The following is a 141,822-nucleotide window of genomic DNA, read 5'->3' on the forward strand; positions in this document are numbered from 1 at the left end:
CTTGTACTATGATAATAAATCAGCTATTTACATTGCCAAAAAACCAGTCAGTCATGGTCGCACCAAGCATATTGCCATAAAGTATCACTTTATCAGAGAAGTAATAGAAAAACAAGAAATTCAGCTGGAACATTGTTGAACTGAAGATCAACTAGCAAACATATTTATCAAGCTCCTAGCAGACATATTACCAAGCCCCTCACCAAAGAGAAATTCTTTTATCTTAGAGAGTTGATTGGAGTTGTAAAGAAAGTGCACGAAGAGGGAGTGTTGAAATGTAATGCACTCCTTTGCTTTAATGAATATTTTGATGTATCAAAAATATCTAGCTGTTTCTTAGATAAGGGTCATGTAAGTGTTGAGTCTGTTCAGTTCCCTATGAAAGGCTGTTCAGTTCTCTATGGGAGATATGAGTAGTCCATCAGTCACTATTGTTGTACAAATAAAAAAAAAACTCTGAAATATTCTGTGTTCTGAATACCCTGTCTTCTCCGTTGATATCTCCAACAAGGTGTGTATTCGCTGTCCTAAAAATTCATCGCTTCAATGACTGGTGAACACCTTGTGATCATAAATTTCTCTTACACTTTGGAGGAATCTGGTCTAAACTGCAAGAATGCTGTCAAGTAATTAAAATCTCAGCTCTTTAATGGCCTCTTTGGCTCCTCCATTCCTGTCAGACTACAATCGCGGTATGCCCAGACCTCAGATGTCGCTGGCCGAGAAACATGCAAATAGGAGAAGCAGCAAAGCAAATGGGGGATCCGCCCAGGTTAGTGGGGCTTGGAAATATAGAGAAAGAGCAGAGTTTTTGGCCGCGGCCTTTGAATCTTCACTCAATTTCTTAGCTTTGGAGCATGGGGTCGGTTTCCAGAGGATACATTATATGACGATTGACCTATTTCAGTTGGAAAAAAAATATTGAAGTCAGTTTTTTTAACCTTAAACCCTTTTAGCTATTCCGATCTCTCTTACCTTGTAACAACTCTCATGATGGACTGTAACAGTTCCTCGCTGTTGTTTCTGAGTCTTCAGGGGTGAAAGTGCAATGTCTCTGCTGTAAATTTTTCAAATTGAACCAGTAATGAAGGCCGTGGCTTTTGCCTCCCTTATCTCGATATATGTATATATTTGAAGCTTCTTGAATGGTGGAGTTGCCTCTGGCTTTTTTTTTTAGTTTTTTTATTTGTTATGGAATCATTTGAGCTATCATCCAACTAATAAGGTGATTTAACATTCAAAGAGCCATGATAACTGACAAAAATTCACAAGACTCAGCTGGAACAGGCCTTCTTGTTGGAGTCAATAAAGATATATATATTCATGGTTGGCTTCCATATCATTTAGACAGGCAGCCTTATATCAGTTATCTCTTATGTAAGATATGAACCTTGAATGAACGAGACATGAGATTTCTTTTTTTGTTTCAATGAAGAACGAGATGTGAGATTCCCTTCGCAAAGTCTGAACCTCCTATATATAAACTTGAGTGGCCAAGCAACTCCGTTCCTTGCGGCTAAGTGCAACCTGCACCTTATCAAAAAGAGGGTAAAAACGAAAGAAAAAGAAAGATTCCGGTCTTATCTTGGTTGTAGTAATTTTTTTAAAAAAATTATGACTGCGACTTAGAAAAGAATAAAGGAAAAGACAGGATGATCAAATGGGAGTTGGTAACCGGCCTTTTTTTATACGCGGCAAAGCTCGCTGCGCACCAAAAGATAAGGACCGAATTGGCAAGAATGCATCCAATGAGTTGCCGATTGGATGCATTCATACTTCTTAAATGCATTAACGTTAGTTTGGAATCTGGTCATCGATTTCAGTGTTCAGCTGCTTCAGAATCCAAGTAAAGTTCATGTGAATGATGTTAATGATCCAATACATGAGTCATGCATTCACCTAAAATGTTGTTAATGTCACGTAGAAGTCAAGAATGAAACGTGACATCCAATGACTTGGTTGTGTGAGCTCTCAAGTACATCTCAGAACAAGTTGATACTCATTGTAAATATATAGGCTATATAAGAGTCAAGTCAGGTCAATTGTGTTCTCACTGGACTTTTAACCCAGACTCAGAGGCAAAACTTCATGGGTCGTCTCAAAAACTATGAACTCTCGAGGTGTTCGTGGCAGCTTTATAAGCTATGGATTCTGAACACCAAGTTATCAACTCTAAGGCTTCTGGTAGTGCATATTTACTACTATGTTTTCCACTTTTCCTTCAGCTTATGATTTTATCTTATTTTTCATCAAACGTGCTTCTTTTTTTTTTTTTTTTTTGGTAAAAACGGTATTCATATTGCTCTTACATAAGTACAGTCTGTCAAGTCAGAAGCAATCAAATGATACAATGGAGAAGGAACCTTAGTAATACCAGTCCAAAAGAACTCTCTAGAGTGTTGAGCAATGTAGGAGGCGACCAAATCGGGGAATTATTTCGACGGAGACTCAATTAAAGCACCAATTTGTATCATGATCAGGCAAACACCATATTGTACATGTATACAGCTGGACAGTAAACTAAATATCGAGTCTTTAGTAAAGTACATAATAATTCAAATTCAATGATTGGCCAAAATAAGTTAGAGATCCATAACATTGATCATAATCTATGCAATCAAAATTATCTAGGAAAATCAAAAATTATATATTTTTGAGATCTCTAACTTATATATCAAGCGGGTGCAAAAATGGTTAGTTTCAATCCAAAAGATAGTATCAAGTTGTGCCTGGAGGGTGGCAGACAAAACCTGGGACGAACTAACAAGATCATTAGTTATTCTTCATTATTTGTAAACCAATCATTTTTGATGTAACTCAATTCCCTAGCATGGAAGAAACTCATGGTAGAGAGAACCCTTTTGTATTTGGACCAAATGAAGACCAGAAGAGAAAGCATGGTTCCCTTGTCAATGAACCATAGAAGCGTCAAGAGAAAGGTTATAGAAGAGACATATGGCCTTGTTGAAATGTTAGAGGATTAGATGCAATTGAGTAAATGCAATACATCTGACGGAGATTTATGGTAAACTGATATTATAGACATGCTCCGACCCAAATTAAAAGGAAGAAAGAAAGATATTAAACAGTCTTAGAATGTGTTGTTATTTCTTACAATCTTGGCTTGTGGGTATGGGTAATGGTTGGGTTTCATGTACTCTCATATACATGAATTCTGCTATATCTATACTACATAATAACAATTCCTCTTGTGGGCACGGGTAATTGGTTATGTCCTGCATTGATATGATAGCAGGCTATGATCCTATATTCTTCAGCCAAAATCCAATCAGATGGTTAGGCCACAGCTTACATGGATCCCAAACCTAGTCCACGAATCTCAAGTCGTATAACAATTTGCGGTGCAAGTTGGATGCCAATGTGGCAAGTTCCCCAAGAATGTCAACAAGCTGATATTTGGTTATGGCTTGTAAAATTTTGATCCAATATGAGCTCTCTACCTGACCCAATATAGCTTGAAATTTGAAATCCTATATCCCAAATTTATGCAGGTTAGGTATGGGTCATACCGTGCATAATGTTTATAAGCTAATATAATGCTTAATACAACCTCACAATCATGATTATTTGATGTCTAATATATAGACATATTCAAGTTAATTTATGTTAAAATAATTCAACATAATAATGCAATATGGTGGATCACGTAACTTTGCAATAACTGTCCCACAAACCATGGTTCTTTGTGGCTGGAACACAGTAATCTTCACGTAGAGGAAGAAAGCAGTGCATTTTTTTTTTCTTTTCTTTTGGCCCCTTCTTTAAGTTGGTTGTTATTGTTTTACTCTATCTGCCTGCCAACTACTACTATCCAGCTTGTTTAATTAGTTGCGTGGTACTCGTTTAGGTTCACTTCAAAGCTCTCTTATCCAATAGGAGGACCACGAGATGATAAGCCACCGAATTGCTCAGGACTTAGTAGCACCAAGAAGAGCCCCATGCACATACTCCTAAATATAACAGATCTATTCAAAATATAATCATCCATTTGGTTTCTAAATTAACATCATGTAAGCTTGCATGATTTATTTTATCCCACGCTCACTTCAAGTTGGAGGAAAATAAACTGCTTCTATAATAATATTATAACAACAAAAGTAAGTAATCATTTCCTTGTACAAGGTTAGTGATATATTGTTTTTCTTTTTGAGGTTCTTGAGTATAGCACCTTGTATGGATAGTACCATATGTAAAACCTTAGAATAGCAATGTTCATATGTGACATGTCTTTGCCAGCAAACTAAACTAAGCCTACAGGGCTAGATTCAAAAACATTTGTCACTTGAACAAGACCACTTGGATAATGAATCTTAACAAGCTCGCTGTAACTTCATGTTTTAATTTGGCATCTCTTCATACCCGGGACAAACAAAACTGCGTTCCAAATTATACAAGCTCAAAGGAGAAAGGAGCAAAAGTCATCACTTTGAAACGGAAAATGCTTCAGGGTTCATTGGATTCACACCTGCTGATTTAATAACTCCACAATCAACAAACTCCCTTCTAAGAATGGCAATGGATAGAGTACACACAAATTTTTTCCTTTCGTACCGAACTCATTTAAAATTCTACTATCTAAATTGTCTTAAAGTTGATTAAAATTTTGCCCAAAAATTTCAAACTTGTCCCATCAAAAAATGGTAAATCCATTGGAACCCGAACCTATCCGATTAATCTTTATTCGTACCAAGTTATTTAGGTTGGATGGGGTACCCAACTTAAAATTATAAAGAAATAAATAAATAAATAAGAAAGGAGGGGGGGAGGGTAATATCAACTAAAAATGAGTATAAACAGTTTGGCAAACAATCTAAATAAAAATAATTTTTTATAGCATAGATTTTAAGGTAGAGGTGAGTTCAAGTCCCCTCACAATATATATTTTTATAAAATTTTATAAAAAATATATTATATATAATCGGGTTTGGGTAGTAGGTACCCGAGGCACAAATCCAAGATCTATCCCAAACCCTAATCAGTTTTAATTTTACATTCCAAGCACGTTCCAAATCTTATAGGATTTTACTAAACAGATCCAACTAAGGTTTGGGATGGGTTGGATACCCAAAAAAAAATTGCCCGGCTGCCATCCCTACTCCCTATCTTTGGCAACAAATCCTGCATGTTGTACCAATCTTTTTTTGCCACATGGCAAGAGAATTGTTTGTATGCATAAAATGAGAAAATTGTAGCATTACTCCAAAGTGCAAGGATAACATCACTATTTTAGTTGTCTCGATAGAAAAAATCATGCTTTTATTATCCCGTCTTTCTTGGTTGTTTATTCCAAGAAGTTATTATAAATATGGCAAGAAATTTGCATTAATAAGCAATGAGATTGATTTCTTTGTTCATGGAAATAATGTCTTACGAAGACCGGGTATGTAGAACGATGGAAGAGAAGCAAACCAAACTATACCCTCAAAGGGAATAGTTTAAATTAATTTGGATGATTTTGTTGACCACGAAAGCTTCACTCCTAGTTATGCATATGTAAAAAGGATCGAGCTAGAGTACTAAGCTAAGGCACATAAGGAGTATGATGGACTTGATGGATAAAATCAAAGATGAAAAATTGCACATTCATCAAGAGGAAAATTTTCTCCCTCCTTTGGAAAAGAAAAAAAATGCAAATCCAACATGAAGTATGAGTTATAAGTTAAAACCTAATCCTTCTCAAAAGCTAGGAGATATTCAACTTCTTATTTGTCTTCAAACCACATACTTTGGCTTTTAACATCTAGGGTAATTCAATGGGACAGTTATGGATATGATAGATTAAATCAAAGATAGTGATTTGGTAATCCATCCAGACAGGAGTTCTTTCCCTCCTTTTTCCCTGAAAAAATGCAAAGCCTTCATTTTGTACTAGTAAGGAGATATAAGTTAAAACCTAAATAGTCCATCGGAGAGGGCGGGAGGTATTCAAATTTTCTTGTTGCTTCAAACCAAATATTTTGATTGCTTTTAACTATTAAAGTTCAATGGGGAAAAAGAATAGTTTAAAGATATGATATTAAGATAGACATGTCATAACTAAAAATAATTTTTGGAGAAATTAAAATTATAACTACAAATTATGGATAGAAGTTTGACATGCATGCAAAATGTTAAGGAAGATTAAGTTCTCTTTGTCAACGTCGCCTCTCATGGTGTGCGGGGTGATGATAGTGACGACATGGCAAAGGTGACAAGGTTAGGTGGTTGCAAATAAGGCAACCATGCTAATGAGGTGTTACTAGAATATGTTATTAGCGTTGGTGATGTTGAGACAATGGAGGGAGAGTGACAATGGAGGTACCGTCCAATGATGAAGCTGACAATGGTGGATTTTAGGGCCCCAAAATTATTCGCTAAGATAGATAGGAGCAATAAGATTAGATGTAGATATTGGCGATCATATCAGCAACGCTAAGTGGACAAATATATCATTTAAGATATACTTGCCACGAGTGGAAACATGGTATGTGTTGCATCCAAATGCTTTTCCCGCTAAAAAAAAAAAAAACAATTCACAAGTCTAATACTAATACATAATTAAATATCTTGACGTGCAATACTAAAATTACAAAAACGATTAAGAATCAAAATTTCAAGCTAATTAATTTTTTTCCTCGAATGTTAGTTGGATGTTTGCACCATCTACTAGTCTTGCAAGCAACTTAAATGCTTACTTGTATCTATACCTGCCCCAAATGCCATAATTTTCTCTCAAGTATCCCAAAAAAAATACAAAAGAATAGATATGTTTGTAGTATTTTTTTGTAAATCAGGTTTCTCTTGCTTTGGAAGCTGGCTAACATGAACTGGGCTTCATGTGGGATAAACATTATTTAGCACCAACTCATTTTCTTGACTTCATGTTTAAGAAACGTATTCAGTACCTTCATCCCCTTCTACTGTTCCTCTCTAATGCTGCACACCCAAAACAAAAGGGTTCCTTTCTAACGATTTTGCCGAAAAAATCATTGACTTCATGTTGGAGAAACATATCCTTAGAACAATTGTCTAACCACCTAAAGCTTGGAAGAAAACAAAGTACTCCATTTTTTTTCTCAATTCTTTTTGTGTAGGGTGCCATTCAAAGCCCACATGACCTATCTGCGCCACCTTTGACAAAATTTTTGTGTCCTAATGTACATGGACCTTGGCTAATAAGAAGCAGCTCCCCTCCGGGCATGGCACACTCCTTTTAATAGGCATTGGTTGTGTGACTTAGTGATCATCTAAGGACTTAGGTGAGTCTTGTTAGTTTCAAAATTCAACAATATCTCAATTGGTGAAGCAAGCTACAAGCAGTCGAGATCATTTGTTATGTATTCCATTGCAAATTGTAGTTAGATGTCCTTGCGATAGTTTTAGTCATTGGCATGCATGTCTTTTATTTTCTTCAGAAAAAGGCATATATGTCTTCTATATTACACCAGATATGTGTAAACTATTGAAGCACTACAAGAAAAAGGAGCTTTGGCGACGCTTTTTGAGGCTTTTACCGACGCTTATAAGCGTCGGTAATTTTCTTCCCGACGCTTTTCAAAGCGTCACCAAAGCGTCGGCTATGTCGGAGTGGAAAAAAAATTGCTGACGCATTTGAAAAGCGTCGCTAAAGTTATTTTTAGAAACCAAATAGTTATTTTTTAAAATTCTTCAACCAGTTCAATTAGCGACGCTTTAAAGCGTCGTCATAAATTTTTTTTACAGAAAAAAAAATAACGATGCTTTTGGTTCCATTCGAATCTAGGGTGTTCCCAGTTGGGCTTCAAGATTTCCACCATATTGACGATGCTTTTGATCATGTCTTGGCAGTGACAGTTCACAATCCCTCGAGGGCTTGGCTTTAATTCCGATCGAGCGATCCGGCGAGCGACCGTGGTGGGAGGAACGTCGGCGAGGCCATGGAGTCGGGATCGATGAAGCCCTCGCCGCTGGATCTGTTGTCGGCGATCCTCACCGGGAAGTTTGGCGTTGAAGGGATGTCGCAGGAGACGGGGGGCAGCGTTGATCGCCGAGAACCGGCAGCTGCTGATGATACTGACAACCTCGATCGCGGTGCTCGTGGGGTGCGCCATCGTGTTCGTGTGGCGGCGGTCGACCGGGAAGAAGGCGAGCCGGCCGGTGGAGCCGCCGAGGCCGCTGGTGGTGAAGACGGACTTGGAGCCGGAGGTGGATGACGGGAAGAAAAAGGTCACCATATTCTTCGGCACGCAGACTGGCACCGCAGAAGGGTTCGCCAGGGTTCACAATCCCTGGTGCGATTGGTACCTTGGCGGGGGAGAAGGAGGAGGGATCGGGGGCTTGGGTGGCCTGAGAAGGCATGAAGCCGACGCCGGAGAAGAGGGAGGAGCTCCATCGAACTCCATCGACACCGGAGAAGAGGGATCGGGGGCCTGGGTGGCCGCTCTCTCTCTCTCTCTCTCGCTTCTTGGAAGGATGGGTTTGAGGGATCGGGAGAGGGGAGGGGATTTGTAGAGAGGAGGGGGGAGTGGGCGAGCGGCGGAGAGAGAAGGGGAGGGGGGCGGCTGGATGGGTTAGGGATCGGGAGGAGGGGAGGGGGGGATAATGGCCTCCGACGACGCTTTCTAAAGCATCGTTGGGAGGAAAAAAATAAAAAAAAAGGATTTTTGCTTCCGCCGACGCTTAAAAGCGTCGGCCCAAGCCACGGATTGCGACGACGCTTATAAGCGTCGGCGGAAGCCAGACTTTCTGGGAGAAAAAATAAAAAACAAGGATTTTTGCTTCCGCCGACGCTTAAAAGCGTCGGCCCAAGCCACGGGGTGCGACGACGCTTATAAGCGTCGGCGGAAGCCAGACTTCCAAAAACTTTACCGACGCTTCTACTTAGCGTCGGCAGAAAAAAGTCGGGAAAGATAGTTATTTTTGTAGTGAAGCTTACGGAGGGACAGCTGGATGAGATTCATGAGGGCAAGGAATATGATGCTGCTATCTTGATCACAACTAAACATCGCTTGTCCATGCAAACCATCAAACACGTGTTTATACTTAAGAGGAATCCAAAAATCAGGCTTTGCTATATTGCTAGACCATATGTGTGCATATTGGCCTTGTGAATTTAGTGTTTCGAGCACTTGCACATCGATCTATATCGGATTTAGGTCCAATTGGTGTAAATAATGTTCCATTTTGGTTATCTCTATAGCTAAGTTACGATCAACTAAAATTAAACTATATTTTCCATTTATGAATTCAAACATGACCTAAAATTCAATGAGTTTGATGCAGGCTAGATCATCTAGTTCAACCTATTCGAGTCGAAACTATTTGATTCGTTAAGTGAATAATGACCACAAATGAAGGAATTCGGAATCGGAGCCCTCAGGCTATCACACATAGTTTGCTTTGTTGCCTCAAAACGTATCTCCATTAATCCACTCTTCAAATATTTTTTCTCAAAATCAATTCTTGAAATGTAAGGTATAAGCTATCCGGGGCTCTAGTTGGTCAAACTACGTAATGTAAGCCTGCCCATATTGGCTGCCCTTCCACTGGTTCCCGTGGGTCAAAGCCATCTCCACACCGGTTCCCCCTGTGGTGCCCAAACACAAAAAGGCGGCTTTCAAGGCCGTTCCCTAAAAGTCCGAGACGAAAAGTTACGCGTGTTTATTTAAAAGCCCCCAAACGGCGCAGCTCTTGCGTGGGAACGACGGAACGTTAAGAGTTAGAATCCAAGCACTAATTCCAAACTGCTCCTAATCCTCCCTAGGTCAACTTTTTCCCTTAAACAAATTATCACTTTTTTTTTAGGGATAGGAATCAGCACATTTGTTGGAAGAAAGTTTTAGGCAGTATGGAACTTGGAAGGGCACTAAGACCATTCCTCCATTTCTAGATGGCCCATGGGTTCATGTCATCATGCATCACCCACTTACAAACGAGCCATTAGGTTTCAACCATGTGGTGAGTAATCCATCCCATCCCCCAAGCCAACACCCCCATTTAGTTCCTTCAAAGTTTCAAACTTTTATTAGAACCATCTAGAGTACTCCCTTTGAATCCCCACCTTAAATTCCCCCCCAATCCCTCCCACCACCTTTCCCCCATCACCCTCCCATATCCCTTCCTCTCCCTCCTCAATCTCCCTCATGGCCCTATAAATCTTGAACCAAACTCCAAGAAAGAACACATCTCTTGGCTTTCTCTCAACCAATACCTTCGACTCAACTCAAAACTCTGTCTCAAGTACTAGCTTCACCTTGTTTCATAGCCAAATCCAGGTGGCCAACAAGAAGACTTGGTAGTTGATAGCCATGGGCACTTTGGTAGGCCATGTAGCCCCAGGGTTTGGGTTCTTAGTAGTTGGGCTATGGCACCTCATCAACCACATCAAACTCCACTCTCTCCACCCCAGCTCCTATGTTGCACCCCCATGGTTCCCCACCCCAGTTTTTAGATACCTTGAGCTCATCCTGATAATACTCGGCAGCCTTGCCTCCATCGCCATGGAGCTCGTCATCGGCCCAGAGACCCATCAGCCCTTCGACACCGACGGAACCATCCCCTCCAACCACCTCCACAACTTCGAGCACGCCTCCATCTCCCTCACCTTCCTCATCTACGCCGCCTTCGCCATCGCCTTCGACCGCATCAAGCTGAGGCAGCGCGCCGGGATGACGCAGCTCCTCGGCGCCGTCGCCTTCGGCCAGCAACTGCTCCTGTTTCACCTCCACTCCGCCGACCACATGGGCGTCGAAGGCCAATACCATTGGCTCCTCCAGATCGTGATCGCGGTGTCGTTGGCCACCACCTTGATCGGGATCTGGCTGCCGAGGAGCTTCATGGTGAGCTTCGTGAGGTCGATGAGCATCGCGTTCCAAGGTGTTTGGTTCATCGTCATGGGCTTCATGCTGTGGACTCCGAGCTTAATTCCCAAGGGATGCTTCATGAACTCGGAGGAGGGGCACCAAGTGGTGAGGTGCCGCAGCGGCGAGGCCCTCGACCGCGCCAAGTCGCTGGTGAACATCCAATTCAGCTGGTACGTGGCCGCCATGGCACTGTTCTCCATGCTGCTCTACTTGTTCTTGACCAAGAGGTACCCCGAGGCGCCGGAGTACCTGCCGTTGGTGGAGGAGGGTGTTCAGGAGGAGGATGAGGACTTGGAATCCCAGAGGAAGCTCGAGGAGTCTGATAGCTTTGTTCATGCGGGAAAGGGGATGAGGGCCATGGAGCTTGAGAGGTAAGTGGAAGGAAGGGTCTTTTTCTTTCTTTTTCATCACTCAGCCTTCTTTTATTTGGTTTTCAAGGTGTTAATGAGATGGAAAGATCGATGCAGCTGGTGCAAGCTTAGGGGATTCTTTTTTTGGTTGGAGCCTTCTCTGGTTGGATGTATAGAAAGTGGGGTTTTTATTTGATCTTGAAACAATTGTATCAAACTTTCTAGTGCACTTTTAAGTTGTCACAATGTGAAATCAATATCTTGGCTATGAACGGACGCTGTTGATGGCAATGGCTAATGAAGGAGGTACAACCAAATCGGAGATACGGGTTTGTGTTGGGCTAAACATATTAAATATATGTCATATGACTCGCATGTTGCCACATATCACCTCTCCTTGTGCTAGACAATACAGGGAAGTTTCAGAAGCTCAATTGAACCCCACCAAATCCACCTACTCCCAAAAAAAAAAGTTGTGCTTTAACCATCCTAAATATAGTTTGATATAAAACTCCAGGACATCAACGTCTACTCTAGGAGGAGAGAGATGCCACCGTCAAAATGGGGGTTTTGTATCACCACTATATAGTTTTACCAAGGTTTTAGCTACTTGAGCAAGGGAAAGGACCCTATACATCGTTGACATGTTAGTAAATGGGATGGGCTTAATTGAACCAGAGGGTTTATTGGGCAGACCATCAAAATCAATAATAGACACAGCACAACATACGCACTATTTTAAGTCCTATCATGATTGAGGACGATTGTATTTCCAAGGCAATTTCAGATGGGCCAATCAACTCAAGGCACTAGCAATTACTTTGAGCAAGAATCTCTCCAGAACAAGGGAGCATTGTTTGTGAAATCCAATCAAAAAGGCCTAAAAGTTGTTGCCTCTGAGGTATGGGCATTCTTTTCAATGTCCTGATAGGTAAGCTCGGCGGCTGCTCCTGATCCACCGTGTGCTGGAGCCATTGCATATTTTAATTGGTTGATCCTTTTGGTGAGCTATAGCCGATTTGGAGACTTATCAAAGTTGTAAAGTAATGCTAGCCAGACCCAAAATATGGCATGCTAAATTGGCTATGATATAGACATCCAACTAGATTATCTAAATTAAGCAATGCATTTTGGGATTAAAGAGGACAACTCATCTACCTCCCCAACCCAACCCCAAGCCGCATGTAAAGGAGACCAATCTCTATCTCAACTCCCTCTTACCCTCACCTTGCTCCCGACCTTCCTCCGGCCATGCTGCTATCGCCGGCCACCTCACCACCTATGGTCCAATAACCTATTTTGAACTTTTTAGTAATCTTAAAACTTTCTAAAATGTTTAGCTAGCATCCAACTCAACATGCCATATAGGAAGTTCCAGCAATCTATCCCACATTTGGGTTTAACTGGCGCCTTCCAAGGTTAAATTCTTGTGCACTGCACTAACAGTGCCCATGATGTCCATATATGTCCATTACTTGGACTGCAACATGGGAGGAGCATGAGGTGGAACTTAAATCAAACGGTAGATCAACTTGTGACATCAAAGCCTCTGAAGAAGGATGTGGGATTGCCAAAATAATGGACAACAATTTAGATTTTAAGAGGTCTGTGCATGTAAGAAAATATAAAATATATAAATAAATCTATCTCATCCTATCAGCTTAAGCTTTTGGAACAAGTGGTGATTTTAACATAGTATCAAAACAGAGGTCCTGAGTTCAAACCCAGTCTCCGCACTCTTTAACCCATTATTAAAAATTTTCACATATTGGATTCACCCATTAAAAGAAAGTCTGGCCCACATGTGAGGGAGAATATAAGAAAATATAAAAAAAAAATCTGCTTTTGGAACAAGTGGTGATTTCAACAATACATGTATTTAGATTGAATGAATGAATGATCTTGACCATTCTTGCGATAGACTAATTTGGAAGATTGAAATAACTGATATGCATCCAAGATGGAGACTTATACCATTCTGCTGCCAAGGGATTCATCCATATGAAGGCCTAAATTTAGAGCCACAGGGAAGGTTGCAGTGGCTCCTTGGCTCATGACTCCATCCACTCAAGCTGCTCCCACTTGGAAGAGGAGCCAGCCACCACTAGTCATCCTTTGTTTGACAAGGAGGAGAAGAAAAAGAGAGACTATCCTTTCTTGTAGGCAAACTATCAATCATGAGATAGCGTGGGCGTAGCCCATTGGTTTGTTAAACTGCTTCAAAAAGTTCTTTAGTCATCCTTGAAAAGGATTCTGCTGGAAAGTGAAGTCTATTATTTTTCCTAACCAGAAATGAGGTTATCCGAGAACAGAGCTCAAATTTTAGACTTTGTATTAGGCTAAGTAGCAAAATAAACTTAAGCCTCTGACCTAAAGCTTATTGTGATGGTCCAACACCAAAAGGAGCAACTGTGGATAGTGCCATGGGAATTCCAGGTGCTTAATCTTTTTGACAGGCAACACATGAATATTCTTATTCAATGGTAATTGATACACTACCATTCATGCATTGATTGCGATGTTAAGAGCCACCAAGACCGTAGCATTGGATTCGCTCTCTGCAATTGGTATTCTTTACGTTTCTTTATTTGTTCTCTCTTTTTGATTTTTGTATTCCCATTTTCTATAGCGTGAACGACCTTCTTTTCTGTATGGAATATTTCAAGAAACATGTTCTAATATCATAATCTTTTTATCTGAATTGTTTGAACTATCAAAGAAATTGTTGCTGGATACCGTGGGCTAGATGGCATCAGGTTCTGGAATTCGGTGTCTTCTCATGGACAAGATATTCGGTTTGATGTAAGAGAGATGGCTTCTTTATTACGATGATTCAATTTAGAGGCACATGTTTGTTGTTGGCAGCCATTGGAAGAATGATTAGTGAGAGGGACATGTACCAGACTTTTGGTCCGAACTAAGTTTTGGATAAAATTATACTTATCTAATAGGCTTAAATTTTGATGCAGTAGATTAAATTTTAATAGATATCTATTTTTACACTTATAAAATAAAGTTTATGAGCAAGATTTATTGTTCTGGTTGCTATCGATACATATCGATTGTACTATACCAATATATAGTATGGGAATGTCCCAATAATCAGTATAGGATAATTGGTATGGAAATCGGTACTGAGATAACGACCTAGCTTCTGGGCATCTATTCTTACATGAGTCGGGATATATGTCCTCGAATCTTTTCCTCTGTATCATAATTTTAGCTACTCTCCTTCTATCAAATAAAGATATCCTTTCGAAAAGGTAAATTTAATATGTGAATTGGTAATAAGATAAATTTAATCAGATTAGGAGATCATAAATATCCATATTTCCTTTTTCTTTTTTTTTTTGCTAAGGCGAAAAGGAGGGGGGGAGGGGAGAACCCCACCCACGTAGCAGTCCCCACTAGGCAACCTTCCACTAGGAAATGTTTGATGCCGGTAGAAATTTTCTCATACCCTCTCCAACCCCTAGGTTATCCCATGTGTGAGTACGTTACCCCAACTCCACCTCAGTGCCAGCTGGACCAAATAGCGGTCCCATCGAGCGTGTCCAGGCGGAGGGCATCCGGTCCCTACATTTAATCGACGTCCGCGTGTTTCGAACCTGAACCGCGCTGGTGGAAACAAAGCCCCGTTCCAACCGTGCTACCACCTTGGCGGCCATATTTCCTTTTTTTTTTTACTGAAACAAAAGGAGGGGAGAGGAGAATTAACCCCACCCACGTAGTAGCCCCCACTAGGCTCCCTTCCACCAGGGAATGTCCGATGTAGGTAGAAAGTTTCTCACACCCTCCCCACCAGCACGGGCGAGCCCGCGTGTGAGTACGTCACCCCAGCACCACCTCAGTATCAGAGAACCAGTAGCACCCCCAATGAGCAAACCAGATGGGGGGCATCCGGTCCCCGCATTTAATCGACGCCTGCGCGTTTCAAACCTGAATCACTTCGCTGGAAACAAAGCCTCGTTCCAACTGTGCTACCACCTTGGCAGTGCGGCCATATTTCCTTTCAAAAAGAGAGCCACAATGTTGCAGAAGTACTTTTATACAAAGGTAACGGGGATCATTTGCTCCTTTACCTTCTTTAGCTCATGTCTAAAATAATGGCTGCTTTTGTCATTATAACAGCCACAATAATGGTTATAATGATTTTTTTTGAAAGTGCAGTACATGTACTACAAGTTCTAGTCTTCTTATAGGTCAACTATATTACCCTTGGGGAAATAGTGGAGCTTGGAATTTTCTCAAAAAACAAGAAGCAATGTTTGATGATTGTGCAAGCTCTTGGTGTCCATTCCTGGTGAAGAAGATTGCATGTTTTGGGCTCAAAACTAGACCAAAATGGTGCAGGCTGGGTTGGAACTCAAATCTCCTGAAGCTTGCAAGGATGTTGCAAGAAATATCCATTTCAATTCAGTGCAATGCAGATCTTGTGTCTAAGTACGATGTCGACCTAGTGCTAAGTCCGATGCTTGAGCCACTGAGACTTGAGTTTGTCCCAAATTCTAATCCCCTTTTTAGTTGGGAACAGAACTCTAATCCTGTTTGCTCGACAAGTTCTTTGTGTGGTCTATTATTGCCCAAGACATGTAGTATTGCACATATATAGCTGAGTCATCTGAAAAGAATTCTGCAATTAAATACCTAGCAGAAATATAGAATGAACCAGGTGCAAACACATTGATAAATCAACTGCAGCTCAATAGTTAGGATTGTTCTGGAGATTCAGTTCAATAAACTCGCTGCTTTCCTCCTTGAATCATGCTGCAAGTCCATTTTAAGTTCAAATCCAGATAACAGATCTGATATAGCACCCAGTTATCGACAATTTGCCAAAAGAAGAGAATGTCGGCATGAGCATCACCATACATATACATAGTTATTGATTCTCCTAACAAGACATCTAACATATGGAAAATTTCAGAGTCGAAGAAATCCAAGCCAGGGATGAATTGCCCAGGAAACACCAGACAGACATCGATCGCCAACATAACTGAGAAGTGAGACCTGCTGCTGAGACGCTGCTATGAATTACGCTGTCCCCCGCCTTTTATGATTCCCCCAACAAGGGGATGCAAGTTGGTGGAGAAGTTGAGATGATGATCCTGATGCTGGAATAAACCTCCATTAATGCTGGACACGGTTGTAACGTTGTAGCAAGTAGGTGAGCCTGTTGCACCCGTCGTGCCATTTCGCATGAGGAGGATTTCAGATCCCGGGAGGCTCCCCTCTCCACCTCCACTCAGTTGCAGCAGAGAGGACCTGGTGGCATTCTTGACTGCTGCTGGAGCTGCTTTGGTGTTTAAGAATCGCCCACCTGAACCCCTTGCTCTTTTCATAGCATTGCAGATGCTGAGACTCATGAAGGAATGGTTGAACAAGACATGCAGCAGCAGATTGTTGGAAAAGTCAAGTTAAAAAATTGTAGCATATAATAATATGCAAGGAAAATAGAAAACCAGCAGCCCTTCACATACAAAAGGGACAATGCAACTATACAATGCTTCAAAACAGACTTTATGCTACTGCAAAGAGGTATCATGGCACAAGCAAAATTTCAGTGCCTTGAGAGAAACTCATTGAAGTTTATCTCAAATTACATAGCACTTAACCTCTCGAACCTCTCAGAGCGCAAAAAAAAAAAAAAAAGAAGTTGGAAATGACATTATGAAGACCAGAGGATAGGACCAGCAAATGTATAATAAGCTACCTTTCAACCTTTGATGAGTTTATTCTGAGCCTCTAACTTGGCATGCAGTTGCCTCTGTTGCAGTATTCCAGGATATTGTTTTGCATTGACATAAACTGATTAGGGATGCTAGGATGACAGAAACCTTGCCTCTAAATTTTTTTTAAAAAAAATAACGATAAAGAGGAATCGGCAGAATGAAAACAGTGCCAGAAGAATGAAACAAAATCCACAAATAAAGAGTTTATAAGTACAAGTATGCACAGTCAAAGATGAGCAACTATTTTAAGTTATTGCAGCCATGTCCATTGGTCATCACACCAAAAATGCACCGATGAAACAGAACCATAGTTTGAATTGCAGATGAATGTACACATACAAGCACGCATTGACCAAAGTTTGGATTGCAAATGAAGAAACTTGCTTATGCACACGCATGCACACGCGTATAGTATGCATGTATATATAGTTGACGATAAATAATTAACTTTGTATAAACAGTAAAGGATGATTTTAGTTCCTTTCAAAGCACATATAAGAGAGACCACTGAGTGCCTTGCAAGCAAGAGGTTTTCCTTTAGACATGATTTAAGGGAACAAGTCTCAGATAATGAGCAAAATTAACGCCATCATAAAATTGAATAGGTAGCCATCATTAATTAATTGACGCCTTCATAAGAAAGGCAACAGACTATATTGATTGTTATTTTGGAAATCTGGGCAAAATTTTAAATACCGCAGGACCTCTAATATTTCAAATATTCATGGACTGGAAATAAAATCTCAGTACTTGTTTTTTCAGTATGTTCTTTTATTTAAAACTGAAAATTTAGATGCTACTTGTTACCTTATCCCAAACAAACATGTGGCATCAAATATCCTGTGAAGATGTAAACAAATTCCTATACTCTTCACGCGAGAACAAAGAAATTTTCAGAAGACTGTTACAACGTATAACAGAAACTCAATGGTCCCAAGCATACACAATTCAAACAGGATTAAAAGGACAATTGAGAAAAAAAGCAAATCACCATGCCTAGCATGAGCATGAAAATGATCATACCATGACAATGTACATAACAAAATTTCAAAAGTAGTCGTAAATCCAGGGCAGTATCACCTTCATGAAGAACCAAACACTATTGATTAGAATAGTTAATAGAAGGAACTTGAAACATAAATTCCCTTTTTCTTCTTGCCAGGACTGTGACATGCTTTAAGAAATGTTATAAAAAACAAATAACCTTTTCTGCTCATGCTGTCTCCCCCACTCAACTTCTGCTCTTTATCACAAACAAAGATCCAGCAGTGGGCAGTAGACATATATGACGTAAGAAAGATGTGTCTAAGAGAAAGTATGGCAAGAAACAAAAATTTGTTCAAGAATACTAACCAAAGCATGTGAACCAAAAGCAGACAGAATCCCTCCATAGTATGGATCTGTATAAGGGTATGGAACGCAAGACTGCAACAGAAATAACAAAATACCAAACAGATAAATATATGCAGATATATTCAATTGCACAAACATGTGAAAAAAAAGACATTTGAAAGTCAAAATAATCAATTTTAAGTTCCACAAAAATTATGTGAACTCAAAATAGACTGGCTAAGATCAATTTTTTGAGGAAGGACAGCTGCTCCCAGAGTTAAAACTGGCTTCATATGACCTTCAACCTGCTTCTCAGAAGTTTAATTATCACCTGCATGAAAGTACAGTAACACCATCAGAGGCTTGTGCACAGGAGAGAAAGGTGAATCAGCAAGCTCGATAAATACAGATTACAGAATATTATTTTCCTGTCAAACATCATACCCCCAAAAAAGCTTCTGAATCATCTCAACTCAATCATGATTCAGAATTATACGGCAGAGAGAGAAGTCACTACATTGATCACAACAACTCAATTTTGCAAATTTAAAAACTTTAGATCCTGAATGCAGGATATATCTAATGTGTCTACAAAAGCAAAATGCAAAACGCATGCTTCCCTAGACAGTGCTACCACCTTACAAACAGAGAATATTACTCACCTAGAAAACAAGTTCCATCTTTTGGCCATTAACATAACTGTACCTGAAAATCAAAAGCTTGAACCATCAAAACTACTATACAACTTAACCTGTATATGCCTTATACCATCTCGCCCCTTGGAATGGCCACTAAATTAAAGCTGGAAATATACTGGTTCCCAAAAGTAAAATTTACAAACAAAATCACAAGAAAATGAGGATTCATTGATTGGCTAAGCAAAACACCTGAAATGTAGAGAAACTTGAAAAACAAATATAACAACCTGTATGCCTTATGCCATCTCTCACCTTGGAATGGCCAATAAATTAAAGCTGGAAATATACTGGTTCTCAAAAGTAAAATTTACAAACAAAATCGCAAGAAAATGAGGATTCTGTGATTGGCTAACCGGCTAAGCACATAACCTGAAATGTAGAGAACCTTGCAATTAAAACAAATATAACTAAAACCAATTGGGGCATAGCCAGAGCTGCTACTTCCTTCTTCATTTGGAGGTCCTAGATTTAAATCTTGTTGTTGAAGTGTTCCAGGATTTTCATCTATTGCATGTCAAATGATGCAGAGGGCTTTTGTCCCGCGGAAACTGAGTTCAATCGGTCAATTTTCAAAAAAGCAGGTGACCTGGAACCAAGTTGGCAGGAGGAAAATCCTAGAAAATAGTACTTAAAAAAGATATTTGAACACTAAACCTCCCATACAGTCACAGGACTCTCAACCACCAAGACACAAATTAATGCTATTTTGTTTTTTTTTTTTTGGATAAGGAAAGCTATTTTGTTGTGATGGTATATTGTACTTAATTATAAAAACATTTCAATATGACTAAATGCTGTTGATTCAACTAGGTTGTGATTTAATAAACAATTCTTTCTATCAAAAGGAAAATAACCAATTCTTTTTCACCTTTTGGATATTTTCAGAACTTCACTATAGATTGTAGGGCTTGGTGCCCAAGTGGACCAAGGACCCTTGTATTTAACCTTCAAGCCTTAATGGCTGAATATTTGCATGGATAAGCTGTGCAGACTAAAGCATGAATGGACGCAGGCTGAAGCCTCCCATTCTCTATCCTTATTAAAGATAAAAGGTATATTGCAACAAGTATCTAGGTATATTTGCATGCGAAACTTGAAGTTCAAACTTAATGGTGATCAAGGAATTCGGGCAGGCAGAGGAAGAGGAGAGGGGCTGCGAATCGTCCACCTAGGTTTCTCCAATTGCTGTTGCTTTCCCATCCCCCTCGTCCACCCAGTGGAGAAAGGTGGCCTCGTTGTTCTCCGGCGGCGGCGGGGGTGGCGGCTCCTCCCCGATCGGGTAGAGGGTGCGTACGTTCGGGAGCTCGTCTTCTTTGGGCGGGAGGTTTTGTTCTGTGGGTGCGGAGGCGCCGCCATATCCGTCGACCGCGAGCACATCGCCTTGCGCGCCACCACCGCAGCTGACATCTCGGTGAAGAACCCGCCTCACTCCGCTTCGGGAAGAGCGTTCCGTTCGCTCGTTAGACTGGGCGGCTTCTTTCTTTTTTTTCCCCCCTTGCGCTCAAGTAGCCACGTGGTGAAAAATAATTGGCCTAGTCCCCACGTCACAATAAGAAAGCCCAAAAGAAAGTGCACCTACTATGGGTCGTTTCTGCCCCGTCACCATTACGTTCGCCTATGGAGACAGTGAGCAAGGCGACAGTGACCTCCAGTTGCCGGTAGCCAACCGTACGGAATCTCTAATTGTTTCTCGCTTTCCTCCGCCAATCATTTAGTTCAGCCACTGACACGTGTCAATAGGTCGGCAAGAATAAAAGGCGAAAGAAACCCATTCTACACCCAGTAAAATCATCCGATTCCGCTGCTTTCCCTCGCTCGTTTTGTCGTACTCCTTTTATCGAACAGCCCTATCCATTTCGGCCCTCCCCCCCCCCCCTCCTTCACTCCATGAAACCCTAAGGTCCCCGCCGGAGATCGACGGGTGAGATCCGTCCACCTGTCCCCGGCGACATGGACGCCGGAGTCGGGTCCTCCTCCCTCTTCCTCTCTCTCCTCCTGATCTCCTCGAAACCCTAATACGTAATTCTTAGGGTTGGGGTTAGGGTTTCGTAATTTCTAGTAGAGATGAAGGAGAGGCCGTAGACATAGGTAAAAAGGGAGAGCTTGAGGGCTTCAAGGGGGCGACGCCGACGCCGGTGGAGGAGGGGGAGGCGTCGGCGGAGCTCCACCTCCCGGCGGAAGTCGATTGGGAGATGCTGGACAAGTCGCGGTTCTTCCTCCTCGGCGCCGTCCTCTTCTCCGCCGTATCCGCCGCCCTCTACCCGGCGGTGGTGCTCAAGACCCGCCTCCAGGTCTCCCACCCCCTGCCCCCCTCCGCCTGCGCCGCCGCCGCCTTCATTCTCCGCCACGAGGGCCTCCATGCCTTCTACCGCGGCTTCGCCACCTCCCTCGCCGGCACCATCCCCGCCCGCGCCCTCTACATGGCTGCCCTCGAGGTCACCAAGAGTGCAGTCGGCTCCGCCGCCTTCAGCCTCGGCCTCCCCGAGCCGGCTGCCTCCGCAGCTGCCGGCGCTGCCGCCGGCCTTAGCGCCGCCGTCGCCGCCCAGGTGGTCTGGACCCCAGTCGACGTCATCAGCCAGCGACTCATGGTCCAAGGCTGCCATCTCCAAGGCCCCAAATACCTCGGCGGACTTGATGTCTTCAGAAAAATCCTATCTTGTGACGGAATTCGAGGTCTCTACCGGGGCTTTGGCATGTCCATCCTCACCTATGCCCCCTCCAATGCCATGTGGTGGGCTTCCTATTATCTGTCCCAAAGGATCATATGGGGTGGATTGGGGTACTACTACTTCAGCCGCCAAGAGGAGAAGGGGAGCAATGGTGGCGGCGGCGAGATGATAAGGCCGGGGTATGGGCCGGTGGTGGTGGTGCAGGGGGTGAGCGCAGCCATGGCAGGGGGAGCGGCGGCGGTGGTGACGATGCCGTTGGACACCATCAAGACGAGGATGCAGGTGATGGAGGGGCGGATGACGATCGGGCGAACGGTGAGGACCCTCATGAGGGAAGGAGGGTGGGGTGCATGCTACCGGGGCCTGGGGCCGAGGTGGGCCTCGATGTCGGTGTCAGCCACCACCATGATCACCACCTACGAGTTCCTGAAGCGGCTTTCTGCAAAGAGGCAGGACGGCTTGGCCACATGACACGAGGTATATAGAAAAAATTTGCCTTTTCCTCCACTTCTTATGAATAGTTTCTTCTTTATCTTGTACACATTGACCTTTTCTCTTTCAAAGAAGGAAAGAGAGATGTGTGTAGAGAGAGCTTGGGTTGAGTTGTTGTAAAGAATGGTGTTTTTACCATGTAGATCTAATTCAATTCAGTTCATGGGGTTTTGTTTTTATTGCCCTTTTTTGTTTTTTAAACGAGTAATTCGATGATTTGGAATGTAAGGTTGGATGGAGAATTAGTAATGCCAAAGAGATATCTTTCAATCGAAACACTCAACACAGTCTACTACTACTTCTCATTCGAATTCCCGCTTCCCAACAGCACCCTAATGAAAAAATTAACTGTGTAATTCCAAAAGCTGTAACAAAGTCTATTAGTTGAATGATATACAATGGAAACCTTCTTTCTTTCATTAGGGTTCGTTTGATTGTACATAAAGGAATTACAGAAAAGACATGAAGTTTTTATTGCTCCTATTTCTAAGTTCTTCTATGCAATAAAGTATAAAATTATTGGAAAAAAAGTTAAAAATAGTAAAAATCTCTTAAGCTGCTGGCATAAAATTTCTGTTTTTATCATGCTTTACCAATCACTTGAAAATTTTACCTGCTGAAATTCCCTTCAACATGAAAGATTTGTGGAGGTCCAGAGAGGATGTGATTAAGCTTGCCCATTGCAAAAGAATTTCTCTGTTTCTGTTGAATGGACCTCAGCAACATTACACTCCTGTTGTTTGGTTCAGAGTTATGCTTGCATTGTGAAATTGTTTGGTTCAGAGTTATGCTTTATGGTGAAATATTTAAGTGATCCAAAATGTTCTTTATGATATACATTATTCAGATTCTCTACAAAAAGCTAAGACTTCAAGTGTTTTGTAGACTTGTTGCTTGTGTATTAAATAGTGACAAAACAATGGAATTTTAACAATATGGCTAATGACTTAATTTTGTCCATGATTCCATGGTTGGTTTTTCAACAATATGACTAACGACTTAATTTTGTCCATAATTCCTTGGTTGGAAAACATGTCAATTGCTTGAACTTTTGGTCATAAATATATGTATTAATGCCCTAAAATACATGAGACATGATGGATGGTGAATAAGATTTGATCACTTTCCATGCATATTGATAAGGTATTTATTACTTGAGTTCATTAAATCTTGTCCCCTGTGTCGTTTTAACTTTTCTTACCATATTGAATGCTTTAAAAAGGCTTTTCTTGTTATCTGTTTCAGTACCTGTATAATGATGAACCCTAGACCTGTTACAAGTGGGTTAGTATAATTGTTCAACCTATATCTAATAGATATTTGTAGATGTTTTCCCGAATGCTGTGTAGAGAATGCTTATGTGGTGTTAGGTTGTGATTGAGATTCTTGATGTGGTATCGTAATTAAGTGAAAAAAGAAATATAAATAGATGCCTTAAGATTCTCAAAATCTCATTCGTACCATGCAATATATTTCATTATATATTTGACTGAAAGGTTAGCCATCCATTTGATAACGGATAAGTTCGATTAGGTACTTTATTGATGAGCTACTTAGTAGTTGGACTTGTTTGTTAAAAAAGATTCATTATAAATGCTCAATCTGTTTCCTTTATTGATGCCTAAAACATGACAGCAAAATGTATGATAAAAGTCAGAAGACCCTGCGGCCAGCACATTCGCAAAATATTTTTTTAAAGGAAATTTTTTTTGAGGGCATTGTTGCACACATCAAACATCTAAATATTGAACAGTATTTTGGAATAATAAAGTGGCATTGGCATCACACAATTACTGGTGCATCAAGTCTAATATAATGATATGTCTAATCCATGTTTACGGTCACATTCAGGACTGTGGTATGTGAGCACTGTGAATTTTTACAGGAAGGGTTTGAAACCATTGCCTTTCGTTTTTAGAAAATAAAGGTACTTGTTTTTCTAGTGTTATCCAACCATCATAGATAGTTCAAGTAGTGGGCTTATATATAATGGTCACTATGGGTGTTGCTGAACATAATAATTGTTATCTTATATTAGCATGCTTAATCTTAATGATATGGCCTAAGATTATCTCAGGAGCTAAACATGAGTACCGCCTTTCTTGTTAGGTAAAGCTGATGATCCACATGATCTCTCTGCTGATGCTTTTGTGTGTTGGGGTCCATATAACGATTGGTTGTTGCTCTGTTACCAATGTATTTGCATGCAACTGCGACATGGTGATGGCCAATGATATCCATAGATTAGGATATAATGTAATGGATGATTGGCTTTCGGTGAGATCTAGATCAGTCTCTAGCTTGGGAACCCTTGGATGCTTCTGGGATTGGGATGTCAGAAATTTGGTAGGCTTTTGTGTAAATGATTAACATGTGGGGCAGGAAGTTTGTTAGGGCTTATAATGATTGATAGTGATTGATAGTGAAAGCTTGCTGAGAACAATGTCCATAGCAGGATGCTAATTCAATATTTTGGTTGATTGATGTATTAGGTTTAGCTTCCATTGTCATGTAGGAATCATAATCTTTGGCATTCATTTTGTTGCTTTTTGTATTCTTTGAGACAAGATATGAATGGAAGATCACAGCTAGCTTAATTAGCACTTTTTGATGGTTGTACTGAAGACTTGGGATCTAATGTTGCCTTCATCAAGGGTAGGGAAGTCTGCAGATATAGGAGGGATATCACCATTCCATAGCTTGAAGTTCTTATAGGCCTCCTGTATATAACGAGAATAAGAGAAATTTCTTACTGGTTTCATTGATGTTATGCGCTTCATTAGTTTCACTAGTTTAATTCAATGGGTATTGTAGTTATGTGGATGAAGTATTAATGAATGTGACTGCTGTTGTGACCTCATCATGCGACACTTGTTGACCTTGTTAGGCCTTGATGATTGGAGAATTCCCATGTTAGCAAACTTAATGTGGAGAACAATTATCTTATATTAATTATAAAGACATGATCTTATGAGGTGGTTAGTTATTCTGTACTAATTTATGGTCAATATAATGGACTAATTTTCTGGGCCATTGATTTTGCATGTTGATGATAACTTCGAATGCCAAATATTGATGTCAACTAGCATCATAAACATATAAAATTGATGGAAATAACAAATAAGAAAACAGATGAAAATATACAACAAACTAATGTAGGGGACAAGTCTCATCATGTTGATTCGGGTCAGTCCTACGCTATTAGTTCATATCTAATTTCAAGTTCTCAAATGCCTTGATGACTACCTCTTCCTTCATCTTTCCCATGATGGATTTTGAAAATTAAAATCTATTATCTTTTATCTTATTTTTAAATAGTGATTCAAAATGTAAGTGTTCAGTATTTTATGATTCTTTTTGCATTTTCTGTTGAATGGGAACATCCGTCTACTGTGCCCTTGTAATGGAGGAGCCATCTCTTGTGTAATAGGTATGTAAAGGACAAATATAGTACATTTACTAGATTGCTCCCTCTTTAAAGAAAAAAATACCATGGTTTGAAAAAAACAGCTATCTTTTCTCTATCTCAATATCTATTAAATGAGTATGGGAGAGGCACTCTGTCCTCAATTTGAGAGAAAAAAATAAAGAAAATGGTGAAAAAAAAGGCATTCCTCCATCTCAAATCTGAACTCCTCCATTTTTTTTCACTTGATATAAAAAATTCAAATAAAATAAATACGAAATAGAAGAAAAACAGTCCCTCCAATTCAAACCCCAGCTTCTTTTTAATGGAGGGTTAAATCCTACCAACTGTGACTACCATAGCACCTCCCAAAAAGATATGACCGGTGGCCATATCTTGACCTTTTTCAGATTTCGAGTCATCTCGTCCTTCAACTTCTGGTTCCCAATCAAAAGTCGTAGTTCCATGAGGTGACGAGGGCAAGGATGGATATCTCTGGCCGCCACCATCATTCAAAAAATTAAAAAAAAAAAAAAAAAAAAAAACAGAGATAAGCCCACGAGTTAAACCACAATAAATGTTGCGAAAGAGCACACATGAAATTTTTATTTTTCTTTTTTTTGTCCCAAGAGCTTCACTAAAATCTTCCTATAGTCAAAAAGGAGAACCAGCCACTACGCTCCCTCGCCCTGCATGGATTTTTATTATTTCCTTGTCTTTCATTGCTACGAGTCATCAACCCACAAATGATGGTTATGGTTATGATCATGTTGGATAACCATCAATCCCCTGCAAATGATTCATCACAAGGAAACACACTTTTCGCTTCCGAGGAAGGGTTACTTGCTTATCATTTCATCGAGCTCAAGAATTTGCCACCTCTGTATGGCTTCAACAACCCAACCATCAATTCTATAGAAATCACCATCTCAAAAATATTTTATTACATCTCTCTTTCCACAAATTTCAGTCAGCTTTATAAACACCTGTTGTCAATTATTCATATCAGATATGCTCAACTCCAGCATCCCAGAATGCATAATATGTGATACAGGTTAGGGTCATTCCAGTGGGGTATTAGACTAGTTGATCTACGAGGCAAAAGCACCAGACAAGAATGACTATTACTTAGATTTGGCTTGGCTTGCCATACAGTAAAAAAGAGTGCTTTCCATTACAAATAAAGCTTCAGCACCTATCTGTGTATGATGCTACTTCCATCCCTGACCATATGATACCACCCCTTCAAAAGTTGGCCATCCAATTCAGGTGACTAAGCTGGGGCTGCTGATAGGCCCCGATCTGGGGTCCAGGAGGTGCCACTCCAACTCCAACTCCAACGCTCGCACCCAGGGCTGATGGGACCTGCTGGTGCACCATTTGATGGGGACTCGCGACGGAGGCCGGCTGTGGTGGATGGTACAAGCCTGGATATTGAACATTAGATGACTGTGCTGCGGCATTGAACGAAGCATGACCAGCATGGGTTGGCATGTAAACTGCATGTGGTGCTTGCCCAGATAAATTATAATATGGTGCAGATTGCAAGCTCGAAAGCTCTTGTGGCGTCTGAATCCAGATATCAGATGTCTCTGCCTGGAACATAATAGGAAACCAAAACATATTATATTATGGATCAAGTCGATCACAGTTTGGGGGGGAAAGAAAGCACGAAATTTTGTATCAAGAAGCTTAAAGATCTGTTCCAGTATGTTTCATCCATAGACATCCATGATATCAAACAATCATAGAAATGTAGCATCATCATCAAACAAATGAGCATAAACATGCAACCATCAAAGTGTAAAACTGCCTCGATTCACCTGATTGGCCAAGAAGTAGTTGTTTTCGATTCATTTTCAACCATAAATGAAATGCTGAGGATTAGATCATACCTGGGGTGTTGGAACATAGAGGCTGTTGTCTTTGTATTTTATCCTGCTTACATCTTCAAGGCCAGCAGCACTGCCAATAGTACCAGGAGAATTGATGGTGAATCCAGCAGGATTAGCATAGTTTCCATACCCGGTTGGGCTTCCTACAGGAACAGGTTTATACTGTGAGGTAGCATACTTCATGCTACCTGCAGTTACGTGCGAGTTTGCTCCCGGCATCAGAAAATAGTTGTTCCCATTTGATGGATGAGGATATGCAGGGTTGTTTGAATAGTTCGGCATGGCCATTTGTGGGACATAAACTGGAGAAAATAAGTGACGATATGGCACAAAATTCGGGTAGTGTGAGATGGGAACTTGTGGATACAACTGAGCTACTGGCTGCTGCTGTGGCTGAATTGGTGGTGGCTGCTGAACCATGGCAAAGCTTGAAGAGCTGCTGCTCATTGAATGCGAGTTCAGGGCCTGCAGGCATAAAGTGTTGAATGGTGGCAATAATTAAGGATAGAATAAAATATGCCACTTAAGGACATCTCGAAATTCTCACAATATCAGATCATATCAAGGATTGAAATTTCAGCTGCCTAAAACAACCAAAAACTAATTAAAATTTTCAGTTTCAGTCATGTTTTGGGTGGAGGAATTGTCACATGGGCAAAAAGAAGGGAAAGCTCCAAATGAATCCACTGTGATCGGCTCTATAAACAAAAGAAGTCAGGGAAAGTAGGGACAGGAAAAACAATGGACAGAAGGTTTAAAGCATAACGAACAGTTATAAGACATATATAGCAAGGAAAACAATAAAGAAGGCATCTGAATAGGTTCGGAAGCAAGCCAAGGTACCTCAGACAGTGAAGATAAACCTTGTGAGCTCACATTTTCTTCCATCATCGTCCTAAAAAATGGGGCACCATAACTCATTTGGGGGTCGTATGCCTGTTTCAAAGAAAAAAGTTATTATTTTTACAAGTATTATACTATCTTCTTTAAGCATAAATTACAATCTTACAACCAAATTGTCAAACGTGTCAGCATATCTTGAAAAACTGGCTTCCATATTTCGCATTTAAAACACAAAACAGATTCTCAACATACTTGATATTTGGACTTACCAGGAAGCTTGACAGGGTTGATGAATTCTGTAGTTGCTGTGGTTCTGCTGAACTGTAGGGAGGGCTTGGGCTTTGGACCAACCCAATTTCCTCGAAACTCCCAATATTATGAGGGCTTAAGGACCCGCTATTTTCAGGTTGTGCTTCCTCAGATTCTGTAGATGATGTGGTAGAGTCAGGTTGGGAAGTTCTAGATTGGCCATCCACAAAATCTCCTTGGTCAGCGGCAGAGGCATCCTCGCTGGAGCCCAGTGGGCCAGTTGCTAGTATACTGCAGATATCAAATTAAATATAAGTATACTGCCCTATCTAGAACTGAACACTCAAAAAAAAAAGTGACGCCAATCCTACACTATAATAGCAGTTGATGGGAGAAGGCATCCAAGCCCTCAACTATCAACTTTCAAATGGGCTTATAAAAAGAACAGAAAGCAAAGAAAAAGTCATGCAACCATATATGACTTCCCCGTTGGATAGTTAAAGCTGAGAAGTTAAATAAAACCAACAATAGTCATTTTTCAGCATTATGAGATATTAATACCAAAATCATACCATGGTTCTTGTAGGAAATACAATCAAAATATAAGGAGGAAAAAAGGCAATACCTTAGAGTAGGTTCATTGCTGGTCTCTTGTGCATTTTCAGAAGCCTGAGAAGCAGATGTGAACCCCTTGGTGGAGTCAAAACCAGCTCCAAAACTACCAAATGTCAGTTGCGTATGTTCAGACTCTGACACTTGAAGATGCTGAGGTATGATTACATGCTGAGTTTCCAAAATGTTAATTTGTGAAAGTTTCTCTGACAAGCCAGGAACATCCGCTGGGTTTGAGCTACCAGAACCATCAGCATGGGAAAAGGTTGAACCTGTTTCAATCACACCAGGACTAATCGCAGCCGCCTTCTGAATTGATTTTGGTTTCCACTCCATGTTGGACTGCATGGCTGTTTAACCAAATATTCAGAATTTGTATGTAACAAAATCAGTATAGCAGACATAATTGTTCCATCTACTCAGGATTGACAATTTATATCATTTACAATATATAATTTAACATCTATAAGTTCAAGCCCAAATTTGTACACGCAAGTTTACCTCAAAGCTTCTCAAAACCTGAGATATAATAAATTTCCTTTTTTTGTATAATTTGCTATTTGCATTATCCATGTTCACTAGAATTATATAAAGTAAGCTAAACCCTAAACATCTTAACTAATGTGGCATATGAACAGTTCGAAAAAAAATAATGTTTGACCAATGGCTGAACATAGTTGATGATAGAAAAGATTGCAATTTGGTAGCCGAAAAAAAGATCACCATTTACTCAATAACAACCTCTCACATTTTCCAAGAAGAGTTGTATCTCCTGATAAATGAGCCAATAAATAACGAACTAAAAAAAAATTGCTCAAACAACAAATGTTGCTGCACTCTTCAAAGATTCAGCTCTGCTAATATGCCCAAGAGATCAGAAGTGAATCCTTCCCATCATTCTGTTATCAAGTCAACCAATGTTACATTCTCTCTAAATCAGAGACAACAGGTAGCATTCCATAAAAGATTGGCTATATAAAATCTTATAACTGTCCCAATATATGTTAAGCGATTGTGCCAAGCCTAAATAATGTAGATTTAGTATAGTTAATGACATGTTGAAAATGAATCATATAATTATTTGAAAATTGAAACATTGATGTATCATAGTTTGATCGATAAAGCCAACTTAATGTACATGGTATATGATATGAATGGGATAAGACTCTTTTGTGGTATTTCATTATTGTCAAACTCTAGTAAGGCCTACTCTCAAGCCAAAATCTTTATTTTTTATAAGTTGTAAAATAAAGCAAGAATCATAGAATAACAACAATGAACATGAGGACTTGTGCTTCATCTAAAAGATAGGGGGCTAGCCACTCAGAAGATGATTCATAGGTCAAAGTAGCTTAACCACTGTCAGGACTCAAAATTTGTTAGCAAAGTCTCTGTTGTAGCCCTCCATTTTCTGAACAAATAGACCATTGCCTAACCTCTCTGCTCAATCTAAGAACAACATCTCTTTTCTTTCAGCAATGCATCAATATTCTTTAATCCCTGTCAAGGTTTACCGAACTAGTACTGAAGGATATACCGGCCAGTGACTGCTTCAGCACGGTACGGGACCATGCCATTCCATGGCATACCAAAACCGAAAACAAGGAGAGGGAGGGGGAGAAGGAGAAAAGGAGAGTGGGAGGAAGCGGGGGGTGGGGAAAGGGAAGAACCGAGGGCTTACCAGTGACGGCCGAGAGGGAGCAAGTCTAGCACTATCAAAACCCTCGAAAGGGGAGGAGGGGGGCATGCCTCGACTGCCATAAGGAAACTCTCGAATGATTGCAACCCTCAAACGTTTGTGAGCTCGAACCGTCGTGGGGGGGGGGGGGGGGGGGGGGGGGGGGGGGGGGGGGAGAGACTCTCGAACGATCGTCGAGTGGGAGGCAGGGAGGTTTGAACCAACGCGAGCAGGGTCAAGGGGGTTTAAAATTGAATCAGGGGGTTGGGGAGGGGTTCTATTGCGATGAACCAAGGGTAAGATAGGGGTTTAATAACCGAACCGTCCCGACCTAACTGAACCGTTTTCCAACTTGGCGTCGGTTCGATTTGATACAAGCCGAACTACCTGGTTTGGGTCGGTTCTGCAAACAATGATCCTCATTTGATGTGTATCACTAATTTACTTTGTTCTCTGGAAGCTCCTAAAGCTGCAGAATTTGGATGAAATCATGGTCTGCTGTACCGGTCCGTACCGGCCGGTACGAGCCGGTACGTACTGGTCCGGCCTGGGACCGGTACCGGATCAGCGTAAAATCCGGTACCGGTAATTTATTGTTGAAGAACCGGTACGGGACCGGTACGCCACCGGTACGGACCGGTACGGGACCGGTTTCGTACCGGTCCGGGCCGCCACCGATACGCCGACCGGTACCGGTACGGCGGACCTTGGATGAAATCTTCTCAATATTCATTCCACTTAATAATGTAACTGCTTTCACAATAGACGTTTGAAGTCTAGTCAAGAAACAATCTGTCTATGTATATATAGTATGTATTTATGGATCTATATATCTATCCATCTATGCATGCATGCATGTAGAAAAGTAAAATTTAAAATTTTATATTGTATATAACTTTTAAAGAGAATAATGGGATATCTTCTTTTTTTCCCCTTGTCTTGTCACCTTAAAAAGAGTAATTAGAATCTAATTTGTACTTTTCTTTCCTTTTTTCACAGCTATGATTTCAGTTATTTCACCTTTAAAACAAATCAAATTTATCTAAATAGGAGTTACTTATGTATTGTAAATGAGGTGGAAGGGCAGTTCTAGAAGAAAAATGACAGAAACAGAATGGAATATTTCTCAAATTCAAAACTGTTGTTTCTGTATGTAGTACAGATATATATAAGCCAAGAGCCAAGAACTCAAGCATGATTCCTAAAGAAGTGCTTACAAAGTAGAAAAGCATGTAACTCGATTAATTAAGACATGATTTCAAACTAAATATATATCGAAAACAAAAATTCTAACAACAATATTAATATTCAATTAATTGGACAAAGTTTCCACTTACTTCAATATAGTGATGCAAACGGGTTGATTATGATCAACAAGCAACCCAAAATTTGTTTTAGGTCAAGTAAACAACATGGCCTGATGGGTCAATCAAGTAAAATTTTGTGTCAACAAGTCAGAACAAGTGACCCAAAATTGCTCTGGTAAACATGATGAATCTATCATGCCACTAATGCCAAACACTAGAGAGACCCCTCTTTCAAAATTCTTTATTGGCTAAGTAACAACCTCTCTCTCTCTCTACCACAAAGGAAGCACAGTTCATAGTACCACAGCAGAAACATCACTCCCTCATCTAACAATGGGCCACAGCAAGCCCTCTCACTATAATAGTCTAACCCACAGAAGAGGGGTAAAACTTACACAGCCATGTGACATTCGCCAGGCTTGGGTGTAAAGGTGCAATTGAAGAGGGTGTTAGGTCCAGTGAGGTCAACTCCAAGGTTACTACCATCCCTAGTATTATAAAAAAAAAAAAAAAAACTCTCACAAGTTTATTGAACATGCCATTGTTTCATCTGTACATATTTCAAACTTTCTTGTAGGCATTCTTCCAAAAAAAATAGCTGATTTTATTGGCAATGCTCCAATCTTCTCACCCATCACAAAGCATAAGATAAACAACCTTCCACTATTAGTTTCATCTCCCCTTCAAGTAGTCCTAAGACAGAACTTCGGCTTTATTGAAAGTCATGCTTTCTCCAACAGGATAAAATATCTTCATGATTATAATCATAATTGCAACACAACATCTATGTATAGTTTTGGTGCACCTAATCGTCCATCCGCTACATCAAAAATTAGCTCCAGCTACTAGTACTTCTCCAAGAGAACATCAAACTGGTAAGAATTCTTGTCCGCATTTTTTGGAACTCATCCTTGAATTTTATGTCTTTTACCTTCAATTACCAATAACAAGCAATTTGACAAGAAGAAAATACTTCATACAAAATGATATTAGTTTTCCTTCAAAACACAAAGTTAACAGGTTTTATACATGTACTATGACATATGAATTGAAATATAAGATAAACTAGAAGTTCAGACTGTCATTTCATACAGAAAAATAGTTTCAACTTTCAAGTTATCATTTTAGCTATGAAACAAGATTACTGGAGCTTGTAGTTACTATATCAGAAATGGATGATATTATGGCATATTGGGTAGTGAACTGACATTAAGCAATACTTATGTAAATAAGACAACCGGTAATAAGCATATTTGCAATTTTACACAACGGATATCTCACAAGAAATGCAAAGGTTAAAAGAATAAAATGAGAACTGTACCTTTCCCATGACCCACAGGCTGCCTGCTATGGTGTTGACCAACTGAAAATGATCTGCTAAAAGATGTGCTAGACAAGATAGGCTCTGAAGAAGGTGTTTGGATGAATTGATTGTTCTTAGACACTGCAGCAGATTGAATCGATGATTTTGCAAGCAATGAGGTATCTTTTCCTGATAAAGGAACTGAAAAGGAACCACTTGAAACAGATGAATGAGAAGTTGGATGATTAGAAGACTGTTTCCGAACACCCACTGCTCCTATTTCACGCTGAATAGCACCAACTGTTCCAGCTGATCTGGAACTAGGAGATGGAACATGAACTGGATCTGAAGATGAACAGCACACCCCAATGATAGAGTTGGTTGATGTCAATTTAGATTGTGACTTCGAACTATTGGGGACCTCCTGTGCCTGTGAAGTAGAGACTGTTGGTTGTGTCTCTTCGGGTAGTAATGGCTTATGACTGCCACCTGAGCCTGCATATTTGGCATGATCTGCTCCAGAATGACGGGGCTCACTTCCACCTCGAGATGGGATGTGCCCCTCCGAGTTCTTGGAAACCATGTTCTTCTGATCGATTGGAACCCAAGCAGAGCTACAGTGGAAAAGTATGGATTAGCAACCATACCAAAAAGATCTAACAAATATTCATTATAGTTCAATGTGAACACATGCAAACACTACCAGCAGGATTGATAAGACTGCTGCATAGCAGAAAGAGAACTGGCCTCATTGTATCATATATCAATAAGAATATCTTTAAGACCTTGCACATAAACCATATAAAATACAATATCAGCCTAACAAGCTATTTTGGAAGATAATAAGATGCATGCATCTGCTTTCTGCCCAGTTTTGTTGAAGAAAACTGCTATTACCCAAAAAAAGTATAAAACATTAAGCAAAAATGGCAACATACTGTCAATGCATAAAGAGTAGTAAAAATGTAACAAGCAGAATCAAGATGAAATAGCATATGAACTAAACAAAGCAGAATCAAGATGAAACATCACATATAAAATTACCATAAAAAATCAGCAAATATAACTTTCATATATTCAATGCATCCAGATAAGGAAGGAAAAGCATGCCTGTTAGAAAATCAAAACGTAATAACTCTAAAAATACTTTTTCCATTAAATTAAGCTTTATAGGAGAATGACTGCACATTTTCACCTGAATGTTGATGGTCAAAGAAGAAGTGAATTTGAGCAAAGGATGCTAAATTAGGATAAAAGAGTTAAATCCTTAACGATATGCAATTTACAAATAAAGATTTCAGGGCATGGCACAAGGATATCTGGAAAACAGTGTCTATTCTCCACATTGCCAATTTCAAAAATTAAAGGGAAAAACATTACCATGTAAAAATCCAGTCACATTACTTTCAGATGAAATAACTAAACTGGTTAGAAGCTGAAAAACTTAAAACAGAAGATGGGAAGAGAAATAGGACAGTGAATGCCATATAAACAAAAAGTAATGATGAAAAAATTAAGTTCTTAAATTGCTAGCGAGAAAAAGGGACCATTTCAGACCACCATCTTGGGGTTCTTGACTCCAATATACAAACTAATTTTATGGGGTTGCTATGACCATCAATTTTTGAAAAAGGAAGTTTATGTTAAACAATGCGACCAGACAAGTATTTGTTCCACAGTTAATTTTCAAATTTATAAGGTCCAGACTCCAGACATAACAAGGGAATTGCCAATAGAAATCAAAATTATGTAGGAGATTTTGGAGTAAAGTGGCTGTCATTCATGAGTTAATAAATGTTGTTTGGGAACTTACTAGAATTTGCTTATGAGCTCCTTATGCATAAGCCCAACATTTATACAAAGTATTTATCAAGGTCACTGAGGAAATCTAAAAGGAGTCAGTTTCACATGAAACCATTGCATGGCATATATTTGTTTAATGCAAGGATCGCCGTACCGGTACCGGTCGCCTACCGAACCGGTACGGTTCCGGTTCGTACCGGAACCAGCCGGTACGAACCATTTTCTTTTTGTTTTCTTTTTCCGCATCCGCATGCGGATGCGCGTGCCCCCATTAAATGCCACTCTGTGGCATTAATGATCGTGCGGCGGGCGCGCTGCCCCGTGCTGGCAAGGAATCGAGAGGGCGGAGGAACCACATGGGGGCGACGTTCCCAGCGCACGGAACAGCGCGGGGGCGAAAAAACGCGCGCGGGCACGCGGTCCCGCGCGGGTGCTCTTCCCGAGGGAGCGCATGGCCCAAAAGGGCCACATGCTTTGACACCACAGCATCGCGCTGTGGTTTAAAAATCCACAGTGTCGCGCTGTGGTTTACAAATCCACAGCACCGCGCACTGTGGATTAAAAAAAAATGTACTGGTGCGAACCGGGCGGTTTGCACTGGTACCAGGCGGTTCCGACCTGAGATGGCCTGAAACCGGTTTCCACAGCTCCGCTGTACCGGTTCCAGCCCGGACCGGTCCGAAACAGCCCGAGCCAGCCGGTACGGACCAGTTCGACGAACCTTGGTTTCAAGGTTGAAGAGTAAAATAAAAATATAAATCCCCTTCACTCCCCTCTCAAGATTCATCATCCAAATGCATGATAGCTGGAGATGTTGTTTCTGTAGAAACAATGCCTTGTATCAAAGTTTGTTGTACTAGTTCATATTGTACTGTACTAAGTGTACCGTACCATACCAATACTCAATACACTGAACCTTACTGTACTATACTACATACCAACACTGTATAAGATGGTACTAGTACAAGATCCGGTACCGAGACGGCGAGCCTTACCTAGTATTCTTCGCTATTTTCCTGATTTCTTTGAACAGTGCCTTGTATTCTTCACTTTTTTCCTGGTTTCTTTGCTATGGACTACATGCAACTCTATGCTATTTAAACACTTGAATGTTTGGGACTTTTGGAGTGCCAATATTTCAAGACACATGGACATGTGGGATAAAAGAAAGCTTCAAGGTAAGGTTCGCCGGCCGAACCGGTCCGGCCTGAAACTGGTACAACGGAGCATAGAAACCGGTTCCAGGCCATCTCGAGCCGGAACCAACTGGTACGCATGCATATCGGTCGTGTACCGGCCAGTTCGCACCGGTACATTTTTTTTATCCACAACGCCACGCGCTGTGGATTTTTAGACTACAGCGCAGCCCTGTGGTGTCAAAGCGCGTGGCCCTTTTCCCTTGGGGAAGAGCACCCCGCGCGCGGTTCCCCCGCACGCCCAATTCCCCGTCAACGCGGGGCAGCGCGCCCGCGATCATTAATGCCACTCTGTGGTATTTAATGGCGGCACGCGCATCCGCGCACGCCCCCACACGCAGATGCAGAAAAATAAAAAATAACGGTTCGTACCGGAACCACCAGTACGAACCGGAATCGTACCAGTCCGGTAGGCGACCCGTACGCCTACCGGTACCGATACAGCGAACCTTGCTTCAAGGCATTCCCAAAACAGAGTATACTGCTTATGTCAACAAAAAGTGTTGGTACTTGAAACTGTTTCTTAGAAAGGTCCAATCAAGTACAGTTATGGTACCACAATTCTCAACAATTTTAGGCATTCAACAATTTTAGCTTAAACTTAGACACATCTACTGAGCATAATTGGATCAAACTTATTTTCTTTTTTCCACTGATTATTGATACGATACACAATAAAGTACAAAATTTTGGTTAAAGTACCACAGGTTAATACTTAATCTAACTTATTTTAATAATAAATATAAATTGATTTCCTTATTTGATTCTAGTATTCATATATTAAAAGTGCCTCAATGTTGTTTTTTTAGGGTCTACAGTTTAAAACTGTTGCAGCACCCTCACAAGTAATACCTGCGCCAAGCACCAGGTAATGATGTTTGAATGGTATTGAGAATGCAGACAAAGATGCTATAGTTGGAACCTCTACAAGCAAGGAGAAGGAAATGAATAACCAGGACAATCCATCAATATGGGTAATCTCCACATGGAAAAAATATATACTGAAGCTATGCTTGATTGCTACAACAGTATGGGGAGGAAAATTTTCCTTAGCTTTTCTGCAATGAAGATTTGCTTGGATGAATACACAAAAATAAAGATGTGAACAGTCAAAGCCTCAAAGGATTACTGGCATGAGAGTGTCTCATACACCCAATGCCTCTGTGACACAACAGGTTATAAAGTTTTATCTATGACATTTTATTTCAGGCAAAACTTCAAACTTGTGATATATTAATAAGTAATTCAATTCTGACACCAAATGTTTTACCTCGTCTCAGATGGGTAGGGCAACTTGGATATGATTTTGTTCAAAATATATTGGCTTTGAGGGGAATCTGAAACATCATATATCATATCCAAAACCAGCAAATTAACAGAAAATGTACTTAACCTACCAAAACCACATAAAATTAGCTGCATCATCACTTGATAAGCAAAGATAACCAAAAATGGATTTGAAACCAAAATTCCCAATTTACAGCCACCCCTAATGTTATTTCAAGATTATGAAGCACGGATACAGATATGGGATATAGGTATCGTGGATATGACACAATACGGATGTGTCAATATGACAAACATTAAAAAAGTAGGATACAGGTACGACTTGGATACGTCAATGAATATATTTGTATTTATACATTCATACATGCACATATAAATACACAAATATATATACATATGCATATGAGTATAAAAAAGTATCCAAATGCATAGTACGCTAGCAAAAATAACATAGTCTGAACTCTGAACTTTATATGATAGTAGCAAATTTTACAAGCGCATCATTTAATCACCATTCACTTCAACCCATATTCCATATTAACATCATAGACTACAAAATTGACTATTCATCATAAAAAGTTTAATATCTCTCATTTTGTAGGTATTTGGGAATTATATCGAGTGTATGCAAGAAGTATGTGGAAAGTTTTTTTAAATTTAAAAAATAGGATTCTTTCCATGAGTATTGGACACGTACCAGGAAGTATCCAACAAGTGACAGTAGCTGATATATATCTAATATCAACACGGCATGTAATTTGAAGTATCCTTGATTCCTAGTTTTGAACTTCCCAATATCCTTTCCCACAATTTCCATTCATATTACCCAGGTCCTCCCTCATAATTCAACATCCTTCAACAGGGGCTAAAATATCCCTCCATACTAAGCCCCGTCAGATACTTGTGTACAAGTCTACACCATCTCAATCAATTCCCTATCACATTATCCTTTGCTCACCATGAACTAATAAACCTATTTTCCACCAGACATTCTGAAGCATACAGAAGAGCAGCTAGCAATAAATTTTTCGTACAAATCAGAATAAAATACACCTCTTGATAATTGTGACAGATGATAGAGCTTTGTATTTATGGTTGTCATTTAATTGTCAGGTTATAAACATCAAAATGCTAAATCACTATAAAGATTAAACTTATGTCGTATTGCCATGAAACAAGTAAGACAGTAGCCAATTCTAACTGTAACTACTACAACATCAATAAATAATGTAACCTACAAAGAAAATGAAAAAAAAAATAAAACAAAAATGCCAACATCGGCACAAGGGAATGAAAACAAGCAAATCTGTGCATGAACAATCTTATTGCTGGTTTTGCTCATTGAATAGAAAAGAAGGAATCTGATAGACCTATTATCAAAGTTTTGACATTAACACTAGAAATAAAAACAGTGGAAGTGCTTAAGCAACAAGTATAATGAGATGAATGAGCCAGGGAAAAGAAAAGACAACTACACCTGTTCTCCAGAACGTTTGATACAACTTGTTCACTGCCAAAAGCTGAATGTTGAATTGACTCTGGCTTAACATCCCTATTGGCACTTTGGTTTACTCTGTTGTCCCTCACAATACGAAATTCTCGGCTGATTCCTGCATTAGTAATGTCTTATTCTTCAGATATAAAATCATAAAATTAATTTATAGCATTAAGATCCTTTCAAAAATAAAAGTAATATATATAAACAGGTAATAATATGAACAGTACACTCCAGATCAATTCACCTATATAGCAAAAAATTATTATAAATCATCAAACAAATAAAAATTCTCTTTGCAGAATGGAGGCAAAGGATTCATATAGCCAACCCTAACTAGTTTCGAATCAAGGCTTAGTTGAGTTGACTTGAGTTGAGTTAAACAAATAAACAATAACACAAAGTAGTCACCTTTGCAACCACTAACTTAAACTAAAACACCCATTGTAAGCTGCAGTGTCTAATGAAACTTAAAACTCCTAACTGATATGCACTCCAGCACCTATAGCACAATTCTTATATCCCCTTAATTACCAAACAATTATAAAAACTGACAGGAATTTGCATTACCAGGTGCCAGTTTTCCAGTAAAACCATCTCTCCGAGCATTTCGATCCCATGAAGCATGAGATTTCGTCCATTGTACGTTGTGTTCCACACTTGTTTTAGTATCACCAGAACCCATATACCCTGTATGCTGAGGCCAAGATAATGTATGTATAAATTAATATAAAATCAAAACGACGATATTCAAAATAACCAAATCTACTTCATCAAATGCATGAATGGATGCAGTAATAAAATTGACATGGCACTAACAAAACAAGGTACTCATCATGGTTGCTACAAAAATTGTGGATGGTAAACATCTTACAAAAGAATTTTAATGCTTATTCAACAGAAAGATGAAGATGATCATATCATAAAAGATTTCCAAGGTGTGCTATTAGAAAAAATCAAAATACCATTACTTGAAGCAATCCAAAGATGGATTCTTCCAATTGATCACAATTCACTGGGCATCCTTATTCGCATTTTGATACAGACATCAGATAACCTTTTTGTTCTATCAGACATCTTTCAACATATTTTGTTCCAAACACATCTACCATCTTTTAAACACAAACATCATGAACCACTGGTGTTGCATTCAAGATAAGCCCATCCAGCATTTAGCAACCAAACCTTCTTTTCATTCCTGAAATAACATAATGCTTTCAAGTTTTAACCTCCTTCACTATCTGCTTCTCTTTTTGCAGATTTGACCATCAACATAGCCCATCTGTGCTCCATTTCAATCTGAGTTGCGAATTTTTCTGCACTCTGTTCTCTCTCCTAAACATTTCCTACATCATCTTAAATGCTTTAAATTCAGCTAAACTTTTAAGTACCAACTTTTAAACACAAACATCATGAACCACTGGTGTTGCATTTCAAGATAAGCCCGTCCAGCATTTAGCAACCAAACCTTCTTTTCATTCCTGAAATAACATAATGCTTTCAAGTTTTAACCTCCTTCACTATCTGCTTCTCGTTTTGCAGATTTGACCATCAACATAGACCACTGTGCTCCATTTCAATCTGAGTTGCGAATTTTTCTGCACTCTGTACTCTCTCCTAAACAATTCCTCCATCATCTTAAATGCTTAAATTCAGCTAAACTTTTAAGTACCCTTTTTCTTTGGGATTTCTAATCTCTAAAGCATGCCAAAATGTTTTTATACAATTTTGGAGGTAATTGCAATTGGCTATTGGAGCCTTTATAAATAATGGGCTGCTCTAAAATGTTCAGCAAATTACATTTTTATGTTTTCTTAAGAAACATCAAACATGTCTTGGAAATGGTATTTTGTCGTCATGTTTGAACTTAAGAGCTAATTTAGGATGTCCGGTGGCTATTTTTGGGTAGGCTTTCCTGTACAAATATGTTATGGAAAGTGGTACTTTGATGTGATCTTTTGAAAAATCTGGAACATGATAATCTAATGCTCAAGATGATTATTGAGTTAGGATGATGTTAAGGTTAGAAGCCTATAATGATTAATTTTACCATGCTTATCATGCATTTACATACAAATAATATATATTTATAATGCACTTAGCAGTTTCTGGTTGCCTTCATTCTAAAAGTATCTGCAACTTCCATTTGTATTTACAAGAATCTGTTTGGCTTGCTTGCATCTAAAAGTTGTAACTGCAATTCTTGTGTTTGGTTGTTTAACATGGAGAGGATGTAATCAGCCTGCAACTGACATGATTATCATTATATTATTGTAATAATAATTATCGTATTTGTAAATCTTCATATTAACTGCCAATTTATATTATATTCTCATTTTATAATAATATTATATTATTATATCGTATTATGATAATATTATAATAATTTTTCCTTATTAGAATCATAGTAATATTATTATCATGTGATTATTGGAGAGAAAGAAGGTGATCGTAGCCCTTTAAGGCTGAAGCTAGAGCTTGCATCTTGGGATGCGGCAATTTTTGATTGCATCACTAAATGCAACAAAAGGGCCATAGGGTGCAACTTAGTTGCCTGCATTTGACCCAATTGCAGGCAACCAAACACCTGCATCTATCCACCTGCACCTGGGAAGCAACATGTCCCAGATGTAGGCAGTCACACAACCCCTAGAGAACTTTCTATAAGTTAGCGCCTCATCTTATTCAGGCAATCACCTTCTTGGCACATAGCGCCCTGAGCAATAATGGTCCTACCGCCTTAAAGGTGTCGTTTGTTTTTGACTACCTTGGATCAATAAGGTCTTTATCATGGAAAACTTTTTGTTGTCTCATCCACCTTAAGTTTAAGGGTGATGCTTGACATAAGTTCCCTATAATCATGACACGAGACAAGTTGAACTTAATGTCGATTGACCAAGTCAAATATTTTTTCTGTATTAATCATAATTACATATTTTACATGATACATATAGGACCATACTTGCTTTCCAAAGTGTCAAACTAACAAGGCATAAGACACGTGCATTTATTCTAAAAAGTACACAGGTTGTAACTAAACAATTCAAATTGTACCATGTCATTTCCTTATATTTCTCTTCACATAGTTCTTTATTGGTAATTCTCTTGACATCGTTCTCTGTTGAAGGAAAAGACAATGAGCAAATCATGTTTAATTCATAACTTTTAAAAATATGAAAAAGGAAGTCCAAAGCAATTGTCCATAAAGAGTAACATTATGGTAAAATAAGCTTCAAAACCCTACCAAAGATGGAAATACAAATACAAACTCTAAAAGCCCCTAGATCATAACTCTAATTTTAGTGCATCCCCCAAATATCCCAAACCGATAAAGAAAAAAAATATTTAATTTCCCCCATCAGGCAGCTCTAAGATGTGACCAATTTGAGCTCATCAAAATCAGAATGAAAGGTAACCAAAAGGGACTTGAAACTTGTAACATTCATCAAAATCAGAAAACTGAACGGAAAAGAGCCTAGTAACTAACACATTGAAGAGGACAAGTGACCAAGAGAATAGTCATTTGGCTCTATACCATTATTTACTTTGCCATCTAGGCCTGTAAAACTTTTATTGATTCTTCAACATTGTAATAGATCAATTTAAAAAAAAAAAATCTAAAAAAAAGGAAAAGGTTCATGAATGCATTGACTTAACCCAAATCTTTTGGTTTTGATGGAAACTACAAAAAACATAACCATGAAACAAATTGAAGCATAAACTCAAAAAGATAATTATTATGATTATCAATATAAAATTAATTATCATTTAGAGCAATTTTATAAAAGAACAACTACAACCATAATCATCAAGCCTTGTCCCCAGTTATCCACAATCAGACATGAAACAATTTTCTAATTGTAAAAAACACTAACAAGTTGATAAAAGTAGGTTATAGAATTTTCAGTGTTTCACTACCCCCGATGTCCACCACCAAAAGGCCAGTTTTACAAATCGAGGAAAAAACCTCATCGGTCCACATGGACTTTTACTTTCTCATTCTGAAAAGGCGCTTTCAAAATTATATTCACAAACTCACAATCATTCCACAAAAAAGGGGTGATCTATGCATGGTGATTTCACGTCCATGCATGTTGTAGATACTTGTTATAAAATTGACAGAACCTAAAATGGATGAAATACACCTCGCTTGTTCACATGATTGCCACAATGCATTCATCTCATTGCTTTACAAAAGTTCCATTTTAGATATGAGATATATAATATATAAGTGTCTCACAAGTTCATAACTGAACTAGAAAGAGAAATTTTGTAAGTAGCAACTAATATTATTAAAAGTAGCTATGAGGATAAGCTATTCTGTATCTTATTATCTAATATGTTTGTCCTATATGTATACAACATTATATGACATAACAGCGATAATAATGGTATAGCAGTCATTATTTTGGTTCAAACTAACACCATCTCTCCCACTATACACGCAAAAAAAGGGGGAAAATGCATATGCCCATATGTGCACACATGAGCACATGCACACTCAGATACATAACAGAAACATATCTACACACATATACTTAATATGGATTTAAAGAACAGCTGTTATTTACTCACTATGCCGTGACAGGAGACATCTCATAACAGGACTAATTGTCATTATTTGACTTTTCAGAATCAAGAAATGTAGGCTTGGTCTAAAAGTATTGTTCCAAAAGCAAAAATTCGAGTAATGAAATGGAAACAATTGCATGCAATTAGCAAAGGGTTTATTTTCTACACTTGTTTATATATGTATATTATCATAATTTTCTATTATTAAGTAAGCCATTGACAATCAACTAAAACATCTTTGATCTCATCCACCAAAGGAACCATGATATGCATTAAAATCTTTGGCTAAAACTCATTTGTATCCCCACCTGTAGATAACCTTTCTGGATGTTACATAATTTCCCATCCCGAGACCTACTTTCAGACCATATATGCTACTGAAAATAATATTCTTCTTCCCTAACACTTCATTTTTCTTGAGAAGTGATATTATGAGAAATGATAAGTAGTAGCCCTCACTTATGTCTTTTTTTCTATTTTAACAAATTTTCATCTCATCTTATCCACCTCTATTCCGTGATCACCTATATTGTTGCCCTTCCAACATTAAATAGGCTTTAGTTGCTTGTCATCTCCTCAGCTATAACTCTTTCCATTTGCACTTAATAAAACAGGCTATACCGCCCTTCTTCATAACATGTCTTATCTCTAGTGATTCCATTTTTTGTTCAAAATAATATACATAATCTCTAACTAGTGTCACCTAACAACATCCATAATCTAAGTGGCAATATGAACTCTTACAGAATTTGCTTCTATGCTGCAATCTTCATTTTTACTATGGCAAAACCCTAAAAGAATGTCATAGCCACGTCTGTTTCTCACCTAGAAAGGTTACAGACCTGTAGTGTCACTCAAAGCATCAGTTTAGATTGACCAACTAAAAGGCACATTAAAAGGCTTTAGCAAAATAAGTCTAAAAAACATCAAGCTTCACATGGAAGAAACATACATCAAAAAGATTTTCACCTATGTAAATCATGTGCCTAAGTAGCAATGAGCAATATGTATATAACATACCATAGAATTACATGCATACTAAAATAAACAAATAATGTCAAACAGGATGACAAAATAGCTGCTAAAAAATAATTAAAAATAAATGAAACTTAAAACAAATAAAAAGTATAAGATTTCAGATCAAATTCTAAAGCCAGGAAAAAAGAGCAACATACTTCTTTCCTTTTGTCCCTTTTCCTTTTAACCTCGTGAAATGGACCTGCAATGGATAAATAAGATGTATAAATTAAATAAGGTGACACAAAAAGGATTCATTTGCACAATAGAGTAATACTTATTCGTCAATTACCTAACAAAATGGCATTTTCACAAGAATCATCATATTCACTAGAAATGTTGTAACATTGGGGCGTAGCATGGATGCCAACTGCCAAGTCCACAAGTACAGCCTTCAAAAAGCATGATGTCGGGGCACTTCCCCACATGAATACCTAGAAATACGAATGGACTTATCTAAGTTCCGACATTCAGATTTTCTTTCATTTTCATTCAATATAATTAAGTTTCACTTTTGGTAGTTTTCTTAGTTTAGCCAGTTCCAATACTACCACAAAGTTCTAGCTAAAATAAATAACAAAATAGAAAGACTTCAAAATAAATAACAAAATTTAAATATGTTAAAATATATAAAAGATAAATATGATCAAAAAAGTAAAGAAAATTTATTAGAATAAGAGAATATTCTATAATAGTGATTCATGCAGAAGTATAGACTGTTTTTGGCTCAAATTTTCAGCAAGTTATTTTTTAAAAAAAAGAATTTATATTTCACATCATTTTTAAGTATATGGATTACTATTGTTTAATTCTACTTTAGCACATGAGATGCAAAATACCCATCGAAGTACGAGCCTATGGCATATAATATAGTTTATAAGAAAAATATAATAATCCATAATTATAATACAAAGCATAAAAAATTTTCACTTGAAATTCATGAAAGCGCAAGGTTCTAGCCTTCAGCAACGTTGGGCTGAGATGTCAATGGCTAGATCTCCCCCGCGGCCTCAAATTGGCATTGTGCTATTCAGGTAGTGATGGGTTATTTCACAAATGGGCCGAAATAGGTCGCATGAAAAAAGTCACATTATCTTCTAGCTTCCACAAGAAAAAAAGCTCCAATCAGATTCCACCTTTCAAAAGCAACCCATTTCAATAGAAATCATCGATTTTCCACACCTTATTATACCCCAGAAGCCACAAATAAGACATACAGTTAAAAGATGATTGATTCTACATGTAACTAGCAGGAGAAGCTCCTATTTGGTCTCTGGAATCAATATTATTGACCTAGAAAATTTACCAGAGGGAGGACTAAAAAATATATTTAAAACTTCTTCTGACTTGGAAATTGACACCCTATAAAGGGATTTGAGCTCCAATATCCAGGCTCAAACTTTTTTGAACCTAGTCAGGAATGTCAAATCTATCACAGAACTCCTTCTCTTCCCCCTAAAAGATCGGTCAAAATCCCAAAATTCCCTTAAATACTGAAAACAATTTATCTTTTCTTAAAGTTCTTGCAAATGTTTCCAATCTTGTCAAAACTCGCAAAATTTAAGATCAATTTAACTTTTGAACTCAAAAATGCACAAAATACAAAAGTAACTTATATGGCCCAAATTCATTAAATATGGACTTGTATTGATTTTGGCCATCACTATGAAAGACACCTTTGATTTGTTTTAGTTCCATGTGAATTCAAAAAATTTTATTTTGGTTTTGATTTCAGAATTTCAGCTGAAACTAAAAACCACCGCAATTATATTACAAAAAGTTCGACTTCTGGACTAAATTAACTGCTTGGTGGTATCTCTTATCAGAAAACATACATTTCATGTCATATTACATTAGTTAAAAGAAGAAATGGATCCAACACTTCACTGAAAGGGTCAACTGCTATGATTTTGATAATTTTAACCCTTAATGATTTCATAGTCAATGCACCATAACTCACATTAAAGTGTCTTTTAATAGTAAACTCCAAAATACTGAGCCAAGTTCCACGTAGCTCCATACTTTAAAGGTATACCACTCCATTTTTAGTTGCCCAGGGCATACCGCATCCTCTGGAAATCCTACAAGGTGAAGTTCGGGGTGGCAATCGTGTCGGTTCAGGTCATATACAGGTCTAGTCAGATGCCAGTCGGGTCAAAAAATCTCAAACCTAAACCTGACCTATTTATTAAACATGCCAGGATTTGAAACATGAACCTCTCATGTTTAATAAATAGGTAACCCGACCTAACCAGCTTAACCTGTTTAATAAACAGGTCATACTGGTTAATCTGTATAACCTATTTAACTTCTAGATACTTGTATAAGAATGACCGCTAAACTAGTTAACTTGTTCACGTGGATAAGAATGACTCTTCACAGCCATCTAAAATTAGTAGTAGTAAAGGCTAAACTTCCAGGTTTCAGGTGTCAACTTCATGCATTAAACTTCAGCAGTATTCTTAATTCCTTATCAATCCCACTACAAAATTTCTCCGAATCTTCTCAAGAGGAGAAAATGCATCGCTTTGATGCTTGTGTCATTAAACAAAACATACATGTTTCAAAATACTCAAAAATCAAAATCATGGAAGGAAAATAGTACAAATTTGTGGATTTGTGGATCCTGGCATTAGCTTTCAATTGTGCTCCTATTCCATCCTAGTAGCAAGGAGAAGAAGCATGGAATTGATAAAAGTAAAACCACCAAAAATTAAGGGATCACTTCTTTTCCTCTTGAGAAAAACATTTCTTAGGAAGAAAAGAAACAAGAGATAGAGAGAAAAACAAAGGAAAGAAGTACAACATGCTTGGGAGCAAGGGACTTCTCAGGGTCATTGGTGCAAAGAAGGATGTTCTGTTGGCTTGAGGACCTCTTCTTCTTTCCTAATGAAAAGAGAGAAGCCCTCTCTCCTCCGCGATGCCAGAACAAGGGCTTCGAAAGCCCTCTCTCCACACTTCCTCCACCTCTCTCGCTCTCCATCGCCATCTCCCTCTCTCCACCTCCCTTATTCTCCCTCTCCCTCCCTCCCTCTCTCTCTCTCTTTTCTTCTCTTTCCTTCTCCCTCTCCCCCCTGCCAATTTCTTGATGTGAAGGTCGGAACTGTCTCGGTCGACCTTCGATACAGCTCGGTACACTCTGAACTAGATGGTTCGAGATGGTACCACCGACCTTGTATGAAGTCTTATTAAAGAACAATGTTCTTCAACCAGGTTTAGATCTAAGATTTCCTCCATTTTCGATGGTAAAAGTAGCAAGCAACAGCAATTAAAGTAAAAAAAAGAGGCAAAAGAAGAGTAGCAAGAACAAAGATATGAGAGGGATGAAGCTAGGGCAATCAAGTATAATCCTAAGAAGTAGGGAACATGCAGATCGATAATCTGTGATTTAGCGATCCCAACATCAATGCCTTGTTTGGATAATGTAGTAGATAAGAGAAGAAGAAAAGAGAAACAAGACAAGAGAAGAGAAGAAGACAAGAGAGCTTTGGACACAAAAGCAGAGAGAAGAAAGGAAGAGGAGAGAATCATGAACACTAGAGCAAAAAAGACATCCGAAAGAGTAAAGTGGTGGCTCAGAGTAAAACAACTTCTCCCCATTTCTCTTCTCCTCTCTCCTCACTTTACCTTCCTCTCTTCTCTCCCAACTAAATTTTTTAACCAAACAAGAAAAACTGGCATTTTGTTCTCTTCTCCCCTAACCCCGACGCATACTCTCTTTTACTTCTCTCCAATTCTCAATCCAAACTAAGGAATGCTGAACCGGCCCGTACCAACCGATTCAGCCCGTACTGAATCGGTCTAGTCTCTAGTCAATCCGGTTACCGGTTCGACGTTAAAAAACAGTACCGGCCCGTAGCAGTCTGAAGCGGCCCCCGTACCGGCCCGTACCGGCTAGGCTAAATATTTTTGGAGCTTTTGGAGGCCGAAGCAGTGGTACCGGTTTGAACCGGTCGGAACCCGTCCGGCCGACCAGTATGCCTACCGGTACCGGTTCGGCGATCTTTGGTCCAAACAAGGTGCAAGTGCCTATTTTGAGGTTAAGATATTGAAATATTGAGTTAGACGAAGAGTCAGGCTAGGGCGCGTTTGGTTTGCTAGGATTGGGTCTAATCTAATCGGTTTGGCTCTAATTAGGTCAAGTCATGCCACTCCAGATGAGTCATGTTGAATAGGATTGCTTCAAGTTGGCCAAGTCAATAAAGGAACGCACTTGAATACATACTTTAACCATCTATGACTACACCTTACATTATCTAAGAACAATTGTACAAAAGGCAGAAATCGTAGAAGTCATCAATTCGAGCACACAAGATTACCAGGCATGGCTACTGGACTTTAAAAAAAAAGAAATAATAATGTCCCTCCTTCCAAATCTTATCTTCAAAATGTGACATATCTTCAAAGTGTGGCTAAATTTGATCTTTCTAATTTTCACAGCCTAATTATTTATTTGGTGCCTCAGGATTCGTTGGTTGAAAAAGAAACCAATGGAGAAAGGAAAAGCAAAAGGAAAGCTTTTCCCTTGGAAAAAGGAAATCCATTTTTCAAAATTTTTACGATACTGGAGATTGAAAATGAAAACTAAAAGACCCCCACTTTTCCAAGAGGGCCTTCGGTTTCACATTTCTTTTTTCCAGAAATTTTTTGCAGAAAAAAAAAAGAAGGTACAATTTTCTCAAAATAATTTTCTTAAATTTTATTTTTCTGCCCAACCAACAACCAAAAAGATGGAAAACCGGATTTTCCAAAGAAAAATAATTCCTCTTGCAACCACTGTCCCGTACTTCTTCCTGCCCCCAGCATACTCACTGACGACTCCGACTATAAGTTTTAAGTTAGTTGGAAAGCCAACTTACATAGGTTATCTGTTGAATTAGTAATACAGCATTTTCATGTTAATTTAAACAAACTAGTGCCACCAGCATGCGCCATTTTTATGAGCAAAAGGCATTAATCAGACAAGTCATAAAAGCAAGCAAACGGCGTGCACAGTCATTGTATAATATTAACCGCATAACCGCAGCATCAAAGCTTCAGCGCATGGTCTTGAACACATTGACCACATAAAAATCACAACTTTAGCCATGGTTAACAACGTTGCACCAAATATATGCTTGCACTGGTTAAATTTTGATCATTTAAAACGCTCCAAGTGTCATCAGACTATTTCAGCACTAGAAAAAGTTAAGAACTACCAGTGAACAAAAAATTACAGTCAAATTATCAAAATCTAACACTAACTACGATCTTTCAAGAAGCAAATCCAAACAATGGGGGGAAAACAAGCAATGCCAAGAAAACTGAGAGCCAGAAACCAAAGAACCGACCCTGGTTGAGCAATTTCTGGGCCGTCTCGTTGGGATCCATGTTGGTCTCCTGGAGCATGGCATAAATATCGGAGTCGGAGTGGTCGCCGACGATCTCCTTGATGGACTGGATGGTCTTTCTAATCCGAACGGAGACTATCTGACTCCCGCCGTCCAGCCTCGAACCCAGGACCATCTCTCTCGCGATCCGGCGGGGCGGCGCTCAAGCGGCCGGCGGCGGCGAAACCCTAGCACCTCGGCGATCGAAAAAAGGACATCCAAGGAGAATTACAGAGGAGAAGAAGGAGATGAGGGGAAGGAGATGGGGAGAGAAGACGAGAGAATGGGCGCGGGAGAGAGGTTTTGGGGAGAGAAGCGAGGGTTTGAGTTTGACAGCGAGAATTAGGAGATTTCGACCCCAAGAGAGAGGGGGCGGTATTTTGGGAATGGGAGATATTTTTGGAGCGGTATTTTGGGAATGGGAGGTCTTTTTTGAGGGGGTGTATTTTGGGAAAGGAAGAATGACGAGAATGCCCCCATGGGAAAGTCGGTAGGTGCGGGAGTCGTTGGCTGCCGCCGTTAGGGTCACAAAAGCGGCATATTCTGTATTTCTGTGTTAGATTTTGCCGTCTGTGACGCCGTCGTGTAACGGGCGAAGTGCAGGGCCGCAGGCTCCGTAACGGGCCTTGATTAAACTTTTAAAAATTTTGCAACTTTTGTTCTGTTTTGGTTTGCGGTCGCTGCTGGTTACCACCATTTATACGTGGATAATGGTGACTTTGCATGTATTTTGTAAGAAGAAAATTGATAATATATTTTTATAATTCAGTAAACATATTTGCGTGTTTTGTGAATGAATATATTTGGTAATAAATAAATAAAATATATTAGTTGCAATGTCTTTGTCAAAGTGGTAACAAATTGGTATTAACTACGTATAGCATGGTCTTCATATGATGTACTTTCTACATTGATGGGATGATAAATGAATCTATAAATCTATAAAAAAAATTAAATATAATAGTGGCAAAAAGAAAAACTTTGAGCTGGAAGAAGGAAAAAAAAACTATGTCGAGCAAAATCTAGATTAGATATAGTTCTCCTCCCACCAAAAATAAAAGAGAGGGAGGGAGGGAGGTAATTTTTAAATAAGATACTCAAACAATTTGGAATAATTGTAAGGTAGATACACATCTTGTGGTGTTGCCATGATAAGAGCCAATAAACAATGGTCCTAGAGAAAGCAAAGAAAATTTAATACCATCGAACAAGATGTTTGAAAACAAAGTTGAAGGGATAAAATATTGTATGAGGAATAAATGTTTCTACTTTCTAGCATGCAATTAAACAAATAAAACTGCAACTGATTTGCATGAATGTGCAGCAGGGTATTCGCCATGCATCCACATATTTCTTCCTTTCTACGATAGTCTCTCACTTAACTTCTCATATATTGGATGATACATTAATATAAAAAGCCTTCATAGAAAGGAATAAATTGTATCAAGGCCTTTCGTATAAAATTTGAGATATAAATGAACTTGCATGACAGAAGCATTCAAGATGACACGCAGAGAGATTTGCCAAACTAGCATGAGAGGAAAGATTACATGCCTGTTGCCTAGGTGGAGGGCCACCCTCCAAGCAAAAGCTTTTGGATGCTAGGCTCTTCTTTAGGGTTCTAACTTTATTATTTTTTCAACATAGTTCATGAATGATACAGAATTCAGACATAGAGGGGGCGCAGCCCTTAGCCTATTTATTTTCATTGTTAATTTGTTACAAAAGAATTTGCCATACTTCCAGGGATGTCAAGTTCGAACGATTCCAAACAGATGATAATGGGAAGAAAGCAGAAAGAATGACTCCTGGGGCATAGAGGAAATGACGCATTCAGCAGAGGAATATCAACATCTTCACTCATTCACAATACAAAGCCTTCCATCTACATCAACAAGAAGCACCCTCATTCAAGTTTCCCCCAAGAATTCCTCCACACAATGTGCTCGGCACGTAGAAAAAACATAAATAACAAAAGAAACATAAGAAACAAGGCTACAGTAAACCATCAAAAAACGCATTTTTTTGCCCCAAGAAAGCATGCTTGTGCTTTCTATCCAAGCTTCCCACCAGGAGCATAGGTTAATGCACGACCAGAAGCCATCGGGCATTCGAAGAAGGAAAACGGATACCGCTCAATGTCAGGGCTCAGTGTTTGCATATAGCTCGTAAATGAAGTGATGAAGAAAGAAGCTTGAGCCTTCACCGAAAGCAGCAGATGTGGTCAAATGGACGCAAAGACCATTCTAATGCAGCTACTGCTGCTGCTGCTTTAACACATCGCTTTCTCCCTCGTCATAGATACTGTTCATGAATCCTAGCTCGGTTCTCCTCCCACCACACCATTGCATGCAACTCACCAAATCTCTCCCGGCTGCAACAATTTATACCATCCAAACCCAGAATCAGAGGCCGAAACAAGGCACAATCAAAAATAACAGTGTGTAACTAAGAGTGTCGAGATCTGGTATTCAGTGGCTAAAAACAAACCAGCAAGACCCAGTCAGCAAGGCAAGCTCAGTCGAGTCCATGTGATTTTTTAGGTTTTGGCATAAAATCTCATGGGTAGAGATGCCAGTGGGCCAGGTCACAGCATAGCTTATTGCAGAATGAATAGGTCCAAACCAAATTCATTCCACTTCTCCAAATAGGAGGTTCTGGGTTAAAATTTGTTGTTGTTGATTTCAAAGTATTTGACCCAGATAATTCTAATAAGTGGTATATTGTAAAAAGAAAAAAAAGAAAAAAAGGAAATTTCCAGACCTCAGAGTCATGACTGTTTTTAAGGTGTATAGGTCCCACCATAGTAAATAGGCTCTACTAGTCCTTCCCCTCCTCATTTGTCTCTGGTGCTTGCTTCAATACTTCAATTATAGCCTGCTCATTTGTTTACAGTTTAGAACAGGGAAAGGAGGGAGTACCTGAACCGTACACGGCGGAGCTCTCTAATGCCACCAGGAAGCACCCGGATGGTAATATAAACCCCAGGCTCATCCTCCTCCACCCACTCCCTCTCCTGGTCGCTGGCATTGCTCACCGACACCGATAGCTCCCCCGATCGGTCCGCCTCCTCTGGAGCTGAGCTTGTTTGCACCGATGCATCCAATGTTGATGTCTCCATCTTTGCTCCACTGATGCTTGACAGCTTCGGTGTTGATGTCAGACCCCCTGAATCATGATAGTACTGCCCATGATGGTGATGGTGGTGGCTGGAATGGTGCTTGAGTGAGTCTGATGATGAGTAACCTATCGCTCCACCACCAACACCACCTGTCCATGGCCAGTGGAAGTTGCGGGGAACCCGCTCTTTGCTCAACGGTGGCGTCACCGGGCTGTCCTCCTTCGTGCTCTAAAGAAAGAAATACTAAGCCACAAGTTAACCAAGGTCTAAAGGAGTTTGGACAAAAACTAAGAAGGGATGGTTTGTCAGGAAGGATTTTATACAAGCCTCACCACATCTTCGGACCTAGGAGGGGTGGGGAGGGGAACATCCTGGCAATCGAACCTCTGGACGTTGTAGAGCTCCATGACCTTGTCATGGTTCTCAGCCCACCAACATTGAGCTTGCCACTTGTTAAACATCTCCCGGCTGCCACTCAACCAAAACCAGCATTAGAATTCATGTGTTTCCAGTGTTCAGTAACACAGTTAAAAAGAATTCTACAGATTATTTAAAATTGCTTGAAATATTCTCGATTCCATGGCCAGAAGAATCTTTGAAACACTTCTCGTAAATGACTAAATCAAAAAAACATATTTGATAATTCACTAATTTATTCAAAAATTGTTCGCAACTAGTTTGATAGATACCACATGTTAACAATGTCATGCATTGCTGTTGGTGGTAACATTGTTGCTGTCCAATGTTTAAATTCTTACCTCTAGCCCAGTTGCTCCCTATGTAAAATTCTATTCACATGTAACTAGAAAAAGGGGAAAAATTATTGTATGTAAATACAAGGTAATTTAGATTATATTCATCTTGTTTTTCAGAAAATTGTTTTTACTTGACCAAGGAAAATTTAGTATAAGCAAAAAACCTTCATTCTATTATACCCAAAAAAAGACCAATCTAGAGGATATGCTGGGTCATTTCTTGTCATCTAAATTGGGAGAGTTAGAACCCAGTTACTTCTGGATCCTCTCTAGCTCTTCTCAGCCATCACTGTACATTATAGTGGCATCTCACCAATCATAATGGTGGGACCGCACATCAAGGATAGTAGGTTCGACCATTTTGACATACCTAAGGTAGTAATCGTGTTAGATAAGAACTGGATCTATCGTTAAACCCTCAGGCCCTCTTTGTATATGGGATTAATAGATTATTCTGATGTTGCTTTCCGATTATGTCCGCCCTTTCCCTTTTTTAGTAATTCCAGGTTTGATGGAATTATCAGAGACGAGTGGTCCAATCCCCTATTTAGGCGTGTCTGGCAGTTATTCTGAGGATAGGACCGGAGAAGTAGCTATTCTGAGGTCTATCCTGCATTCCAACTATGACCTAAAGTCGATGAGGTAATATGATTCTATCTTTAATTCCCAAATTCTTCCTTATCAAGTTGGATATGGATTTGGATATGTTACCCAATCCACAGGTTCTGGTGCTGCATTCGGTAATAGCTTATGGACTCAGATCTAACCAGATGCAAACTAGTCATACGGAACTTGGATCCAATGTTTTGTATCAATTATGATGATACGGTGGGGTTATCCAATATTTCTAGTAGCATTTATCCTAATTCATCATTTTCTTACAATCATATCTTGAATTGAGAAAATGAATATGAAATGAATCATAAATCTAAAATCCTTGTGATTTTTAAATCAAAGAAAGAAAATAGCAAACACCATTAAAGTTGAACAATAAGTCTGTCTTCATGAGAAGATGCCCCAGATTTCTCAGAGACCAGCAAATAAACCAGCTGTTACTTTACTTTCTCTCCCTGAGATGAGGCAACAAAGACAGGAGAAAGCATATTAAAGTCGAGGATATAGAATGCACAGTTTCACAGTATACAAATTTCAAAAAGAGAAGCAAGACCCTAGCTGATTGTTAATTACTTTAGACCTACCGAGAAAGATTCACTAACATGCTCAAAATTAGTTGGCCATAAGGCCTATTTTGATGCTGGAAGCTCAGCTGCCCGATATTTCTCTCCTTTGGAAGTAGTTGTCATTTAGGGTTGAAGAAAATGATGGAGTTTGGCAGGTCACCTATCTAACGGCCTAAAGTATTAAGAATTGTCAGGTAGTCAAGCTACCCAGCTCGATTTCCCGAAAATTATGTTTATGTGGAAGATATGGGGCCATGCAACAAATTATATATGTAATTAATATGACATGACACATTACCAACCTGCCTAGCATCAATAAACATATGCTGCCTTTACTTCTCCCTCATGTAGCTATAGGTGACGACAAGCACGAATGACAAGGATCACTACTTGATCAAATATTTTATTATCTGTGTAGTATGATAAACAAAAACATAATGATATTTTTAACCAGCACATTTCTCAACTCTCTTCCTGTAGTATAAGAACTACAAGAGCAGTCTATTCATTAATTGAGAACATATACATAAAAGTGTGGACAACTGAAGGAGAAGATATGAGAGGAGTGCAACAGATAATCCTGGTATGATGCGAGGAAGGCTTTGATCACACTTCATCTAAAATAGAAGGCTTTCACATCCAAGTGAGCTTCACGAGCTGTCCACCACAGTATGTCTTACTTCATAAAGCGTCGGACAGGTCGGATACACATGAGGAAGTTTGAATTTTAGCATATGATTTAGTCAAAGATATTTTCTTATTTATATGTTTTCGTAAAGAAACGAGTTATACAAATTTTCTTTTTCTCACCCTCGAGAAAGATTTAAATTAAGAGGCATGCATCTCAAAAAATGCAAATGTTTACATCCTATAGGCAAGTGATAGTTGCAAGAGGTAAATTGACATTTTTGCCAAAAGAAAGACAATAAATTTGCATTTAAAAATTAAAAAAAAATCAAATGGAACTTCTATAAAAGTTTAGAAATAAATTGAAACAGGATTAGTGGGAAATCTAGTAAGGAGACTGGTTTCATTCTCTCTTCATTGGGGTGAAGAAACCAACAAATTTAGATTCTCATATTCTTAATCGAAATAAAATTAAGAAGTTTGCTTATTTATAAGCTATGATCATTTTATAGCTAAACTCTATAGGAAAGACTTTGGACACTTGAAGCCTAGCTTAGATCGACAAGGCATCATGATCTATGAGATCGTTGCACCAGGCAGCTGGCAGCTGCAGCCTAAACCTTGTCCTATGTAAACACGCCAGATCCGATAACCATGCGGCCCCCACATGTCACAATGGCATTGCAGGCCCAAGTTTTCTAGTGCATCCAGTGATTCTCACAAATAATCTACTCAGTTACAGCATGAAGTTTCATGCCAGATTTTAATTCAGTATTCTTCTGACATATTGACTTATTAACTCAGTGTCTGGCAAGCAGCAAATTTTAAATAAGATACAGAACTCATTCCCATGAAACTTGATATAACTAACAACTCGCCCCAAACTCAGTTGCCCCAACATTGATATTAAAAAGGATAACCAAGACACTGCTTCGTTGTTTGTATCTGATTCTTTTATCCCACCAAAGTTGGTAGAAGGTGGGTCTTTTGTCTTCACTCTTTAGAGTCTAGGATGCCTTCGAAGGGTCAAGCCAAGGCCCACAGGACTAATTTAGGATCACCAACGAAGACAAAAGACATTAGGGAAGCCGGAAAAAGAGTAGAGTGATACTAAAACGGCAAAATACTTCGAAACATAACCATATCCCCCATCTCTTGCTTTATTTGCTTTTCTTTAAACTTCACTTTTTTATTATAATAATAAATATGTAATAAATTATTCCTCGAAGAGCATTTCGAGCTGTGAGAGATCACTGATTACAGCAACGCAGCACTGGGTTGCCCGGGGTTCGAGATCGATGCAGAGGGTTTCCAAGTTTAGACAGGCCAACTTGGCTATGTTTCGAATTGAAGTGAAGCACAAAAATAACCCAACGTTGTTCTAGACCAGAACGAATTTGGTCCCCTCTACGGCTCTACCTCTCAGTCTCTCCTCAGTTAATCGACTACATCAACCACCGGTGACTACAACGCAAATTTCAACACCACCCAGAACCTATTTTCCGGCCATTTGGAAGCTATGAACTAGAATCACCTCACCAAAGGGTCCCAGATCTTGGTCACACCAAAGACAAGGATATGGCGGCGCCAGTGACCGCAGCGCCGACCCCGACCCCAGCCGCAATCCAAGCGAAACAACGAGATATAAACCAAAGGTGAAACATAACGGCGTACCTGAATCGAATCCTCTTAAGGTCATTCCCTCCTTGGGGTAGACAGAGGAAGGTGATGAGAACCCCGGGTTCGACCTGGGCCACCCACTCCTTGGGTTCGTCTTCCTCCTCCATCAACACCGCCGACGACGTCGTCTCCATCCGCCCGCTCATCGACGGCGTCCCCTCCCCGCTCGACAGCGCCCTCAGCCAGGCCTCCATCTCCCTCCGGTACACCCTCGGCGTCGACCCCGTGCTTTCCACCGCCCGCCGGTACGTGTAGTGGAACCGATCCGACTCCGACGCCCCGTCCGAAACCGCATACCCCCCGCCGCCACCGCTGCCTCCCCCGCGGTGCCGCCCCGACCTCGCGCACGGCTTGCAGTGCCTGTACGCCCCCGACGCCTTCAGCGCCACATCCTTGATCTGAAACACCACACCCCCCCCCCCCCGGCGGAAAAAAAAAACAATCAATCCAAAAATCAGCCAAAAAAGAAGAAAAACAAAGAACCCAACAAACCCAAACCTAGCTCCGCTTCGACCTCTCACCTGGGCAGTGAGGGATTTGATGGCCTGGCGGGTGCTGGGCGTCCCGCCGGCGGGATCGTGGTCGTCGTCGTCGGTGGCGCGTTCGTGGAGGGGCCCGCCGCCAAGCTGCCTCGAACACGCGACGCAGGTCAACATCCCGGCCGGATCCGGCGGCACCAACAAGCTTCTCCGGCGGATCCAATTCGATCCCGGCAGGAGGAGGCCGGATCTCGGCAACTGGCCGGAGGGGAACGTGATCAAGGTTTGCTTCTTTTATGGCGCGACAGAAGCGACTGCTCGGCCTCGGTGGAGGAGGACTTTAATGGCCTGCACAAATTTCGGCGCTCAGAGATTCTCGGTCGCTTTATATCTCTTGTCGGGAAGGGCGGACACGACAAGGTCGCGAACGAGAGCGTTAATGGCGGACTAGGGCACGAGTTAGAGAGAGAATTTATTCTTTTGTTGAAACAGAGAGAGTTTATTTAAAGAGGAGAAAGACAGGTGTGCTGCTTCGCTCTGGAGTTGTCGCATACTGGAAGCGACGCTCCGGAGCGGGGAGGTCAGTGCGCGTGCAACGTTGTACGAGTGGACACGTGGCATGAAGTCCCTTTCAAGGGATGACTTGCTTTTGTGGGGTGGAGCCGCCATCATGGAGTATGCCAGCTTTGATGTGTGAAAACGATATCAACGGCTGTCTGAAAGCGATCTCCTGCACTAATGGCATACATGTACGTATTACCTTTTTTTTTTTTTTTGAGGAAAATATAGTTACTATTTATAAGGTGTTACCACTATATTACACTATTGAGTCTGGAGTACGAGGACCATGCACATGTGTATTTACACACATATTGGCTACACATTAAATAGATCTTGGATATTAATACAAGACCAAAGAACTTAAATAATCTCTTCCAGCAAAATTTTTAAGTAAGGTGCTAAGTTGTTGCAAATGATATCAGAGCATATCTTGTTCATAGTCTATATAGACTAGAGAATAGTGTAGCACAGGCTCATTTGAATTGATTATAGGCTCATCATAATGTTTGTGATTGAATTTGAACGGATTTGGACACTTTATGCGGTGAGGATATCACGAATTAAGCGAGGAGAGTATATAAGGGCCATGTGGACATGTATTTAGTCCCGTATTAGCTATATACCATGTAAATCTTAGGTACTTATACAGGACCAAAAAATCGAATCTAAATAACACCTTCCAGCTACTTTTTTGGGTGAAGTTTTGGGGTTGTTGCATTGTTCTTCTTTAGAAACCAAGGCCTTAGTCAAAGAAAGTGTGTAGGTAGCATGTGCCAAATACCATTTTATATAATTCAACTGGAAGTATAATTGAATTTTTGATGATTTAAAGGTTTGGTGTTTTGGTGTTTGATGCGTCGACCTACTTTTCTCCTCTTCTATTCTATTGTTTTTTAGTTTTATTCATGGAATAGGGTGGTAATATAGCTTGGTGGTGGTGATTTTCATTGCAACAATGAAAACTTTAGGATGTAGATTGGGTACTGAGGAGGCGGTGATGGATGGGCATTTGCTGGAGAGTTCATCCCAACCTCCTTTTTGATCAAAGTTGGATGGGCTCCATGGATATCAAAGAAGAAGCTAGATTTGCTCCGATCCATCAGCTCTAGGACCAAATAAGTGGAGGTTTTTATTCTTTCTCTATCTTACTTCTAAATCCTATTATACTAGTGGTATATTAGGAGCTTGTTCTGATATATTAGGTGGTATATTACATTTAATGGGCTAAACAGGTCTACTGTTGATCTGGCTCGGTCCGATTTGTTTATTAAATAGATTAAGTAGATCGGGTTAGGTTATCGATTTATTAAATATACAAGTTCAGATTTTAGATCCTGATATGTTTAATAAACATGTCAAATTTAGGTTATATCCAATCTGACCTAGTATGGTTACTACCCCAAGAGCCATATAATCCAAGAAATATCGAAATGGAAGTTGATGTAGGGGTTAATTGGTTATTTATCAGAAAGGCCTTGGGGTTTGTACTATATTTTTGGCTAGTTACATTTATATCCTAAAAAATTACACTTAGATCCTAAAAATTTAAAAAATTTCAATTAGCGACCAAAACTTTATTTTTGTTTTAATATGACCCAGCAGTTTATCTAGATCCTGACATCATTACCCTTGATTCAAAGAGGTTGAATCGTTGCTTTTCCGCAATTTGAAAGCGCTTCGTGGCATGCACAGATCTTAAAAGCATTCCACCTCTTGATTATTCATCCACCTGCACAGATCTTGAAGTATTCTATCCTTTATTATCCATCCACATGCATACATCTCAAAGCGGTCCATTTGTCATCCATTTATCTAAACAAATCTCAAAGAGCTCCAATCTCTATCATCAATCACCTTGCACATATATTAAAGCACTCTATCCTTTGTGTTCATCATTCTACACAAATCTTAAAACACTTCGTCCTCTATCATCTATCCATCTACACATATCGCAAAGTGTTCCATCCTGTCTTGTCCATCTATGCATATCTCAAAGTACTCTATCCTCTATCATGCATATCTCCAAGCTCTTTCTCCGTTGTCATCCATATGCCTGGATAAATCTCAAAGCGCTCTATTCTCTATCCTTCATCCATCTACAGAGATCTAAAAGTGTTTTATCTTTTATTATTTATCCATCTGCACAGATCTCAAAATACTCCATTCTCTATCATTCATCCGTCTGCATAGATTTTAAAGCTCTCAATCTTCTATCATTCATTCGCCTGCACAAGTTTTAAAGTGCTCCATCCTTTGTCACAATCCACCTTCAGAAATCCCAAAGTATTCTATTATCCGTCATCCATTCATCTGCACATATCTCAAAGCATCCCATTATCTACCATTCATCTACCTACACAAATTTCAAAGCATTCTCTTTCAATTTATGTCAAAACAAAAATCTCTTGCCAAGTTAGTGAAAAAAAATCATTTTAAAATTTTATAAAAAATTAGTTATTAGATAATCCTCACGTGGTAATTATCCCGTTTTGTAACGTCATGTTAAACATCTCCAAATTTTAAATGCGCATGTTTGCATATTGTGGTTAACATCCCCGTAGAAATCTTATACACACATGGACATCAATTTCTGCATAAGAATTCCTATGCGGATTTTATCCACATCGAGATTTTATCTTGTAGCTACATCACGTGGAAATTCGTATAAGATTTTTGTGTGATTCTCGTCCACACCAAAATATTATGCATCATAGATATCTTATGCACCCAGAATAAAATTTTGTATGCAGATTCAATTTTTTGCTCATGCTGCATCTTTATACATGATAGTCCGCATAAAATTTCTCTTCTATTTTCATGCGCACAAAATTTCTATGCAGCCCAACATCTTACAAATCAATATCTGCATGAACAGTATATGCGGACTACGTCCGCATAGTACGTTTATGCTCGTGCTTCATCTTCTTAGTCGGGTGTCCCCAAAATATTTCTGTGCGGTTTTCATCCGCATAGCCATATTATGCGGCGGCGTAAAAATAGGCTAACATTATCCGCATATACGTTATTATGCGGTTTTCTACCGCATAGATATTTTATGCTCGTGCTTCGTCTTCTTAGTCGGGTACCCCATAATATTTCTGTGCGGTTTTCATTCGCATAGAACTATTATGCGGCCGCCAGGTAGGCTGTATTATCCGCATATAAGTTCTTATGCTGCTTTTCACCGCATAGATATGTTATGCGCTTGGTTCGTCTTTATAGTAGGGTGTCCCGATAATAGTTCTGTGCGGTTTTCATCCGCATAGACATATTATGCGCTCGGGTGCGTAAGCATGCATATCCGCATATACGTTATTATGCAGATTATTACCGCATAGCTATTTTATGCTCGAGCTTCTCTTCTTAATTGAGTGTCCGCATAATATTGCTGTGCGGTTGGTATCCGCATATAACGATTATGAGGTACGATAGTTTGCATTCCTTTTCGCATATATTGTTCTATGCGGATTTATCTGGATAGATATTTTATGCTCCCAGTACTTTCGCGCATGGTAGTCCGCATAGTTTACTGTGCGAGTTTTGTCCGCACAGAAATGTTATGAGCCGCGGACATGCAATCGCACGTCGGCGTCTATCTCTGCATAGACGTTATATGCGTATTATGTCCGCATAATAGCCTGCGCTGGAGTGTACGCACGAAGGTCCGCATTGGGAGATTCAGTGCGGATATTCGGATAGTAAATTCTAGTTCGAGGAAGGTAACCGGTCGCTCGCCTAACCCTCTCGCGCCGCCCACGGGCCCCACCTTCCCCGCCGGGCGTCGTCGGCCCCAATCCCTTGCTCCCATCCTCCTCAAGAAAAATGATCGTGACCCCCCTCTCGATCCCGTCGATGGAAACCCTCGTTCCAAGCGGGGGCGTAGTTCGATCCAAACCCGAAGAAGGAGAAGAAGGGGCCCGGAGATGAGCGATAACACTGGGATCCACAGAAGTCGCCGGCGAGGGCTTCGCCCAAGAGGCCAAGAACAGCTACTTCCGCCTGCCGGCGCCAGATCTAGAAGCGTTCTTCGCCGGTTCGCCCTCGCAAGTCGCGCCCCGGCCCCGAAGAGAGATGTCCTGCGGCTCCTGCCGAGAGAGGAGAGTCTCTCTCAGAAATGAAAAGCCTCTCTCTCAGCTCTCTGGCTCCCCTTCTTTCTCTGGAGAGAGGAGAACTCCGAGAAGCCGAGAAGGAGGGGGAAGAGGAGAACAGCCAGAACAACTGAAATGCCTTTCTTGGGCCGGGGGCCTTAGGCGGTCCATAATGGCTCAGATCCGGGTCCAACTTGGAGACCGCATAGAAATTTCTCTCCCGCCGCCTCGTGCCCCCAATATCTAAAGCGTCGGGCAAGCTGACTGAGAGCGATCCCCTTCCAAGCTCGAGAGCGAATTTCCAGCGAGAACCATGCAGGTACTCCGATTTCTCCTCTGAATTAATCTGTGGTGTTTTGGATTAATGCCTTTTGATCCAAAACCCTAGGAATGTTCCCTCCTTTGCTAGTTTTTGTGGGTCGATTAGTTTCTTTTTTGCTTAACTTTGAACCCTAAGTCCTCACTGGAGTTGAAAGCGAAGGAAAAATATGAAGAAAATTTATAGGCTTGAATTGAATAGTCTAAATCAGGCTGCGTGCCCCTCTAGAGCTTTTGTTTTTATAAATTTAGAAACCCTAGTTCGTAGTTTGGTACTTAAAGCATAGAAAAGGCCTTCTTTTGATAAATATCAACATTGTTAGATGACTAAAACTAGGTATTGAAATAAATTTTAGGATTTAATTCGTTATTATTTATGCTTAGCTTAGTTTCTTTCAGTATTATCGTCTCCTAGTTGTTGCATCCTTTTGATACATGGTTGGTTCTTTGTCTGCTATTCTGGATTATTTGGCTACTCTGCTTCTAGCTGAACTTGTTGATGGATCATATATGCTTTGGCATTAGTCATATTTAATACATGTGAAATATGGCTATAAATTTGCAAGGCTATTTAGGGTGGGAGTATATCTGATTCTTGGTATTGTTGCGAACAGTGCGAAGTTATTTGACTTTTTCTTAAGATATGATTAGTTAGCTTACATGGAAAATTGACAATCAGCCAACTGTTTATTTCAGTATGTGAAATAAGTAGAATCACTTGAAACTCTAAAGAAAATTCACTCCTTCAGTATAGATTGGATGTATACCACTTGTGAAATATTTATTTTTGTCATTTTTTAGTTTTTCAAACAAACAAAGCTGCACTTCTTTTTCTATTTTTAACAATTAAAGACACTCTGATTGATAATATATCTTTGCTGAATTTGGAGCTTCAATCTAGCTGTCATATGCATTGCAAATTGTTCTTCATGACGCTGGTAGATGGAGTGAAAATATGTTCTGTTATTTTTTGGTAGTTAAGAGCACTCTATTTTGGGGTGTACCGAGACAAGTCAGGGAAAAAAAGTAAAGAAAGATTAGTGTAAGGGGAAGTTTAGAATAATTATTCGAACATGAGCCTAATAGAGTGAAAGGAACTTATATTTTTTATGGAGGAGGGAATAAAATGAATTAATTTGAGAAATTAGGGTAGGTAAAACAAACTGTTATAGGAAGAAAATAAGCAATGAAGAAGCAAAAAAAACAAATTATGCCTTCGCTTTCTCTCTATAAATTCTTTTTCAAAGGGAAGGTTATACATCTGAACTAATTTAGATCCATCAGAAGGCAAAATTTCAATAAATTCTTACCTCTGCTTTTCTTTTTTGTTGGTAACTGGGCAAATCCTATAGAAATTGACCAAGTGGAAATTGCAGCTGTGAAAAGCATTGACGTGGAGAAAATTTTCACAGTTTTCTGTGGCAAATTTGGTGAATGTATACAATATACATCTATATGATGACTTTGATTTTATCTTGCTTTCTGGATGTAATTATGTGTAGGCCAAATAAATATCTCCCAAAGCATTGGATTAGTCACAGATAATTGGCAAATGTCATGGTTTGCAGGTCGCAACTTGATCTGTATAGAATTTCACTGAGAAATAAGATGGATGAAACTAACACATATATGAGTGCTTTGTAGATTTATCTTAGGGGGGGAACCTAAAGAAACATACTATTTTACCTTTGTTAGATGAGGCACTAGGATTGAGTTTTGGATTGAAATCAGTTTATTTCCTATTTCTTCCACCTAATGAGTGGATTTTCTGAATACCTCTAGCTAGTCTACGTATCCAAGAGACATATTATAATGATATTCTGTTTTGTTCTTCCACAATTGGATTCCAATTCTTGATCATTTTGCTTGTCTTCCATGGAGGACTGGTGGATGATTTTTGTTTGGGCTATGTGATTTTTTCCAAAAAAAATTAAAAGTGAGGATTCTATAGATGAATCAACTGAAATTGAGATAGTGAAATAATAAGTTTATTTGAATACTAGGAAAAGGAAACAGGTAATCCTCGTGGCTTCTTGATTAATTTCTGAGAAGTAGAAACAATAGGTAACTCAATAAAGGATAAACAACTGAATATAATTCTTTCAACAGAGAGTGCTAGAACTGAGGTATAAGAAGAGATCGAGAAAAAGGCAAAGGTGCAGGGTTAGAAGGCTCGTAAATGAGATTGAGTGCAAAATTCACCATAAAACTAGTTAAGACAAGTGACAAATCAACACTCAATAGGCGATTTTCTTTTAGGTAGATGAAAAATTGGTAGATAACAATGTGATCAGTTTTACAACCTATATTAAATCAGTATCAGTTCAAATTTTCTATGGTTTGGGATGGAAGAGGCTCAAGTGTCATCATGGATGGCTAGGAAGGAGGAGGCTTAACCTTGAAGTTTAAGAGATTAAAAACTTATAGGAGAAAAAGAAGTTTACATTGAAAGCTTGGAGAAAGTATCATCCTATAATTCCAAACTACCACTCTGCCCCTGCTCTTATACAGTCTTCAGCACTTGATGATAATGGTTGAACCTCCTTCATCCTTATTAATCCATGATATTTATAAACAATTTGGATCAAAATGAAGCCACCTACCAGCTAGAAATTAATAAGTGCTCTCACAGGAACTAATCACTGGGAAAATTCACTCTTTTTTTTTTGTGACCTTTACTTTTTTTATACCTTATATCCCTTGACACCAGAATTAGGGGATCAAATGCCGAGTCGGAGGTAAGGAGATAGCACAAGTGGAATCAGGTAAATGCTCTTCTCCCACAAGGAATCCACCAAGAGGATAGGAGCATAAGATAAAAAAGGAGAACTCCAACTCCACTGCCAAATGCTGAATTTTCATTCAACTTGTCAAATTTATCACTATATATCTTATTCCATACAAAGTGCCCCTATATATAGGCATAGACATGAGACGTGTCCCTATCTCTATGCAGACAAAATAAAACAATCAATTCACCCTTGACTATAAGGGATGAAAGTGCAAAATATGAAAAAAGACATCATGAAGTACTAAGAGATGACACATAATACTAGAAGTTCACACGAAAAACTAAAAGACGTTAATCAAACAATTAATTACTTATAATTAATGATAGGACTCATAATTAATGATGGCTTAAATAATTTGGAGAAATTCAAATGCCAGCTCATGGGACATTTTTTGTGTCATCCCTTTTTCTAATGGCTTACCCAAGAAAAAACAGGAAAAAAAATAAAACCCTCTTAATGATATTAAAACTCATAAGTATGTTTATTATGATTTCTTTTTACCAATATACCATTTTCTGAGTGCTGGGACATAGACCGGAAGGTTATGATGTATGACCTTAGTGTTTCCCTGTTACGATCATGCACATCAACTTTTATGTATCTTTATCTACATGTATCACTTCATAAAGGACCTTCTTATAAGTATCTATATTGCATTGGAGACATCCAGTTTTCTTTATTCAGCTGTTGATTGGTCTTTCTTTTTCTTTTTTCCATTGATAAAGTAGGATGAAAGCATCTGCCCAGTGTTTAAGTTGCTTTTCTACAGTCCTTGTTCCATAAGAGTCTGCTTAGGTTCCCACCAAGTCTTCGAGTGCACCAAAGCAGCTGCTTTAGGGAGCTCGTTGTAAGCCTGTTATCATATTAATTCTTAACCCATGTCTGGAGGTAGATCACTTTGTGAGTGTAGTATTTCTCCTTCGACATATCGGGCTACTCTAGTTTTGTCATCACAGGGTTGATGGTTATCTTTATGCATTGATTTCAGATGTTTTTATTCACACTTTAGTACTTGTGCATAATCATGCTCTACCATGAAGTCAGAATTTAAAACTAAATTTTTTGCTTACAATATGTCTGAACTGATTTTTTTGTGTTGTTCTCAGGCCAGCGACAGGTTTAACATTAATTCTCAGCTTGAGCATCTTCAGGCTAAGTATGTTGGTACAGGGCATGCTGACTTGAATAGATTGTGAGTTTCCAAATATTGATAAATCATCCCTTCTTACCTACTTTCGTAAATTTGATTAATTTATAGATCTAAATTTGTTTGTCCCACTTTTTCAAAACAGTGAATGGGCAGTAAACATCCAACGTGATAGTTATGCATCATATATTGGCCACTACCCCCTCTTGGCATATTTCGCCATTGCTGAAAATGAATCCATTGGAAGAGAACGCTACAATTTTATGCAGGTATGGCATTCTTAGATATTATTGCTATATAATTCTATATATTATATAGACCTCATATGTGTTTGTCTTCCATCAGACCACCAAAATAATAAAGTTTAATATGTGGGTTTGCAGAAGTGTGAAAGTAGTACATATAACTTAATGATGTGCTGATTCACATATGAAAAATTTAGAATTTAAGTTGCTTCTCCTTTTGTTTGTTCACTATTTGAGATAAATACCTATCAGACATACATGTTCCTTTCCTTTATAACAAGGCCCTAAAGTTCACAATGTATTTGCTAAGTGTATTATTTCAATGGAAAAGCTTGAGCAGGATTACTGTTGCAAAGCACCCTTTCTTAAGATGCTTTACAAAAGTTGGTATTATAGTGACACAATATATGAGGAAACCTTTATAATGATGTCTCAAGTGATCATTGATATTTCACTGAGATTCTTAAATGTTTAAAGGAATAAATGCAATTTATATATATATATATATATATATATATATATATATATATATATAGCAATATTTATTAGATCATTCTAGAACCTACTATATTTAATCCTATTTTAAAGATAGGATTTTGTCAATCATTATGAACAGAAATTTGGTGAAGTAAGATATTCCGTGTAAATAGTTGGCCATCTATAAGAATCTTGCCTATGAAAAATTCCACATGTGCTTTATATAAATGCCAAGGCTTGAATAAACTTTAAATTTAGCATTCGGTTTCACTTAAATAACTGGAGTTTGTTTATATTTTTTCAAATGAGTCTGCAGGAGTCAAGCCATGCACTTTAGTCCTGAAAGGATGTTCTTCAGGATTAAGATTTTCATGAGGATACATATGATTGCAACAACAAGAACATGCTTGATAAGGGTTATTCCTACCAATGTGGTACATGAGAGTAAAGCTTGGCTGTCACTGAGCTGAGCTTGGAGATGGCCCATGATGGCTTTGTCAAAATTTATCAACTTACGTAATAATACTTGGTTTTTCTCTTCTAAGTACAACTCTCCAAGAAATCATTTTCTGAAGCTTTTCTCAAAAAGATGAGTACTGATTTTAAAGTTTTAGTTGATGCTTTTATGCCTGAGGAAGACGGATAATAATAATTTCCAAGTGAAACGGTCTTCTGAAAGTGGGGTAAAAGAATGTCCAGGCTAGGTTGGTGATTTTGGTGATCTTTTAGCCTAGAGACATGCTATGAGGGTGACTTAAAGTACCCCTTGTAGAATATGTTGATGTAAGGTGAGGGAATCACTTTGGTCTCAACTCAAATTATGGTAAGCCATTAACTTCATTTAAGAATCTGAATGAAGTGATACACATCATGTAATATAACATACCTCAATTATATGATATGTATTTTTATGCAATTTAATATATTAATTTTCCCAACTACCAATTCTATGAGTTGATTCTTGTGAATTAAAGGAGTCTTTCTTAGTTTCTAATCCATATGGCACTGTTATTCCTTTGATATTGCTTGTGCTGGTGCTCCTTGAATTGCATCGGTTGTGATGGGTGCCATGTATATGACTTTAATATATAGGATGAAATGATGCACTTTTGTTAGGGAACCTAGGTGAATCTTGCTATGTAAAGTTTTATTAAGATATGCTATTCCTTTTGATGAAAAAGAACTAAAGATGACTTGAACCATTCTGGAAGAATGCAAATATCCCCAAATTTTGTGCGCAAATAGTTCCTTTTGTTTTGCTAATTTGAATTGCATGGTAGTTTACTTCTTGATCTTTCTTACAGAAAATGCTGTTGCCTTGTGGACTTCCTCCCGAGAGAGAAGAGGATTGAAGTATTTTCGAAGCAAGCACTGCAGCAAATACTCTTCCATCGTATATTAGCTTTGTTTGAAAGAGGAGGAGAAAGCATTATTATTGCATCTATATCGAGCATGATGACAATGTCTTTTTAGTGGACTCTTGGGTTTACATGAGGGATGTGGACTTAAGATAGTCTGTACTCGTTTAGGTGGCACTTTGTTTTGCTTCTGTTAGGATTTCTGGTGAACCTGTTTCAGTGAGATAGTTAAGTTTGCTTGGTTTTAAATGCTATAAACGTTAGGTCTTGATTGTGTACGCAGCATGGTGTTTTTATTTAAGCAGGTAAGCCATTGAGAACAATTTTTAACAGTTTTTTGTGTGATGGTTGAGGAAGAACTCTGTGCTCTGCTCGGCTCCTTGAAAATATTGTCAAGCAATACTTGCTGGACGTAGGTACTATGCATTGCTCCACGCTGATCAGCTTTTGAGAAGTCTTTTCACCTGAAGTTTTATCAGATTATCTTGCAACCAAAGCTCTAAGAGTTCACCCAGGTCATCCCCACCGAAAAACGTCTAATCTGATTTTTGTTGTAGTTTATTTTATTTTTTATTTGGGCGGTGCCTGCTGTGCTAATAAATCTGGCAGCTTATTCAACTTAAAATCTCTCCAGAATTTATTACTCAGCATTCAATGAGGGGTGGCAGGTCAGACCAATTGGATAAAAAAAAGACAAAAACTTGTCAATCCGAACTCTACCTATATATTAAATGGGTCTAGAATCTAAATATTGATATGACTATTTTATTAAATAGATAATCTAATCTACCAGTTGGATTAAGTTAAATGGGTTAGTATTGCCATCCCCAATTCAGCCGGCACTTGATGCTGGCAGGTTGTCAATGGTTAAAAAGGCTGTATCTGCCACGTTCCTTGACAAAAGGAAAATATTCAACATCTCTCTCTCTCTCTCGGTGCATGTATTTGCGCTCTCAGTGAGTGCATGCATGTATGGCCTGCATCTCTTCTTATTGTTTCTCAACGGACAACGCAGTGTAAAATGACTAATATTGTAGGTGATGAATCTTCCTGATTGCCTTAAGTTTTGTTGGTTATTTGCATATCTTCTTCCCTGGTGTTTTTTTGAATGAAAACTTATTCATGTAGGACTCAAAATTAATGAACAAGATCTAACATGCAAAGTGTAGCTACAAAATGTAGAGATTCTGCTCTTGTTGCAATTGGATGTAGCACATTTGTTCTTTTATTTACTCACAGCGCTATTTGAATTCCCCTTCATTGTGGCTATAACTTACCATTAGAATATGCTAATATCTGGGAGCCATTATGCAATTATTATTGTTATTGTTATTGTTTTATGTCATTTTATTTTCCACCTTCCTGCAATAGATGTTGCTATCTCCAGTGCATCAGCGATTTTTAAAGCTTGCATCTGTCACTCTCACTAAAGTCTTTATTCATCTACTACATTTTAAGTGTGAAGATTCAAGTTAATTCACATGTGGTCTCAGTAATAGCATTATCCCATCGCAACAGACCCCACTGAAACCATTGTTGACCATTATAATGGTTATAATGGCCATTATTCGCCTTGAAAAAGTATTATTTTAAATTTTTATTATTAAAATAGTCTCTGTTATAAGGTTCTAAATGGCAATGTCAGCAAAGTAATGGTGTTATTTTTCATATTTTTTCAGATGGTACAATCTATTTTTGGAGGGAAATTTGATGCAAAAAATTTAAATTTTGAAAAAGTTGATTTTTATTTACAGAAAAGTACAAGTGAAAAATAATGGCCTTGCATTATAATGGATTGTTATAACACTATATAATGCATTATAACAGCCATTATCTCTCCCTGCTATTATGTGTATATAAACACAATGGAACTTCATGGATGTGCCATGCTTAGAACTTGGGAGTTTCAATATATAGTAGAACAGGTAACATAGTGGAGGGGGTTCGAAGCAATTATAAGCAGCCATTTTTTCTAAACCTTTGTAACAATTAAGCTTTTCCATGAATTATTTACAGTTTTTATTGCTTTTTTAATTTATTAAGATTTTAGATAGCGAAGAACTTAGGATTCTTTGTCGCACATTTAATGAGGAAAAAGAGAACTTGTCTTCTATTGATGATTAGTAGATGTTAATGAACGTTCAAAAGTCCATTCTTTCACACCGCATGGAATATAATGTTTTTCCTTCTTTTTTTTTTTATTTCAGAATTCCAGTCTGATTATGCACAAAAGGAAAAGGGAAAACCTCATTACTATTTTCTACATGAATAGGGCCATTGCACCTGGTGTGTTAGATTCTGATTTATTTGGACTTCAGACCCTGCCTGCGACATGTTATGCATATGACTCGTACATGGGACTCAACTATGTCAATGATTCCCAAAGTTGGCGATACTATTTGGGGTGGTCTAGATTAGTCACCAGAAGAGGGTATGACTGCAACATTAAGAGGCAGAAGAATCATGATTCTCATGTTTATCGTGGTGCTAATGCAGAGGCTTGTTGTCAATTGCATGGTGTCAACTATGGCAGGATCATGCGTTTTGGAAAGGATGCAGCAGAGACACCTTCAGCCAAGATTGAGCGGATAGATTTCCAGGTATTTTGCTAATTTTTTTATTTACTTTCACATCTTCCAGAGAAGTATCTTTACCATTAAAATGGATGGATTAGTTCATTCATTCTTTGCTGCCATATCTTCTGGTTGCATCTGAACCGGTTACTTCTCTCTCTCTCTCTCTGTCTCTCTCTCTCTCTCTCTCTCTCCCCCCCCCCTCAGTATGATTGCCATGGAGTTTATTGCTTTTAAATAGCTTAGATGGTCTATACTGCTGATATAGGTTAAGCTAACCGTTACCAACAAGCCTTATCCATTTATATGTGGTTGGCAATATTTATAGGTCAACTCCCAGGTGTAATATTATACAACCTTTTAAATCAAATTTTAATGAATGGGGACAGTAGTGGGTTCCCATGAAGTTTGTTGGTGTAAATAATCACATTTTGAAAATGCCACATTTTCGAAGACTAGTCCAGCTGCAGGCTGTACCCAGTAGTAAGACAATCAAACTCATGTAAATGGCCTATATGTACAAGATAGTGGTTTCTGTGGAAGTAAATTTTAATCATTATGTGATACAAAAATATTAATGTCCACACAATCAAGTAACAGAGAACATACTCTGATTAGACTGGAATTGCGGAAAAGAAAGAAGATGAGAGAAGAGGATACAATGTAGTTGCTCAGTTCAAGAAATAAGGGTTTTACAGGGTTAAGACTGTCGAATTTAAATGTGGTGTGCATGTGCTTGTGCATGCCTTCTCACTTGTGCCCAATAATGTGGAAGGAGTCTTGTTCAATAAAAAGGGCTACTATGTCTTGTAAAAATAGCATCTGTCTTATTTTTGTTTGTTTGAGAAATTGTGATGTGTCCATCAATCTGAATTCAACCCTTTACCTACTTATTTCAGAACTGGATTTATTCTCTGATTCAAGATTCTTTTCATATAAAATCTGGCTTGAAGCTATTTTCCTACCAAAATCTAACCAGCGTAATCAAACTCTAGTTTCAAAGATTTGATCCAAAAGCAGATCCATAGGAACTTGGCCAACAAAAATTGTGTCCATGCTACTCCCTGAGACGACAAACTTTAAACGGCACAGCATACTTAAACAGCATGAAGAATTCTGCAGCAACATGTGCGAATAATATATTTTTACATAGCCAGGATTGCAAAAATGATTCATTATTGTGTGCAGATGGAGCAAAGGATTGACAGGAAAATGTTGGTATTGGTGAAGCTAGAATAGTAGAAGTTACAAAAGACAGTGCAAGCTGCAACCAATGTCTGATAAAAGTAACATGAGAAGGGAAAAATTGCATACCTATGATAGGGTCTTCTAATTAACTTCTATACTTGCATAAAATTTGCAAGTGCAAGTCTGGATAGCACTGGCTTTCAATGAAAACATTTTTCTTTCAATGGCTTTCTGACATTTGTTAGATCAAGGAAAATTGCAGTATTACTTTGAATGCAGAAAATCTTATGGAACTATCCATTATCATTTAGCTTTAATGATTAATATGGGCAAATGGCAACAAAGTAACAGACTACTAGAAGAATATCATATAAAATGATACGACTAATTTTAGTCTTTGGACATTAGCTGTGATGAAAGATCAAAGACAGCTCGTGTGTTGGGTCTCTCGACTTAAATTTCATGGATAACAAACACCTGTTCAATATCAAACTAAGTCGATAAGAAATAGAGGGACCAAAAAGAGACCTGTTTCAGATATAGGGAAGTGAAACATGCACCTACTGGTTATCTTATGCACAGAGGTAGCAACTGCCATGGATTTTAAGGATTGTAATGTTAAGAAACAGGAGGCGGAGCAATGGTGATGGGGATGCTGCCTTATGCCAGCGGAGATTTATTGTGCCATGAAGCAACTTAAAGTTGCCTCTGCAATCAGGGGCGGAGCCAGGATTTTTTTGGAGGGGGAGTAAAGTATTAAGACTTAAGAGGATTATTAGACTATTGTCTTTGATGCAATAGCACATCAAATGATTTTTAAACTAGCTTATCTATTAACATAATTTTAAAACTTATGAAATCAATAAAACATAAAAATATATAAGATCTAATTTACTTTTTGTTTTGAGAAAATATAAATCCAATTTATCAATATACAAGTGGTAATAAAATAATATCCATTTATATATAAAATTGAAATCTTATCTTTTATTAGCTTGGGCAGGTCTTTCTTCTAACAATTTAAGCTTTTGGGCTGTAAGTCCGTGATAAGTGGGATTTAAGTTAGGTCCATTATGTGTCACCATCTTTACTAGTCATGTGGGCATTCTGCTAGAGAACACTAGGGTTGTGGCGGACTCGGTAGAGTCGAATAAGACTTGGGTCCTAGACTCATGGACGGGTACCTCTTTCTCATGTCGAATAGGATCGGAGAGTCATGAGATTAGGTGGGAGAGATTGTCGTAGTTCCATTTTCGTTATTAGCCTAAGCCGGTCCTTCTCATAATAGCTTAAACATTTGAGCTATGAATCCATGACAAACAGGGTGCGTGTGGGCATGTGCATGTGTATGTGTGTGATGTTGTACTTTGAAAGTTCACACCACAACTAGCTAGCCAATCAATGCCTTGACTTTCTTCTTGATAAACATGTGCTGCCATCAAATGATGAAGAGTCTAATGTGGAGCCTTTGGCTTGAGTCCAACTATCTGTCAAGAATAAATACAGAAACACTGAAGGGAAAAGAACAACGCAATCCAATATACGACGGCTGTTTTACCCTCTTCACACTGTACATTCATATAGCCTCCAGTCCTAGCAAAGCTAATTTATTTTGGAGCACCCAAGTAACACAAAGAAAAGATCTTTATTTTATTCTCCATTCATACATTTATGCATTTGGTAATAAATGAAAAATCCTCTCTCTCCATCAGCCAAAAAGTGACTAAAAGACATATAGTTGCAATCTTGCATGAACTAAAAGGAGTTTGGTTAAATTTTACTAAATAGACTCATTCATAGACTTAATTGCTTCTATTGCTGCTCAAAATTCAATCCGACGGATGGATGAGCTGACGAGTGATGTTGCTATGCTTGGTTATTGTATGATGTTGGAGCTGATTTGCACCTACAGAAAATGATCAAGAGGCCATCTGAACATGTATGGCTAGAGACCCTTCGATATTAAAGTCAGGTAGAGTTTTGAGAAAAAATAAGAAAAATGAAAGAGATATTGAAGTATGAGTGTAGCATTTATATTTTTTTCATTCCTTGAGGATTTCCGTGTCTGATATTTATAGAAGAGAGGATGTGGATCTGTTCTATTAGAATCACGTAATTCGTGAATGAGTAGTTGAGCTCTTTTATTATCTGTTGATCGGGGCGGTTAAGATATTTCTTTTCAGATGTGCCAAGATAAGACATTTTTTTTTATCTATTGATGTAATATATTATAATATTTCTTTTCAGACACGTTGAGCTTGTACCTAGCCATAACCTATTTCGCTAATTGTTTGGAGATGTGATCGATCGTTGATTTTGTGGGATATGTGTCGTTGTTCGGTGGGCTAAATTGTTCGTCGAGATTTTAAAGATGGCTAATTCGAGCCGGAACGGCTCTCCTTCCAACACAGCTTGTTTTTTATCTTAATTGCTCTCCTTTCCACCCATCATAAAATGAATTATGCATCAAATGAATTTTATGATCAATCACAGATTAATTTAGTCTTCTCCTTAAGAATAAGACAAGGCGAACAATGCTTGCCTGCACCTAGTTACATTGTCATCAATACTATCCATATGCTTTATCTTTTATTATATAAACAGCTTATCACATATTTGCTTACAATATACTACACTACCCATAAATGGCCCCCAAAACCCTCCCTCTTTCTCATTAAAAAAAAAGACAAAAAAGAAAAATCAAAGCTATTTTATGAATTAAAAAAGAAAACCAATAAAAAAGAGAGGCCTCTCAAATGGAGGCGCTGTTGGGCACTCCCCTGCAGGTGATCCCGGGCGGCGAACTCGGCGCCATCAATTCATACGGCAAAACCCCGGCGCCGCAGCGATTCCTCCTCGCAGGGTCGGCATTCCGCCGCGCGATCTTTTCGTCGGCGCGCCTCACCTCCTCGGCGAAGTAGTGCCACGCGTCCACCATCGCGTCGTCCCCCGTCCACGTGTACGAATCCCGGCGCTCCCCGAGGTACTCCTCGTCCGAAGAGTGCGTGGAGAGCGTGTCGATGACGGCCATGAACGTGGTGGCCTGCGTCAAACTCGGCAGCGCCGAGAGGAAGAATCGGTGGGGGTCGGCGAGGAGGCTCTCGTACTCCGGGTCGCCCTCGGCGGGGACGAGCCGGCGCATCAGCGGGGGGCGGCTCGGGACGTAGCCGCCGAGCGGGTACTGGCCGAAGTTGAGCGCGGCGTGCTGAGCCGACGCGAGCCAGAGGAGGGTCGTGAGGATGGAGGCGAGATCGGCCGGGGAGCCGAGCCAGGGCCACCAGTCGGCGCTGCTCTTGTCGGCGTGGCCCACGTCGACGGCTTCGGCGTACCAGGCTTGGAGCTCGGAGTCGGCTTGGACCGCGTGCGGGGTTGGGTAGTAGGCCTGGACGTAGGTCCGGACCCACGACTCGAGGGCGGACCACAGGAGGAGGCCGTCGTTGGCGTAGGGGTAGTCCTCTATCACAAGCTTCAGCCCATGGGGTTGGCTAGGGTCCTCTATGGCCATGCCTCTGTTGTCACACAAAATAACATCAAATATATATTAATATTGTCAAATTGGGAGATCATTTGAAGTGAAATATATTAATATCTCTTTTCTTTTTATAGATTCTTGTTGAATAATTGCAAAGCACTATTCTTGTTTAATTTAGTCATAAACTTGGCTAGCCATGTTTGATTTGTTAGTGAAATATTTTCCCTTAGTAATGGAAAACATAATATTACTTCTAGTTTTGTGTTTTTCGATTTTTGATTAAATTGTTCTTGAATGTTGTAAACTTATGTCTGCAACATTGGTGATGGTTGTGTGTAACAAAGTCAAGTTGAAGGTAATCGATCGATACTTGCCTTCTGATGAGATCGGCAGGGAGGCCCTCTCGGTCGAAACGCCAGTGGTCCCGATAGAAAGAGGCACTGATCTCCATGCAACAAGATCTAGGGGTGAAGCCATACTCGATGACTCCGCCGCCATTGATGAGGATCTGGCGAGCGAGAGCATTGATCTCAAGGGTGTACCGCATGTGGGGCTTGAGCAGCTTGAAGATTGGATGCATGGCGCTTAATTGTCGATGTGCGGCTATTATGAAGGGCTCCATGCATGCATGGGTCCTCAACCTGCAGCCAATTTCAACTAAAATGTTATCATGTCGTCGCTTGAATTGCAAATTTGAAGTAGGTGCAATCTATTAGACTTCATTAGGCTACACCCATACCAACTTTCATGATTTACTTGGTATATGAGTGGATGGAACTTACCAATGGTTGACAAGTTGGTGAACACCAGCATCATTGGAGGAGACGTGGGCCTTGGCAAGGTGCCATAGCCAATTGCTAGTGGCATCAGTGGGTGGCGTGAGGACACGTTTGGCCCTTGAACAACCAGGTGTTGCCGGTGGGAGACACAGCTCAATGGCTATTGGCTTTAGAGTCCCAAGTGGAGTGAGAAAGAAGAGAGTTCTTGTACCATAGGCCTTCCTTCCATCTTGTGCATTGATCCGGTCAAGAAATGGGAGGTAAACATCATGGTAATCCAAGATGAAAAGCTTGTTCTCCTCCAATGCCTGTTATATGTATGAGAAGTTTGAACAAAAAATCAGCAAAATATGGGAAAATCTGATAGCATTTAATCTGACAAAGTAGCCTTAATTGTAGGCTCCAATACAAAAGCATTCCAACAGGAGTGTATCAACTTGTTTCTTTCTCAAAAGAATTGAATTACCTGTTGGACTGACATGCCATTGAGATGGCCGATGATGTGTTCTTCTTTGATGGCAGATTCAGGTGGACCATGGATGGCAGGATCGAGCTTGCTAACAGGAGGGAATACCTGAAGGGAACAAAAAAATAAACCCTTGATATTTGCGAATTTCTCACTTCCAAGAACCTGAAAATAACTTAAGCCAATTTTTACTGAAACGAAGAGAACTCATCCTTGGAAATGTTATAATTACCTGAAGCCGCTCGATATTGACGGGGTTAATGCCGGCGAGTGCTTGTCGAGCGAATTCATCATCGCGCAGCCATGCAAACTTGTCCTCTGCAAGAAGGCATCCGAGAAAACCAATGGTCGGTAGATATGCAGCACAAAGATAGAGCTATGATGACCGTATGATTGCAAATGATATGCTGTGGCGATCCCGCGTAGAAATCTGAGGCAACATGGCTTGGTATGAACTGTGAGGACTCATGCGGACATGTTTTAGTACCATATTAGTTATTCGTTGGCTAGATTTTGAGTATTTATATAGGATTAGAGAACCCAAATAATATTTTCCGGCTAGCTATTTTGGGTAAGGTCTTGAAGTGTTACAAATGATATCAGAGCGAATCCAGCCTATAACCTATGTGGACTAGGTAACACTATAGCACGAATCCATTGGGGTTGACCATGAACACTGATCATTATGCTTATGATTAGATTTGAATGGATTTGAACCTTTAAACTTTCAGCATGACGAGGACGTTCGGGCTTAAATTGAAGCGAGGATATGAGGACTCGTGTTCCACATCGATTATTTTTTAGGTAGATTTTGGGTACTTATAGAAGATCAAAGAACTCAAATAAAGAGGATCCATGCTAATAATAAAAATTTCATCCCTCGAATACGCTCTTGCGCCATCATCGGTAGCATCTCGTTCCAATTTTTACCTTGTTGGAGATAGAATTTGAAAAAGTGTTTACTCGAACCAAGCATATACCTTCCATTTGTTGAAATGAAGATGGGTCTTGGTCTCGGGACAATATAAAATGGCATATGGAATGGAACGTAACTTGTACTAGCCATCAGCATCGAGTCGCATTCATCAAAAGGAGGCCAAGATCTATGTGCATAAAAGTGCCACGTTAGGCATGGTGATCGGTAGCGAGCAGGTGCAATCGCCCACAACCAAGATGCTTGATGTCCATGACTTCCAATAATTAAGGGCTTGGAGGATGTAGTTCCACACTCTTTGCTTTTGGCTCGAGGTTTGACACAAATGATGTCAAAGTTAGATGGCACAGGAAATGTGCATTTAATTGAAAGCAATGGATTTCTTCCATCCATGGACTTTGACATGCTCAAACTATCTCAATTGAGTTTTGTCAAACAGTTGTATGATTATAGAAAAGGTGCTTATTAGCTTACTTGTTATGATGTCGGGGGTGTCGTATCGGAGCAGGCCATGGCTTGACTCTTCAATCTTGCTCACAAATGGGATCTTATGGAAAAGCTGGTCTTGCAAGGTCTGCTTCAAGCGAAGGCCTTCTTTGAAGAGGTTGTCGATGTCATGGAAGGCCTTGAAGTCATGGCTCTCCGGGGAGATGGATGCAACAAGAGAAGGCAACAGGTTGTGGAGCATTGCTTTCAGTGCACCTGCCGATAACATCTCTTGCTTCGCCTCCTCGAATGCTTCATCGCGAGGCACATATATTGGCAATGGATCCTCCACCCGGCGCTCCGCATGTATATCTGCAGCACAAATGGTTGATCAATAAGAATGTCATAAGATTCTTGTTAATTCAAGATATCAGGAAGCTTTTGTTTACAGAATTCTTTGTCTTCTGAAAGGTATTGGTGTTCCACAAAGTTGGCTTCATGGAAGTGTATACATGTTTGGGGTCATTTTTGTTGTTAATTTGGTCAGTTAGGGTTGGTAGGGATTAAAGAAGGATTAGACTTGATCATTTCAGACCAGAATCAAGACCCGTTCCTCCTATCCTCTTGCACTTATTCCATGTGGCCAAGTCAAACACTCCATAGGATTGCATGGTTTTACCAGTCAAAAACTTTATACTGAAAAACCAGAAGAATATTGTTTCCATGGAAGCAATTGAGAAAACATACAACTCTGACCGGCATCCAGCTCTTGCCGACGCAAGAGATATGTGCATGGTGACAGTATATTGTTTCAATATGTGTAACCCTTGTCATTATAAATATACCTGTCAATTTATCTGGCTATTAATTTTCCTACTTCTGAAAGCAAATTATCATAATTTGATGCCAATAGGACTTCAGAGTTTGCAGGTTCTTAGTCCTTAGTGCTAGAGAGAGGTTCAGTGTTTGAATGCAAATAGTGAACAACCAAATTGATGGATAAGTATTCTAATACTGAAGAATGTCTTTGTTCCATCTGCCAAATTTTAGTCCAACCCTGGCCTCAAATTTTGCCACTTAGTGCAGAACAAAGTTTAGCTTAGGATCAACTTCAGAAAGCAAACCAACTGGTGAATTCAACCTAACCTATATAAATTTATAAAATATCTCCACATTTTAGTTACTGTCATTTGTTGACACCCATGCCTTTGTCTTAAAAGAATTCACTATCACCATACCAGTCTGATAGAAATGTGCCATTACCTGCACTGGTTGGTGGCCTCCCTGTTCTACATCTCCTTGGATATGGTGTTTTCTCTCCTCCAAGGACCGGCCGCGCATGCTCGATCCCCTTGTCGGGGTTGCCCAAGTCATTGTAAGTAGCATAGTCATAAATTCTATCAGTGAGCTTCCTCTCCCCTGTGCCGCCGCCCCTCAGCTCCTTCAGCTCCATTTCCCTGAGTTCCTTCAGGCCAGGGGGTGTCTCTGAAGGCAAATAGGGCTGCTCCAACCAAACCATTAAGACAAAAAGGCTCATTAATTAAGGCAACTAGTATGGACTACAAGTTCTAGTGGCTTCAAAAATAGCAGTAACCATATAATTTAAAGTATTAAAGCCTATATTTGCATCATTATAACTGCTAGTTGTTATTGTTAATCATCAAATTGTGTATACAATTTGTTTATTGCAACTATAATACTTTAAGTATTATCATGATTAGTGTTAATTATTGTTATGATCATTTTTGAAAAAAATGTATACAGAGGAGGGATGGGAGACCTTGTTGCTGAAGAAGACCCTCTTGTTGGGGTGAATTCTGGTGGGTTGGACCCAAGAGTAGCAGGAGAAGTGGACGGCGCCGCAAGCGAAGCCCTCGACGACGATGCTCTCCAAGAAGAACTCTCTCTGGTGCCGGTTGAGCACCGTGATGGCTCCCGGCATGCCGAAGCTGGAGTCCACCATGAACTCAGCTGTGTACACCACCCTCTCTCCCCTTCCATTCTTCCTCTTAAACCAGTCCCTGAGCACTGCCTGGTTGCTTGTCTTTGGCCTCTGTGTCCCTTTGGTATTGAAGAAGCAATTGGGGATCAGAGGTAAAATTAACAACTCAATCAAAATATTAGAGAAAAGAAGAGTAGAATCTAATGAAGAAAAGTCATGAAACCAATTTATATTGTTTAGAAATATTTAGTTCCAGGTGGGTACGGTAAGCAAGCAGGTCAAAGTATTGCAACCAATGGTCTCCTCCAAGAAGCTCCAGCTCAATGGAAAAAAAAATGCAAAGAAAAACATTTTTTTGCTAAATGAATGAACAAACAAATAACGTTCCAGTAATCAAACCAAAACAGCAAAAAGTTGAAATAAATCTCGAGAAATTGGAAAGGACATGGACTTACGTGGATCGATCTCGGTGCTGACAAGCTCCAAAACAACGTTCCTACCAATCTGATCAGAGAAGGCATCGAGCTGGCTCGCAATCTTCTCTTTGAAATCCTGCTTCTTTTTCTTCCTCACCGTCACTGCCGCCCGGACCTTAAAGGTCGCCGGCTTCTCGGCCGCCACCTTCGTCACTCTTTTCGTGACCACTGCTGCTGTTGGTGTTCTCGCAACTCTCCTCACCCCACAAAGACTCCTTTGTCTCAATAGAAACAAAGCAGAGGGGAAGCAGAGCAAGCTCTGCTCCCCTCGAAGCATTCGAGAGCTCGGAGAAGGAAGGAGGGGTGATTTTTGGATCAAAGAAGTACCCAAAATCTCGATGGAAGCCGCCATTAGCTATATTTTTTCTTTCCAAGATCTCACCTTTGTGGATCAAACAGAGAGCTGGGTGTTCTGCTTCCTTGCTCTGTTGGTTTGGTTCCTTATAATATTTTGGTGGGAAGAGGGGAGCGGAGAGGGCCTCTTTTACGCAAGAGAGGAACTGGGGGTCGTTTTGGTCGTTAAATGGACGCTTATACCCCTAACCTATCTGAAATGACATTTCAGTCCCAGATGAGCAAAAAGGTTTTGCCATCAAAAAGGTGTAGTGCTGTGATTGGTGGACCAGCTGGAGTAGTGGTGTGCCCCATCCACAAAAAGGGGAGGGAGGAAAAGGGGTAGGATTTGGCTTTGGCACTCAAGCCTAAAGTAGCCATAGCTACATGATTGTGGGAAAATTCTTGTGTTGATATTCCGTATTTAGTTTGTGCCCGAGTATATCTCGCAATTATGGCTAGAACAAGCTTTCTATTTATAAAATTACTATTAAGATATATGAATCTATACATAGATAAAACTTTGCAAGAGATCAGATTTAGTGCTCTTTCTGAGTATTTCTAGTAAAAAGAGTCCTATAAGAACTGAATTATGCAATCAAGATAGCTCTCCTATGATATCCATGAAAATCTCCAATCCTAAATCTAGGTTTTAAGGATAGGCATCAAGACTTGTTGCTAGCAAGCTAAGCTTAAAAGATAATTTAATGAACTGATAAAAGGATTATGTCACTTAAAGCACTACTATAGCTGTATAAAGTTTCATTATGTCCTAATGGTTGATGGTTGGTGGTATATTGTATTAACAAATCCGCATATGACTTTATTTAGGGAGAAGCAGAGGTTTGCTTGTGCTCATAAAAATTTGAATCTTCCATGATGTATTTATCAATTTTGAGATCTTATGGTTATCTAGATGACTCCTAGTTGGTGAGATTGCTCCTTTCTAATGAGTACATTATAGCTTTAAGTCACTTTCATGGCAACTAAAGGTTTTAAGTTTGTAAAGCAAGGATGGTGATTGAGCGAATTTGTGTGGTAGAGTGTGGATGTAGGTATAAGGCTAGGATGGTGATTGAGGCCTAGCTTTCATATATTGATCTAAGCACCAAAGACAAAGGAGATATAAAAGTAGTTCATTTGAAAAGTGATTTCAGAGTCAAAAGACAAGGATGAAAATTTGGATGCCAGTCATAGTGGTTCACTACTATTTCTATCTCAGTTTTACCAATAGCGTAACTTTAAATTAGCTAACTCCATGCAACGCAATCGAGTTTTCAAACTAATTTTTACGAAAAGATTATGGTCGAATACATGTTGCTTCAATCTTTTTAATTTTTTCCCCAAAGTCAAGCTAAATGTTTGTGGATTGACGGATTCTAAGATCTAATCAATTATCATGGATGACATAATTAAGGGCAGGTGTGAAGGGATGGGATTGGGGACAACATTAGTAATGATTAAAAGCCAGCATTAATTTTTGAATTGGTTGATCTTACCAAATTTTACTATATTTGTATAGGAAAGTAGTTAGCCGATAGTGACTAGCATTTTAGAGTGCCTCTATAGAAGATTTCTCTTTTCTGCATATGCGTAAATAGTTATATGGTTTGACAACAAACAAAGTTATACCACATTATCAACTATATGTTTAATTTTGAGAGTCTAATATATAACTGATGATGTTACATATTGGATCATCAGTTAATTGCACTAAAGCCAAAAAAAATGTGCTTTTTAATAACTTATCATATTAATATTAAAAAAAATGGCTAAGCATCATTTGGTTATATCAACAAATAACGAAGATTCACAATATAGACACTTGAGATAACTACTGTACACCTTATTTTGATTAGAATTGAAGATAACTCGATGGGCATCATATTTGATTGGCGGCTTACTTTTGGTCTTCGCTTTTTGGAGCTACTTATGCACAACTTCCAAACCTACACCCTCTATATTCTCGAGCAGGCTCCATGACTCATTCTATTGAAGGGGTAAGCCAAAGTAACATGGAACTTTCTCAGCAAATTATCTTCTATGAATCTTAGATATCCTAAAATAATGGACATAAGCTTGGATGGTTCTGATTATAGGCATACACAATGAACCTTGGATTTAGCCAGATAGTTTCCTGTCATTAAAAGAAAGTAGAAGGGTAGATGTGTCATTTCATCTCTTCATGGAAAGCAGACCCTGTTGACCCGAATCCTCCGCGCGCGAAGTCAAAACTAAACCCCTGCCGCTGCGGTCAAAAAAAAAAAAACTAATAATGGCATACAGCGGTGCAGATCCAGCCACGTGTTCTTTAGCTGGCCACAGATTAAGATCATTGGATACGTTCCAGGAAACATCCAATCAGACTCTCCCCTTCAATTGCTAACCGTGTGATGATGATCGGATGGCTGTTAGGGAAGAGATTGTTTAATTTTTCAGTGTCTTCTCCTTTCGTTCTTCGCTGGCACGATATTGAAGTGGTGAATTAACTACTTGCTCTTCCGTACCAAGTGCGTTGTTTTCCGTACTTTTAATTCTGAAAGTAAACGCAAACAGTGTCGTCTTCCGTTTATGCATGAGAATCGGGGTTCCAAAGGTTGACACGTCCCAATTTTGTAGTCTCAACTAGATTAGGGGCTATCCTTGCCATATTTTAAATAAGTGTTAGTTGGCATGATTTAAGCTAGTTGCACCACTGGGTCCCTTTGCTTTATGGATGTGGATAAGTTGGTAGGTTCCATCAAGCTATATTTTGATTTGGGTGGAGTTGCAAATTAAATTGCATACTCATCCGACTCGATTGGTTGACATTTTTAACCTTTCATATAAGGTACTAATTCTTGTTTCAGCTTCGTTTGCTTGAGTAATTATTGTTAATGTCGTCAATAAGTAGACTTAGCAGCAATTTGGTAATATGAAAGGCAACATTTGGCAACTATCACTTTCCCTTCCTCTTTATTTCTCTCTATCAGGTAATTTCTCTCTCTCTCTCTCTCTCTCTCTCTCTACTTCTCATAGTCATGTCCCAATGCTAATGGTGGATTGACTTAGGTGGGAGAGCATCTATTGAACATCAACGATAGTTGGGGCTTTATTTTCTTCTTCTTTTTTTGGTACAATAGTGACTCACACACAACAGGTGTGGGTACGCCTAACAAACTCAAAAAAAGAAAATAGCACAAAGGAGAAGTAGCAGACACGTGGTTCTCCCAGATAAAACCTCCGGAGTGATGCACCGTGTAGGAAGCAGCCCAGTCAGCAGCACTATTCGCCTTTCTGTAGGCATATGTGGTTCGAGTCACACCTATCCAAAAGTCTATGGATGTCGTGGAGCAACGACATCCCGCTGGCAGCACATCCGCAACCCCGAACCCACTCGATCACCATGGCTGAGTCTTCCTCAAGGAGAATGCGGTCCGCACCCAAGATACGCCTCGCATAGGTGATGCCTTTTCATGCGTCTTTGAGTTTGGCACTGACGATAGATGTATAGAAGATTCGCCGACCCCCGACCGCCACTAATCTGGTGTCGTGGTCTCTGATGACAAATTTCACACCTCCACAGTTTCCTCCCTCGCTGACACTGCCATCGAAGTTCACCTTGAGAAATCCAGGAGTGGAGGCTCCTAGGAGACAAACACGGTCCTAGACGCTATAGGACCAGAATGGAAACTCCAGATTTTCTAGCCGTCCCAAAGGATGACGATGTAGTGGTGCCAAAAAGCTCCGCCACATGAAGTAGAGCTTTGTCCGCCATCACCCTCGGATGTGCTCTGTTGTCCTCAAAGACCTGAGAATTTCTTTCTAGATAAAAGTGGTAGGCCATATAGGCAACCCCGATCCTCCATTCTTTGAGGCCGGGCCTCCATGAGAAAACCTCCAAGAAGTCCAGAAAACTCTCGGTCGATGTCCACCTCTACTACATGTTGGGGGAGGCCAAGGCGCACCCCTAGATCTGAGCAGCCTGCAGACATCCAATGAGGATGTAGAAAATAGACACCACCTCCGGGTAGACCACACAAGCTGGGGGATACCCACTTCTCACCGAGCCAGCACGTCTCTGGTTGGTAGACACCCCTATGCCACATTTCAAACAAATAGGGCCACTCGATGGTGAATGCTCAGCCTTCAGATCCAACCCCCATCAATCCACTGAGCCGAAGTTCTCCTGACCAACCCGAGTAAGTTCCAGGCTTTCATCTCTGACCTTCCAGTCTCTCCAGACCCTTTTGTACACAACTTCCCCTACAGGAATCGACAGTGATAGGACCCGCTCGGTTAGCTGCTCTCTTGGTGCAAACAGATCGCAGACTGTACACCTATCCAGCCAGCCAGGGTCGATCAAGGTGGGCCAACTACACAATAGCACCTCGAACAACCATCTATCCTCTAAGACACCAATGGCCCGTCCGTTCCCAATCTCCCATCTGATCGCTGAAAGAACCGACGGGGCGTGGGCGTAGATCTCTCGCCAAATGAAGGAGTTGGGCCGATCAGTGCGGAAGACTGTTGGATCGACCAGATCTCCATACTTGGCTCTCATCAGAGAGCCCCATAGATTCTCCGGTACTAGAAGAAACCTGACTGCCAATTTGGTTGCGAGGATCTTCCGTCGGTCAATCAGTAAGTGGACTCTCAGTTCATCACTGCTGGTTGGTTGGCAGATTGTATCCCATGCCAACAGGTGAACACCGCTGCTACCCACATGCCGCCCCCAGATGAAGCTTCCGAATAGTTGCTCCATGCACCGCAATGCTGCGAGGGGCTTTATTTTTTACTTGGGCTTCTAGTTAAGGTACATGTTAGCTTTATCATTGGGGTATATTATGTTAATAGTATGGATTTAGAGTAGATTGGAGAAAACAATTGGATTAGAGTTGGTTTTGAAAGTCAAGATTCAAGTTACGCATGCATTGTAATTCCTAGAAATATTTAATTGGGTTAGATAGGCTAAATTGAGCAATTATACTTTATGGGTTCTAGGTTGGGGGTATCAACCCTTGCTCTCAAGAAGAAATTAAAATTTAAAATTCTATGAAATATCTATTTAATTTTGATTTATCATATTTAGGTGATAATCAATTGCTTTGAACACTCTTGATTGGATAATCTGTTGTACATTAGAGGTAAGTATCTGTTGCTGGTGGTCCAAACCGAGAACGATTGGCACTGCGGTGTGAACGGGGTTCCGTCTGAGTTGTCTTGGTTGGAGTTGGTTGCGCTCCACCTTCCGCCAAGAAACCTGCAAACAAGCCTTGCACCACCACCAGGGTGGTGATGGCCCTCCGACGGTCAAGTCAGAGGAGATTGGAGGAGGAGGAGAGGTGATAATCGCAAGTAAGAGAGTGCTCTGGGAGATATTGCTCACCTCCCCCCTTTCTCCCCCCAGCCGCATATATACCTGGCTGGGGGGTCTCTCAGGGGGGTTCGTTATCGTGGGGCACGATGGTGTGGCCACTGACATGGCCGTTACAGGGCGTCGTGGAGCAGCACCGGGTACGGCCACGTCAGGGCATAGTGGGGCTCCGCTTTGTACGGCTGATGCAGGAGATCGTGGAGCAGCATCGGATACAGCCGTTGCAGGGAGTAGTGGAGCAGGAGGCCGCGGCGTGCCTCTGGGGAATAGCCTGTCGTTATCAAGAGATCTCCGACTCGGGGTCGGAGCGCTGGATCAAAGGGCAGCCGACTCGGGGTCGGGCTGCGGAGCCGAGGATATCCGACTCGGGGTCGGATTGCTGGATCAAAGGACAGCCGACTCGGGGTCGGGCTGCGGAGCCGAGGGCGTCCGACTCGGGGTCGGATTGCTGGATCAAAGGGCAGCCGACTCGGGGTCGGGCTGCGGAGCCGAGGGCGTCCGACTCGGGGTCGGATTGCTGGATCAAAGGGCAGCCGACTCGGGGTCGGGCTGCGGAGCCGAGGACGTCCGACTCGGGGTCGGAGCGCTGGATCAAAGGGCAGCCGTAGTCTTCCTGGGCGCGCGTGCCGGTCACGTGGGGCATGGCGGCTTAGTTCCCCCGTAACAGTAGCCCCCCACTTCCGAGCCTGGAACCAGAAGGGGAACAGGTGAAGGGAGTGATGTTTCGGGATTGCCGCCGTTCCTCGGAGAGGCGCGCGCGCTTCGAGCTCCCCGCCCTTTTTATGGCGTATGGCGGTTATTGCTGACCTGGCAGTCTGAGGATTTCGGCGGACATCCTTCCCTAATGGTGTCGATTCGCCTTTGGGGCGCGAGCGACCCTTCGGCAGCCAGGCGTCCTCTGGCGTCATTGAGGCGTCACTTGCCTTTCCGCCTATTTAATCGGGGGCCTTTCCCCGTCCGTCTTCTTCTTTACAGATATTTTCAAGTTTCCCCTTTGCGCTGCTGTTGCTGCCGTCGGACTGTTCACTCGTTTCTCCTTTGGCGCTCTCGGAGCCGTTCTTACCTCTTTTCCGGTGAGTTTTCCCCATTCTTCTGCTTAGGGCTCTCCATACTTTCCCCTCTTATACTAGTGTACTCCAGTCGCTCCGGTCTTTCCCCCCTTCCGGTCCCCGTCCTAACCGTAGGTTTATTGGCCATTAGGAATGGGCGAAGTGAGAGCAGACCAAATTAAGTCGGAGCTGGTCGCCACAGATTTAGACAGACTCGTGGCTCGGTACCACCTTCCCGAGGCCTGCAACGCCACGCTCCCGGGGCCTGAGGAGAGGATGTCCCATCCTCCTCCAGGGAAGATCGCCATCAATGAGGGCATTCTCCAGGCCGGGTTCCGCTTTCCCCCTTCGGACTTGGTCGTGCAGGTGCTATGGGGTTTAAGAGTGGCACCGACGCAACTGGTGCCGAACTCGTGGCGGGCCCTGACGGTCTTCCAGGTTCTCTGCCGTATGCACGAGATCCCCGCCACCCTGAATGTTTTTTGGGAGTTCTACAGCCTGAGCGGCCACCCCCAGGACAAAGGGTGGTGGTGCTTCGCAGCGCGGCGAGGATGCGGCCTTGTCAAGGAGGCTCCTACCTCCATTCACAAATGGAAGGAGCGCTTCTTTTTTGTTGATGCAGATCCCTCTTGGGAAATCAGGGCGACCTGGGAGACCCCGATGAAGTCTCCGATCGGCCTATCGAGACTGTCAAGGGAGGAGTCCGATGGCTTGGCCGCCTTGAAGGGGTTGGTTGCCGAGGGCCAGCTCCCCCTGGTGGCCCGCCTTATTTCCGAGGATACTTTGGTGAATGTCGGTCTGAGCTCGGTCCCCACCGACCGTGAGTCCGCCACCGATTCTTTCTTGACTTTTTTCCCTTCTTTCGTCCCGTTCTTTCCTTTGGTTTCTCCGTCTCCGACTATCCCGTCCTTTTTGCAGAGATCGACGACGTCATGCGGTCGGTGAAGACAAAGGCTGTTGGTAGGGCGTCCCTGCTGGAAGCAGCCCAGAGGAGGAAACGAGCTCTTCCGAGCGGGGCCCCACCGGCGAAGAAGTCCCGTAAGGAGGTGCCTCCGACGCCGACCGACGAGTCCGGGCCCACCGATCAGGGAGACGTCGTGGGCACGGACCGGCAGCTGACGCTGTATCAGCCCTCCGGTGGTAAGATTGCCGCTACTCCGGAGGTATCATCCGAGCCTGCCCGAGACGGACGGGTCGGACGTGATCAGTCCCCGACCCGGCCTTCGACTCGGTCGGCTCCTGATGACTCGAGGAGGGACGCGCCGAGGCCCCGACCGAGCGGGACCCTATCAATTCCTGGGGTGACCCCCGCCCCGAGCGCGATCGGCCGGACTCTTCCCCAGGCGATGGATAGGGGTAAGGCTGCAGAACCACCGTCCGGCTCTGGGGAGAAATCGGGGTCTGCCTTCACTACCGATGGCGCCCGAAATCTCATCGAAACAGTGCTGCTGGAGAAGGACCGTCGGCGGGTCCGGGAGTTGGCGGTCTCTGACGTTGGGGCTGCCAGCTGTGTCTGTCTCATGTCGGTGAGTATTCTTCTGGCCGCTTTTCACCATTTATTGGCTCTGTTGTTCTCCGCCTGACTCCCTTATTTTTCCTATTTCTTAGCTCGCCCAGTACATGATCCGTCTGGAGGAGTGCTACAAGGAACAGGCGGGGCTTCTGGCGAAGGCCGAGAACCGGCTGAAAGCAGTGGAAAAGGGAGGCCAGGCTGTGGCAGGCAGAACAACCGGGGACTTCGAGGCGAGGCTCCGGGAGGCCGAAGAGCGGGCACTCGGCTTTGCTGCCCTCGAGAAGCAACTGTTGGAGGCTCAGGAGCTTGCCTCGGGTCTCGAGGGCGAGGTCAAGAAGGCGGATGAGCGGGCCGAGAAGCAGTCCCGGAAGGCTGCCGACTACCGGGAGAGGTGGGAGAAGGCCCAGCGGTCAGCCGACAACGCCCGCAACCGAATCCGGTCCCTTGAAGCTAAGCTGGGCGAATTGGAGTCGGCCTTGGAGAAGTCCCGTGCGAGCGATCAGGAGCTTCATTCGCGCCTGACGGAGGCTGAGGCTGCTCGCATTGCTGCCGAAGCGAAGCACAAGGAGGCTCGGGCTGAGCTGCTAAGGGTCTCCACCGAGGCGGAAGGCCGGATTGTGGCGAAGGTCTTGGAGGCGAAAGCCCAGATTATGGAGCGGGCAGAGGCGGCGCTGGCCGAGAGGAGTGCGGAAATCGGGCGTCAGGCGGTAGAGGCTTATCGCCAGTCCGCCGAGTTCGCTCATGATATGTCGGAGGCAGTACAGACCTATCGTCAGTCCGACGAGTTTGTCCGTGACGCGTCGGACGCGGGGGCCGAAGCCTTTATCTTAGGCTTCGAGGAGGGCCTGGCAAGGGTGTCGGCTAAGTACCCCGAAGTTGACCTGAGCGAGATTTTCCTTCTCGACTCCTCTCCGGCGCCATTGCCTGCTGGTTCTCCTGCTGCTTCCCTACCTCCTGCGGACGAGCCCGACGTTCCCGACCCGGGAGTTCCTCCAAGCTGACCTCTTGTACCTTTCGTTGTCTTCTCTTTTTTTTGTATACCGGGGTTTTGCCAAATTGTATGGGCCTCGGCCCTGAAACAATGAAAATTAATGCAAGTTGAATGTTTCTTCATCTCGCCTTCGTCCTTCTTTTTCTTTTAACTCTCGGTAGCGTCTTGCTGACTCCTGGCTCCCGAAATTCTTCCGGCGCTAGGCCAGGCATCCGAGGGTTAGGCCTCAGGAAACTCTTCCGGCGCTAAGCCAGGCATCCGAGGGTTAGGCCTCAGGAAACTCTTCCGGCGCTAAGCCAGGCATCCGAGGGTTAGGCCTCAGGAAATTCTTCCGGCGCTAAGCCAGGCATCCGAGGGTTAGGCCTCAGGAAATTCTTCCGGCACTAAGCCAGGCATCCGAGGGTTGGGCCTCAGGAAACTCTTCCGGCGCTAAGCCAGGCATCCGAGGATTGGGCCTCAGGAAATTCTTCCGGCGCTAAGCCAGGCATCCGAGGGTTAGGCCTCAGGAAACTCTTCCGGCGCTAAGCCAGGCATCCGAGGGTTAGGCCTCAGGAAACTCTTCCGGCGCTAAGCCAGGCATCCGAGGGTTAGGCCTCAGGAAACTCTTCCGGCGCTAAGCCAGGCATCCGAGGGTTAGGCCTCAGGAAATTCTTCCGGCACTAAGCCAGGCATCCGAGGGTTAGGCCTCAGGAAACTCTTCCGGCGCTAAGCCAGGCATCCGAGGATTGGGCCTCAGGAAATTCTTCCGGCGCTAAGCCAGGCATCCGAGGGTTAGGCCTCAGGAAATTCTTCCGGCGCCAAGCCAGGCATCCGAGGGTTAGGCCTCAGGAAATTCTTCCGGCGCCAAGCCAGGCATCCGAGGGTTAGGCCCCAGGAAACTCTTCCGGCGCTAAGCCAGGCATCCGAGGGTTAGGCCTCAGGAAATTCCGCTCGTTGGTCGGCCAAGGCTGGCGCAAGCCGAGGCGACCGGTCGGGGCTTCAGGCTAGTCTGCTCCCGGGATGGTCATCGGGTTAGCCTGGCATCCGAGGGCCGAGCCTCGGGAAATTCCGCTCGTTGGTCGGCCAAGGCTGGCGCAAGCCGAGGCGACCGGTCGGGGCTTCAGGCTAGTCTGCTCCCGGGATGATCGTCGGGTTAGCCTGGCATCCGAGGGCCGAGCCTCGGGAAATTCCGCTCGTTGGTCGGCCAAGGCTGGCGCAAGCCGAGGCGACCGGTCGGGGCTTCAGGCTAGTCTGCTCCCGGGATGATCGTCGGGTTAGCCTGGCATCCGAGGGCCGAGCCTCGGGAAATTCGGCTCGTTGGTCGGCCAAGGCTGGCGCAAGCCGAGGCGACCGGTCGGGGCTTCAGGCTAGTCTGCTCCCGGGATGATCGTCGGGTTAGCCTGGCATCCGAGGGTTGTCAAGCCTCAGGAAATTCCGCTCGTTGGTCGGCCAAGGCTGGCGCAAGCCGAGGCGACCGGTCGGGGCTTCAGGCTAGTCTGCTCCCGGGATGATCGTCGGGTTAGCCTGGCATCCGAGGGTTGTCAAGCCTCAGGAAATTCCGCTCGTTGGTCGGCCAAGGCTGGCGCAAGCCGAGGCGACCGGTCGGGGCTTCAGGCTAGTCTGCTCCCGGGATGATCGTCGGGTTAGCCTGGCATCCGAGGGCCGAGCCTCGGGAAATTCCGCTCGTTGGTCGGCCAAGGCTGGCGCAAGCCGAGGCGACCGGTCGGGGCTTCAGGCTAGTCTGCTCCCGGGATGATCGTCGGGTTAGCCTGGCATCCGAGGGCCGAGCCTCGGGAAATTCCGCTCGTTGGTCGGCCAAGGCTGGCGCAAGCCGAGGCGACCGGTCGGGGCTTCGGGCTAGTCTGCTCCCGGGATGATCGTCGGGTTAGCCTGACATCCGAGGGTTGTCAAGCCTCAGGAAATTCCGCTCGTTGGTCGGCCAAGGCTGGCGCAAGCCGAGGCGACCGGTCGGGGCTTCAGGCTAGTCTGCTCCCGGGATGATCGTCGGGTTAGCCTGGCATCCGAGGGCCGAGCCTCGGGAAATTCCGCTCGTTGGTCGGCCAAGGCTGGCGCAAGCCGAGGCGACCGGTCGGGGCTTCAGGCTAGTCTGCTCCCGGGATGATCGTCGGGTTAGCCTGGCATCCGAGGGTTGTCAAGCCTCAGAAAATTCCGCTCGCTGGTCGTGCGCTTGTCGCTCGCTGCCCGACGGGGTTTCTCCGTGGCCAGCCGCGATCATGTTTCTCCTTTTCTCTAAGCGTTGCCTGGGGGAACACGAGAAGGGCATTAAACGCTAATTAATGCGTTACCTGGGAAATCGGATCGCCAGCTGCTGCTTGCGAGGAGTGTTAGCTGAGCGGCCGCGATACGCGGGTTCTTCGTGGAGGATACGGCCTGGGCGCGAGCGGAGATATATGGACCTAGGGGTACATGACACCCGGATTGTCCTGCACAAAGAATGCGGTTTAAGGAGAATGACGCTTAGGAAATCGCGGGGAGATACGCCTCGGGAGCCGGAACGGCTCCGGTTTCAATGCGCCTGCATTTATTGGAGCCACCCGCATCGGGACGACCAGGGGGCCGCAGTTTGGCTATAAATACAGGTGCAGGTACGATGGAGTTTGCCAAGCTGGAGCTGTTCAGGTTGCCATGGATCGCGGACCTCCTCCTTGGCATATGACTGAGAGACTCCTGTTGAAGGAAAGGGGAGACGCTCCCCTTGCGACTTCAGCCAACTAGCCGTTTCATCTGGGATCAACAAGGAGGGTCTTCCCGGCGGAGCTCCGCTCTAGGCGTTTCATCCGGGATCACATCTCCCCTCCTTGAAGTTCAGCCTCCCGATCGAGCTCTGCACCAGACGCTCGGTCCGGGGCCGCGCCTCCATATGCTCTTCCCCCTCGAATTCCTTCTCTCCCCTATCACTGGGGAGGATGGGAATATCCTTTGGAGGCGGCGTTCCCCTGGGGGCAGCGGGAGCTTCTTCTGCGGCGGCTCCTCGTCTTTTTGGTGAGGTGCTGGATGGCGCCTCCGGTTAGAAGCACCCACTTCCGGTGGGATTGCAGCTGCTTTGGATTGAGGGTTTGGGATCCTCGGTCCTCAGCTCCACGGATTCTCCACCTCTTCTTTGCTTTCTTTACTCTCTAATTCCCCTCTGGGAATTCCTTGTAATCACACGAGCACGCCATTGTAACCAGAAATTATTGAAATGAAAAGTGTTGCACCTTTCCAAATTGTCTTTCTGGCCTTGTTGTTCTACTGGTAATACATCCGCAGGTTAGCGGAATTCCAGCCCCTTGGAATTTCTCGGCCATCTAGGGCTTCCAACTGGTAGGAGCCAGGTCGGTGTAGTCGACGCACATCCTCCACTTCCCGCTCGCCTTCCGGACAAGTACGACGTTTGCCAGCCACTCGGGGTAGCTCACTTCCCTTATGAAACCTGCCTCCAAGAGTTTGTCTACCTCCTGGTCGACCACCCGGATCCGATCCGGGGCACAGTGTCTCTTCTTTTGCTTTACTGGTCGGTGGGTCGGGTCGACGTTGAGGGCGTGAGAAATGACCTCCGGGTCGATCCCAGGTACATCGGCCGCCGACCAGGCAAACACATCAGTATTGGCTCGGAGGAATTCCACTAACCGGAACCGAGCTTCCGAGTCGAGGTTGGCACCGATCCGGACCGTGCGGTCCGGGCGGCCTTCTTCGAGGGGAACCTCGATTACGCCCTCGGCCGGCTCCCCGTGCCGCAAGGCCACTTCGTCTCTGGCGTCAAGGGACTCGACGCTTAGGGCCTCCATGGGCTTCTTCCCTTTGAGAGTTGCTAGGAAACACTGCCGTGCGGTTGGTTGGTCACCTCGGACCTCTCCAATCCCGGCCGCCGTGGGGAACCGCATGAGCAAATGGTAGGTAGAAACCACCGCGCGAAGGGCGTTCAGTCCGGGTCGTCCGAGGATAGCGTTGTAGGCCGAGGGGACACGGACGACCAAGAACCCGAGTCGCACCGTGGCTTCTGCGGGTGCAACGCCCGCAGTCACAGGCAGCTCAATGACACCTTCGGACGAGATAGCGTCTCCAGTGAATCCTATGAGGGGGGTGGATGTTTTGTGCAACAATTGTCGGGACAAGCTCATCTTTCGGAAGGCCTCGTAATACAGAATATCAGCTGAGCTTCCACTGTCCACAAGAACACGCCTTACATCATAGTTCGCCATAGTGAGAGAGATCACCATGGCGTCATCGTGGGGAGTCTGAACCCCCTTTACATCTTCATCACAAAAAGTGATTACATTTCCGACCCGCTGCCTCTTCGCGACGGCCACTCCTGATGCTCCCGCCGAGCCCCCTGTGTTCCTCACGGGCCGAGAGCAGCCCCCAGTGATGGTGTGGATCACTCCCGCAACGGGTCGATTCTGTTCCCGAGGCTCCTGAGGGGCCGGGTCGGCCGGACGCGGGTCTGCCGGGGGACGTCGGTCGTTTACATATCGACCGAGACGCCCTCGGCGAATGAGAGCCTCGATCTCGTCCCGAAGCTGGAAGCAGTCTTCGGTATCGTGGCCGTGGTCTCGGTGGTACTCACAGTACGCCCGAGAAGGCCTCCTCCCAGGGATCTTCTTCATCTGCCTCGGGACCGGGAGGTCCTCCCGCCCCTTGACCTCCATGAGGATCTGGGCCCGGGGGGCCAGGAGTGGGGTGTACCGGTTGAAGCGTCGGTGCGGAGAACGAGGGCGTGTGGCGCCGTGGTTCCTTGCTGGTGACGGGCTTCTGCGCCGGCGTTGAGGCGTCGGGCTCCTCCTCTGGGGTGCCTCTTTTCGCCTTTTCTTCCCGGGCTTTAGAGGGGCCTCGGCGGCCTCCTTGTTCCGGTGGGATGCTGCCTCCTCGGCGTCTGCATACTGGTTTGCCCGAGATAACAGCTCCGGGAAGCTCCGCGGCAGGCGTTTGTCCAGGGAGAAGGTGAGTCTGCCCTTCCGGAAGCCACGCTTCAGGGCTGAGAGAGCCACTTCCTGGCTCAGGTTCCGGACCTCCAGTGTAGCCTTGTTGAAGCGGGTGAGATAATCCCGCAGGCTTTCTCCCTCGTTTTGCCGGACATCAAAGAGGGAGTCGGAGACCAGTCGCCGCCTGCTACTGACGGCGAAATGGCTGATAAAGAAGCGGGTGAACTGGTCGAAGGACTGGATGGAGTTAGCCTCCAGGCCGGCGAACCATGCCCTTGCCGGGCCACGGAGGGTCGCCGGGAAGGCCTTGCAGAGGAGCGGATCCGATGCTCCATGGAGGAGCATAAGAGTCCTGAAACTCTCCACATGGTCCCGCGGGTCCGCCGCCCCGTCGTAGGGTTCGATCGCCGGCATTTTGAACCCCGGCGGGTTCGGGGTCCGCAGGATCCTCGAGGCAAGCGCCGGCTGGGAGGAGATCTCCAAGTCAGCGAAGGGATCTTTGGAGTGGCCCTTCAGGACCTGGAGTTGTCTGTGGAGATCGTCCACCCGCCGGTCCAGGGAGCGCGACCGGTGGGTGGGGGACAAGGAGCGGCGCGAGGGGGACCGACTGGCGTGCGGGCCCCTCGAGGACTGGGGTGTTTGAGAACGCGCCCGGGTCCGCCTCTCGTACCCCGCACAGCTCCGATGAGAAGGTCCTGGCAGAATGGACCGCACTCGAGAATCCTCCTCGCGCCGGCGCTCCTCTCCATGGGAGAGGAAGGAGCGCGGGTTGTGAGGAAGAGGCGAGTGCTCGGGGGGCAGCGGCTCCTGAGCCCGTTGCGGCACCCGAGAGATCACACCCTGCAGATTTTGCACTGCCTCCGCGAGGGTGCGAACCTGCTGGGCTAGCTGGTCGAACTGAGCAGCTTCGACCGTCTGAATGGGAGAAGGGGCGGTGGAGTGCTGCTGAGAGTGCGTTGGGGACGCAGCAGCCTCTCGGCCGGAGGCGCGAGAGGCTCCGCGACCGGAAGCATTGGAAGCTCCACGACCACCTCGCCGTGCCATTACGATCGTTCTAAGATTCGTCCCTTCCTCTAGCGCCAACTGTTGCTGGTGGTCCAAACCGAGAACGATTGGCACTGCGGTGTGAACGGGGTTCCGTCTGAGTTGTCTTGGTTGGAGTTGGTTGCGCTCCACCTTCCGCCAAGAAACCTGCAAACAAGCCTTGCACCACCACCAGGGTGGTGATGGCCCTCCGACGGTCAAGTCAGAGGAGATTGGAGGAGGAGGAGAGGTGATAATCGCAAGTAAGAGAGTGCTCTGGGAGATATTGCTCACCTCCCCCCTTTCTCCCCCCAGCCGCATATATACCTGGCTGGGGGGTCTCTCAGGGGGGTTCGTTATCGTGGGGCACGATGGTGTGGCCACTGACATGGCCGTTACAGGGCGTCGTGGAGCAGCACCGGGTACGGCCACGTCAGGGCATAGTGGGGCTCCGCTTTGTACGGCTGATGCAGGAGATCGTGGAGCAGCATCGGATACAGCCGTTGCAGGGAGTAGTGGAGCAGGAGGCCGCGGCGTGCCTCTGGGGAATAGCCTGTCGTTATCAAGAGATCTCCGACTCGGGGTCGGAGCGCTGGATCAAAGGGCAGCCGACTCGGGGTCGGGCTGCGGAGCCGAGGATATCCGACTCGGGGTCGGATTGCTGGATCAAAGGACAGCCGACTCGGGGTCGGGCTGCGGAGCCGAGGGCGTCCGACTCGGGGTCGGATTGCTGGATCAAAGGGCAGCCGACTCGGGGTCGGGCTGCGGAGCCGAGGGCGTCCGACTCGGGGTCGGATTGCTGGATCAAAGGGCAGCCGACTCGGGGTCGGGCTGCGGAGCCGAGGACGTCCGACTCGGGGTCGGAGCGCTGGATCAAAGGGCAGCCGTAGTCTTCCTGGGCGCGCGTGCCGGTCACGTGGGGCATGGCGGCTTAGTTCCCCCGTAACAGTATCCATCTCACATGCGGTCCATTTTTTCGTATATATATGAAACCTTGTGTTATACGAATAAAAGAATACGGTTAGACATTTTTTTTCTTGAATGAAGATATTTTCATGAATAATTGGTTTAGAATTGATGTAGTGAAATTTAGAGCCCTTAACTTAGAATAAAAAATATTTTCATTTTGTTGAATCATGAATTCAATTTTGTCCATAGAACTTAAGTTTGGATGTGGAAGAAAACGCTTGATCGGTTCCATTTACTTTAAATGAGATTTTCTACATAGTATGATAATGGGTTAGCATCATATTTATGAATGAACAGTGACAGCTGAAGTTGATTATTATTTTCTCATTAATTTATGAACTATTTGTACATGAATCGAGATCATGCTCGGGATTAGAGTTCAAGACATGGATATAGTTATTTGTTCAAACATAAATATTTATTTGTTCTCCTATTGAGGAATTTTGAGCCTTCATTGTTTTAGATCCATGTCATGCAATTGTAGAGTTTTGTTTATTTTATAAGTGGATGAACTTGCATCCTATTTATTTATTTATAGATAATGTTTACCAAACAACTTTATGATCAATGAATTTTCTATTTCTCTATATGTGTATGGCAGATGCATTTATTCTAATAATTCATTCATAATTTCGTGTGTGGGTTGTGGGAGCTGTTGAACTTATATCCATTCTCTAATAATTTCCAGAAGAGCAGGATACTTAGAGATTGTGTGGCTACAGGTTGCTTGTGAGAGAATGGGTCTTAGATTTTAATTCTAGCAGAGATTTTAGATTATATTAGCTATCTTTGAGGTTTCTGGAATCTTAGTATTCAATTGAAAATTCTATATTTTTTGGTTAGATGTGGCCATGTGTGTTTCGTGTTATAGTTTATGCTTTAAATTTATGTTTGATATGTTTACTTTTATATCGAAGGATTGGGTTACTTTCATCTTAGAACTGTAAATTATTTTATTGTTTTAAAAATAATGTTCATGTTGTGTTCAATATTATAAGTTATCGTATAGGTTTTAAGGTCTTGCATATTTCATAGGACCATGTTCTATAGAATATGGGACCCTATCATGCGGCTAGTTGGTATGGTGTGTTTAAACCATGATATTTATATTTAATTTTGTACATATGAATTGCCTTGGGCTTGCATTTTAAGATTATTGGTGTTGTACCTCAAGATAATTTTTCTCATATTTCTGGCCATTAGAAACTTGTGTATTTAATATTTACTAACTAGCACATTTTAAATTGCTATGGTGATGATGAATTCATCAATTTATGAACTTTCTAAGTTGTGGAAAATCTAAAATTATATGTCAATATGCTTTGATTGAATATGAAAAATAGATCAAGTTAAAGATAAATGAAGGAGATAGCCATCCTTTTTTCCTTAAATAAATAGAAGCTTCTAAATGAAGTCATCACTTCGTAGTTGACCTTAGAAGAAGAAAACGATAAAAGGGCATTTAGGCACCTAGGGGATGGTTGTAAATTTAGGATTCTATGAGATCTATTCAGAATATAAAAAAGGGTCGCATAGGGACAAAATGAGCTTGTTAATCTTTCAACTTATAATTGTCCTTTTCCATATGCTTAATGTTGCTTTAATGTTGTCCTACACTACTCTTTATGAATTGATGCCACCTGACCATTATTTAGATGATAGTCATTGATGATAATTTTAAACCTTAAATATATTTTGTTTGCTTAGATTTTCTTCAACAGAATTTGTCACTATGTAGGAAATGTTATGGAATGCTAAGTGGAACAAAACTTTAGATACTTCCTCGCATTAATTAGATAATGGTCCAACACCCTCCATGTATCGGAGTTATAATTTTTATTTTTATTTTTTATTAGCAATATGGTGCAAATGTCCCACCACTAAGATTCAAATCCTCGATCTTTCTCAATAGAAAGCCCATAAAAAAATGTTTGCCAACTAGCTGAAATAAAAAATACTCATAATCAACTATCAGAATTCTGACTTTTACACAACCATTGGATGATTATCCAATGAGAAATGAGATGGGTGTGTTGAAATTTTCTATTTATACAGTATTTCTTATAATACAAAACAAATATTTCAACAAATTTTAAGTTCTCAAGTCTTAAACATTTTTGACACTCATGTAGAATCAAATATATGCTCCTAGTAAATCATGAAACAATCTAAACCTATTTTGGTTATATCAGAAAGAGCACTAGTTCAGCCTAGATCCTACCGATCGATAAACATTCCAATGTTGCCATTCATGGATTTAATCAACCAATGTGTAAGCCATCCCTCATCTTGATGCTTCATTCTATACTATTGTAAAATTTAGAGTTGACCAAGTTTTGAACCATTCAACTATATCATTACACTAACCAAGACTAGAAATACTAGAATCAAGGCAGACAGCTAAATCCAATTTAAACTTATCTTATAGACAGGTATTAGTTCAATAATAGAGCCGACGAAGTCTAGAGCTAGATACAATCGAAGTCTCAATCCAACACCAAGATACATCGGACCTAAACATAGCAAAAACCTCATCTTTCTTAGACTTAGAAATTATGCATTAGATTTATATCAGATTAAAAGATAGAGTGAGAAATAAGGTTGCTTAATTATGGGTCCCAGGAAATCTTACACTTTCTTTGAGTTTCTCTACATCAAAAAGAAGTCAAACAGATCCTGTGATCTAAAGGCACGCTTCCACTATCGAGCAGTATCCTCTAATTGGTTGGTGTCAGTTCTAGGTCAAATGCTTGCTCCTATCTATTGATAGATCCCGTGATCTAAAAGCACTTTCTTCTACAAGGAGATGCATTATCTAGAACCCTGTTGGTGCCAATTCTAGATCGCATTAGTGACTATATTACATGGTAGCGCTTTCGAGGATACGAATTTATTTTTTCAGCAAAGAAAAGAATTCAAATTTATCGATGAATATAAAGTCTGTTGTGAGAGTGTCAAAAAGTAACCATTCCCTACCAGACCCAGACATCAGTCCAAAGAGAGGCTACAAAAATGTTACATCAATTAGTAAAAGGGAAAAAGAGTAATCTTAGTGACATTTTTTAGCGACAATGGCACTCTGTTGACTGAAACTAAAATGGATTGAACAAAAGAGGGCCGCAGTTCATTTCCCTTGACTAGTCCGACTGAAATCTCATGCTTGAAATTGTCGCCACGGGCGTCTTAATCATCCTCTTGCAGGTGAATTTGTGACCTCAAGTGCCAAAAAGAATGGAGGAAATTAAGCAAAGGAGCCACCGCCTTAGGATTTCAAGTAGGACCGGCCATCTGAAATTCCATGCTGTTCTCACTATTGACCATGACCATACTTTCCTTGGCATTCAAAGTTGAAACTGGTTGGACAACTAGAACCAAACCTACTTCTCATCTACTTTTTTCAGAGAGGATATGGTCAATGTCTTGTAGTGGTAGAATCCATGTACATTGTTTCAAGGCCTTGTGTTTCACAAGATCTTGCAAGACCTTAGCAAGAAAAAATGGGCAAAAACCATGGAATTAAGCCAAGGCTGTGGACTGATCGGCAGGTAGGAAGCATGGAACATTGGTGATGGATGCATGCTTTAAAACTTTGTTTCTTATAAAAAATCAATTCAAGGATTCCCCAAATTCAGAATCCTGAGTTGAAACACCCAGCTACCTAGAAACATCAAGTTGAGAAAGGGTATTAGTAATTGGCAGCCTGATAATTAGAAAAGAATGGTCATCCATCAGAAGTTTCTTGCATCAAAACAATTAATAGCTTACCAGGGTAGCACCATGCTGCTGCTAGATGCTTGCATCTTAAACCTCACCTTGTCATCTTTTGTGACCTAAGAAATATCTCTAGAAAACAAAAACATGCTACCATTATTAAAATGAGATAATAGTTGCATCATGATTATAACATACAAATGATTCTGATTTTTGTCAAGCATGATAAGAATTATGATGGAAGGAAAGCCTGGCTGAAATCATAAAGGCATGATCGATCGAATGGAGACCTTCAAATCAAGATCTGTACAACAGATAACCTTCAAATTGATATATGGAAATTTATATGTAAGCAAGTCTTGTGCAACATATCACCCCTCAGATAGCTTTCATGGCAGCCTATAAGGAAGACATAGAAAATTTGATGGATAAAATATGTAACTCCGGCTGGTTGAAGTCCCACATACCATATGCCTTGGCAAAGAACAAAATGCCCTATACACATGGAAATTGGTATACACTGCCCAAATTTTGCATACTTATAGAGTCATGTTAAAAAAAAAAAAAAAACTATAGATTTGGATTAAATCTAGACACTTAGTTATTCAAGATTTACTAATCTGCTTGATGGTAGATCCCCGGATGGATAGAAACATTGGGATAAGGCAGGAGGGCAGGTGAGGCCTGACACTTACTCCCTCTGTGAAAGCACCATGGATATCCTCCTTTCTTTCTTTCTTTTTTGTTTTTTTTTTTTTGTGAAAACGGCAATTCATATAACTCTAACGTGAGTATATCCTGCCAAATCAAAAAAGAGTAAAATGGAAAATAATGAAAAACACCATGGATGCGCTTAAGATCCAGTGGAGCTAAGATTTTAACACCTGCTCTAGCGGCTGCACACAATTATATCCCAATATGTACACAGCTACAAATAGCTGTCTACACCGGTATAAGTATGTGCAGGGAATGTATAATTATATATAAGAACTATTACAAGTTTATGCAATATAAGTGTAAGTGTGTGCAAATCTTGCATAAGTGTATGCAGGATGAAAAATTAAATATTAACAGTCAAAGAACCATATGTTAAAGCCGGGTCAAAGAAAAGATCTAGTGTTAAACTATAAAAAAAAAAGTTATATAATGTTCAGTGCACTCGGAGAAGGGATAGACTAGAAAGGGGCTGTGAAAGACCTGCGCACCTGAATCGCTCCCATAAAAAAATAGCTTCTAATTCAATTCACTAAAAGTACTCATCACTCAAATATTTTTGAACAGTATCTCTAGTTCTACTCGAATATGAACATCTCAGTGCAACGCATAATTTTTTATTTTTTTTGGGTTGTGGAGTGTAATAAATCTTTTGGTTGTTTTGTAGGAATGTGGAATTATAGCATAAACGTACACATTACTCTGGTTTATTATATGCCAAAACCATTCAAAGCTGTTCATGTTTAAGATGGGAAGTATAAGGGATCTTAAGCTGCTCCCCATCATTGGACGTCGTAGCCTTAACACCAATTAGAAGAGGATGCGATACACCATTACATTACTAAGATTTTAGCAGGGAGGACAAAAAACCATTAATGATGCTGAAAGTATGAATGCATAATTTTGAACTTGTGCAACTATTCTGCTATTCTAATGCCAAAAGCTATGGCGATTTCATTTTCAAAAAATTAAGAGCGTCGACAAACTCATGGCCACTGCTTTCTCTCCACATCCTTGTCAATTTCAGAAAAAATTGATTTGCAACTATGAAACATGTGGTGGTGATTATTTTTTCAAGCTTGCAGTGTCTTATCTTTCCTTACTTGGATGATGTTCTTGGCTTTGCAGGTCTATTAATTCTTCCCACTGAGAGCAAGAGCAAGGGAGTTTGTGCAAGTTAGTAGACATGTAAAGTCTGAGCTTCAAACCAAAAGGGTCATTTTCGTTCCATCGTAGAAATATCGATATCCGATTGGTGTCTCATTTTCAGTTCATGTGTGTGTTTGAGCATGTGAAAATTAAGAGTTAGGGTGGTCTCCTCTCTAGAAGATATAAAGCAACAAAAAATGTTGTAAAATTCTTTCTCTGGCAATAAATCATCAGCTACTTTGCACCGCATTTTCAGGTTAGAAATCATTCTATTACCACATACGATATTAAATACAAATGTTTGATCATGTAATATAAGCACGTACCATAGTATGAGTGACCTTCTGAGTTCTGAGCCAAGTTTGTCATACTGCCTTTTTCTCCTGAAGGTAATTGGGCCAGGATAGTAACCTCATGTATAGGCCTGGATGATCCTGAACCAAGAAAGGACACCCAGAAAAACCTGGTACATCCTGCACACATACACACACATATACGTACGCACGTACGCACGCACATACATGTACATACGTACATACATACGTACATATGTACTTATCAATGACATCAGTAGTAGCAATCCATGCTTGCATCCTTTTTTTTTTAAATTGAAGTTCTTACTACTTGTTAATCATAGCATTTATAATTTTTCTTTAAACATAAATAAATAGTATACTTTTCTTCTTGCATTGAATCCAAACATATAGCAATTTTTTGTTTTTGTTTTTTTGAGGAATGATGGTGGAAGTAAGACACTTCTCCCGTGCATATTAAAAAATAAGAAAATGATGGTGGGCTGCTACAGTTCTCAATCAGAAATCATTGAAACAAGGAGGTAATTAGAGAGCTCATGAGTGGACGGTGAAGTGCAGTTTTTCTACTAGAGCACAATTCTCATCAAACCTGAAATATATGTAGAACTTTGTGAAGTACCGTGTTAACCAAGATTTTCTTCTTAAAAAAATTCGCGATTTTTTCTCCAATCAAATATGCCAACAAAGTACAATGACTAGCTGATCCCAGGCATCTCTTACTGGCCTTCTAACATGTTTATATCTCCAAGAGGTTTAAAGGTCTTGTAAGATAGCAGGCCAGCCATTGAATCTGATGCATGCCTTTAAGGAGGACCATATACTTATTGGAAAGGACAATAATAAACGAAGGAATCACTGTTTTTAAGTTATCTTCACACAAAGTGTCACATATATAAACCAAACTTGACATAGATCTGAATATATTTTAGGTTGGATCTGATCATGGTTGGCTCAGCCTAACTCGGATAATCCAATAGGTCTAATTTTTCATGAATTCGGTTAGCCAGTTAAGTCGGGTTCAAGTTTAAACTCTATACTGTATCACAACTCAAACACTAGAAGTTGAGCCACGCAAGGCTGGAGTGACAGATTTCAAAGCCTGAAGCTGTTCGCTTTTTTTTTTTTTTGCCAGCATGCTCCTGGTAGTAAAATGAAGAAATAAAGAGGGGGAAAAGCACATTGGAACTGGTTGCAATCTTTTGTTACTATTAAAGTCTAAATAAGTTCGCAGGGTGTACTAGAAGGATTTCATTTTGTTGCATGCGACTTGGGTTGTGATTTCAGGAATTCCAGTGGGGACTGGAAAAAGCCATCTAAGTATTTATATCTATGTGGGAAAGAACATTTTATCATGCGTGATGGACATGCCCAGTGCCAGAAAGAAAACATGGGCTGGGTCTGTGCCATGCTTGCTCAAGTATGATTAACCCAATTACAAGTCTATCAGAAAGACATTAGTAGCATGTATCCTATTCTTTGGCTTTGATGTTAAGGGCCTTGATGTTAAGGTCCTATGTATTTAGCCCTTATATGGGATACTGGAGTGCATGAATAGAGGGATATCAATGGGCTTTGCTGGCCTAACTGTTTCAAAATTATTAGATTAGGTTTTCAGCATTTACACCTCATGACCCAAACTTGGACCTCATAAAACTAAGTGCATTTAAGTTTGAGTTAAGTTAGGGCATATAACAGCCCTTTCTAGCTTGATAAAGTCTTGTTTGTGGATACAAGAGAACGGGGTCAACTAGTCCTGTCCTCATCTAACCAAAAAGAGCTTCCAACCCCCTTCCACTCTCAAAAGGACAAGAATGGAAAGAAGAACATGAAGAACAAGAAGAAATTTTCAGGGATATAAGAGAACGAGGTTCGGTCCTGTCCTCATCTAACAAAAAATAGGTTGAGACATAACCCTTCATGATCTGAGGAGATGCATTCACAAATCCTAGTGGAAAAGTTGATGATCTATTGAAAGTGGCCATAATAGCTGTAGCATTATGGTGAGACACAATCCTTCATGATTTGAGGAGATGTAGCATTTGAAACCAAACACATGGAAATGTCATTGCAGCAGTAGCATCATGATGAGACACATTGATATATAACACCAGCTAAAGTGAGAATTTGTTTCAAGCTGGTATGGTTCACCCACAATGTTGTTGTTTTTTTTCCTGTCTTTTTGATAACAGACAAACTCAACTCCACTAAACTCGATGTTGTTTTGATCGTGGTTTGACATTTGGGATGTTTTAATATGATTTGTTATGGCTTGAGTTTAACCTCCAGAAGGATTTGTGACACTTGAAGTAGAAAATATAACTTAGGATATGATGCTTGAATACGGGGTAGAGCTTGATGGGACGCTACTCACTATGCTAAGGCCTGCAAGTTGTTAGCCATTAGAATGATATCGTATGATGAACTCGAATGCAAAGGCTATGTAAAACCATTTATGCTCAATCGATCCACCTATTTTTGACGGTTATCAACTTTTCTTGCAAACACCTGCAATGGAACCATGCATGGATGATACTTCAAATTGGCAACGTAGGAGGATCCAATTGTTCTTGTAAATCTCATCAACTCATTTGTGACTGATATAGTGTCGTGTATCAATCCATGCACGTAGTTCCACCAAAAAAAAAAAAATCAATCCATGCACGTATATAAGCATCAACAACGTAAATCAAGTCTCTTTCATCAACGCCCAAACCCATAACCTCTCATTGTCCCTCGAGGGTGTCGTCCATTCAATAGGCTTTGGACTTAAAATGCCTCAAAAAATAGGGGATACGTAGTTAATTTAGAAAAATGATATAATGACGTAACACCTGTGCATGAGCCACGAGGGCAGCGGTGGGTCGCATTAATACGAGAATGATGATGTGTGTGTCCGCGCGAGGAGGAAAGAACCAAGTTTTGAGTGATCCAATGCAAATTGATGAATTACACTAGCAGGAAAGAAATCCAAAACAAATTTTGAGTGATTCAAATCGAATGCCTCTTAGGTAGATAACTGGTCTAAAGAAGGACTAAAGGTAGATATAGGTCTCACACCCTCACATATCAAGATCTCAAATCATTACATGGAAGTGGGTATGTATTCCTTTTGGATTGGGTTTTTGTTGGGATCCTCAACTGAATATTAGACTTGGATTTGTGTTTGAGAATCTCACCTGAATCTTACTTATTGCAACCCCTATAGATCTAGAACTTTTTAAAATTGAATTTTGTAGTAGCCTATCATCATAAACAACAAAGCAACCAAACATTCCCAAGACTGCAATAGCATGTGCACTTTGACATTAGCTTTCGAAAAATTGTGCCTTCAACTTCATGAACAATTTAATAGATCATGCGTACGTGGTAATGGCGGCACCATGGTTGTCTTAAAATAGGTGTAGGTATGTTTTTGCTTATAATAGATGGCATGATCACCTATCAAGGAACATGGTCTTGAATTTTGCTTAAGAATTTTTTGTTGAGTAGTTGCTTTAATTAGACCACTAGATTAGTAAATTACTTCAAAAAAACTCACCTTGAATATGTCGATTTATTTATAAAAATTTAGAATGGTAACTAACTTAGAAAGGAAATTGACATAATTTTCCATTTTTCTATAAGAAATCTTTTAGAATGGTCTTACCTAAGGGCATTTAAACATCCTATAGTTTACTATGGCAAGAACTCATTCGCAGATATAAGATGTAAAATTTTCAGAATATATAACTTCACTCCTCATTTTTATCTAAATAGTATTTTTGAAGTCTTTCTTTTAGTAGACATGAGTCTCTTAAGAACTAGTTTGAGTCCAAAAGCTACTTCCCGGTCAATAATTTCTTATATGGGACTATCTTAAAACATAATGAACATATCAATTCAACAAAAATTTCAAAAAGAAATTAAAAAAACTAAATTAGGTGACAGAAAGTTAATGTTTATGCAAAAAACATGAAAATAAGAATCATGGAGAGCTAAGAAATTGAAAAATATGGAAAACCAAGGCAAATAGCATTAGGTACTAATATAATTCATGAATATATTATAATCTAATTAGCAAAATTTGAAAATTTCTATATATGTGGTTGATAATTCATGTGAAGTATAATAGAATGTTTAATATAACTTATTTAACAATTTGGCCTAACTTTAATAATCTTTTTAGCTATTAATGCATCTTTTCTTTGTTTCTTTTAACCACAGGATGCCTCTAGATTCTTAAGTGATAATGATCTATGAAAATCTCTGTCATGTACAATTTTTAAGAAGTGCAAGTTATACAATTTTTTAAAGTACTCAGTTCGCGTGTTATATTCTCTTCTTTATCACAAAACGTTCATCTTTTCCATGCTAGTTCCATGTCTAATTAGACCTAATTGTTGCTCTAACCCATCAACATTTCTTCCTAACTTAAGATGAAAAAGGAACAGGATTGGTGGTGAAGTAGAAATTCAACATACTATAAACAATGGAAATGTCAATTATTGTAGCTTAATTCAAAAGAATCAAAAGAACAATTAATGCAAGAATCGTTTAATAATTCAAAAGAAAAAGTTCCACCTATGATTAAATGATCTTGCACTTCAAGAGAATGAAACTAAAGTCTACTAGTTGTTGTAAAATATCAACTATAATATAATGTAACCAGTCGCCAACTTTGTAGGTAGATAGGTATGAGCATCCAAAAGGCCCCACAAATGGTGTGGATAGGAAGTGATCATAGAAGTAATAATATGAAATAAATGGGAGAAGGAAAGAGGTGGGAGTCAAACTTAATTAGTAGGTAGGCTGTCCGAAGCCATGGCGTAATATATTTATTTCATGCCTGCCAACGCAAACCCTAATCCATCCCATCATAGAACTTGGCCACCACACCACCAACAGTGGGGGACTCGCATAAATTAATCCATGAAAGAACCTTTCCATGTGGGAGGGAACAAAGCTCGTTTCCTCTTCTGAGAACCTTAAACAGAAGTCTTGAGGAGAAGCAGCCATTTATTAAACAATGGAAGAGGGCAGGACAAGATCTTATTATAGATTACGTAGCTGGTACATATCCATGTTGATGAGTCCTGGGTCCATTCCTAGCTCCAAACACCTCATTAATTTATGTTAGAAACTGGTTGCGTTTTGCCATCTTAGTCCCACCCCAACTTCCCATTTCCACGCCATGACATTTTCATGTTGGGAACCTTCATACTGCAAGAGAGAGAGAGAGAGCATGCTTGTTTAGGGTCTTAATCACATTTATAAGTTTTGATTTTATTGTTTTTTTTTTTTTTTGATAAGAAGGGAGGTTTAGCTGCCCAAGTTTTGTTTATGTGTTAAAACATATATATAAACCATTTTTGATTGTATTGATGTTAGATTAGCAGCCAACACTAGAGGATTAGTGGTCCGAAACACCCTAATGGATGTTAATTTGGTTACTACTCTTATATACCTGCCTCAATTCCTCCTGAGCTTCAAGGTTTAAGAATATTAGCTAACATGCATGTAATGATAATAATAACTACTAGTTTCCATGTTAACTCAGTATGATACTTTTATCTTACCAAAGGATTAGGGTTGAGTCTCCATCGCATTGGTACAATGTCCATCAAATTGTCGTTCATTACACAGATGAGTCTGAAGTTGTGGTCCAAAGTACCCTAATGACTGATGACAATCAAATTGGTCCCTACTCTCACGTATCTACAGGATACCTGGCTTAATATCGAAGCTTCGAGATTTAAAAATTTAGACTACAATTATAAGCTAATTGCAACTACTTATTTTCATATATGTCTAAATCCTAAGATGCACAAGTATCATAGAAAAGAGGGAAAAAAAAAACTTTGCAGATCCAGCATTTTTCTGTAAATATATTGCTGGGAAAATGAAGAAAAAGAAATGGAATTTCGATCACCGATGGCTTTGATATTGTAAGCTTGCATGAGCATCCAAAATCAGCTGCTTTATAGACATACTTGATTGATAAGTTGAGCCAAGCCTTTACGTTTTTACCTTCAAAGAAAAACAAATTTGAGTGAAAAAAAATCTGATTTCTTCTGTTGGCCATTGAGAATGAAAAAAGAATACATGGATTGCGACATTGTACAAATTGCTTCACTATATTATACAAGACAAATCTCACCATGTATCATTCCATGAATTGCACCAATCCCCTCATTTCTTTTTTCTTTGTCACCATGGTGAAGCCCTATGGAATTACTCTAGCCAAAAATATCAGACATATCTCAAAGTGCATTTTGAGTTGTCTAAAGCACCAAATTTTCTTCTCTTATATCGACAAGTAGAAATAACCCACATGATCGCAGATAAGAAGACTGCCCCTTTGTTGATTATATTGCTTTAACTATTGAAATCACTTGCTGGTGACATAATTAAGTGGAACAATGTTTCAGGTGTGCAAATTAGACTCCTATGCTCTTTTAACATCAGGTTTTCTTGTCCAAGATAGAGCCCATTTTCTCCAACTTCAATAATCTTGACAGGCGCGCACACACATTATATCATCAGCTTTGCAGATCAAAAATGTAACTATTAATGCTTAAGAGTATTTTACCTTCAGATTTTAATCAAACACCAACCTACATGAACCAGTATCGATTGCAGTGCAATGAATTTGTGAGGTTCAAAATTGAAACATATGGTGATGCGACTTTGGATTTTTAAGATTATATATAGGGATTGAGTTCTTGTTTGTTTTTTGATTGGAGACCCGGAGCTCTGTCACAAAGCTGAAAAGGACAGAAGGAAAAGGAAATTATTGCTATAATACAATGTGTTGAGGATTAATTGTGGCAGTGATGGAGAATAATCCATAGATTAAGTGTCTAATCCTTCAATCATTGCTGTGAAGCTAAGCTTCCAGCCTCCCATAGAGGACCAAAACTACTTAAATATATAGTTTGAGTTGGAAGCACCTTGGGTGAACCTAACCCCATTCTTAAAATTTTGCCATGAGGGACATCCCATAAGATTTGTCAAAGCTCAATTGGCACCACATATTCCTAGTGACATTGTTTCTTACCATTAAGTTGTCTAATTGGATCTAATTTTCTTTGCATTCAATTGCTTTAATGTTCGATCTCACCAAAAAAGTGACTGGTCTATCCCATATGATCTAGGAAATGTAAATGGTAAATCTGTATAAATTTAATCTACCGACAACAATTTTTTAGTAAACATTCTTTTATCTTCTGGATCATCTACTTGTTGAAATATAAAGAAAGCTCTATCAGCTAAATTCATATCTAGTACAAGTTATTTGGTACTAAGTTTACTCTTCTTGATAGATATTTGTTCTGCATATCCTATCAAACAAAAAGCTAGCTGAAGCCTATCATGATTAAATCTAGCTAACAACTGAAGGTCAAAGAGATACAACAAAATCGATTAAAACAAAAGAAACCAATTATTTGGTAGTTGTGGTTCAGTCTCTCTCATACCGCAATCATCTACTGTTGTTTGAGTGCCCTTGACTGTCTTTTATGCATATGCTGCGACTAATTGCTGTCCATATCTGAATACAAATTAATAATTCATGTTACAATCTACATATTTGTTTCTTTCTAACATTCTGATATATCTTCATCACTCAAAGTCACTTGAACAATTTTCTCATCACACAATGGCACGGATTCTTTCTTTAATTTTTTTTTATATTTATCATGAAATTCCTTTGATGTAAATCCAAGAGAGGATGCTCCTGCATCTCGTGGACAAATCCCGAACTCATGGAATTTTGAGCCTTGTCAATCACCATGCAACCAGCTGCAGGCATGTAAACTGTTGAAATCTTATCCTAATATTTTTTTTATCTTAATTTTTGATTATTCAAAATTTCAATACAGTGTTATTTAAGGATTTCTAAAACGTGATGCACCTCTTAGTAGATGATAGTTATTCTACTAAGAGATGCTTCCTTTCTTTTTAAGCCAGCTCTTTATAAAAGGATATGTCCCTTAAAGAGATAAAGGAATGCTTCTAAAGCATCATGTCTCTTGAAATGCATCCTTTTGAAACTTATAAGCATGAGTTTTATTCTATCTTATTTTCTTCCATATCTGAGCTTACACTAGTTCGAATTCGTTCCTTGGTTCCTATTATAAGGGTGCATTTTAAGGCGATCAAGAAACAGCTTTGCCGCATAGCCTATTTTGAACAGAGAAAATTCTCCTCTAAAATGAGTGCCATCCATGCCTTAAAGTGGATTATAATCTACTTCTTGTATATTTGTTAAAACACTCCTTCGAACAACATTATAAGAATATTAGAAATTTGCTAAACAATTGATAAGCAGTTTGGATTTCGATGAACTACTACAAATAACCTAGCATTTGATGCTTAGAGAAGCAAACCAATTACATATATTCAATAAAATGGTGATGACATTGATCTTGATTAATGCTCTATGACATGTAATCATATCTCTAATGTCCATACTTAGCTAAGACACATGCTCTTAAACACAACCCCTCTAATTTTAAATATAGTAAGGTCCCACGGACGAATTTTAGCTAATCTAAAATTTCGGCATGAGATTCTTTGCTCTTTTTTTTGTACTTGTTCTTTCCATCCAATGACTAGCGGACAAAGTGTGTGCATTTTCCTACTTTAGAAACTTCATATTCCTTCTTTTTTTCTTTTCCTACATTTATTAAAAATTTGTAATATTCATTCAACTTAGAAGAGGGATAATATAATCCCTCCCCTAATGACCATCTCCTCCTCCAACCACAAGCTTATCTTTTCTGAATTAAGAAATATAAACGGCATAGAAAATATATAATTATTTAGATAAACCATTTTTATTTCACCCTGTTGGCATTTAGTCCAAAATTTATTGATTATATCCAAAATGGAAAACACTAATTTCCCAGGAAATACATACATTTTCCCCCCTAAACTTAATTTTTTCTCTTTTTTTTTCTATTTTCTTTTACACAGCCAAACCCCGGGCGATGGCGTGATTGGTTCCCATGTCGGTGGTTTCGTACACTGGTAGCTCGTTCCGATACCGTCCGATCCCCGTCAAATTCTCCAGCTCGAACAGATCCGAGCTCGAATCGCTGATCGCCCCTTCCTCCTCCTCCCTCTCCAAACCCCGGAGCAATTCCTCCACCCTCCTCGCCACCGCCGGCGGCGGCAGCGGCCCCGCCACCGCCGCCGCCGCCAGATCGGCGTCGTGGAGGCACTTGCGCCCACAAGGCCGGCAGTCCTCGCCGACGACCACGCTCACAGGGCAGAACCGCACCGACCTCTTGCCTCCCTCCGCCGCCGCCGCCGCCGGCGGCGGCTTACGGCGACCCCTCGACGACGGCGTCTTGCTGAGGCACGAACGCGAGTAGGACGACGCCGACGAGCATGCGGACTCCAGCGGTGGCGGGGCCGCGATCTTGGGCTTCTTGGGGCTCCCGACGGCGGCGAAAAGCGTGTTGAGGAAGCTCGCCAGCCGCGCCCCCGGCGACGTCGGGGCCCGGCCCTTCCTCAGGTCGCGCAACCGGCTCCGGATCGAGCCGCCCTTCTTCTTCTCCGGTGGGACCTCCGGACCGGACCGCATCCGGTCCGAGTGGACCGGCTTGACCCCTGCCGAGTAGTATGCCGCCGCCGACTCCGCCTCGGAAGAGGAGGAGCAGCCACCGTAGCTGGAGGAATCTGAGGAGCTGGAGGCATGGGTGACGATACGGCGGTTGTAGTCACCCCCCGAGCCGCGTCGGATCACCGCCCTGTCGCTCACCGCCGCAGCGGTCCACCTGAGTTCGTCCGCGCTCTGCTTCTTTCTAGCGGCGGCGGTGGCGGAAGAGGAATAGGAAAAGAATGGATCGGGTGCTCCGCCTTTGCGGCCATCCGGCGGTGGACCTCCTCCGCCGCCGTCGGATTCGTCGATGGAACGGTAGATGGCGTCGAGGAGAGAGGAGGAGAAGGAGGGCTTGTTGCGGCCGCGCCGCGACGGCGGTCTCTCCCACCATTCCATTCTTTTTCTCCAATAAGTAGACTGAGAGAGAAAGCAAAAGCCAAAAATGGGAGAGAAAATGGAGACAAGTAAAAGAGAACAAATCCGAGCTTTTTCTCTCCTTTATTCTTTCTTGATTTCTTTCTCTTTTTTTCTACTTTTTATTTCCTCCTTTTCTCCTATGCTGATTTTGGATCTTTTTTCTCCTTCTTTTGGTGGCAGGAAAAGGAGAGAGATAGAGAGAGAGCTCTCAGAAGAGAGAAGAGAGAAAAATCCCGGTGACGGTGGAGGAGAAGAACGGGAGAAGGGAGGACGAGGGGTTTTAAGAGGCATCGAGGGGCAGAGGCAAATGTTTTCCTTTAGCGCTTCGCGCGTGGAGCTGAGTTGGATTGTTGGACGACGTGGCATGTGCTTTGTTGGAGATGGGACCCGCGTTTGTGTCATCCGTCAGATCAGCAAGATAGACGGCTGGTGTTGATCTGGGGCCACCCTGTCACGCGTCTGCTGTCGCCGGGAGGTAGATCCCATCACCCTTCGTAAATACCCCAACATCTCCGCTTGCTTTGCTTGGTCGGATTAATGGCTGCAGATTGGTCGGGTCGAACAGGATTCTTTTTAAACGTCAGCATGTCAGCAAGACTTCAAATGAGTGGGATTAATCCGCGACACTATCTGACCCATTTTCCATGGCCTACGAGGCCGGATCGGATTTTAAAATTGGAGTCGTTCCATTTTTTTGGATCGAGTTGGATTTATTGAATTCAGAGCCGATTTGATCCGATCCGATCCAACTCACTTAAAATTTGAATAATTTTGAGTTTTCAATTTTATGATCCGATTTGATCCGACTCGAATTTGAAAAATTATTTAAGCTCGCAGGTCACAGCTCGTGGAGGTGCAAACAAGTTCTGAAGTTATAGATGAGTTGATCTGATCCGGACCCAACTCGAACCCGAACCGGACTCGAATTTTTTGGGTTAAGTTTGGATTATACATAGACCCAACCTGACCTGAATGATCCATTGGATCAAAAATTGTAGCGGTGGACCTGATCCGACCCGACTTGATCTTCTGTTAGCTTGTGTCTAGGTCCAAAATTAGGACCCGAACAAGAAACTTAGTTGAGTTTGAGTTACTCATGACCCAATCTGATCCGACCCATTTGCACCCCTACGTGCCAGTAACCCATGTAATTGGCATTGACCTGGTCGAACTGGTTCGGTGTTTGCAAAGTCAAGCCCGATATAGTGGATTAAGTTCCGGTCTGGGCGGGTTTGCTGGGATGAGGCGCTTCAGTCGCCTGGTGGGGATGATAACAGAGCTGGGGGTTTTGATTAACTAGGTATCTGCACAAAGAATGGTAGGGACACGAAACCGAGAGCTAACTAACCAAAGCTTTAGGCTGCTTCTTAGAATCTCCCCACTCTTTATAAACGAATCTCATCGGTCTAATTCAAAGAAAGAATGCGGGGCATAAATTGGCAAGATACTATAATAGAATGGGTTCATGTGAGGAAAAGGATAAAAGATATGAAATGTAATAAAATAAAATGGATGGAAGAACGACAATGGGCGCTGAGTGTTGATCATTGTAGGCGCGGCTTAGTTCAAGTCAACATTTACAAAGACAGATACTTGAATTCAAAAGGGAATTGAGCTATGCCATGTTCTCAATAGTAGCTTAGTAGCAGTATATTAATAAAACGATATCAGTTTGACTTGATTGAATGTAACACCTTGATACCTCTAAGCTATAGTCTAAAGGCTGCAATCTGATAAAGTATTTCCTACTAGTTTTTGAGAACTAGGATGGGGAAAAAAATCTGGCTGAAATAAAAGTATTTCCTATCATTTTGGTTTGAATAATTCAATGTGGTGATGCTTGAACTAGTATTCTGAAAAAAGGAAAAAAGAAGGACCATGATACAATGTGCATATGATAATGACTGTATTGCAACCAACCTAGTTAGAATTGAACTCCCCATAGCCATAGTTATAAGACAATGTAGGGATGGCATAACAATTTGGATGATTAAAAGTTTTTAACATGCGTGAAGGATGTTCTGTGGAAGCAGGGGATTCAAATGGGCTGGGCCAAGCCTGATCTTTTGCAAAGTTTTAGCCCAGCCTGCAGGCTAACCATCTGTTCCACAGGTGGCTTAAGGAGCAGATTTTTTTAAATTGCAAATATATTTGCATAGAGGGACCGGTTTCTTTTGAGGAAAAATAGAAGGGCAATTAGCTACTTAGGTTATCTAATAATAAAGCCTTGCTAACTTTGGATGGTTGAGGCTGCGAGGCTAGTTTTTGAGGGAATCTATCATGTACTATTTTTTTGTGGCGAGAATAAATAACTGAAACTATCTTTTTCAATCTTTTTATATGGAGTGCTTGTATTCGACAAATAGAATTCCAAATATTGATATTAATTCAATGCTAAATCCCCTAAGCATTCAGATTGGATATTGATAATACAAATAAAATTATGGATATAAACCAGATAATTAAACATTGTAAGCCATCAAATCAAAAAATTGATTATATAGAAGAAAATTAATTAATTTCAGCTTTATAGTTATTTCCCTTCGAAGCTTATGAGATATACGTATGAGATTGAATGAGGTTATGCATGATTTGCTCAGCGGCAGGGCCCGTACCGACTCCTGCCGCAAGCAACCGGTCCAGTTTCTGGTACCAGCACAATGGGTCATGGTCTGGACTACTTATTGACAGAACTAAAAGAACATTGTTCTGGATGAAATTCACCATATCTAATAAGTACCAGTGTAAATTGATTATTTGAGCAGTGTGTGGTTCAATGTGGTTCTATTAAATAAGACAGACTCTTAGCTCTGAAATTGGCCCTGGAGCAATGTTTTAGATCTTTTGCTAATAGAAGTTAAAACACCTTTTTATTATTACGTGGAATTGTGGATAGATGCGGTGACATACAACATATCTAAAACCTAAGTGCACAATCATATTTGCAAGATAGTGACTTTAAGTATCCTTATTATGGCTTTATGCAAATTTTTGTAACTTCAGGTCTTAATTACTTTTAGGAAAATAATAATTTGGTACTTAAAAGTAAACAATTCAAGGCTTTTGCATGGCATTGAGCGCACAGCTTCACTGTTCATGGGAAAAAGATTAATATTTACAGAAATGGAAGTTCACGTCATCAAGTCCTTCTGGAAGAAGTTGATGTTGGGGCCTAGTTGATGGTGTTGCAGGCTAAATATTCCCCCCCTCCCCTGCCACCCCCCTTCCAATAGAAGATCAAATTGGTGCTGCTTGGACTAAGTTCTCTATCTTGGTAATGTACAGAAATTATGAAGCCTTTATGTTGTATGTGGTAGCTGGAAAATGGGATGGGATGAGCCAGCAATATGTTGGCTCATTTTGCTCAAAATTACTCCCATCATTTGTTATTTTAGGTGGCTTTATTGCCCATTAAAATACAGCAATATTAGGTAACTCAAGTTAAGTTAGAGGCTGGAGACTGCTTGCGATTTGTAAGTAAAGTCGGCAAATCGTAAAATTTTTTAGCGGCCAGACCCTTGTTTCGAACAAAACAGAAGACCTGGCCGCAACCTCCGCCTCATGTTCGAGCATCAGTCTCCCTCTCTCCCCCTTCTCTCTTTTCCCTCGCCTCCTCTATTGTGTCAGTACAGGCCTGGCATGGCACAGCGCGGGCTCGTACCGACCCCTGCCGCCGAGCAACTGGTCCGATGCTCGGTACCAGCACAACGGACCATGGTCTGGATTACTATTTGACAAAACTAAAAGGAAATTGTTTTGGATGAAATTCACCATATCTGATGAGTACCAGTGTAAATTGATTATTTGAGCAGTGTGTGGTTTATTGTGGTTATGTTAAACAAGGCAAACGCTTAGCTCTGAAACTAGCTCTGGAGCAATATTTTAGATCTTTTGCTGATAGAAGCTAGAACACTTTTTTATTATTACGTGGAATTGTGGATAGATGCGGTGACATCAACAGATCCTTGCAAGGTAAAGTAATTATTTTAAACCCATTTGTATGCATGCATGTTTCCAGTGCACAATCATCTTTGCAAGATAGTGACCTTAGGTATCCTTTTTATGGTTTTATGCAAATTTTTGTAACTTTGGGTCTTACTTTTAGGAAAATAATATTTTGGCACTCGAAAGTAAACAATTCAAGGCTTTTGGATGGCATTGAGCGCACAACTTCAGTGTTCATTGGAAAAAGATTAATATTTACAGAAATGGAAGTTCACATCATCAAGTCCTTCTAGAAGAAGTTGATGTTGGGGCCTAGTTGATGGTGTTGCAGGCTAAATATTCCCTCCCTCCCCTGCCGCCCCCCTTCCGATAGAAGATTAAATTGGTGCTGTTTGGACTAAGTTCTCTATCTTGGTAATGTACAGAAGTTATAAAGCCTTTATGTTGTATGTGGTAGCTGGAAAATGGGAAGGGATGAGCCGGCAATATATTCGCTCATTTTGCTCAAAATTACTCCCATCATTTGTTATTTTAGGTGGCTTTATTGTGTGTATGCATGTCCCGTGTAAGTGTTGAATTAAAGGGCATCTTGTTTGACTTTACAAGGCCACTTGGGATTTGAAAGTGAGTAAGAGCAAAATCAAACTGCAAATGTTCAGAGGAGTGAAGAGAAGATTTGAGCATAAGAGCAAATTTCATTCTTTAATTTCATTTACATGTTATCGCGACTCAAACTTTCCTTGCATTTTCATATTCATTATCTTTATTAGTTATGGTATACCTATTGCTGTTTAGGGTTATTCTAGCTTATTGTTGTGTGCATTAGCAGTTAGTTCTGTATTTTCTTACTGAGTATTTTTATTGAAGCATGACCATAAGAGTATTTTCTGGAATTTCATACATATCTGAGGCTTTAACCGGAAAGATTTGAGCTCTTTCTTAAATTTTATAAGTGTATAGCCGTGCTACCTTCTGGTGACGAATATTTTTCCTTGTTTTCGTCTTGTAGAGTTGATACTTAGGCAGTTGCAATGTCTTCAGCAATGCAAGCGTCATATCTTCCTGCTACCACCGATTCAATAGCACAGACCTTCGAGGCGAAAGATCCTTCTGAGTCCATTTCTATTCTCTACTGTGTTCTTGAAAACCCTTCATCTTCCCCAGAAGCGTTGCGTATTAAAGAACAGGCAATTTCAAATCTGACAGAACTACTCACACAAGAAAGGAAAGCTGGGGAGTTGAGAAGTCTTCTGACCCAACTCAGACCCTTCTTCTCTTTAATTCCAAAGGCAAAAACTGCAAAAATTGTGAGGGGGATCATAGATGCAGTTGCCGAGATACCAGGAACCTCTGATCTGCAAATCTCTCTCTGCAAGGAAATGGTGGAATGGACCCGTGCAGAGAAGCGTACGTTGCTCAGGCAACGGGTTGAGGCAAGGCTTGCAGCTCTGCTAATGGAAAACAAAGAATATTCTGATGCTCTAAATCTTCTTACAGGCTTGATCAAGGAGGTTAGAAGATTGGATGATAAACTACTTCTGGTGGATATTGATCTTTTGGAGAGCAAGCTTCAGTTTTCATTCAGAAATTTGCCAAAGGCCAAAGCTGCACTAACTGCAGCAAGAACAGCTGCTAATGCTATTTACGTTCCTTCAGAACAGCAACGAACAATAGATCTTCAGTGGGATTCTTCTTGTGGAGGAGAAGGATTATAAAACTGCCTACAGTTACTTCTTTGAAGCATTTGAAGCATTCAATGCACTCGAGGATCCCCGTCCAGCTTTTAGCCTTAAATACATGCTGCTGTGCAAGATAATGGTTAACCAGGCTGATGACGTTGCGGGCATTATCTCTGTCAAGGCTGGTTTGCATTATGCGGGTCCTGATTTGGATGCTATGAAAGCTGTTGCTCATGCACACTCAAAGAGATCGCTTGAAATTCTTTGAAACTGCTCTACGAGATTACAGGGCCCTGTTGGAGGGAGACCCAATCGTTCACAGGCATCTATCATCTTTGTATGAAACCCTCTTGGAGCAGAACTTGTGCAGGTCGATCGAGCCTTACTCGAGGGTGGAGATTGCTCATGTTGCGGAGATGATCGAGGTGCCCATGGTTTATGTGGAGGAGAAGATTTCTCAGATGATTCGTGACAAGAAGTTTGCAGGGACTCTTGATCAGGGTGCTGGTTGCCTTATCATCATTGAAGATCCCAAGCCTGATGCCATTTTTCCTGCAACACTTGAAACAATTGCCAACATTGGCAAGGTCGTGGACAGTCTTTATGCGAGGTCAGCTTGGATCATGGCCTGAACTTCGGTGTTCCCCTCTTTCTCAGATCACTCCATCTTTCAGGCCTTCTAGGTAATGAATGAGACCCTAATGAATGACTGATATTTGGTTTCTTTTAGCTTTACCTTGTTTTGTGATGGGCTGTTAAATGCAAACTCCAGATGCGTGACCTTGAAATTGGTCTGCTGTATGAACCAAACCACATTGGACTTCTGGGGTTACGAATATCCCATGGATATAATTACGAAACAAGAGGATATCAGGGATAGTTTATGCTACAGATGTGATGACTTATATTAGGATGCTATGGGAATAGTTATTCTTCTTGGAAGCTTCCAGCGCCTGATCCACAGCTCTAGTAGGGAGAATGCAGGGCTTACTTGCCCAAAATAGCCAATCAATGATCTCCTAAACTAGAGGTCAGTAAAATATCATCGTGTTTGCTTCTCGTGAGTACACACATCAAGGCATCCCAAAGCTTTCAATATGCGTTTCTCATTTCTCACAGATGCAAAATCAGCATAACATCATACCATAATCTATGAAAATTAAAGTACCAGAGGAATGCCCCTGCAATCATCAACAAGGGGGTGCAATGCTTTGATGCTAAAAGTAGCACAAATATCAGTCTGATCAGCTCAAATGCATGCTTCGCTCGAAGAAGATTGCGTGAATTGACCGCCAGAATGCGTCACGCAATTATTTCGGATGTCCCGCGTTGTTCTGGTGCAGTATTGTGGATACCGCTTGTGACGCCTCTACCATATCCTTGATCTGTAAGGCATTTGAAATGGATAATATGAGCATTCATTGTATGGTATTCAGCTGTAGAAAAAGAGAGAGAGAGAGAGATGGGAACAGGCAGCAGCAAAGATGGTCTACCCTCAAACCAGCCCTCCTTCAATGCTCCGTATCTTCGTGAAGGCATCCTGGCCAAACCCCCTTTCTCACCCTAGGTCCCCAGCCATTTCTTGAAATAGGGGAGGAGGGAGGCTTTCACGTTCTCATCCTGCCACTGTAACCTTCGCCACCATCCTTCATCGCCACGTATCTCTCGTAAGTTGCTCTCCACGATCTTGATGGGCAAATGCTTCAGCTCATCACAACTACCAATTTTAATGATTTCCAGAGAAGGAAAACTGATTGCCTGATCACAGATGCTAGTCAAGCTCCCTAATCCAAACAGAATCATTCTCCTAAGACAACGGAAGGCAGGTGCCGAGTTATAGCCAACATGGTTACCTACTTTATCATCAATCACTCGCTGCATTTTTCGGCAGGATTGTATCTCTAAAATCTCAAGTCGTGGGAGTAGCAGAACCCAATTAGCATTCTCTAACTCAAGGCACCCTAAAATCTTCACAGACCGCAGCTGCGGAAGGAAATCTGAGATCGATACTCTCGTCCAATTTACCATCTTTAATTTTTTGAGGTTCCAGAGTAGGAGATCGTCAAGATCTGGAAGTCGCCAATCCATGTCATGATCCTGGTCCTCGCCATCCACCTCCAGCTCCACCAAGGACTCACTCTCTTCGATCGTTAGCTCCCGCAGGCTCTTCAACATTTTGAGGCTTCCAAGTTGGGCTTTGACGATGGATGGTGTCAACTGGATGGATGCCGAGCTGCTCATCCTGTCTATGTATAGTTGCCGGGTAACTACGTTGTCAAACCTGGAGAGCATTTGGAGGGCCGGCACTGCATTTACGGTAATTCCAAGAGTTGTCGACAACATCACCTTCGAGTTCAGTTCTTCCAGCTCTTCCAAACTTCTTGTATTCTCTTCATTACCACGGCCTCTACCACCTTCAACCTGCCAGACTTCATACTCGGTTCCACAGAGATCAAGCAGCCGCAGTTTAGAAAGATTTGATATCGCACCATGAGGTATTCTCAAGGGAGAAGAACGTACAAAGCTCAGTAGCAAGTACTTCATCCCTTTAAGACATGCCAGCTCCTTCGGCAATGCTTTGATGGATGTAAAGGATAAATTAAGATACTGCAACTGAAGTAATATGCCAATCTCTTTCGGTAACTCCTCCAAGGTGGTTCGGGATAGATCTAGGTAAGTTAGAGCAGGCATGCATTGGAAAAGGTCAGGTGGGATCCATGTAAGAGATATGTTCCTCTGGAGCATCAAGACTTTGAGACTCGGACGATCAGGAAGGTATTGGGGCATTATTTCTATAAGATTACGCATTAGCGATATTCTTTCTGTTGCTTCAGCTGCAACCCATTTCTGTTTCACATCTATTGCTTCCTTCAGACCAACACCAGCTTGAACCAACCATTTATTCTTTTTCTGCCCGCAGTCACAAGCGATCCATAGTGCTAAGTCTCGAATAACGTCATGCATTTTCACCCTCCCTTCAAATTCACTAGGCTCCAGCAAGCACACTCCTTCCAGGATTTTAATGTATTCGTGACCCCAGGACAAGTTCCCACGTGATTCATCGATTAAGCCTAGACCCATCCAACATTCTATAAGTTCATCTTTTAAAATTGGATAGTCTTCGGGCCACAAGCAGCAGGACAAGAAGCATTGCCTCGTCGTGTCATCACGCAAGCTATCATAGCTGAGCTTTAATATGCGAAACAAATCTCTTTCTTCTCCCTCCTCCGGTAGGATCTCCATTTCCTGGATCTCAGCATGCTTAGAGTCCTTCAGCAGCTCGATTACGTGCCTCCAGTATATTGGGTCCCTCCGGTCGCGCATGGCCCTTCCTATGGTCTTGAGGGCAAGCGGCAAGCCTCTGCACTCCTTCGCAACCTCTCCTGCAAGGTCAGGTATGTCAGGGTGAGAACTGAGGGTCTGCTCACCGACATGAAATTTGAACAGATCCAGCGCCTCTGGCTGCTCCAAGCATTTCATCTTGATCTGGACGTCGGCGCTTATTTTGCTGCACACGTCCTGCGATCTGGTAGTGAGGATGACTTTGCGCTTATATTGATTCCCTCCGGTGCCGGGACGCGGGATCCCCACATCCTCCAGCTCGAAGCCTCTCCACAGGTCATCCAGCAGCAGCAGGAAGTTCTTGCTCCTGAGGTATTCGAAGAGGACCGTGTTCGCTGGCTGTCCGTGGGCCTCCAGATTCAGTCCCAATTTCTGGGCTATTCCCTTTTGAAGCTTCTCCAGAGTACACTCTTTGGAAGCCACCGTCCATATCACATGGTCGAACTCCGAGCTCCTGTCGCTGCCAGGGAGGAAACTGTTGTTGACGCGGTTCAGGAGAGTGGTTTTTCCGACCCCTCCCATGCCCCTAATCGCGATGATTCCCACGCTATCATCATCGAGGTGGAGCAGGACTTCGTTCACAGTTGACTCAATTGCTACCAACCCGGGAATTGGAGGCATCTCCTGGACCGACGCCGGCGGCAACCTCCTCTTGACGACGATCGAACGTGCTTCAGTTTGCAGCTCCTCCACCACCTTAGCCTTCTTCGTGGCTCTCTCGCCGTCTTTGTAGCTCGAGACCCAGTTGAGGGGGACTCCCAACACCCTCTTCCTCTTCCGGCAGGCTTCTTTCATTTTGGCCGCTTCACCTGCTTCAGCTTCCACCCTCTTGAGCCAGTCGTCGACTTCTGGAGTGCGCTTGCTCCCTTCTCTCTCGGCGATGTTGATATCTTCCAGGATGCCAGCCCTTGTAGCTTTCAATCTCTCAATGGCGTCGGTTAGAGCTGTCACATTTTCTCCACTCGTGCCGAGATATCTGATGTGCGGGATAATAGCTTCCACGAGAGGTATCAGCTTCCCTGCAACATCAGCAGCTTCTAGAATGGGCTGCCCTAAATAGTTGCAGTATGGGGCAAAGAATTGAAGGATTACGCTCAGAGGAAGGAGATTCATGGCGAGAAGGTTTGAGGAAAGGGGAAAGTGGATGTGGAAGCAGAGAAGCGGCCAGCAGCTCTGTTTTCTAGTCTATCCGATGGACGTCTGCCGACATCAATTCATGGAATGTCCAGTCCTCTCGCAATTATTGTCTCCTCTCGCCTTTTTCTAATTTTTTTATTTATATATTTGGGAATCTCTGTCCTCATTCTCAGACCTTTATGAATCCGTATAAGAGTGGCTTCACGATCGATGAATCCGTACAAGAGTGCCACCCCGAGTTCTAAACGACTGTAGCGGCCGCTTAAGTCTCCGGGCCAGTAAAAGCCCCAAGAAGGCTGACCAAAAAGGAAGCAAAAACTCTATATAAAATAAAAACAGGAGCTGGCTACGAGTCTTCCCCCTTGATGGAAGGGAGGTGGAGAGTTTTTTGGCCTGCAGAGGGGCAATTTGGGAAGCTGGGGATAGTAGTTTTGTTTTGGGTGGAGAGAAAGAGAGATGAGGGATTTGGTTGGCTTCATGCACGTCTGAAGCCACTCTTATCTTTCATCCCTTCTTTTTTTTGGTTTTGGTCTTGGTTTTCCTTCCCTCACATTACTCCTGATCCAGCTGAGCCACCAGCAAGAAATATAGGGGGATTGGAGATCGACTTCTTGGAGGGTAGAGAAAGAAAAGGAGGGAGGGAGGGTTGAATGGCTGCTGTGCCGTGATGTTGCAGTGGCTGCTTGGGTACTCACTCGAAGGGGAGATGGTGGGATGAGACTTTTATTAATTAGATGGAGTGAATTTCCCATAATGCCCCTACTTTCTCTTATAGAGAGGTTCCTTTCTGGACAAATTCTTTCCTTCACTTTGACCATGAAGTGCCATGGCATAACCTTTTCCTACCCTGCTCTTGCTTGACATGGTAAACAGTTCCGTGCTTCCATTCAAAAATTATATTAAGCTGAAAAAAAATTTATCTGTCTTTGTTGTATACATGCAGTTTTGTTGAAATAATGTATTCGATGGATATCTATTTTCATATCTTTTTTTAAATATTTTATACTTATTAATTTTTTTATTATTAAAAAAATAAGGTCTCATTCACTGAATCCGTCTTAGGCCTCCAAATATATTGGGCCGCCCCTACCTTTAGACTTTACAAACTAAGGGTGAGTCATCGTCGTTTTCTGATTGTCGTTCTTTTTTTCTTTCAGCTGGAAATTGGACCCGGGGGCCGCCGTGAAGCCGGGGAAGGAGGAGCTCCGCTGCTGCAGGAGGCGGACGGCGGTGCGCCGGCTGGCTGCGTCCTCCGCCGCGGGGGGTGTGCAAGTCCTGCAAGGAAAACCGGTGGCCGGGCTCCCCGGCGCCGGCCCTCCGATGCCTAAGTCAGAGGGGGCAAGTATGTGGAGAGAGCGGGGAAGAGGAAGTGTATGGAGAAGACACAGTATTTTATCAGATCAAGAAGACGAAGGGAATGATGTCATCAATTGTGTCTGTGCTTCCCGGAGGGTTCAGTCCCGGGGGTCTGTTTCCGTTTTTGTTGTCCTCTCCCCTTGGTTCTCCCCAGGTTCCCTTTTATAGGAGGGGATTACGTTACCTGGGAGGTGACCGGGGGATTTGTCCCTGTCCGTAATAATTGGGCACGATTTGGCCCATTTATGGCGTAGTGGAGAACGGGGCCGAATCAGACCGGAACCAGGGAGTTGTCACGGTCGATCGGACCTGTTGGAGTGGTTGAACCGCCGGCCGTGGCGGGCCTGGGGTCTGTGGATGGTAAGTGCATTTATTACCGAATGAACCGGCGGTCAGGTAGAGCCATGCGCTCTGATGGTTCAGTGATCCGGAGATCGTCTTGGGTCGTGTTCATTAAATGCCTGAGTGCATCGGAGACTTGAGGGAGTCTCATGCATTAATGGCAGGTCGTGCCGAATGCCTGCGGAGATCTTATGCCTTGATGGCTTGGAGATAGTGGCAGGTCGCAAGCCGTAGGAGTTGTCAAGTCCCTTGGACTTTAGGCGGAGGTTGAACATTTGGTTAAGGCATCGGCTCGGCAAGGGTGCCGAGCCGAGCTGGTCGCCCAATGGGGCGCCCTGTGGCGGGGCTGCTTTGAGTACTCCTGGTCGGCGCCCTTTAGGCGAGCACCTTCTAGCAGAGCGCCTCGGCGCTGTCTTTGGTCGGCACTTTCTAACCGAGCAGCTTATTTTGGTTGGGCACCTCTTGGCGCGCACTCTGGTCGGCGCCCTCTAGTCGAGCGCCTTCCTGGTCGGCATCCTTTGGCCGAGCAGCTTATTTTGGTTGGGCACCTCTTGGCGCGCACTCTGGTCGGCGCCCTCTAGTCGAGCGCCTTCCTGGTCGGCATCCTTTGGCCGAGCAGCTCTCTGGTCGGCGCTCTTTGGCCAGGCGCCTTTCCGGTCGGCACTCTTTGGCCGAGCGCCTCCGTTATGGCATGACTTGGGGTTTTTTCCCCCAACACTACCCTCCGACTTCCGAGTTCCAGTTGGCTTCCAGCTGGAGCGCGGGAAGTAGTTTTAGTTGGGGTATTACGGGTTCCGAAAATTTTAATTCGTTGCGCGTTTTGAGTTATCGAACGCTTCGAGGTGCCTTTAATAGGCGGCGTCTCTTCTTTTCCGAAAAGCCTCATTATTGGGACACCTTTTGCGAAGCGTCCTTGCGTCGTGGGCTCATGATGGGGCCGCACGATCTTCGATTGCGGACGCCTTTCCGCACGATCCGATGGGGCGCTTCGACGTTCGAAGCGCTAGCCCTAATTAAATGCGTCGTTCTGTCTTTTAGACCGACACGTGTTATCATCTAACCAGGACGTAGCGCTTTCTTCGCTGATCCGGGCCGTTGGGGAGGTCTATATAAACTCTCCCCCGGCCCCCTATTCTCTCTCTATTGCTTTCTGCTTCCAGCTTCCTATTCTCCCAGTCTTCCTCAGACCGAAGTCCCTTCTCTCCGGCATCTTTCCCAGGTCCCCCTTCTTTTTGATTTCCCTCTTTTGCAATGGGTTCTCTGCCCAGTGAAGTAGTGTCCACCATGAGTGTCCTGGAGGTCGAGATGGCCGAAGAGTGGTTTTTCCCTCTTCACGGGTTCCATTTGGAACCCGCCAGGCGAAGGGATCGGGTAACCGATCCTCCGGTAGGCCGGATCGGAGTGCACTCGGAGTCACTCTGGGCCGGCCTCCGATTTCCTCTCCACAGCTTTGTGAATGAGTTGCTGGCGGTATGCCAGTTGGTTCCGGCGCAACTCACTCCAAACGCTTGGAGGACAGTGATGGGTTTTCTGTCACTGTGTTTACTGCAGGGGATTCCTACCTCTGTCAACGTCTTCCGGCGACTTTTTATTTTTAAGTCGAACCCGGGAGACGGGGAGTGGCTCTACATCGCCCTCCGGGCGGGTCGGCCACTTTTTCATGGTGCCCCCTTATCCATTCATGGTTGGAAGGAGAAATTCTTCTTCCTGGGCTCTGAACGGTCCTGGGGGTTTGACCCCAGGTGGAGGCCGGCCCAGCTTAAATCCATCAACAGGCTCCCCCAGCTTTCTCCGCGTGAGCAGGAGATCTTCGACACCATCCGCAGCCTTGGGGACGGGATTTTGCTGAACGGCCTCATTAGCGAGGACGCCCTGGTGAACGTGGGCCTGAGCTCGGCACGTCCTCAGGGTAAGGATAGTTGCAGCAACTTTTTATTTCCTTATTGTTCTAATGTTCTAATTTTGTTTATCTTTACAGACATCGCAAAAATGGTGACCAAGAGCGAAGTCCTTTACGCCCGCTTCCAGAAGAGGGCAGCCGAGCTCTCGGGGGAGCCTGCGGAGCCGAGAAAGAAGCAGAAGGTCTCGGCAACCTCGACTCCCTCGGCGGCAGTGGTGGCCGAGGCGGGTCCTTCCCGCCCTGCGCATTCCGAGGCGGGGCCTTCTCGCCCCGCTGACTCCGAGGCGGGGCCTTCTCAGCCCGCGCGCCCTGAGGCTGATCGGAGAGAGGGCGCGGGCTCCGGGGGCTCGGGCTCCAGAGCCCCGATGGCGCCCCCATGCCCGGCGCCCTTGACGCAGGTCCCTGGTCGGCAGGACGCTCCAGTTGCCGACCAGGGGAGGAGTTCAGCGGGTCCCGTGCTTGCACGCCCCGCTATAGTTGTGCGGCGGTTAGATCGGCCGCTCGCCCGACCCCAGCCCCTTAGCTCCCAGCCGGGGAGCAGTCAAGGAGCCTCGGGGTCGGCTCCACCTAGGCCAGATGACGCTGGCCTCCCGGGCCCTTTGAGCTCGGAAGAACGGGTGCCCTTCGCACCCACCTGGTCGGTGTTCGAGGGCGATTCGGCCCTCGAAAACCCGCAAGTGGCGCGCGAAGATTTTCGGCTCGCGCTGCTCCCGGCCGACCGGGCCATGATGCAGTCCATGAGCTACAACGCTTTCATGGACGCTACGCGCTGCAACTCCGTCCGGGTAAGTAAAATTTTTCGCCTATGTAATCTGTATAGTTTTTCTACTAACGGCGCCTTATGTTTTCCTTTTCGTCTCTTTTACAGTATTTGCATGAGACGGAGATGCTGATGCACCTAGTCCACGAATACCGGGGGAAGGCCCGGAGGTGCGAGCGCAGTTACGAGGAGGCCCAGAAGAGGTACATGGCCGCCGAGGCGAAGTACCAAGCCTCCGAGGAGAAGTACCAGGCCTCTGAGGCCGAAAAACGGGTGCTCCAAGAGAAGGTCGGAGCATCCGATGAAAGGATTCGAGCTCTGACCGCCGAGCTCGATGAAGAGAAGGGCGCGCACGCATTGGTAAGGTTCGAGCTGCGCGCCGCGGAGGCTCGATTGGCCAAGGCCGAGCAGGCGTTGGCCTCCCGCGAGCAGGAGGTGGGGAATGCCCGCCTCCGACATTCGGAGCTCGAGCAGGAGCTGAGGGGCCTCGAGCGGAGAGCCGCTTACCACGAGGCCCGGGAGATAGAGGCCCGGGAGAACGCCCAAAACGCAGTGAAGCTCTTCCGCGAGTCGGAGGAGTTTCGCGAACTCATGGTTGAGGAGGGCGTGAACGGGCTAATCCAAGGCTTCCGGGATTTCCGCAACCAGTTGCGGCGGCTTCTCCCGGATTTTGATGTTAACCTGCTCCTGCCGGGAGCAGGGAGGGCGGAGGCAGAGGCAGAAACTCCGGAGGCGGAGGCGGCCGTAGCTATCCCCGAAGTGACCGAGGTCGCTCCCGAGGCTACTCCTATTGCTGCCGAGGCCATCGAAGAGGTCCCGGCAGCCGAGCCAACCACTCCTGGTACTGCCGAGGCCGAGATGGTCGAGCTCGAGCCTTTAATGTAATTTTTGTTATTTCTTGTAAAGTCGGGATGGCCTCCCATACTTGTAAGGGCCAAACCCGGATTTTGTACTTAGCCTACGGGCCTTTTTGAAATGAATATACATTTCTTTTTTGGAAACTCGTCTGTCGTAGCCTAAGTTTTTCTGCTCGGATCCGTTTTAGGTTCCGAGGATATGGGCTCTAGGGCCTCAGCTTTTCCCGCCACAGGGTTTGAGTTTAAGTTTGGCTTGCCGAGCTCCATTGCTCGGTTCTTCGACTAGTGGTATAGCAACGCTTGTGCTTATACCAAGGATTTGGGCTCGGAGAGTTTTTCCGAGCCTAGTCCAGAATTCGACCAAGCCCTAGGGCGGTCGTTAGGACTTAGACTTCTTAATGCGGCGAACTTCGAATCCGAGCCTCGGGTTGCCGGGGCGAACCGGATTCTTCTCTTACAAATGGATTGAATACTCGTCAGCTCGTGACGGGGATTCACTGGACTTAGTACAATAATGTGTCGGTGTCATGAGCACTCCTTCGCCGAGGCGATCGAAGACGCTCCTCTGCTCGGTGTCCGTTCTTTGAGGACATCGGCAGAGAAATAGATAAAATGATGTAGAAACATTAAATACATGGGTACCTTGTACCGTGTGCGTCCTGGTGCCGAGGCGACTGAAGACGCTTCTCTGCTCGGACTCCGTTCTTGGAGGGCGTCGACAGAGAAATCCAATAATAGGTAATGTAAAGACATTAAATAAATAGGTACTGTTGCTGGTGGTCCAAACCGAGAACGATTGGCACAGCGGTGTGAACGGGGTTCCCTTGGAGTTGGGTTGATTGCGCTCCACCTTCCACCGGGAAACCTGCAGGCAAGCCTCGCACCACCACTGGGGTAGTGGGGGCCCTCCGACGATCAAGTCAGAGGAGATTGAAGGAGAAGGAGAGATAGTAGTAACGGATAAGAGAATACTCTGGAAAACCTTTGCTTACCCTCCCCCTTCCCCCCCCAGCCTCATATATATCAGGCTGGGGGGTTTTTCCGGGGATTCGTCATCGTGTGGCACGATGGGGCTGCCACTGACATGGCTGTTACAGGGCGTCGTGAGGCAGCGCTGGGTACGGCCCTGGCAGGGCATAGTGGAGCTCCGCTTTGTACGGCTGTTACAGGGGATCGTGGGGCAGCGCCGGATACGGCCGTTGCAGGGAGTAGTGGAGCAGGGGGCCGCGGCGTGCCTCAGAGGAACAGTCTGTTGTTGTCGAGAGATTGCCGACTCGGGGTCGGATGACTGGATCAGGAGGCAGCCGACTCGGGGTCGGGCTGCGGAGCCGAAGATATCCGACTCGGGGTCGGATTGCTGGATCAAGGGGCAGCCGACTCGGGGTCGGGCTGCGGAGCCGAAGATATCCGACTCGGGGTCGGATTGCTGGATCAAGGGGCAGCCGACTCGGGGTCGGGCTGCGGAGCCGAAGATATCCGACTCGGGGTCGGATTGCTGGATCAAGGGGCAGCCGACTCGGGGTCGGGCTGCGGAGCCGAAGATATCCGACTCGGGGTCGGATTGCTGGATCAAGGGACTGCCGTAGTCTTCCTGGGCGCGCGTGCCGGTCACGTGGGGCATGGTGGCTAAATTCCCCCGTAACAGTAGCCCCCCACTTCCGAGCCTGGAACCAGGAGGGGAACGGGTGAAGGGAGTGATGCTTCGAGATTGCCGCCATCCCTCGGAAAGGCGCGCGCGCTTCGAGCTCCCCGCCTCCTTTATGGCGTAGAGCGGTTGTCGCTGATCTGGCAGTCTGCGGATTTCGGCGGACATCCTTCCTTAATGGCGTCGATTCGCCTTTGGGGCGCGAGCGATCCTTCGGCAGCCAGGCGTCCTCTGGCGTCACCGAGGCGTCACCCGCCTTTCCGCCTATTTAACCGGGGGCCCTCCCCCGTCCGCTTTTCTCTTCGCAGGCATCTTCGAGTTTCTCCCTTGTGCTGCTGTCGTTGCCGTCGGACTGTTTGCTCGCTCCTCCTTTGACGCTCTCGGAGCCGTTCTTCCTTCCCTTCCGGTGAGTTGCCCCATTCTTCAATTTAGGGCTCTCCATACTTTCTCCTTCCGTATTAGTGTACTTCAGTCGTTTCGGTCCTTTCCCCCTTCTTGGCCCCGTCCTGACCGTAGATCCACTGGCCATTAGGTATGGACGAAGTAAGAGCGGACCGCATTCAGTCGGATCTGGTCCCCGAAGACCTAGATAGGTTCGTGGCCCGGTACCACCTTTCCGAAGCCTGCAACGTTACGCTCCCGGGGCCTGAGGAGAGGATGTCCCATCCTCCTCCAGGGAAGTTCGCCATCAACGAGGACATCCTTCGGGCCGGGTTCCGCTTTCCCCCCTCGGACTTAGTTGTGCAGGTGCTTCGGGGTTTAAGAGCGGCGCCGACGTAACTGGTGCCGAACTCATGGCGCGCCCTGACGGCCTTCTAGGTTCTCTGCCGCATGCACGAGGTTCCCGCCACCCTGAATGTCTTTTGGGAATGCTACGGCCTGAACGGCCACCCCCAGGACAGAGGGTGGTGGTGCTTTGTGGCGCGGCGAGGGTGCGGCCTCGTCAAGGAGGCTCCTTCCTCCATTCACGGCTGGAAGGAGCGTTTCTTTTTCATTGACGTAGATCCCTCTTGGGGAATCAGGGCAACCTGGGAGACGCCGATGAAGTCCCCGATCGGCCTATCGAGGTTGTCGAGGGAGGAATCCGATGGCGTCGCCGTCTTGAAGGGGTTGGTTGCCGAGGGCCGGCTCCCCCCGGTGTCTCGCCTTATTTCTGAGGACACCTTGTGAACGTCGGCCTGAGCTCGGTCCCCGCTGACCGTGAGCCCGCCACCACTTCTTTTTTAGCTTTTTTCTCCTCTTTCATTTCTTCTTTCCATCAGCTTCTCAGTCTCCGACCATCTCGTCCTTTTTGCAGAAATCGACGACGTCATGCGGTCGGACAAGGCGATGGCTGTTGGTAGGACGTCCCTACTGGAAGCGGTCCGGAGGAAGACACGGACTCCTCCGAGCGGGGTCCCACCGGCGAAGAAGTCCCGCCAGCAGGCGACTCCGACGCCGACAGACGGGTCCGGACCCACCGATCAGGGGGACGCCGCGGGCTCGGACCGACAGTTGGCGCTGTATCAGCCCTCCGGTGATGAGACTACCGTTATTCCGGAGGTGTCATCCGAGCGCGCCCGAGACGGCCGGGTTGGACGCGATCGGTCCCCAACCCGGCCTTCGACTCGGTCGGCTTCGGATGACACGAGAAGGAGGGGCGCGCCGAGGCCCCGGCCGAGCGGGACCCTGTCGATTCCTGGAGCGGCCCCCGCCCCGAGCACGGTCAGCATGACTCTTCCCCAAGCGATGGGTAAGGGTAAGGCTGTAGAACCACCGTCCGGCTCCGGGGCGAAGTCGGGGTCGGCCTTCACTTTCGCCGGCGCCCGAAACCTCATCGAGACGGTGCTGCTGGAGAAGGACCGTAGGCAGGTCCGGCAGATGAGGATCCCTGACGTCGGGGCTGCCAGCTGCGTCTGTCTTATGTCGGTGAGTGTTCTTTTGGTCGCTTCCGCCACTCATAAGCTCTATTGATCCCCGTCTGACGCTCTCATTTTTCCTATCTTTTAGCTCGCCCAGTACATGATTCGTCTGGAGGAGAGCCACGAGGAACAGGCGAGGCTCCTGGCGAGGGCCGAGAGCCAACTGAAAGCAGTAGAGGAGGGAGGCCAGGCTGCGGCGGGGAGGACGACCAGGGACCTCGAGACGAGGCTCCAGGTGGCCGAAGAGCGGGCACTCGGCTTCGCCGCCCTCGAGAGGCAACTGTTGGAGGCTCAGGAGCAACTCAAGGTTGCCTCGGGTCTCGAAAGCGAGGTCAGGAAGGCGGAGGAGCGGGCCGAAAAGCAGTCCCGGAAGGCTGCCGACTTTCGGGAGAGGTGGGAGAAGGCCCAGCGGTCAGCCGACAACGCCCGCAACCGAACCCGGTCTCTTGAAGCCAAGCTGGGCGAATTGGAGTCGGTCTTGGAGGAGTCCCGCGCGAGCGACCAGGAGCTTCATTCGCGCCTGGAGGAGGCTGAGGCTGCTCGCATTGCTGCCGAGGCGAAGCACAAGGAGGCTCGGGCTGATCTGCTGAGGGTCTCCTCCGAGGCGGACGACCGGATTGTGGCGAAGGTCATGGAGGCAAAAGCTCAGATTACGGAGCGAGCAGAGGCGGCGCTGGCCGAGAAGAGCGCGGAAATCGGACGTCTGGCGGTACAGGCCTATCGTCAGTCCGCCGAGTTCATCCGTGACATGTCGGAGGCGGTACAGGCCTATCGTCAATCCGATGAGTTCGTCCGTGACATGTCGGACGCGGGGTCCGACTCCTTTGTCTTAGGCTTCGATGAAGGCTTAGCAAGGGTGTCGACTAAATACCCCGGGATTGACCTGAGTGGGGTCTCCCTCCTCGACTCCCCTCCGGCGCCATTGCCTGCTGATTTTCCAACCGCCTCCCTACCCCTTGCGGACGTGCCCGACGTTCCCGACCCAGGGGTTCCTCCAAGCTGACCCTCTGTACCTTTCTTTGTCCCTTTCTTTGTATGTTGGCGTTTTGCCAAGTTGTATGGGTCTCGGCCCTGAAACAATGAAAGTTAATGCAAATAGAGTGTTTCTTCATTTCACTTTCGTCCTTCCTCTTTTTAACTCTTGGTAGCGTCTCGCCGACTCCTAACTCTTGAAGTTCTTCCGGCGCTAGGCCAGGCATCCGAGGGTTAGGCCTCAGAAAATTCTTCCGGCACTAGGCCAGGCATCCGAGGGTTAGGCCTCAGGAAATTCTTCCGGCGCTAGGCCAGGCATCCGAGGGTTAGGCCTCAGGAAATTCTTCCGGCACCAGGCTAGGCATCCGGGGGTTAGGCCTCAGGAAATTCTTTCGGCGCTAGGCCAGGCATCCGAGGGTTAGGCCTCAGGAAATTCTTCCGGCGCTAGGCCAGACATCCGAGGGTTAGGCCTCAGGAAATTCCTCCGGCGCTAGGCCAGGCATCCGAGGGCTAGGCCTCAGGAAATTCTTCCGGCGCTAGGCTAGGCATCCGAGGGTTAGGCCTCAGGAAATTCTTCCGGCACCAGGCCAGGCATCCGAGGATTAGGCCTCAGAAAATTCTTCCGGCGCTAGGCCAGGCATCCGAGGGTTAGGCCTCAGGAAATTCTTTCGGCGCTAGGCCAGGCATCCGAGGGTTAGGCCTCAGGAAATTCCTCCGGCGCTAGGCCAGGCATCCGAGGGCTAGGCCTCAGAAAATTCCTCCGGCGCTAGGCCAGGCATCCGAGGGTTAGGCCTCAGGAAATTCTTCCGGCACCAGGCCAGGCATCCGAGGGTTAGGCCTCAGGAAATTCTTCCGGCGCTAGGCCAGGCATCCGAGGGTTAAGCCTCAGGAAATTCTTCCGGCACCAGGCCAGGCATCCGAGGGTTAGGCCTCAGGAAATTCTTCCGGCGCTAGGCCAGGCATCCGAGGGTTAGGCCTCAGGAAATTCCTCCGGCGCTAGGCCAGGCATCCGAGGGTTAGGCCTCAGGAAATTCCTCCGGCGCTAGGCCAGGCATCCGAGGGCTAGGCCTCAGGAAATTCCTCCGGCGCTAGGCCAGGCATCCGAGGGTTAGGCCTCAGGAAATTCTTCCGGCGCTAGGCCAGGCATCCGAGGGTTAGGCCTCAGGAAATTCCGCTCGTTAGTCGGCCAAGGCTGGCGCAAGCCGAGGCGACCGGTCGGGGCTTTAGGCTAGTCTGCTCCCGGGATGATCATCGGGTTAGCCTGGCATCTGAGAGCCGAGCCTCGGGAGATTCCACTCGTTGGTCGGCCAAGGCTGGCGCAAGCCGAGGCGACCGGTCGGGGCTTCAGGCTAGTCTGCTCCCGGGATGATCATCGGGTTAGCCTGGCATCCGAGGGCCGAGCCTCGGGGAATTCCGCTCGTTGGTCGGCCAAGGCTGGCGCAAGCCGAGGCGACCAGTCGGGGCTTCAGGCTTGTCTGCTCCCGGGATGATCATCGGGTTAGCCTGGCATCCGAGGGCCGAGCCTCGGGAGATTCCGCTCGTTGGTCGGCCAAGGCTGGCGCAAGCCGAGGCGACCGGTCGGGGCTTCAGGCTAGTCTGCTCTCGGGATGATCATCGGGTTAGCCTGGCATCCGAGGGCCGAGCCTCGGAGAATTCCGTTCGTTGGTCGGCCAAGGCTGGCGCAAGCCGAGGCGACCAGTCGGGGCTTCAGGCTAGTCTGCTCCCGGGATGATCATCGGGTTAGCCTGGCATCCGAGGGCCGAGCCTCGGGGAATTCCGCTCGTTGGTCGGCCAAGGCTGGCGCAAGCCGAGGCGACCGGTCGGGGCTTCAGGCTAGTCTGCTCCCGGGATGATCATCGGGTTAGCCTGGCATCCGAGGGCCGAGCCTCGGGGAATTCCGCTCGTTGGTCGGCCAAGGCTGGCGCAAGCCGAGGCGACCGGTCGGGGCTTCAGGCGAGTCTGCTCCCGGGATGATCATCGGGTTAGCCTGGCATCCGAGGGCCGAGCCTCGGGAGATTCCGCTCGTTGGTCGGCCAAGGCTGGCGCAAGCCGAGGCGACCGGTCGGGGCTTCAGGCTAGTCTGCTCCCGGGATGATCATCGGGTTAGCCTGGCATCCGAGGGCCGAGCCTCGGGAGATTCCGCTCGTTGGTCGGCCAAGGCTGGCGCAAGCCGAGGCGACCGGTCGGGGCTTCAGGCTAGTCTGCTCCCGGGATGATCATCGGGTTAGCCTGGCATCCGAGGGCCGAGCCTCGGAGAATTCCGCTCGTTGGTCGGCCAAGGCTGGGCAAGCCGAGGCGACCGGTCGGGGCTTCAGGCTAGTCTGCTCCTGGGATGATTATCGGGTTAGCCTGGCATCCGAGGGCCGAGCCTCGGAGAATTCCGCTCGTTGGTCGGCCAAGGCTGGCGCAAGCCGAGGCGACCGGTCGGGGCTTCAGGCTAGTCTGCTCCCGGGATGATCATCGGGTTAGCCTGGCATCCGAGGGCCGAGCCTCGGGGAATTCCGCTCGTTGGTCGGCCAAGGCTGGCGCAAGCCGAGGCGACCGGTCGGGGCTTCAGGCTAGTCTGCTCCCGGGATGATCATCGGGTTAGCCTGGCATCCGAGGGCCGAGCCTCGGGAGATTCCGCTCGTTGGTCGGCCAAGGCTGGCGCAAGCCGAGGCGACCGGTCGGGGCTTCAGGCTAGTCTGCTCCCGGGATGATCATCGGGTTAGCCTGGCATCCGAGGGCCGAGCCTCGGGAAATTCCGCTCGTTGGTCACGCGCCTGTCGCTTGCCGCTCGACGAGATTTCTCCGTGGCCAGCTACGATCGTGTTTCTCCTCTTCTCCAAGCGTCGCCTGGGGAACACCAGAAGGGTATTAAATGCTAATTGAGGCGTTACCTGAAAAATCGGATCGTCAGTTGCTGCTTGCAAGGAGTGTCAGTTAAGCGGCCGCGATACGCGCGTTCTTCGAGGCGGATGCGGCCTGGGCGCGAGCGGAGATACGTGGGCCGTGGGATACACACCGCCCGGAGTGTTCTGCATGAAGAATGCAATTAAGGAGAACGACGCTTAGGAGATCGTGGGAGGATACGCCTCGAGAGCTGGAACGGCTCCTGATTCGGTGCGCCCGTCTTTATTGGAGCCACCCGCATCGGAACGACCGGGGGGCCACAGTTTGGCTATAAATATAAGTGCAGGCGCGGTGGAGCCTGCCAAGCCGGAGCTATTCAGGTTACCATGGATCGTGGACCTCCTCTCCGGCGTGTGGCTGGGAAACCCCCGCCGGAGGAACGGGAGGCGCGCCCCTCGCGACTTCCGCCAACTAGCCGTTTCATCTGGGATCAACAAGGAGGTTCTCCCCGGCGGAACTCCGCTCTAGGCGTTTCATCCGGGATCACATCCCCCCTCCTTTCAGCCCCGCCTCCCGATTGAGCTCTGCGCCAAACGCTTCATCCGGGATCGCGCCTCCTCGCGCTCTTCTCCCTTGTATTCCTTCCCTCCCCTTCTCCTGGGGAGGACCGGAATATCCCTTGGAGGTGGCGTTTCTCTGGAGGCAGCGGGAACTCCTCCTTCGTCCACTTCTTCTTCGTCCGCGCCGGCTCTTCGTCCTTTGCGTGAGGCGTGGATGGCGCCTCCGGGGAGAAGCACCCACGCCCGGTGGGATTGCAGCTGCTTCGGATGGAGGGTTCGGGGTCCCAGATCTTCAGCTCCACGGAGTCTCCACCTCTTCCTTGTTTTCTTTACTCCCCAATTCCCCTCTGGGAATTCTTTGTAATCACACGAACACACCGTTGTAACCAGGAATTATTGAAATGAAAAGAATTGTACATTTTTCGAACTGTCTTCCTGGCTTTGTCGCTCTACTGGTGATACACCCGCAGGTTAGTGGAATTCCAGCTCCTCGGAATTTCTCGACCATCTAGGGCCTCCAACTGGTAGGAGCCAGGTCGGTTTACCCAGCGAACCCTACACGGGCCTTCCCAATTTGGCGCCAGCTTCCCACCTTCCGCGGGTTGAGATGCTTTGGCTCGCCTTAGCACCAGATCTCCGATTCTGAAAAGTTTCGGTCGGACCTTGGAGTTATAATATCGGGCCACCCTCCGCTGATACATCGCCATCCGAACCTGTGCCATTTCTCTTGCTTCTTCCAAGAGGTCCAGGTTCCCTCGGAGTTGCTCCGAATTGGCCTCGGGTCGGTGCGCGACGACCCGGGGCGAGGGGAGTCCGAGCTCCACGGGACAACCGCTTCCGTGCCATAGGTTAGGCTGAAAGGCGTCTCCCCGGTAGGGGTCCGATGCGTGGTCCGATACGCCCAAAGGACATTCTCGAGTTCTTCGACCCAAGCTTGCCCCGTCCGACCGATTCGCGCCTTAATTCCTTGGAGGATTGTCCGATTTGTGACCTCGGCCTCACCGTTGGTTTGGGGATGCGACACAGATGTGAACCGATGCTCGATCCCGAACTCCTCGCAGAAGTCACGGAAATGCTTGTTGTTGAACTGTCGACCATTATCCGAGATGAGGACCCGAGGTACCCTAAATCGGACAATGATGTTTTTCTTCACGAACTTCCGGACTTGCGCCTCCGTGATAGTGGCCAGCGGCTCTGCCTCCACCCACTTGGTGAAGTAGTCGATTGCAACAATCAAAAATTTCCGCTGGGCTGAAGCGACGGAGAATGGTCCGAGGATATCCATTCCCCACTGGGCGAAGGGCCAGGGCGCGGTGATTGGTGCCAAGGGGACAGAAGGGACTCTCTGGACATTGGCGTGGCGCTGGCAGGCGTCGCATTTCCGTACGTGATCCTTCGAGTCCTCCAACAAGGTAGGCCAATAATAGCCTTGCCTCATGATCTTGTGCGCTAAGGACCTAGCCCCCAAGTGCGATCCGCAGACGCCCTCATGGACTTCGCCGAGGACGTAGGCCGCCTCCGAGGGGCGGAGGCACCTTAAGAGGGGGGCGGTGAACGAGGTCCGATACAGCCTCCCTTCATAGAGTACGTAGTGGGCGGACTTCTTGACAAGTCGCCGAGCTTGATCTTCGTCTTCAGGGAGGATCCCTTCGGCGAGGTAGGCGACGAGCGGGTCCATCCAAGACGGCTCCGGGTCAATCGCCATCACCGCTCCAGCCTCGCCGATGCTCGGGGTTGCTGAGGATCTGCCGTAGTGGTTGATCGGTTAAGAGGGTGACCGAATGAGCCTGGAAATAGGGGCGAAGCCTCCTGGTCGCGGTCAGCAGCGCGAAGGCAATCTTTTCAGCCTTCGTGTACCGCGTCTCGGCGTCCCGTAGGACCCGGCTGATGTAGTACACAGGCTTCTGGAGCTTTGCCTCTTCCCGAACCAGCACCGCACTGACCGCGGTTGGGGAGACCGCCAGATAGAGGTAGAGCATCTCCCCTTCTTGCGGCTTGGACAGTAGGGGAGGAGACGCCAGGTATTCCTTGAGCTGGTCGAATGCTGCTTGACATTCGGCCGTCCAGAGGAAGTCTTTCGGGCGTTTTAACACCTTGAAGAATGGTTGGCAGCGTTCGGCCGATTTTGCCACAAATCGTCCAAGCGCGGCGACCCTTCCAGCGAGCTCCTGAACCTCCCTTACTTTGGTCGGAGGGGACATACCTTGGATGGCCTTGATTTTGTCTGGGTTGGCTTCGATACCCCGCTGGTTGACAATGAAACCGAGGAACCTCCCGGCCGAAGCGCCGAAGGCGCACTTCGCTGGGTTCAGCTTCATGCGAAACTTCCGCAAGGTGGTGAAAGTCTCCTCCAAATCCGCGATGTGCTGGTCTGCATGGCGGCTCTTCACCAGCATATCGTCCACGTACACCTCCATGTTCCGGCCGATTTGCTCTTTGAAGATTTTGTTGACGAGGCGCTGGTAAGTGGCGCCAGCATTCTTCAGACCGAAGGGCATTACCTTGTAGCAGTACAGCCCCCGGTCTGTTATAAAGGCAGTTTTCTCCTCGTCCTGTGGGGCCATCATTATCTGGTTGTAACCGGAGAAGGCGTCCATGAAAGACAGCAGCTGATATCCGGAAGTCGCGTCGACCAGTTGGTCTATTCGCGGAAGCGGAAAGCTATCCTTAGGGCACGCCTTGTTCAGATCGGTATAGTCGATGCACATCCTCCACTTTCCGCTCGCCTTCCGGACAAGTACAACATTTGCCAGCCACTCGGGGTAGCTTACCTCCCTTATGAATCCTGCCTCCAAGAGCTTGTCTACCTCCTGGTCGACCACCCGGATCCGATCCGGGGCACAGTGTCTCTTCTTCTGCTTTATTGGTCGGTGGGTCGGGTCGACGTTGAGGGCGTGAGAAATGACCTCCGGGTCGATCCCAGGTACATCGGCCGCCGACCAGGCAAATACATCGGCATTGGCTCGGAGGAATTCCACCAACCGGGCCCGAGCTCCCGGGTCGAGATTGGCGCCGACCCGGACCGCCCGGTCGGGGCGGCCTTCCTCAAGGGGGACTTCGACCACTCCCTCGGCCGGCTCCCCGTGCCGCAAGGCCACCTCGTCTCTGGCATCAAGGGACTCGACGCTTAGGGCTTCCACGGGCTTCTTCCCTTTGAGGGTTGCTAGAAAATATTGCCGTGCGGTCGGTTGGTCACCTCGGACCTCTCCGATCCCGACCGCCGTGGGGAACCGCATGAGCAAGTGGTACGTGGAGACCGCCGTGGGGAACCGCGCGAAGGGCGTTCAGCCCGGGTCGCCCGAGGATAGCGTTGTAGGCCGAGGGGATACGGACGACCAAGAACCCGAGTCGCACCGTGGCTTCTGCGGGTGCGACGCCCGCAGTCACAGGCAGCTCAACGACACCTTCCGCCGGGACAGCGTCACCGGTGAATCCTACGAGGGGGGTGGACATTTTGTGCAACAACTGTCTGGACAAGCTCATCTTTTGGAAGGCCTCGTAAAACAAAATATCAGCTGAGCTTCCACTATCCACAAGAACACGCCTTACATCATAGTTTGCCATAGTGAGGGAGATCACCATGGCGTCATCGTGGGGAGTCTGAACCCCCTTTACATCCTCATCAGAAAAGGTGATTACATTGCCGACCCTCTGCCTCTTTACGACGGCCGTCCCTGACGCTTCCGTCGAGCCCCCTGCGTTCCTCACGGCCGAGAGCAGCCCCCAGTGATAGTGTGGATCACGCCCGCAACGGGTCGATTCTGCTCCCGAGGCTCCGGAGGAGCCGGGTCGGCCGGACGCGGATCTGCGGGGGGACGTCGGTCGCTCACATACCGACCGAGACGCCCCCGACGGATAAGAGCCTCGATCTCGTCCCGAAGCTGGAAGCAGTCCTCTGTGTCGTGGCCGTGGTCTCGGTGGTACTCACAGTACGCCCGGGAGGGCCTCTTTCCAGGGATCCTTCGTATCTGTCTCGGGGCCGGGAGGTCCTCCCGCCCCTTGATCTCCATAAGGATCTGGGCCCGGGGAGTCAGGAGAGGGGTGTATCGGTTGAAACGTCGGGGCGGAGAACGAGGCGTGGGGCGCCGTGGTTCTTCGCCGGCGACGGGCTTCTGCGCCGACGCTGGGGCGTCGGGCTCCTCCTCTGGCGTGCCTCTTTCCGCCTTTTCTTCCCAAGCTTTTGTGGGATCTCGGCGGCCTCCTTGCTCCGGTGGGCGGCCGCCTCCTCGGCGTCCGCATACTGGTTCGCCCGGGACAACAGCTCTGGGAAGCTCCGCGGCAGGCGTTTGTCCAGGGAGAAGGTGAGTCTGCCCTTCCGGAAGCCACGCTTCAGGGCTGAAAGAGCTACCTCCTGACTCAGGTTCCGGACCTCCAGCGTAGCCCTGTTGAAGCGGGTAAGATAATCCCGCAGGCTTTCTCTCTCGTTTTGCCGGACATCAAAGAGGGAGTCGGAGACCAGTCGCCGCCGGCTACTGACGGCGAAATGAGTGATGAAGAGGCGAGTGAACTGGTCGAAGGACCGGATTGAGTCAGCCTCCAGCCCGGCGAACCATGCCCTCGCCGGGCCACGGAGGGTTGCCGCGAAAGCCTTGCAGAGAAGGGGATCTGATGCTCCGTGGAGGAGCATAAGGGTCCTGAAACTCTCGACGTGATCCCGCGGGTCCGCTGCCCCGTCATAGGGCTCGATCGCCGGCATTTTGAACCCCGGCGGATTCGGGGTCCGCAGGATCCTCGAGGCGAGCGCCGGCTGGGAGGAGATCTCTAAGTCGGCGAAGGGATCTTTGGAATGGCCCTTCAGGACCTGGAGTTGTCGGTGGAGATCGTCCACCCGCCGGTCCAGGGAACGCGACCGGTGGGTGGGAGACAAGGAGCGGCGAGAGGAGGATCGACTGGAGCGCGGGTTCCTCGAGGACTGGGGGGTCTGGGAACGCACCCGGGCCCGCCTCTCGTACCCCGCGCAGCTCCGGTGGGAAGGTCCCGGCAGAATGGAGCGTGCTCGAGAATCCTCCTCGCGTCGGCGCTCCTCCCCATGGGAGAGGAAGGAACGCGGGTTGAGGAGGACAGGCGAACGCTCAGGCAGCGGCGGCTCCTGAGCCTGCTGCGGCGCCCGGGACATCGCACCCTGCAGATTCTGCACCGCCTCCGCGAGGGTGCGAACCTGCTGGGTTAGCTGGTCGAACTGGGCGGCTTCGACCATCTGAATGGGCGGTGGGGCGGTGGAGTGTTGCTGAGAGCGTGTTGGGGATGCAGCGGCCTCCCGGCCAGTGGCGCGAGAGGCCCCGCGACCGGAAGCATTGGAAGCTCCACGACCACCTCGCCGTGCCATTACGATCGCTC

The 141,822-nt window shown here is 43.7% G+C and overlaps 10 protein-coding genes and 1 pseudogene across 12 annotated transcripts; 5 read left to right on the forward strand and 6 right to left on the reverse strand.

Annotated features, from left to right (window-relative positions):
- The first annotated feature begins 10,057 nt into the window (after positions 1–10,057).
- On the forward strand, positions 10,058–11,448 carry LOC120112367 (transmembrane protein 45B-like). Its single transcript, XM_039131493.1, has one exon. The coding sequence runs from the start codon at positions 10,287–10,289 to the stop codon at positions 11,214–11,216; it is 930 nt and encodes a 309-aa protein (XP_038987421.1). The 5' UTR covers positions 10,058–10,286; the 3' UTR covers positions 11,217–11,448.
- A 4,426-nt stretch (positions 11,449–15,874) lies between these two features.
- On the reverse strand, positions 15,875–20,400 carry LOC120112368. 2 transcript variants are annotated; one of them, XR_005513865.1, is made up of 4 exons: positions 20,122–20,400; positions 18,918–18,960; positions 18,277–18,586; positions 15,875–16,546 (listed from the first exon to the last, which is right to left on the reverse strand). XR_005513865.1 is itself a non-coding variant. In XM_039131494.1 (3 exons), exons 1-3 carry the CDS (start codon positions 20,358–20,360, stop codon positions 16,219–16,221), a joined length of 639 nt encoding a protein of 212 aa, XP_038987422.1. In that variant the 5' UTR covers positions 20,361–20,400; the 3' UTR covers positions 15,875–16,218. The 2 variants fall into 2 exon arrangements, 1 of the variants encoding a protein (XP_038987422.1); XM_039131494.1 differs by lacking the exon at positions 18,918–18,960 and having other exon boundaries at positions 18,277–18,348.
- Positions 20,401–20,805: 405 nt separating this feature from the next.
- LOC120112370 (solute carrier family 25 member 44-like) lies at positions 20,806–24,717 on the forward strand. Its single transcript, XM_039131495.1, has 2 exons — positions 20,806–22,099; positions 24,224–24,717. The coding sequence occupies exon 1, from the start codon at positions 21,146–21,148 to the stop codon at positions 22,091–22,093; it is 948 nt and encodes a 315-aa protein (XP_038987423.1). The 5' UTR covers positions 20,806–21,145; the 3' UTR covers positions 22,094–22,099; positions 24,224–24,717.
- A 1,713-nt stretch (positions 24,718–26,430) lies between these two features.
- Positions 26,431–50,532, reverse strand: LOC103703266 (GBF-interacting protein 1-like). The gene is made up of 10 exons (XM_008786049.4): positions 50,108–50,532; positions 44,936–44,979; positions 39,759–39,885; positions 39,171–39,303; positions 33,426–34,021; positions 29,133–29,469; positions 28,528–28,798; positions 28,259–28,351; positions 27,416–27,880; positions 26,431–27,116 (listed from the first exon to the last, which is right to left on the reverse strand). Exons 1-10 carry the CDS (start codon positions 50,280–50,282, stop codon positions 26,766–26,768), a joined length of 2,592 nt encoding a protein of 863 aa, XP_008784271.2. The 5' UTR covers positions 50,283–50,532; the 3' UTR covers positions 26,431–26,765.
- Positions 50,533–51,978: 1,446 nt separating this feature from the next.
- On the reverse strand, positions 51,979–58,595 carry LOC103703267 (protein Brevis radix-like 1). The gene is made up of 5 exons (XM_008786050.4): positions 58,032–58,595; positions 57,505–57,908; positions 53,600–53,735; positions 53,068–53,495; positions 51,979–52,520 (listed from the first exon to the last, which is right to left on the reverse strand). Exons 1-5 carry the CDS (start codon positions 58,164–58,166, stop codon positions 52,442–52,444), a joined length of 1,182 nt encoding a protein of 393 aa, XP_008784272.2. The 5' UTR covers positions 58,167–58,595; the 3' UTR covers positions 51,979–52,441.
- Positions 58,596–62,810: 4,215 nt separating this feature from the next.
- Positions 62,811–69,298, forward strand: LOC120112371 (uncharacterized protein At4g14342). The gene is made up of 4 exons (XM_039131497.1): positions 62,811–62,957; positions 66,855–66,940; positions 67,041–67,164; positions 68,922–69,298. Exons 1-4 carry the CDS (start codon positions 62,952–62,954, stop codon positions 68,967–68,969), a joined length of 264 nt encoding a protein of 87 aa, XP_038987425.1. The 5' UTR covers positions 62,811–62,951; the 3' UTR covers positions 68,970–69,298.
- Positions 69,299–69,402: 104 nt separating this feature from the next.
- On the forward strand, positions 69,403–76,720 carry LOC103703269. Of its 2 annotated transcripts, XM_039131496.1 has the most exons (4): positions 69,403–69,490; positions 71,183–71,406; positions 71,509–71,575; positions 72,737–72,960. In XM_039131496.1, the coding sequence occupies exons 2-4, from the start codon at positions 71,198–71,200 to the stop codon at positions 72,785–72,787; spliced, it is 327 nt and encodes a 108-aa protein (XP_038987424.1). In that variant the 5' UTR covers positions 69,403–69,490; positions 71,183–71,197; the 3' UTR covers positions 72,788–72,960. The 2 variants fall into 2 exon arrangements, 1 of the variants encoding a protein (XP_038987424.1); XR_003384915.2 differs by lacking the exons at positions 69,403–69,490; positions 72,737–72,960 and adding an exon at positions 76,602–76,720 and having other exon boundaries at positions 69,857–71,575.
- Positions 75,289–81,677, reverse strand: LOC103703268 (putative lipoxygenase 5). The gene is made up of 9 exons (XM_008786051.4): positions 81,211–81,677; positions 80,594–80,874; positions 80,077–80,314; positions 78,862–79,185; positions 77,686–77,771; positions 77,454–77,561; positions 76,991–77,295; positions 76,583–76,849; positions 75,289–76,245 (listed from the first exon to the last, which is right to left on the reverse strand). The coding sequence occupies exons 1-9, from the start codon at positions 81,581–81,583 to the stop codon at positions 75,489–75,491; spliced, it is 2,739 nt and encodes a 912-aa protein (XP_008784273.2). The 5' UTR covers positions 81,584–81,677; the 3' UTR covers positions 75,289–75,488.
- A 30,377-nt stretch (positions 81,678–112,054) lies between these two features.
- LOC103703397 (protein BIG GRAIN 1-like) lies at positions 112,055–113,975 on the reverse strand. The gene has a single exon (XM_039131498.1). It carries the CDS (start codon positions 113,234–113,236, stop codon positions 112,202–112,204), a length of 1,035 nt encoding a protein of 344 aa, XP_038987426.1. The 5' UTR covers positions 113,237–113,975; the 3' UTR covers positions 112,055–112,201.
- Positions 113,976–118,126: 4,151 nt separating this feature from the next.
- Positions 118,127–120,305, forward strand: LOC103703270 (annotated as a pseudogene).
- LOC103703399 (probable disease resistance protein At5g63020) lies at positions 119,963–123,523 on the reverse strand. The gene is made up of 2 exons (XM_008786247.4): positions 120,375–123,523; positions 119,963–120,266 (listed from the first exon to the last, which is right to left on the reverse strand). The coding sequence occupies exon 1, from the start codon at positions 123,334–123,336 to the stop codon at positions 120,445–120,447; it is 2,892 nt and encodes a 963-aa protein (XP_008784469.2). The 5' UTR covers positions 123,337–123,523; the 3' UTR covers positions 119,963–120,266; positions 120,375–120,444.
- Between the last annotated feature and the right edge of the window lie 18,299 nt (positions 123,524–141,822).

This window comes from Phoenix dactylifera, chromosome 11 (genome assembly GCF_009389715.1).
Source record: "Phoenix dactylifera cultivar Barhee BC4 chromosome 11, palm_55x_up_171113_PBpolish2nd_filt_p, whole genome shotgun sequence".
NCBI lineage: Eukaryota > Viridiplantae > Streptophyta > Magnoliopsida > Arecales > Arecaceae > Phoenix > Phoenix dactylifera.

Excerpts from the sequence above, each read along its gene's own strand:
- LOC103703266 (XM_008786049.4), bottom strand. The coding sequence starts at position 50,282 with ATGGTCCTGGGTTCGAGGCTGGACGGCGGGAGTCAGATAGTCTCCGTT. Across the intron at positions 39,886-44,935 it reads AAAGGGACAAAAGGAAAGAA|CATACAGGGTATATGGGTTC; the intron begins GTATGTTGCTCT and ends TCTTGGCCTCAG. Across the intron at positions 28,799-29,132 it reads AGCAATGAACCTACTCTAAG|TATACTAGCAACTGGCCCAC; the intron begins GTATTGCCTTTT and ends TGATATCTGCAG.
- LOC120112370 (XM_039131495.1), top strand. The coding sequence starts at position 21,146 with ATGCTGGACAAGTCGCGGTTCTTCCTCCTCGGCGCCGTCCTCTTCTCC.
- LOC103703399 (XM_008786247.4), bottom strand. The coding sequence starts at position 123,336 with ATGAATCTCCTTCCTCTGAGCGTAATCCTTCAATTCTTTGCCCCATAC.
- LOC120112371 (XM_039131497.1), top strand. Across the intron at positions 66,941-67,040 it reads CATGCTGACTTGAATAGATT|TGAATGGGCAGTAAACATCC; the intron begins GTGAGTTTCCAA and ends TTTTCAAAACAG. Across the intron at positions 67,165-68,921 it reads AACGCTACAATTTTATGCAG|AAAATGCTGTTGCCTTGTGG; the intron begins GTATGGCATTCT and ends TCTTTCTTACAG.
- LOC120112367 (XM_039131493.1), top strand. The coding sequence starts at position 10,287 with ATGGGCACTTTGGTAGGCCATGTAGCCCCAGGGTTTGGGTTCTTAGTA.
- LOC103703269 (XM_039131496.1), top strand. The coding sequence starts at position 71,198 with ATGCACAAAAGGAAAAGGGAAAACCTCATTACTATTTTCTACATGAAT. Across the intron at positions 71,407-71,508 it reads AGATTAGTCACCAGAAGAGG|GATCATGCGTTTTGGAAAGG; the intron begins GTATGACTGCAA and ends CAACTATGGCAG. Across the intron at positions 71,576-72,736 it reads TTGAGCGGATAGATTTCCAG|ATGGAGCAAAGGATTGACAG; the intron begins GTATTTTGCTAA and ends TATTGTGTGCAG.
- LOC103703267 (XM_008786050.4), bottom strand. The coding sequence starts at position 58,166 with ATGTTGACCTGCGTCGCGTGTTCGAGGCAGCTTGGCGGCGGGCCCCTC. Across the intron at positions 57,909-58,031 it reads TCAAATCCCTCACTGCCCAG|ATCAAGGATGTGGCGCTGAA; the intron begins GTGAGAGGTCGA and ends GTGGTGTTTCAG. Across the intron at positions 53,736-57,504 it reads CTTAAGAGGATTCGATTCAG|CCGGGAGATGTTTAACAAGT; the intron begins GTACGCCGTTAT and ends GTTGAGTGGCAG.
- LOC103703397 (XM_039131498.1), bottom strand. The coding sequence starts at position 113,236 with ATGGAATGGTGGGAGAGACCGCCGTCGCGGCGCGGCCGCAACAAGCCC.
- LOC120112368 (XM_039131494.1), bottom strand. The coding sequence starts at position 20,360 with ATGTCAGCTGCGGTGGTGGCGCGCAAGGCGATGTGCTCGCGGTCGACG. Across the intron at positions 18,349-20,121 it reads CAGCAATTGGAGAAACCTAG|TCTTGCGTTCCATACCCTTA; the intron begins GTGGACGATTCG and ends TTTCTGTTGCAG. Across the intron at positions 16,547-18,276 it reads CTTTTGGTTCACATGCTTTG|CATCTGCAATGCTATGAAAA; the intron begins GTTAGTATTCTT and ends CATGAGTCTCAG.
- LOC103703268 (XM_008786051.4), bottom strand. The coding sequence starts at position 81,583 with ATGGCGGCTTCCATCGAGATTTTGGGTACTTCTTTGATCCAAAAATCA. Across the intron at positions 79,186-80,076 it reads GAGGCCACCAACCAGTGCAG|ATATACATGCGGAGCGCCGG; the intron begins GTAATGGCACAT and ends TTTGTGCTGCAG. Across the intron at positions 76,850-76,990 it reads CACCAACTTGTCAACCATTG|GTTGAGGACCCATGCATGCA; the intron begins GTAAGTTCCATC and ends AATTGGCTGCAG.